Here is a 144,179-nt window from a genome sequence, read left to right on the forward strand (position 1 = left end):
CTTCCCACCCAAAACAAAAGCAGATGATATGTTGCTCTTTCTTCCCAGTAACATCGAGTTCTTTTTGTTAACTCACAAGGTAGTCTAAGATTAGTGAGAAATCTTTAGCAGACACAAAAGATGAAAGATGAAACTGCAGCAAGAGAGCATGGCAAATCCAAAGATCTATTAGTGCAGAAATCTACTGGAAAAGAAAAACAACAACAACAAAAGAGATAGAATTAACAAGCTACAATAAAAGTTATGTCTTTAAAGCAGTAGATTATAACAGGGTGGGAAATGTTTAATATGTGTCCTCCTGAAAAGCAGTCACCATCTTTTAATTAAAAAAAACCAGCTGGTATATTTTCACAGCATCTAGATTTATTTATGGTATAAAGCCATAGAATTGTAATATTATTACTCCTTTCCCACCCTGGCAGAGAATAAACATGAATTCAGAAGCACAGTGGAGTGAAAACAAAGAAGAGGAGAGAGAAAAGGCAGCAGAGAAAGACAGAAAAGGTGAATATAGAGCTACAGAAGTGTTTATTGAGCATGCTACAGAGGTAAGCAGAGTACACACAAAATGAAATTAAACAACCATCAAACCTCCCAACTTTGTTAGAAAATTAATTTTTAATTGTGCCGCTTTCAAACTATACTGAATTTTACATTTCTAAAGATGTAAAAACTCAACTAATAGAAAATATACATGACCATTCTGTCTACATAGATAACAGAATCTATGAATCTTGAAACTAAGTACATCAATTTCAAAAAGTATTGGTCATTTAAACAGAATCAACAATTCAGATTGACAAGAACTGTTCAAATTAATTTGACCTGTAGATTCTGAGCCATGTTTTTATTAAAGTCAGATCTATTCCTAAATACAAAATATTTTGAAGATTTATTAAAACTGAATATTACAATGCAAGGTAAATTAAGACTAAAGGCACATAAACTTTGGTCCCACCTGGTTGTCAGTTTTAGAAAACTGCCACAAAATTAATCTTCCTGCATATTTTCGCAGTACACTTTCTTTATCTTTGAAAAATACATGCACCAGTTCCTGAACTAGCTAGACCAGTCTGCACATGCTCAGAAATCCACAACCATATTCCAAATCTTAATTACAAACTAAGGATGGCAATATATATTTAAATGCACGTAAGTCATGTCAACTTCAAAAACATCTACGAAAAATATTCAGCCACAAACAAGACATTACTTAGTGCTGACATTTATATGATACGTCCCACAAGAGTGTGTACAAAAAGGTTAAGATTCCACAATGCTTTCCACATAGGGCTCAAACTTACAGAAATCACTTTGTTGTCTTAAGAAATTAATACTCTGCATCTTGTTAATTTTAACTAATGCCTACATTCATAACTGAATCTAGACCAGAATTGTGAGATACAAAAGGCCAATGTTTTTTTAAAGCAATAAAGCCTAAGGTAGTAAAAACTAAAAATGCTGCTTTATTCTTTCAATATCATGTATCTTATTTGAGTAAATAGAAAAAAAGGTGACAAGCCAGTAATTCAAAATAAGTTTCAAGCAGGAGAAACAAAAACTTAACCTTTTTACACACCCCTGCCTAAACATATTTTAATTCCCATGTAACAGTGTGCCCTAAACAACCAATTCCTTTTTTCTAGTAAATGCACAATAGCAACACTAGTTTTCCTTTTTAAGGCACGTATGTCAACTAAGTTGAAAAAAAAAAAAGCAAAATTAAATCGAAATTTTAAACAGACAAAAATGGCTTCCCTATAGAACAGATGAAATATAGCAGTTGATAACTCTGCCTTTACATATGCCATTTCATTTTATAACCAAGGAATGATAACAGCATGGGAGAAAAAAAAAAAAAAAGGAAACCCCCAAAAAACAGAAAAAAAATCAAACTCTGGTCCCCACTTTTCTGAACAGTCAATAGGTGATGACACTGAACAATGTGATTCACCCCCAATCTTCATCTTCCCCTTTTTAAATTGTTGACTTAGAGAAAGACACTCTCAGATGATGGTTTTCTCCAAGGTTATAATTATGAAGATCAATCAAGGCCTGAATAGCTTCTTCCACTGTTGCCATCTGAAGAAGAGCCATTTTGTGATCTCTTCTGAAACAAAATTATAAAATTAGATACTTTCTAAAAATTAGGAAGATAACTACTTGAATTTTGGCCATTCCAGAATAAAACATTTTTATAAACAAAAAGAATAAAAACTCTTTAAAGAAAACATTTATCGGGTCACTAATTTAAAGATAAGGAAGCTTGCTTACTGAAAAAACTTAAATGCTTTCACCGTGCCCCCAGTGTTAGCAAACAGTGTTCGTAGATCCTCTTCTGCTACTGATGGACTAGGAAAATTGAATGGGAAGAAAAAGTAAAGATTAATAATAAATTTCATATTTTATCAAAACAGAATGCATCTCCTTAATACACTCTAGCTTATATACTTACGGGATATTAGATAGGTGAAGGGTTGCAGAAGGAGGAAAAATGTTTTGAAAATTTTTGGATCCAGGTTTCTTAAAACGATGCAATGGGGAATTACCAAAATCTTTTGTTAGCCCTTGATCATCAAGTCCCTCTCGAGGTAGTTGTACAGTCTGATGTTTGGACAGAGTAACACGAATAATTTTTCCATACATTTTCTGTCCATTAAGATGATTCATGGCTATAAAAAAAAAAAGATGTCTATTAACAATATCAAAGCTCAAAACAAAAATACTTTAACAGTTTAAAAATTTGAATTTTCTAATGATTTAAAAATAAATCACCAATTTACCATAGCCATTGGTGACAAGACCTAAGTGTATTTTCATTTGTACTAGATAAGGCAGTCTAGCAAAAGCCAGCTACTTTCAAAGAATGAAAATTCAGATTATGAATATCTATCTTCCTCAACAATCCTGCTGATAAATTGTATAGTTAGCTACACAAGGAAGAAACTTAATAATAATCCCTAGCTCTTTTTCTCCCTCCTGCTCCACATCCTAATTGCTAAATCCTGTGATAGTCTTCCTCCTAATTATCTCTCAAATTCATGCTCTATTTCTCTACTTTTCACTGCCATTATTTTTTATCTGGATAACTCAGTCTCCTCATTTGTCTTCCTGTTGGATAATTCTTTTTTCCAATCCATTTTCTATACAGCAGCATGATGACGTTTGTAAATTACAAATCTGATCATGTCAATACCTACTTAAAACCCTTAAGGACAAAGTCTAAACTCATTATTTAACATGACTTGCACCTTTCCCAGTCTGTACAGGTTGAGTATCCTTAATGCAGAAATCCAAAATCTCAAATGTTCCAAAATCCAAAACTGAGTGCCAACATTATGTTCAAGGGAAATGCTCATTGGAGCATTTCAGATTTGGGAAGCTCAACTGGGATAACGCAAATATACAAAATCCTAACCTTTGTCTCTATCCCAGGACATAGTGCAGTGTGTGAACACAGAACATTACATGACTATTTCTTGACATAGCTGCTGGGTCATTTTTAAACTAAATGAACTGGTCTGATACTAGAAACAATTATATGTTTTATTCACCAGTCACAATAACTAAAAAGACCATTTCTAATATGTCATGCACTTTGGCTAAATCGAAAGTCTAAATGACTATAATCAACTAGGTAAAAACATGAAAGTATTAACAGTAGAGATAAATGTGGACGATCAGGAAATTGAAAATAGAACATCCACTTTCAAAGAGTTTCTAGTTTAAATGGTATACTACAGTATAATTCTGACACAGAAGATACAAAGAATTTGTTAAATCCATGAGTCTCATACTTATATGTATAAATAAGCCAATTAAATACAAAACAGATCTGAAAAGGATAATGCTGTCAAAATATGAGGTACCATTCAGAAAACAAAATTCTTATAAATTCTTTTACCTATAACTTCCTTAATTTATTTTTCTTATTATAACTACAAGACATTGAACTTACTTTCCTAATTTCAGTTTTTGACAAAGCTTTTGTTTTCTTTTTTACTTAAAAACTCTGGTATTCTAATTATCATTTCCCTTCCCCTTTAGATCACTTCGATCCTATTATCAGCAATCATCTGGCTAGAATCTCTCTCATTACCTGACTACTTCCTGAGGTAGCTGTTTGGCTATTTTGTTTTATTTTAATTCCATTCTTCAGTCATTCATCTGTTCTGCATACAGTTACTATGCCTGGGACTTTTTATTTTCTTATTCCTTCCTTCCATTATCTCAAAGCTCAGCTGTTTGTGTGTCTTTTTATTTAGACAATTTTTTCTCCTGACAACCTTAAGTCTAGACAGGCATGGTGGTGCTTGTAGTCCTAGCTACTTGGGAGGCTGAAGTGGGAGGACTGCTTGAGCCTGGAAGGTTAAGGCTGCAGCGAGCCATGAGAGCACCACTGCACTCCAGCCTGGGCAACAGGGCAAGACCCTGTCTCAAAAAACAAAAACAAACCAAAAAAACCTTTTGACTCATACAATACTGAGACTTATTTTTAAGTCTCTGGATACAGATTTTAAATGTATCCTTTTGTTATTTATCAATTCTAACTCTATTGTGCAATAGTCAGAGAATAAGGTCTGTATGATACTCTTTGAAATTAGTTGAAGCTTGCTTTACGGTTTAGTATGTCACTGATTTTTCAAAAATGTTCCATATGTGCTTAAAAACTGTGTTGGATGCATACCGTTAGACACATAATTCTGTGCAGGTAACTGTGTTGTATAATTTGTATCTTTGTTGATTTTCTTTTTTTCTGGTCAGTGTGACATGTAATTCAGAAAGGTGAATTGAAATCCACCACTATAACAGATTTGCTCAAGTTTACCTGTAGTTCCAGCCATTTATTATTTATATATTTTGAGGCTATTTCACTAGGCCCACATATATATAAATTGTTGCATCTTCCTAGTGAACCAAATCCTTTCTCAATTCTATGTCTTAACAAAGGTATTTAAGTTTCCTTTTGCTTACTATATGCCCAAAATATCAGTATCTCTTTATATCCCTTTCCTTTCAATCTTTCCATATCCTTCTGCTTTACATGTCTCTTGTAAAAATGCATTTAGGTGGCTTTTTAAATATCAAGTCTGCCAATCTTTTTAGCTGACAAATTTATTCCTTCACATTGTTCAACATTACTGATGCATCAGAATTTGATTCTATTATAATTTCTTATTTTTCCCTATTTTTCTCTGTATAATTTGCTGTTTCCCTCTCTTGCCTTTGTTTTGTTTTGGAGGAGAAGATCTCTGTTTTATGAAAACCAGGAATGCTTCAAAGTGTAGCAATTACTCATTACTCATGATAGTGTAAGTGAAAACCAGTATATACAAAAATTGTTCAGATATCATAACCACAGAATAATATGATTTCTACTCACTTTACAGAACATTTTGATATAATTTAGTAAGTAAAGGCTTATTATGAACAAGAACTAAGTTTATTTTTGAGATGTCAGCTATATATTAAATAAAAACAAGGGCATTTAAAAAATAATTCTTGAAAACATGAACTAGAGAAACTGTATTACTATGAACAAACTACTCCAGCATTTTGTTAAAATTTATTTTAATTTTTGGAGATCAATATACTATCTTTAAAGATGTGAATTTACAAATTATACAGTATTATTACCCAATAATACTCTAAGAATGATTTATATAATATTAATCTTTAAAAACATCTTAATGTTTACAACTTTTAGAACTCTGGTCTGAAACAATTTAACATGGCCTGTAAGATTTGTAACAATTCCATTCACATTTAAACATTACTGAGTATCTCTTAATTATCTGCCTATAATATAAAGCAATGAATACTCACAAAGAGTCCCTTTGAAAACCAAAAATAATAAGAACAGAGTCCAGAAACAAAAAAAATGTTTTGGCCTCCTTTATTTGTTCTCAATGGTACACCATAGAGTTTGGTGTGTGGGGCAGAGAGAAAGCGAGAGCGAGTGTGTGTTTTAAAGGAAGTGATAGTGTCAGTACATATTTTTATGGTCACACAGTTTAAGAAAGCAAAATTTACCTAGCAGCAATGAGAAATGATGAATTATTTACCACTAGATATAGTCAAAAAATAATAAGGTCTACTAGCAAGTCAAAACTTTAGTGACAATATCTTATAAAATTGGGCATAAATGATTTACAAATATAAGCACTATAAACTGAATTTTGTTCTCTCAAAATTCATATGAACTCCTAACCCCCCAATGTTTAAAAATAAGATCTTTAAGGAGGTAATTAAGGTTAAATGTGCTCATTAAGGGTGGAGCCCTGACTCAACAGGACTAGTGTCCTTATAAGAAGAAGAGACTCTTAATGTGCTTGCACAGTGGAAAGGCCACATGAAGAGACAAAGGGAAGATGGCTGGTTGCAAACCAAGAGAGACCTCACCAGAAACAATCTGCTGGCAGTTTCATCTGGGACTTCTAGATCCCAGTTTTATTTCTCGAAATTTTGTGAAAATAAATTTTTGTTGTTTCATCTGCTCAAGTCTTTGGTATTTTGGTTACGGTAGCCCAAGCAGACTACGAGTATGGCAAAAAATTAAAATATTACTTAAAACAGTCTTTACATAAAACAAAAACTATCCAGAAGATCTGAGGTAATTCTACCACAAGTAATTATCAACCATAAAGACTCTGTATCCCTTATTTAAATGACACATAATGCCACCCATAACTCAAACAATTAGGGAAAAAATGACACATTTGAGAATACTCTCACTATGAAGTATTGTCAAATGCTACTTACAATATATATAAAAACAAGAGTAATGACTATTCCCACCAGAGTACAGAAGTGTGCACAGAGAAAGAGGAAAATATATACTAAGTATCTTGAAATGATCAGAACTTTCAGATCTCTTTAAGACACGTACCACCATTTTAAAAATGAAGAGCCAGATGGATAGCTTTATACCTCATCTGAGCTTCTAAGACTATTGGAAAGGAACACTAAACTTCAAACTTACTTTCTGTTTGAAATTCAAAATTTTCTATGTGATGCCAAAGACCAAAATTGGTCTAGTATAATAAGTTGTTCATCTCTGAGTCTCAATAGGGATATAAAAGCAGAAATACACTCGTCCTTACATCAAAAATGGCAAATTTACAAATTAACAATGTGAATACAATCAGTCTGAGGTACCACTATCCTTGAATCTCAATGAACAAAACCTAAGAACATCCTGGCACTTACGGTCAATCACTAGTGTGAATGTGCAGGTGTGTTTTAGATTTACGTATTTGACTATGTACGAAGCCAAATGACAAAAAGTTTAATTAAAATAACCAATTATTTATCTAAGTAATGAAATAAAGCGTAACTTAACTACAGTACCTTTTAAGATTCCCAAAGGGATTAACAACAGTGTTTTTTAGCACAGATTTTTCATTTTGTAAAAACCTGGTATCTCAAGACTTAAGAAGAATTAAAATAACATGGCATTAGGTAGGATTCTATGGACTATATGAACAATTAATTAGCTTCTATTACAAGGAGTAGCTGGAATAAAAATCACTACTGATTTTCAATATAAATGATACAATTCTCATGTGAAACCATTACAATTTGAAAGCTAAAATCTTTTCCTATTAGAGCATTAGAGTGCATTTGAGAAATAGGAGGAGGATAGCAGAAAAACACAAATACGTTCATCACATACAACTATTCACATTAAAATGACATTTTGAGCCCTGGCCATTAAAATAAATAATTTCTTACTGATGTAAAGGGGTTTATTTTTATTTGCAGATTCACATTTTATGCATTTGAAAGCAGAACTAAAGATGTATAGATAAAACAATTTAATCTTACCAAGTTGCGACTGGTTTCCATCAGCCATCTGTATTAGAGCACTGTCTTTCTTATTGTACAAAATCTTCACACGCTGCACATCTCCATAAACACCTTTTTTGGAGCCACAGAGAGGTAATCCAAAAACGGAATTAATTTTATGTGAAAGTCACCTAAAGATTATTTTTCTGACATATCAATGAAACATTCAGACATCAACATGATCACTCATTCAATCTCATCATTCTCACAAATGAATAAAGAAGATCAAGATTTTGAACAGTGAATTTTGAAAAGAATAATTTTTGATAAACCCTCAAAGCTATGTGAATGATATTAAATTAAAGACCATGCAAAATAAATTAGCATGCATTAAAACAAATTTTGTGTCTATGGAGAGTTTTAAATAGCAAAGAAAAATAGCAAAAGATTTACTATTCAACTTTAAGCCAAAGTGCTAGCTACAAATAAGAATTAAGGTGAAACAAAAATCAAATCAATAATAAAAGTATAGTGCTAACAATAACATACCGAAGAGGGTAAACAGACTTTGGGGCGTAACCATCTTTAGAAGGAGAGAAGAGCAAGCAGCGTAAGACAAGAAGAGAGAAGAGTCGAGGAAGAGCGGAGATGAACAGATCATCCATAACGAAGGGTGGTTCCCGCAGAATGGTGAGGTGGTCATGGATCATGGTTCAAGGCGGTTAATTGGGGCAAGTTGGTCCGAGGAACATTTGTTCAAGCACAGAAGCATGAACATAGGGAATGGAGACAGGGAATGAAGACAAGGACAAGGAAAATAAAGGATAAGACAGGGAAGGGAATGGGCATTTGGGAAAAGACAAGGAAAGGGAAGGTGAACACACAGGGAAAAGGATGAAATGGGGAAGGGAAACAGCAATGCAGAAGAAAAAAATAAGGAATTGGGGAACAAAAACAAAATAAAATATAGGTCAGTACATAGGAAATGCAGGAATTTGGTCAGAAAATGGTTGGTTTATGTACTGTACAAGAAAAACTGAGTAAAATGTAGTCATCCAAGACAAATATGGGTAAAGTACATCTATATCAAAGAGTAAATACAGCATTTCATCTCAACATAGGGAAGGAAAGCATGCATAGGAATTTTAAACTTTGAACTTTCAACTGCATAAGCATGGCTGGTTATGAAATGCAGGCAAAAGTCTTAAAATAAAAACAAAGGCACTCTGATTCAAACATTTTAGCATGCAGAACTGTGAATGATAATAGTATTAAATGATAAAATAAGCTAATGTTCATATTAACAGAGGCCAATTAAAAATGAAACAAATATTCAAATTAGACATCATAAACTGATACACTGAGCTTCCCACATTTCATACCAGCGTTCATAGCATTCAAAATAAAATATACCAGACATAAAATGTACAACTAAAAAAAAACCACTTAGCAATAAATTTTATTTAACCGGGCAGGGTGGCGGGGTGGGGAGGGGGTCAGGGAGGAAGGGGTGGGGGTTAAAGTTAAAAAATATTTTTAGAAGACAATGACTAATAACTGCAAAGAAAAAATTACTAAGAAAGACTGGAAGAGTGCCTCGTCAAGATCTTTGGAAGAACCTTCAAAGAAAAATGTATTAGAGTAGTTCACATAAAAATAAGATTTAAAAAAAATGCAATGACATATAAGCATGAAATGAACAAGCAAATAATTAGAAAAGGCAAAGAGCAAAATTGTTTTACAATTAAATTTGCAAATTAGATCACATTTGCCTTTGAGAACAACAAAAAGATAAGCCAAACTACAGTACTTCACCATATTTTTCTTAGGAAAAATAGGTTAGGTTAAAAAATATACATATATAGATATAGATATAAAGAGACATGACTGTCTAAGGAAATAAAGTATTACCTAAACGATACGTAGAATTTATTCAGAAGTAGAAACATACAGAAAATACTCTGACTAATGAATGTACATAAAAAGAAAGGCAAGGGCAAAATGAAATAAACATGAAAAACTTTCACAAATGAAATGGAGTTAAAGAATAAACATTAGAGATTATTTTACTAACCTCTTCATTTAAATTGCTAACCAACAGGACTGTATTGCCACCAGCTGAGACTCCAGGCATACCCACTCGGCCAGCAGCAGCTGCAGCAGCTGCTGCAGCAGCATTTGGAATAGCCAAAGGACTCAGCGCTCCTGGAACAGCTGCAACAGGAAGCCCTAATTTTAAAATAAAGCATATTTTACGAAACACACACAAGTCGTTTACAAAAACCAATTTAAGCACGAGGGCTACATGGCTTACGGCTGACCATTCCAAATGGTTCCTGAAAGTTAATTTTTATAGTGTTTAGAAAAATTGTTTGCTGATGTGTAGTAGAGAAAAATAACTGATTTCAACAAAACCATTAATTATTTGAACTAAAGTACATACCTGTATTATGTTAAAATATCAAATACATAATACTCTATTTTCTCTGGAAAAGCAAACAAAGCGTGAAGAATTTAATTCCAAGTCACAGGCTTGGAAAATTCACTTCCATGATTTACAGTAATAAGCCAAATGTAAAAAAGTATCACTTTGACATAATGGTAATTCACTTTTTTCTGCAAGTGCTATCTTCTTCATAAACTCACACTTGAAATCAGACAAATAATTACAGCTTATGAAACAACGATAGTAGTCTTTCAACTCCTAGACATATCACTCTGATCATCATTTAATTCATGCAAATAAAGAAAATCTTAGCAAAATGTGCTTGCCTTCTTAATTACACACTCAAGTAATTATAATGAATACAAGTTTCTTCAACACAATACTCTACCAGTTGAATGAACAAGAAACCATCACTATACAACACAGATTTTGTTTCAGTATTTTCCTATCCTTTCCCAATCTATGTTACCATTTCCTTATTTTATTGTTGTAGTTTCCAGTCTTATTATTGTCCTATCTTTAAGTCACCATATCTTCAGTCACTTATTCTAGAGAGAAAACCCTTTTGTGTTAGTACCCTTCATCTACTTTTCCATTACCAATCAACTTGGAATACTTTAATCTCTTAAATTCTTACACACTAGCTTATTACTTATAAATATTGGTTTATTAAAGAAACAAGTTATATGTTCTTTTTTACCTTCCCAGCATAAAGGAACAAACACTCAAACTAAATGAAGTTGATTTCATGACATACCTGGATAGAACGGGCCCTTACCACTCTTGTTCCATAAGTTCACATTTTATTTCTTCTTTCTTTCCAGCTTTCGGTTGCATTTCGTAAGAATCTGCTGTTATCTTCGGTTTTAGAAATCTTATTCTTTTAAGTCAAGTTTTTGATCTTTTTACTTTATAGAAACTACTATGACCTTTCACTGGCAGTCAGAAGTGCTCTTTAATATTCACAATCCTTAACCTAAGTTTTTGACTTATAAAACTTTTTTCCTCCAATCACCTTTTAATTCAGCCTTTCTCTCTTCTGAGAACTCTGTCAGTTGCATATGATTCTCATTTAACACTTCTGCTCTTGATGAGTCTTTTTTCACAGCTTTTTGCCTATACCTTTTTTTTTTTTTAGGATCTCTTTTTCTTTCTTTGCCATCTTTTTTTACGACTTTACACTTTGGAAAATTTCCAACATATACAAAAGTAAAGAGACTAGAATAACCTATCTCTACGTAGCCATCACCCAGGTTTAACAATAAGCAACTCATGGCCAGTCTTGTTTCATCTCCTTATCCATTTTGTTCTTAAAGTACATTCCAGAAATTAGGATCTAATTTTAAAGTAGAAAATTCTTGTGTTTAATACTTACTAATGCACAACAATCTTCAGTGTGTCTTTGAATACACCAGTATGGATCTTTTCAACCAAATAATCTACCGCACTATCCTCCCCGTAAGCTGTTCTCATCTAACATTCAATGGATATGTTCATTTGTTATCAGTATACATTCCTAATTCCTTTGCATGCATTCCTACACACAACACTTTTTTCTTGCACAGTCTTGAAAAGTGACCTCCCCACACTGTGACACTATTCTTCAGTATTTTCAGATAACTCTGACTGAATGCATAAAATATTCAACTAAAAGTTGACAATACAATTAGTAGCAGCAACTCCAGATGTAGTCATTATATTGTCAAATCATTCCCTTATTTTCCTGCCTTTAATTAGCTACCTTTTAGGAAAAACAGTAACCTAAAATTCTATTAAATTCCATAGTCTTTATGAGATCCAACTGATGGCAAACAAATACAAAACCATCAACTTCGATACATGGCATGCAGAAGTAGTTCAGTACCAAGCCTCAAATTCCCTTTTTAACAATAAAAAGCCTGTTTTTAAAAAGTCTGACAAAGATATTTGGACTAGATCTTTCCCACAATAAAAAATTAAATCACTTTAATTTCTAGTTTCATTTTTAATTCTAACAGGAAGAAGCAATTATAAGGGCCCACTGAGACAAAAAATCTTAACTGAGTAATTATAATTAGTTACCAGAATTAAAATAATCTAAAAAACCTCCTAATCACTAGCATTTTCTCTGTACACCTCTTGACTCTTATAACCATCCACTGTTTATTAAAATACTCTGTATCTCCTACTTATTTACTACAATTGTCTTAAACTTTGTATCCCACAGTGAAAAGTTCTCAAGCTTTTTGGTCTCGGGCTCCCTTTAAAGTCTTAAAAACTATGGAGGATCACAAGAAGTTTTTGTTAATTTGGGTTCTATTAATGGTTATCATTTCAGAAATTAAAACCAAGAACTTTTTAAAAGCACACAAACACACTTTCTTTCTTTTCTTTTCTTTTTTTGAGACAAGACTTGCTCTGTCACCAGGCGCCAGGCTGGATGGAGTACAGTGGCACGATCTCAGCTCACTGCAACCTCCGCCTCCCAGGTTCAAGCAATTCTCCTGCCTCAGTCTCCTGGGTAGCTGAGACTACAGGTGTAAGCCACCAGGCGCAACTAATTTTTGTTTTATATTTTAGCAGAGACGGGGTTTCACCATGTTGGCCAGGATGGTCTCGATCTCTTGACCTCGTGATCCACTCGCCTCGGCCTCCCAAAGTGCTGGGATTACAGGCGTGAGCCACCATGCCCAGCCTCACACTTTCACACATACTATTAGCCTTCAGAGTGATACCACTGTATGCTATTAAGACAAAAAGTCAAAAAGGCAAAATACATTTTAGTACTACCGTGAAAAGTAATACTAAACTGTGTGGGCCCTCTATGAGGATCTCAGGAACTCTCACAGATCTCTGGACAACCAACATTTGCAAAATGCTACCAAATATATGCTTTATATATATGGACTGCTCAGAAATTATTAAGGAATTTAAAAGATACATTTACTCACTTCAAATAAAAGAAAATGCTGTAATATATGACATATATATATATATATATATATATTTTTTTTGAAATGCAGTCTTGCTCTGTCACTAGGGTGGAGTGCAGTGGCGTGATTTTGGCTCACTGCAACCTCCGCCTCCCAGGTTCAAGCAATTCTCCTGCCTCAGCCTCCTCAGTAGCTGGGACTATAGGTGCACACCATCACACCCAGCTAATTTTTGTATTTTTAGTAGAGATGGGGTTTCACCATGTTGGCCAGGATGGTCTCGACCTCTTGATCTTGTGATCTGCCTGCCCCAGCAAAAATAATAAGGTGATCAGTAACTCCCCCCACCCCACCAAAAAAAAGACAACTGTTTTCAAAATACACTTATTTCATTTCTTGAAATCAGGGTTTTCCATGCCGGTATAATATCGTTTAGAACATCAAGCCTTATCATGGAAAAACAGTAATTGAGAATTAAAATAATTAGTTAATAATTAAACTTATAATGGTAATTGAGAATTATAAGTCTAGGCTAAAGCTCCCCAACTCTTCATTTTTTGAGAAAAGGTTTGCTCTGTCACCCAGGCAAGAATGTGGTGGCGTGATCTTGGCTCACTACAGTCTTGATCTTCTGGGATCAAGCAATCCTCCCACCTCAGCCTACAGGCACATGCCACAGGGTCTGGCTAATTTTTTTTTTTTTAGTTTTAGTAGAGACCAAGATCTCACTACATTGCTCAGGCTGGTCTCAAACTGCTGGCCTCAAGCAATCCTCCCACCTTGACCTCTCAAAGTGCTGGGATTACAGATGTGAGCAAAATGCCTGGCCTAAAGCCCTTTTTAGTGTGACAGACCTGAGACATTAAAAAATAATAGTAATAAAAAGGCTGGGTGTGGTGGCTCATGCCTATAATCCCAACACTTTGGGAGGCCGAGGCAGGTGGATCACGAGGTCAAGAGATGGAGATCATCCTGGCCAACATGGTGAAACCCCATCTCTACTAAAAATACAAAAATTAGCTGGGCGTGGTGCCACAGACTTGTAGTCCCAGCAGCTCAGGAAACTGAGGCAGGAGAATCACTTGAACCCAGAAGGCAGAGGTTGCACTGAGCTGAGATCCAGCCACTGCACTCCAGCCTGGTGACAAAGCAAGACTCCGTCTGAAAATAAATAAATAAGTAAGTAAGTAAGTAAGTAAGTAAATAAGCAAGCCAGAGAATGCCACATTTTACTTAACAATCTTGTATTTTTTAGTAAGACTACCAATCTTCTAGTGAGAAAAATTTGGGTTCAAAATAGAAGAATTTACCTCTTTCTAACTAAGGAGGTAACAAAAATCTTACCAAAAAGTCATGCAAGCTGTGAGGTCCCCACTGTCTGAATGCTAATTTAGTCTCCTCACTTGTCCATTTACTTCCACCATTCTTTGCCACCCTGTCAGGTGATCTATTATGCCAAATGATCCTTCCTTTTACAAAGTTCATAGTATGGTGTAAGAATGTTTTAACAGGTAAGAGGAGCCACCACCTGTCCTTAATGCCTAGTATGTAGTTCTCTTTCATTATTTCCTCCCCTCAGCTGATAACTTAGAAAAACGACTTAGGCTATCTTTACAGTTCTAAATCACTGGAGTAGTCTAAGATTTTGTTGGACTTTTAAAGCCTCTGAAGTCTCCAATTTCCCTCAATATTCTTTTCTCTGAAAAATTACTTTGTCAATCAGGTATTTTAACGTTTAATCTAAATGCTGTCTGCTGCAATAAAAATATAAAAATCTACAAAATATTTCATGATGCCCTATTTGTATCATAATAATACATTCTATAAAATAATTCTGTTCTTAACTCCAAGCTAAATAAGAGGACAATAAACTCACCATAGCCCTTTGTAAAAGTTATATGAAGTATATTCCACATATTATATACCCTGGCTCTAACAGATTTTTTTTAGTTACAGAAATTTTAATTTTAACTTCAATGATTTTCGTCTTTAAGGCAGTAGATATGCTGGGAAAAAACTGTTTACACATATTGATGAGGAGGAATAAAAATGCTTGATCTATTCTAGGGATTGTTAGAAGGATAAAATAATGTAAAAGAGCTTCATAAACTACAATGTGCTGAAGAAAATAAGGTGTTGCAGGAATCTTTTTCATGTGAAATGGCCCACATCAGCTGGGTCACCCAGACATTTTGATTAACTCAGCAATCTCCTAAATTTCTCATGTTAGTTCTGACACTATTATTACTAACCTTTCCTCCACGGAAACTGATGGATGCCCAGCCATGTATATGACAAGAGAACCTAAGTCCACAGAGAAGTGATATAAATTATGTATCTATTCTCTTTCATATATTACACTGAAACACATAGGTATCCCCTAACCTTGTTCATTTCAACTGAAGAATTACTGTTTTTGTTAATTAAATCATTTAGAAATTGTATATATAATTTTTATGTATTTTAAAAGGTTTAGATTTACAAAAATTTAAGACATTACACAGTTCTTACATAACCTGGAAACCCCAATTCCCCCATTATTAGCACCATACACTGTAAGGTGTTGAAATTTATTAGTTGTTACAATTAATCAACCAATATTGATAAATCAAAAGTCCATTCTTGGCTGGGCGAGGTGGCTCACGCCTGTAATCCCAGCACTTTGGGAGGCCAAGGTGGGCAGATTACGAGGTCAAGAGATCGAGACCATCGTGGCCAACATGGTGAAACCCCGTCTCTATTAAAAATACAAAAATTAGCTGGGCATGGTGGCGCACACCTGTAATTCCAGCTACTCAAAAGGTTAAGGCAGGAGAAGTACTTGAACCAGGGAGGAAGAGGTTGCAGTGAGCCAAGGTAGTGCCACTGCACTCCAGCCTGGCAGCTGGCAACAGAGCAAGACTCTGTCTCAAAAAAAAAAAAAAAAATCCATTCTTTATCAGATTTCCTCAATTTGCATCTAATGTCCCTTTTTTGTTGTTCCAGTATCTCCTATTACATTTAATCATCATGTCTCCTTAGGTTCCCCTTACTTGTAAGAGTTTAATCTACGAGTTTGAAGAACGTCAAATTTATCCTTCCACTTCCCACTCTAAAACTTCCATCCAAAGTAATTTACATGATTTCTTTTGGCCTTACTTCTTTTACCTGTTCATGACATCTGGTAGTTAGTAGTCTTGTGTACTACTGAACAGAAGAGGATTAGTGGTGGGACTCCAAAGTCCCTTCTAATTCTTTTTTTTTTTTCCTTTTTTTTTGTTTGAGATGGAGTTTCACTGTCGCCCAGGCTGGAGTGCAATGGCGTGACCTCAGCTCACTGCAACCTCCACCTCCCAGGTTCAAGTGATTCTCCTGCCTCAGTCTCCTGAGTAGCTGAGATTACAGGCGCCTGCTATCACATTGGGCTAATTTTGTATTCTTAGTAGAGACAGGGTTTCATCATGCTGGTTTTTAACTACTGACCTCAAGTCTCATCATGCTGGTTTTTGAACTACTTGGCCTCCCAAAGTGCTGGGGTTACAGGTGTAAGCCACCGCTCCTGGCCACCCCATCTAATTCTTAAAGTATAGTCAGCCCTCTATAGGTCTGGGTTCCGATTCAACCAACCTTGGATCAAAAATATTTGGGGGAAAAAACGATGGCTGCATCTGTACTGCACACATATAGAAAGTTGCTCTTGTCATTTATTATCTAAACAATACAGTGTAACAACCATTTACATAGCATTTATATTGTTTTGGGTAATATAAGTAATCTAGAGATGATTTAAAGTACATATAAGAGGTTGTGCATAGGTCATATACAAACACTATACCATTTTATACAAGGTACTTGAGCATCAGTGGATTTTAGTATCCAGGGTGTGTTTGGGAGTGGGAGTAGGGGTGGCGTGGGGCTGTGTGTGTCCTAGAACCAATCTCCCATGCATACCAAGGGGTCTTGAAGGCACTTTTTATATTTTATTTTCTGATTTGAAAATAAAAATTTTACTTTTCATAAGCATGATAAATGCTATTCTTTCCTGAAACAATTCAATTCTCTTCCTCTTCCACCAACCTTCCCTTCAGTTCTTATTTTGCCCTATGGAATCCATTCTCTTCTACCATAACTTTTACTCTACCTGTTCCTCAGAAAAACTTTTTAATTAAAAACTTACTTTTCTTCCACCAATGAAACTTCTACAAACCCCTCAAAAATTCATTAGTCTCCCTTAACTTTTCTCCAAAGAAAAGAATAAGGATGCATCACGCATCACTTTACCTCACCACCCAATGTTACTTTCAAACTGCTGTTGTTCTACCACCATCAATGAGGATGACTTCTGATGTCAATACCACCTAATCATAACACACTTTCTCCCATCAAAGTAGCCACTGGGTCACTGGGACATCTTCACTCATTACATAAAGACTTTAGCACCTGGTTTTATTTCCTTCTTCTCCAGTCCCTGCATCATCCTATGACCTTTCCAACACGCTGGCCTCACAATTTCTTAATAACGTCTACTTTGATGGTTTTTACAACATCAATCCATATTAGCAACTTCTTTTGCTACATCTTTTTCTTTCCTGTGTCACTTTTTGTAATGGTCATTCATGTAACACTTACATCTCCTTTCCTAACTTCATTCTTCTTGATCCTCCTATTCCCACATAACCACTAAACACACTTTTGGCCTTTATGGTGACCAGTTCCTTTATATGCTCCCTGGGCTTGACTTTACCATATAGCCTAAGCTTGAGCCAACATGCTGCTCATCTGCTACTATTACTTTGATGTCATGCAATTTCAGACTTAGATAAATCCAGTCTTACATTCTGTCCATGCTTTCATGTGGGCTTAATGAATTATGAGAGTGAAAACACATATGCCCCACAAAGGCTAATTCTAGAAATATTTTGTTATCCACTTTTAGCTGAATTTTCAGTCCATTTTTGAGAGTTCCCCCAAATCCAGTAGTATTAAGTCTACTTTCCTACTTTCAACTTGTTCAGCAAGTGTCTTACAATATTCAGAACAGAATTCTCTCAAATTTTTCAGCTACCTTCAAAATCCTCACTGCTTTCAGCTGTTCTTCCTTCTCCCTTCCTTTATAAAGACACATAATGGTGAGAGGAAAGAAAAAGACTATAGAACTGATTATTTCAGTTCTGCTTCCAGCTCTGCACCTAATTTTTTTTTTTTTTTTTTTTGGTGGAGATGGGGCCTTGCCATGTTGTCCAGGCTGGTCTAAAAATCTTGGCCTCAAGCAATTCTGCTGCCTCAGCCTTCCAAAGAGCTGGGACTGGAGGTGTGAGCCACCATGCCCAGTCAATACACCTACATTTCTAAGTGAACTTGATAAAAAATTCCTTCTGGTTCTAACAATGGTCCTAAAAAGTATCTCTATATTTAAATCCTAACATGTCCATTATACTACTGATCTAATCCTTACAATCAATTCTAGGACTTAAATTAGCCTTAGAAACAAATACTAGGTTAACAGGTAGCAAGCATTTACTATATGCCAGGCACTGTGCAAAGTTCTTTGCACATATTAACACATTTAATCCTCACAACAGCCTTAAATGATAGGGATTATTATCAATATGCCCATTACAAGCATGGAAATTGAGAGGATTTCAAGGCCATGTTTTAAATGATTATACATACTACCTCACTGCAAACATTCCCCCCAGCAGGTCCTGCTTTACTCCTGAACTACCATCCTATTTCTTCTTCCTTTCTATGGCACACTTCTTTAAAGAGTATTAGATACTTGTTCATCACATTTATATCCTTAATGCCTTGTAATCTGATTTATACATGCTTGTGAATAATCTTATGTAACTACTGTACTCAACAATTACTACTAATTTTAATCCTATTTATCTGATCCCTAGATTCCTTTTTATTTTATCTATAACATAAATATGCACTGCTTAAAGTTTAATTACAAATGCTTTAATCTTCTTGCTTTTTTATACCTGGGAAATCTTATACCAAAATTTTAAGTACCACATCTCTGGCCTCTGAATTCACAACTCCACAGAACTCTTGCCCAAGTCTTCAGTTGAATTTCCTACTGCTCAGTGGACTCCTCCACATGCTTCATTTTTCTCATAAGCAATCATATCAGTAAGATGCCAAGTCCTATTACTTTTACATGAAATTTTCCCCACATTTCTTACTTTGTATTCTCATTTCATGCTCCTAACCTAGATTTATACTTACATCTTACTTAGACTAACAGTATCCTACCTGGAATGCTTAGTCTCCATTTTCACTTCTCCAACATACACAGTTGGTTTCTTAAAACTAAACTGGTCATTTTTACCCAACTGCTTAAAAATGGTGATGAATCCTTCACAGCAATGGTTCTTAACTCATCCCTCTTTGATAATCTGAAAGAAGTCAAACATCTAAAACTTGGTTCATAACATTATCAAATGGTCACAGATACTCCTGACACTCATCTTCTAGCCATAAAGGAGTCCAATAATTCCCATGTAAAATTCATACTCCTTGGATAAACATCGGTTTTAAGATCTTGTCCCATAATACTTTCTGGCATCATTACCTTTCATTTTTTTCCATTATCCTGTTCGTCACACATAACTGAATGTTTGTCACTCCTAAAATATGACATATACTCTATCACATTTAATCATGCTATGTTTTTGGCCCATAAAGCACTCCCAATTTCTCCTTTTGTTAATGGATCACTCATTTCATTATGTGCTAATAACCACACTAACTCCACTATATATTTCACTTTGTCTCCAATTATATCTAACTCATGTTTGCTGTCTCCGATTATAAGCTTTATGAGAAAAGAAACCTTGTTATTCTTCTGAGTCCCTGCAGTGTCTAGCATAATGTTAAAACAACTCCTGAATAATACAACAAATGAATAAACCAGATGACACTGAAGTGAGCCAACATCCTTCTAGGGATATGAAATGTTCATGGTAATTAATTGAGACTAAGAAGAAAACCTAGAAATTGGAGCCAATAGAAAGGTGGATTCTGACAGAGAAAAAGGGTACCAATTTTAAATTAAAATCAAGATCAACAGAAAAAAAACCTGAAAGGGACAGAATTATGATGAGAAAAAAACTCGGGGAAAAAAGGTCAAGAGATAATCTAAATGAAATTTCATATATGTAACTAATGTCTTTTAGAGTTGCTAGTGAAAATCTTGTGCATAACCTTTACCTCCCTGGAAAGAAGCACATTTTATACTGTGGTCGCAAACATATATAGTTGTTTCTCTACTAAATGCAGAAGCAGCAGAAGTATTTTCTTTGCTATTGTCGACTCTTAAAAACACAATTTCTTCAATAAAATCTACAGTGTGATTTGAATTAAACCTATCTTTATGTCGAAGATTTTCATTATGCAAAGGCTGGGGTTGATTACCATAGAATTCAGGCTGTTTGGCCTTAAAAATACTAACTCTAAGATGAATATGAGAGAGGTCTTTAAGTATCTGACAGGTTGTCATAGAAATGGAGAAGGCAATGGAAGGTAAGTATTAATAAATTAAATACATTTCTTAAAACTACAGCTGAGAACAATACAACAGGTAAATATAATGGATCCATTTAAGCAAGAGTATATGAAAAGTTCTTAATAGATAATTACATAGTCTTAACTATCTGCCCTGGATAGTTAAACCTATGAAAAACATTTTATAGTCCTATAGTAATAAGCGTATTTCATCGAAAATGCTGGTCAGTATGTAAATAGGAACTGATGTAGTAACATTTCTTTCTCATCTGTAGCCCATAATACCTTCAAAGTACTCAACTACCATCAAACGTATTTCCTTTACTGAGATGATAAAAATTATTCCAGATGTAAAACACATTCATTTAAATAATACTTATAATGGAATTAAGAGTTGAATAGCTCTCCAAAAGACACAGCTTCAAATTAATTTGTGACTCAAAAGTAAAAATTTGCCAGGCATGGTGGCTCACACCTATAATGCCAGCACTTTGGGAGGCCGTGGAGGATGGATCACAAGGTCAGGAGTTCAAGACTAGCTTGGCCAAAAGGGTGAAACCCCATCTCTACTAAAAGTACAAAAATTAGCTGGGCATGGTGATGTGTGCCTGTAATTCCAGCTCCCTGGGAGGCTGAGGCAGGAGAATTGCTTGAACCTGGACCCGGGAGGCGGAGGTTGCAGTGAAGCAAGATCGTGCCACTGCACTCCAGCCTAGGCTACAGAGCGAGACTGTCTCAAAAAAAAAAAAAAAAAAAGTAAAAAAAAATTTTATCCAGTGGTAAAAATTTTTAAATGAACAATTCTGTCTACTTCAGCTCTTCCAATGTTTGTTCCAAAAGACACATTTTAAAATTAAGAATTAACATTTTAAGCATTAAGCTATAGGAAAGTAGAGGACAATTCAAAAATCCAAATAACTCAGTTGTACACATAGAGAAGAGGCATGCTCCAAATAGTTTTTACTTCTTAGATATTAAAACACATGAAACGAGAAAGTCAAAGTTACAGGACAGTTAGGATAGGTATTTTCGTGTGAACTCTGCCCAAATATTTCTGATTTGTTTATGTTGAAACTAATAAAATACTGATTTTTAATTTACATGTATTTTTTATTTTGGTGTTAGTGTGGCAGTCAGCAATGTGCTTTAAAATCTATGTATTTTTAATATTTCTGGGAAATACTTGTAGCATGTTTATGTATGTGTGATTACTTTAGTCTTTTCTGGGGGGATAGCTTTCAAATATGACTGCAATAGATGAGTTTTTTGGTTTAATTTTATGGCTATTTGCTATAATTAGTCTTAATATTATAGAAGAGGATTTTGAAAAAATAAGATTTTGACATATAAATTTTAATGTGTTTGATAAAAAATAAATTGTTTATTATGTTTTGATTTGCATATTACATATCCACCCCTATTTTATACCCAAATTTGAATGAATATATCAACAATACTCACTTTTGGTTTTATAACCAATAAGATGATCAGACTAAATACTGAATGGACTTGGTAACAAAAAATATCTTAGTATGCCAAAAAAAAAATAAGAAGAAAGCAAAAATGATGGGACTTACATTTTTACTACATGTATAATGTATTGATAACTATTCTACGGGGAAGAAGACGACAGGCTAAAATGTCAAGCTAATCTAATTTTACTCCACTAGTTAGGAGTATGGGCTTTGGAACTAGACTACCTGACTGAGTGCTGGGGCTGGGCCATTCAAAAGTTGAGGGAATCTGAGCAAACTGCTCTTTGTGCCCTACTTTCCAAATCTGTACAACAGGGTTGATAATGTTAACTACATTTAGAGATGATGTATTAACTTATCTGTAAAGGGCTAAGAACAGTGCCTGACATAGAAAACACAAAAATGGCTAGCTAGTGTTAATATTCATACACCTCCAACTTTTGGCTCCTGGGATTGAGACAATTTCATTCTAAACTATAGTATTTTAAATGTTTGTGCCACAAAATAATGACATGAAAAACTCTAAGCAACAGAGGTGGAATCTAAGTAATTAGTACTAAGTTAGTAATTTTCAAGTTATTCCTAGGGTGGCAACTGTTGCAAAGGGATCTATCTAAGCATTTTGATAGTGGAGACAAACTTTTATACAGCGATCCAATGGTGGCAGAATCCGTTCTACCAATACCAGTGATTCAATAAGACTAGTTCTTAGAAACTAATATATATGTATCTTTAAAACCCCTTTTCACTGGGGTTTCTTTAAGAAAAGTCTACTTAACAGACTACATCAGAATAATTAACTAAAAGTATCCTTACTAAACCATGAAAATACCAAGCCATATTTTTGTTCATTCTAAGCTCTGGTTCAGGAAAACCAAAAACTTAGAAGCAATACTCATCTTTGCAGGATGCTAAAACCCTGAACAGCCTAAATTTATTAAATTATATCTAAATGACTACAATGAATCTTGTTCTCTTAAAAAGACATGTACACATACACAAAAGTAAAAATACAGGTATCTACCTACATACATTGTAAGAAAATATATGGGAATTGCTCTATTACCTCACTACTATAATACTAATTAATTTACAATCTGTCTAGCTTTGTAGTTTTTCCCTTCATCACTGTAGGTGAAATATAATAATGTATTTAACAAAACCACATTTCACAAAAGATGTTTAATTGTACATATCATCCTATTTGAAAAAAGTACACATACAACAACAAACACCTGAGGGATGTTAATTCTCTCAGTGGATAAATAGATAATATGCACACCTGGATGGGTTTTTTTTCCCTCCACAATTATGTATACGAGAAAAGTGATTTTTAACCTATTTTTATTTACTGAGAAAATATTAAGACTTCCTGCTCTTTATTTTATGGGGGTAAATTCCTTCTGACAAAAATTTCTAAATTTTAATTAATTTTGTTTAGTCCTTTATCCAACCCACCCCTTCCTTTTTTGGGCCATTGGTCAAGGCCAAATTAAATAATTATATGAATAAAATTGCACACTTCTGGGCTAAGGTCACCATTTCAAACCACTCTGGGGCTACTAAAACCTGCAAGCAACTGACAGTTTCAAAAGTTTAAAGCAGACAGTGGGAAGAATCTATAATGAACCTGTTCATAAGCTGGTTTAAGTACTTACCTGAAAACAAAAGCTGAGCACCAACATAAAATTAGCAAATAAATGCAAGAATTTAACTGATTGTCCTGCACCAATTTAATTACAAGGTAGATAATTTTAGTTGATGAAGGAAAATTCTACTTTATAAAGATTTTCAGCTAATTAATGTATAGAAGGAATACGTGAATTGGGGAGAAAAAAGCATTATTTGCAACCTACTAGTGAAATTAATTAAGGCAGCAACCATTAGTGAATACTAAAATCATTAGTAGAAAAAACTGTAATGAAAGGATCAGAATGTCAACACTCAAATACACAATCAGTCTTAAAGCATCATTAAAATCACTAAAAGTGGGGCAACCAATTACTAGCTGCCTCCTACTGAGACACAAACGAAAGCACAAGAAACACTTAGTAGTTCAGCTTAAAAAACAATAATACCAAAAAAAAAAAACGGCTCTAAGTCTTATCAAGCCTTTGGAACTGTAAGTTTATATAAAAAATGCAGCAGATAGAGGAAGAAGTTAACATGACACTATAAGGAAACGGTCAGACTAGTCTAACCTGTGAAACTTTCTAAAAGGATAACCACATCACTTCATAAGTAAATGGAAGTGAGACTGGGAGTAGAGAGAGGGACAGGACCATTACAGACTGAATCAGACTAATGAGACATAACCAAATACTATGTGCGGCCCTCCACAGGACTTTGTTCTGAACAAATCAAACCTTAAAAGCATTTTCGGGATAATTGGGGAAATTTTAATGTGAGTAGGATATTTGATGATATTAGGAAATCATTGTCAATTTTGATAAGTGTAATAATCATAGTATGGTTTGGTGAGAAAACACAGTTATTTTAGAGAAACTATGGTAATATATGAGAAGACATGTCATGATCAAGGATTTGCTTTAGAATACAATAGAAAAACTGAATAGATAAAACTGTCAGCGCTACTGAACCAAGATGACAGGTGTATGGGATTCATTATATTAGTGTATAGCTTAAATCTCTGATAATAAATTAATAAATATTACCATATGAATAACCCATTCAAATGTAACAAAGAAAGTGAAAATAAGTTTACCAGTTAATTTTACATATCACAAACATATAAAAAATAAAAAATTCAGCTTAACAGCTAATTAATATTGTGCCAGCAGAACTGTACCAAAATAGATTTAAATGACATTAAATTATGAATTATTTTCTATAGCAGCAATTCTCAACTCTTGCTACCTAGGTAAAACCATTTTGAGATCCTAAAAACATAGGAATGCCTGTGACCCACTCCAACTATTCTCAGTCTGGGGTACAGTTTGAGAAACACTGTTCTATAAGACCTACATGTTTACTTTCATGAATAAATGTTATATCTGTTCACAATGATAACTTTTTTTTTTTGAGATGGAGTCTTGTTGTCGCCCAGGCTGGAGTGCAATGGCACAATCTCAGTTCACAGCAACCTCCGCCTCTGGTTTCAGGCAATGCTCCTGCCTCAATATCCCAAGTAGCTGGGATTACAGATGCACGCCACCACATCTGGCTAATTTTTGTAATTTTCTTTAATAGAAATGGGGTTTCACCATGTTAGCCAGGCTGTTCTTGAACTTCTACCTCATAATCCGCCCGCCTCGGCCTCCCAAAGTACTGGGATTACAGGTGTGAGCCACCTCACCTAGCCAATGATAACTATTTTAACATCAATTATTTTCTACAAAAAGTCTGTTTTGTCTTTCTTTTAAAAACTTCATGATGAGAACGGCTGTTATTCAATCTGTAATAAAAGAAAAGCTCTAAAATAAATATTCTTTGTATACAATATCTCTAATTTTTAGAATGTAGACAACATGATCATGAAAAATTATTTCTAGCAATTTTTCTAAAAGTGATCTACCTCTTAATAAATTAACTACACTTCCTAGCATGATAAAATGATCATTATAACGATGTCTCAATATATAATCTCAAGGATTTTTGATCACCGTGTTCTTTGAAACAGAATATGTGAATGACTAATAGTCTGCCAGGTTTGTGATTATGTATTTAGATGTCAGATTTTAAACTCATTACAAAATACTCAGTCTCCTTTCTTTGAACAAATTACAATTTCTGAGACACTGTGACACCTAGCATTAAAAGAAACAGAAAAACCAGAGATAAATGTTAGTCTTAAAAGATTACTGTGTAAAATAAGTCAATTAAAATTTATAGTACTGATTCTTAGGTAATTAAATTCAGTCAAGTAGCTAATTCTAAAAATCATACAAGGTAAAGGGAAGCCCTAACTACAAATATTTAGCAGAAGAGTATCACCTTATATTTGTGTTCTTACAAAATCTTTGAAATAAATATTCTATCAATTATTGCATTTTGAACAAGTACCATTTGAGGAAGACTCAGCAGGAAATTAATCCTATCACTACTATTTTGTTGAAGTCATCTGATTAAATAATTAGAGGAATAGAAACACAGAAAAGATTTAGTTATTCATCTAAAAGGCATGACCTCACTCATGCCATACTGGATGTCATTGTAAACAATGTTTAAAAACCGTAACTCACCTACTTTTAACCTATTTTTGAGTATACTTTAAAAGTCCAGTTGTAACAAGATGTAAAAACATTCGAACAGGTAAAACATGAAGTCATTTAGGAAAGGCTAAATATTTTTTTCCTCTATTCTATGAGGCAGACATGCAGAAACAAAAATGCATTATACTAAAAAATTCAACACAGAAGTGAAAAAAGACACCAGATAATTTTTTTTTGTTACCAAGTGAGCAACTTAATTTACATACTCTTAGTGTAAAAATGTAGAATACTTAAAAAATGAACAAAAGCAGCCAGGCATGGTGGCTCATGCCTGTAATCCCAGCACTCTGGGAGGCTGAGGCAGGCAGATCACCTAAGGCCAGGAGTTCAAGACGAGCCTGGCCAAGATGGTGAAACTTCATCTCTACTAAAAAATACAAAAATTAGCCAGGTGTGGTGGCATACACCTGTAATCCCAGCTACTTGGGAGGCTGATGTGGGAGAATCACTTGAACCCGGGAGGCGGGAGTTGCAGTGAGCCAAGATTATGCCATTGCACTCCAGCCTGGGTGACAGAGCAAGACTCCGTCTCAAAAAATAAGAAAAGCATAGAGTAAGACAGAAGCTAGCTGTGCTAGGGCTTCATAATCTTTATTTAAAATGACTTTAATATTGTTTTATAAGTTTCACCAAGGTCCTAAGATCGCAAGGAAATGGTGATGAATTCCCTAGAGGAATCCAGGTGATTTCTAACCATGCCTCCCACCCACGATCCAAACACATCTAAATATACTCAGATGGGCAAATATACATAGCTCAGTAGGGTCCAAAGAAGTGGACTGTTGTAGTCCATTGTTTATGCTAGCCGGAGTTTCTTGGTATTTTCCTTTTAAATTGTTTCTTTAATGAGTTGCATGTGAATTTTTCAACTTCTTAGAAACTATGTGTAAAATCTTGATGACATCACCTATTTTAACAAAGTAATGTATCTACCAAGTACCTAGCTGAATGCCTATGACCTAGAAGCTACTCAATAAATTCTGATTCTTTTCTATAACAACTTCTATCAGTAAAGAGTTTAATAATCTATAGTAATAATTATAAGCAAGGACCATGTTTCACTCTTGACTTTGCCTTTAAAACCTGCACACTGTGAAATATTCAATTATATTAACTTGAAAGAAAAATTAAGGGAATTAAGAATTAAGCTAGCAACACACAGAGATTCTGTCAGGAAAGAGTGTAAGTGACTGAAAGCATCTACTACAGTCATAATAACATAATAAACACTATAACTTGTGCTAGACATACCAGAAAATTCGAATAAAGGGTCAGATTTATTTGAAGTTACCGGAATTAACACACAGTTAATTCTGATTAGTTACCAGAATTAAGTATCAACTGCCTTAGAGTATCTCTCTCTACACATATACCACTTACCAATCTCAGGTTCACAAACTGATGGCATGATTGTTATATATTGGGAAGAAGTAAATATTTCCAAGAACTACATTATAGTACTTTTTCTTTTTGAAATGATGGACATAAGCTAAACTTTAAGAGCTTGTCAACTATCAATTATGAGTTGCATATGTATAAAAATCAAGACTTAAAGATAATCTTATAAATACCAGAATACATCAAATAAAAGGAAACTATAAAATTCCATCTTAACTTATAAATCACTGCTCATTTTACTTACAAAAGATTTTTCTTTATTTTTTTCTTCATCGTGATTCCACTCTATCAACTATAAGTTGCATATGTTTGCACTGCATTTTTATTAGGTGGCTCAAATCCATTGTGGTACAAAGTAAAATATAAATGATTAAGATACAATGCAAATAAATAGCAAAACTAATTTTACAGAAAATTTTTCTAGTTTAAAATGTTTTTTAAAAAAGGGCACTATAATATGCTTCAAAAAAAAATTCCATATGCCTCCACCCATTATGTATGTTTTATATTTTAACATTTCACTGTTTCCATGCAATAATGAATTAAAACAATCAAATCAGCACTGAAAAACACACACAAGAACTTCAGGTCTAGACTTAGACATAGTGACATAAAGTTTAAAGTGTAAACATGTCATTAAGAATTCAACAGTAATTCTTCATTAAAGCTTTCCTTCTTTTGTTCTGGGAAAACAGCACATGGAAGAAAAGGTGAAGGTATTAAAAGGAACAAAACTAACATAATTTTAATCACACTTAGGAAGAACACTTTGGGTTTTTCTTAACAGTATTCATATGCCTGTCTCACTTGAGAAAAATAAAACTCATGAAACCAAACACAATTTGGTAAGGTCCAAAATGGGGTGATTCATTATACTTACTGGTATTTTTCCATTTGGCAAAATGAGAGAAAAGTGGTTAAGACAATAAGAATCATACCTAAGAGGGATGTCTCCTTGGCAAATGCTGCAGCAATAGCTGGGTCCAATGCAGGTTGTCCATCCCCAGAGGGAAGATCGGGTCGAGTATAATCCCTACTTTTATCATTGTTGTATTTTACATTCAAATTCACAAGTTTGGAAAAATCAATCCTTAGGGTACAGCAGGCATTATAAATATTCTGACCATCTAGGGCCTGTAAAAGTGAATAAAGTATATCAGCAATCTTAAAGAATAAAAATTAGTGAAAGTATAATTTTAATAATAAAAATAAAGAACGAAAACTCGAACTTAAAAGCCACCAGGAAAAGGATTAAAATTTCATACATCTTATTTTGTTGTTTAGCTGTGCATGTATTAGTTTCCACCAAATATTATCTTCCTTAAATAGAAAATGCTACTTCAATCTAAAATACAACCAGCTAAGCATCCATGCTAATACTTTTAATTTTTTATAATTGCAAATAAGTTAATTTTTAAAAACTAATAAGGGTCACAAACAGGAAGTCCTACTGAAGTAGTACCATATTACCCTGCTCAGTAAGGTTAATTTTATTATACATATATTTATTGCTGGATGGCAGTACTTATATGAATCAGTACAGTTTTATGAAGTAACTGCTATTTGATGCTACACTGTACAAGGTTGCTTCAAACCAAATTATCCTAACACATAATAGCAATTCCCATAAAATGAGGTAAAAAAGAAAAAAGCTAGTATTTTCCTTAACCTGAAATGTTCAACCCCAATCAGATTATCTTGATGAAATTAGCAAATCTAATGTTATTCCAGAAAAGTTCTGAAATTGATGAGTGCCAGGTCTAGAATTAATTAAAAGCCTAGACTCTATTAGGTTATCTTAAGCAAGTTTTTTAACCTCTCTGAATCTCAATTTCTTACTCTGGAAAATAGGAATAATGACAATAGCGGTCATGCTTCTTCATAGGGTTATTATGAAGAGTAAATTAAAGATCACATATGTGAAAATACATCATGAATTTTAAAGGACTATGTTACTGCTATGATTATCTTGTATTTTTCTGCTCCTATATAATCATCATTTCTAGTTCAGCTGGCTATAAGCTGTTAACAAACTAGAGAACAGGGGAACATATTGTTAAGTTTTCGTTAGAAGAATGAACATGTCCTGTTATGGAGACAGTAAACCTCTACAGCTTAAGTATATAAAGTTTTAATTCAAATATTCTCACCTCTGGGAATATAAAACCTTTTCTCTTAATACACAAAATTTTTATGTGACGAATTAACCTACCTAAAAACTAACCTAGAACATGATTCAGCACAGGTTCATCCACTTAAATACAGCACTGGTAAAAACTCAAAGGGACCTCATACACATCAGGATTTGAATTATATTTGGGTTAGGCAAAGTACCCATCATCACATAACAGTGGAAGCCATGTATCAACTTTATCAGCCAGAATAACATAACTATTAATTCAATACGCTGCTGTAAAGGCAAACAAAGCACAGAAGATGGGTATTCATTTACTAATATAGCATTCCTATAGGGAAAATGTGAGGTAAGTAGTAGAACTGATGTTTTTACACAATAGATGAATATCAAAAGATGAGTAGCAAAATTCACTCTTAGGTGACTACTTCACTATTATCAAAGAGAAAATGATACCTTATGAGAAAAGACCTGGCTTAGAGTCACAGTATCTAGGTTAATGCTAAAAGTATTAATACAAAATTACTAAACCCACACTAAGTTTCTTAGGAGCTGAATTATTTCCCAGCAATACTGAGGTCGACTGCCAAATTATCTAATGAATATGCCAATTGTTAGAAAGTCCTCCAAGAAGCTTTGAAAATTTCCCTTTGAATATTAAAAAAAAAAAAACTTTATGTAGGTGGAAGATACACAAGTACACGTAAGGTATAAGAGCTACAGAAATAAGCAAATAAGATGTAAATTAATCATTGTTTAGCAAAAGAGGAAAGAAATAGCTGAAGAGTGCATGAGAACAGAAATCCAGGTATAATAGTTGGCTAAAGCAGGTGACCATAAATAAGAAAGGGAGTAAATCAAATTCAAAAAATATATGCAGGTTCACGTCAAGCTCATGTATTTGCAAAATCCAAGAAACAGCAGTAGCACACAAACCAGTCCTATGATTCAGCAATCAGGAATGCAGTGAGCTTGTTGGAGCAAAGATTTCTGACAGTAAAAACTCAAAACGATTTGCAGAACGACCTTCTAAATATGCCTACTCACAGTTAAAGTTTAAACAGTAAGCAAAAACCTTCAGAAAAAAAAATTTCATGTAAATTTAAAATTTATGGCTAAAACACGAAAATCAAAACAAGGAAAGATATTAGGCATAGAAATCATAATTAAACCAACACAATGAAACACCGCATATGGACTTTTGAAAACATGAAAAGCCACAACAAAACGATTACCATTTTTCTCAATGTTTGCTTTTTTGAAGAGATTGTTGGGGATCAGATTTAACACATGCTGAGAGAAACCGTAACATCGAAATTCTTTAAATATCTACTTTTTAATTTTTGGCAAGTCATGAAAAATTATCAAAATCAACAACACAAAATTAAGCTTATACTACTAATACTTTAGACTAATTATTTACGAATATCAAATAACCTGACCTGGTAGATTATGCAGGATTTTCCTAAAGCATCTTAAAATAATTGATTTCATCATAAATCCTCCATTAATATGAATGTAAAATATATACACTGTAAATTAAACATAGTCAAGGAAAATCTTTGCCCAAGAAAATAGGAAAGGATAATTCCATTAGTTGTCTCAAAGACTCTGCATAAAACAATGCTTACTCTGTGAGAAGAAAATGAATGATATATTTTTACCTCATATTTATTTTTATTATGTTAGTGATGAAATACAATCTCCTAGAAGAAATAAATAATAAGAAACAACCCACTTATATGTTAAAATAAAATGATCATATAAACAGGACTTCCAAAAGACACAGTATCAATGTCCAGTGTCAACTAAAGATATTCCTAATAAAGACATGTTTCTGAAAAGCTGTTTCTATTAACAAAAAAACAAAAATAACCATTTCCTACTCACGTGTGTTGTAATTTAAGGACTACATAAAATAATTTTTAAATTCCAAGTGAAAAGGAGATTACACTGTGTCTTATTATACTATTAAAAAGACTGTTTTTTTATGTATCAAGTAATTACATTCCTCAACACTGTAAAAGCTGAATTAGAAAGCCACGAGAAGCCACATGTTTGCCTATTGTTTTCCAAAAAATAAACAAGATTTTCTAAAAGGTATTAAGATGTGTTCTTTAATAAATATGAGGATCATATAAAATACTTTTTATTGATAATTAGGGTTCTCACTATGATTTCTGATTATCACCCTAAATGTCAATGCTTAAGAAATATAGCAGAGTACAAAGCAGACATGGTACTCAGAACTTACAGTCCAACAGAAAATACACACATTTAACAAATTATAAATTTTATGTGTGTTACTGAGAACTAAGAAAGGAAGGGATCTAATCTAGTCTTACGGAAGACTTCTCTCAAGAAGAGACTTCTAAACTGATACCTGAAAGACGAAGATAAGCAGAAGTTGGGCATAAAGAGATGAAGAGAAAAAATAGTATTAGCAAATGGAACAGCAATCTGTAAGACTGAGACATCAGAGATTTTACAAGACATCAGAGAAAATACAGTATATGGAAGCTATTTAAAGAAGTCCAAAATAGCTAAAAAGCCATGAGAAGAGACTGGAGAGGCAAGCTGAGGACTGATTTAGAGTTTTGTAAGCCATGATAAGGACTGTGGACTTCATCACAAGGACACAAAGTCACTAAAGGGCATTGTGATTGAAAGCAATATGACTTGGAAGTTGAGATCATTTTTGGTCCTCTGTGGAAAAACAATGGAGGTAGAGGAAGATGTCAAAATGGTGAGTTCAGTCAGAAGGCCAGTGAAGTAGAGCTATGAAAGAGAATGATGACTACATCAGTGCTACTAAAATTATGATGCATGGTTCAGCAATCCAGGTTACTCTGCACGAATATAAGAAGTTTGTGTCAAAATTTATGTCAATATTGACATTAAGCATACTGTTGCTAGAAGTATGCTGATTTCAGTTTGACACACACTCCTACCTTGAGAAACCAGCATCTTGAGTAACACTGGCTTATACTGGAATGGTAACCAAAGAGTTAAGAGAAAAAAGGCCAGATTCAACAAAAATTTAGGAGGTATAATCAATAGTATCTGAAGATAGACTGGAAGGAAAGGGAAAAATATGCTTTCTGGCTTGTTAATGAGTCTGAAGTTGGTATCTTGCACTTTACTAACACAGGGGACATCAAAAACAGGAGTTGGATTAAACACACTAAGTTTGAAGATATTCATTAGTCTGCCAGGTTCTTAGCGTGGGTCTCTTAAGGGAGGTCTGAGCTAGAAAATGTGATGTGAACACTGAATCACAGAGGTTTAACTGACCTGTGAGAGCAGGTGAGGCCTCCCAGGCAGAAGGGGAGAACCTGACAAGGAAGATAGCCAGAGAGGTAGGGTAAATCTAGGTGAGAAGTATCAGAGACCAGGAAGAGAAAGAATTTTAAGACAATGGTATACAGCACCAATTATTATCTAAATATTAAGTAAGGTAAGGACTGAATCGTATCACTGGCATTTAGCTACTCTAATAATCACTGGTAACACTGGGAAGAGCAATTTGGGTAAACAGTGCTAAAACCAAATTATAATAAGTAGAGAAAATGAGGAGATAATAAACAACAAAGATAGCCTATTTAAGAAGTCTGGTTATGAATGAAAAGGGAGAAGAGAGGCAGGGTGATAGAAAGTATGTAGAGTTACAGATGGATGGATTCCAAGTTGAGGGTAAATTCATTTAAAATCAAAGAGGCTGAGAATGCTTGAAACTGGCAAAAAGTGGCCAGTATAAAGATAAATAAATGAGAAAGAGGGGATGACTGATAGTGCAGTCTCCTGAAAGGCAGAAGATGATAGGCTTTGGTGTTTATTGGTCTTAGACAACTAAACATGCATGCTTTTTATTAGAAGAGAAAGACAAGTTGAGTATTAGCAGATTTTGCAAGAAAAGCTGATGAAGCTTTCATGTGATTTTCTTCTTCAAGCAAGTGATTGAGAAGAGATATGGTAGAAGGGAAAATTTCTATCTGATATAGGCATTATGAAAAACAAAAACATGTTGACTGAAGAAATGTGAAGAGATTTTAAAAGTAGAGGGCTTATTTGTAGTTGATGCTGATGGATTTAAACTGGTACCAACTGTCAGATTATATAATATTATGTGATATTCTCTAGGTAGAGCCCAGATGCAGGCATGTAAAATGAACATTACTCTAGTTATCAAAAATGTAAATTTTAACAAAGGGTCTAGATTACAAGGTAAAGGGGCAAAGCAAGTTTAGGAAACAAATTTCTTTTTCCTTCTCTAGAATGTGAAGTGTGAATTGATACCGAATAAGTACTTAATAAAACAATGATCTACTCTCTTAGAATTATAACTTAAGATGTTTGTCAAAAAGACCTGAGTATATACTTGTGGACAAACATCAATATTATAGTTGGATGCTTATTATCTATTCACAGAAGATTAAATGAAAACTTCAAAATTTCAGTTGACATAATTGAGGTACTATCTTTTATGATGAGATTAAATGTAACTATGTATTACTTCAGACAAGATACACATATTTTCCCCATAAGAATTATAGCCCAAATACAGTATAATTCCCAGTCATATTTCATTTAATTGGTCCTTTAACAAATACTTTTCCTCAGGGCAGAAGAGCAAGGAAAATATTCCACATCAAGAAAAATGTACACTATATTTCAATGTCTGAAGTTGTGAAAAATGCCACAGAAACCATGACTTCTAGATTGTCTCCTACTGATAAAACCTCATACCACACTGATTTTGGTAGCCAGGGCATGTGAAAAGGGTTACTTATTTTTGGAAGAAAAGAATTCTAATTGTTAACCTATGCCTGAAAAGGAAAGTCTAATAAGATTAGATTATACCTGAGAGCCAGTGAGGAGCAGCATACTGGAGAGAAAGGGTACTGAAAGGAAGACTGAAAAAATGTTGACCTTACAGGCAATGTTCATTATAAGTAATGCACATCTTTAAATCTTAGCATCCCCTTGTAACACAGGAAAAACCCCTCTTTTGTAGACAATACAGAGTAGTGGTCAGAAAAAAATGACTATAGCACTTGGTAAACTATTACAATTATGCTACTATTACTTGTACAGCCTTTCTGCTACCTAAAACTAATTTTGTTCCCGAAATGAGGTTGTGAGGATGGAAATGCAATGAAACAATTATTAAAAATGGTCTGGGCTCCACAGAAGTGATCTTGATCTGGAGGAGGCATTTAAGTATTAGAAACAATAATTAGTCTGAAAGTAAAACAAAGAATGAAAGGAAGAAAACTAGTTAAGACGAACCCAGGAGGTGAAGGTTGCAGTGAGCCAAGACTGCACCACTGCACTCCAGCCTGGGTGACAGAGCAAGATTCTGTTAACCAAAAAAAAAAAACAAAAAAAGAAGGAAAAAGAAAAAGAAAAGAAAAGAAAGAAAATAGTTCGAACAACTAAAAATTTAGCCGGGCGCGGTGGCTCACGCCTGCAATCCCAGCACTTTGGGAGGCTGAGATGGGCGGATCACCTGAGGTTGGGAGTTCCGAGACCAGCCTGACCAACATGGAGAAACCCCATCTCTATTTAAAAAAAAAAAAAAAAAAAGAAAGAAAACCAGTTAAGACAAAGGTAAGTTTATCAAATGGTTTTATAATAATGTCTTAATAATGGAATAGTAATAATAATGAGATACTATGGCACAAAAAGTTAGAGAGACAAAGCAAAAGTAGATTTAAGACATACAAACAGAAGATTAAGGTACTTGGAAGCAAAGATGTGGTATGCCGTTTTCAGCAGCAGCCCTGACAGGGGAAATTTTACATGTCTTAATGACCTCATATCCTCCATATGACAACAACAAAAAAAGATAAATGATATGAATAAAAAGTTGACTAGAAACATATTCATAAAACTTTTTTTAAAAAAAGACATTAAGAGAATATAGAGTTTTAAATAAACTGAGAACCTATCATAGCATTTGAGCCACATCTGTATTGATGTATTTCAGCCAAACTGTCTTGAAAATTACTTTGAAACTCCCACTAAAAGCCACTTCAAATCTTACGCAGATGTGCATCCACAATGTAGTCCTGCTTTTTTCTTAACAGCACAGACTTTTGTCCTTAAATTTAAAACAAAAACGTGAAAAAAAAGAAGCCTACATTATGATTAACTGTAACTATGATTTTCCTAAAAATAAACATTTTTTTAATGCCAAATATTAAGGTTTCTTAATATTTTAATGCCATCAATTACTACTATCTATAATGCTACAAGGTATCATTAAGTATATATACACATATATATTTTACATATACATCTCAATGAAAAAACATCAGTAGCTCAAAAGAAAGACTTACTAGTTTTGCTTGTTGAGCATTTACTGGATCACCATACTGGAGCAAAGCTTGAAACTGGTTATTTTTTGTAAATGTGATTATCTTCAATACAGCACCAAATTTAGAAAATATCTGTTAAAACATTAAAATCAAAACATTATTTACTGAGTATATTATTATTTATCTTATAGGTAATTAAGCAGATTAAACTTACTTGGTGAAGAACATCAAGTGTTACAGGGTAGTACATGTTGTCAATAATTATTCTAAGTACTGGACTCTGGGCTGGAGTCACTGCACTCTCGCTAACTGTGGTGCCACTAAGAGGAGTATTTGCTGTCTGGACAGCTGTCACAGCTTGAAGAACTGCTTGAGCACGCTGGAAATTAAGATTAAGTAGTTTAGAAACACATCTATTAATGTCATATACTTTGCTACCTGTTACACTACTAGTTCACTTTGTTCCTAGAACTTACACAGATTAAACAAAATTTAATGCCCACTCGACAATTATTTTTAAGCACCTGGTATTATGAGTATATGAGCCAGGTATTAGCTGTTTAATATGTCAAATATTCTACTAGTATTTTGTTCAAAAAAAGTATCCAGGCTTTGGGATCAATGTTAAACAAGGAAAAAGATAGGATATGTAATTCATTCTCAAAAGAACAAGATAGAGTTTTATAGACACCTCTATACTCAGAAAATGTTTTAAACAGAAATTTAGAGAATAACACTTTAATCACTCCATATAACAGATACATCATAAATCTCAACGAGGGGGTTACTAAATTATCCAAAATAACTCCCAGAAAGCTTATTATTTCTAATACAATCTTAAAACAGGAGCAATTAGAATATAAATTTTTCATACTACACTAAACTTCTGAGACTAAAATTTTTAGAATAGAAACTGATGTGTACTCCAGTCCAAAAACAAAATTTTCAGGTAAACTTTAAGTTATAATATGAAGGCTATTTCTCATGCGTTTTATGGTATCACATACACCATCAATTATAAAATGCACTATTGTTTTATGTACAACTAATAAGATGTTGTCAACTGAAATAGACTATTGTAGAACACATCAAATTTCTGATTCTAAAATGTGAAAAATATACCTATAAAACTGAATAAACACAGTATTTGTAGAAAAATCTGTCGATCAAATAATATGTTAAATGCTCCAAAAGACTGCCTTTATTACTATTATCCCTTTCCTATTATTATTATTATTATGACAGATTCTATAAGGAAATAATTTCTTTTTACCTTATCTGTGGCCAAAAAATATACAAAGGCAAATAGTTCTAAAATATAACAACGACAAATACCACAAATACCTACACATAGCTTTACAAAGTTTGAAAAATCTATATTAACAGGTTAATGAAAGGAAAGGAAAATACAAAAGAATTAGGACACTCGGGAGAAAAAACAAGAACAGTCATTTTACTAAAATATTATAAAATCACAGATCACATGGCTTGAGAATGAAAGAGTCCACATACATATCTAAACAAGCATTTAAATGCTACTTAATAATTTTATGTATAAATGTATATATTAGCCAAAATGACTTCTTAATTAAAACAGAACAATTTGAAACACGATTATTGTTTATTTTAGTAGACATCTTGATATTATTGAAAAATAACTGTAAATTGGTAAAATCAGATTTAGAGAGCAATATCTATTCAAATGTTTAAACATATTTAAATATTGTAAGTAGCTCACTGCAATATTATCTTCATTAGTGAACATGTTCTTACTATATTTATCTATAATAACAAGCATAAGACTACCACAACTTAGAAAAACACTAACATCTGCTGCTTCAAATAATAAAATGTGTTTTTAAAAATAGGAATCTATGATAATGATACGACAGTGGTGTAAAAGATTGAAAATTCCCCTGCAACGCTGTCACCTAGTCTACTTACCCCTACCAACCCCTCACAGTATTATCTTAGGCATCCTTCCAAAGATACTATCTACATCTACAAGTATATATGTATTAATCTTATACTTATTCCATACTTTTTCCCAATACTATTCTTATTTTTATTCAATACTATTCATACTTTTAATTCAATACTATTCATACTTTTATTTAATACTATTCACTGTTCTCTATTTTCCTTTTATGGCTTAACAATCATGTTTTCCCACATCAGTAACAAATTACTTCATATATTTTTATTATTTCATTTTTTTAATGAGTTCATATATTTTTTCTCTAATTCATGGAGCAGAGTTGGCTTGCCAATCTGTATTTTAATAAAACTCCTTATCAAAATATTACACACACACTCAGAAAAGGATACAAATCCTAAGTGTATAAAACTCCATAAAATATCACAAATTGGGCATCTTTGTGAAATAACTACCCAGATAAAAAACAGCATATTATCAACCCTCTAGAAGCCATACTCATGCTTCCTCCAAGTTACATAAATGGAATCTTATCAGATGTGTTCTAGTTTGGTTTGGCTTCTTTCAATAAATTTATGATGTACACTACCCATGTTTTGCAGGTAGCAAGCAGTAGCTTGTTCATTTTTATTATCATACAGTATTCTGCTAAATGAATACACCACAACAAATTCTGCTGCTGTTGAACATTTGGATAATTTGTGGCTTTGGGCTATTACATACAGTGTTCCATTCACTTTCTAGTACATCTCTTTTAACATACCTATGTATATGTTCTTAGGTATGTAACTAGGAGCGAGTTTACTATGTCAAAAATAGATACATGCTCAACTTTAGTAGAAATTTCAAGTTTTCAAAAATGGTCCTTTCATCATATATATGAGAGTTCAAGCTTTTCTACATTGTCACCAACATTTTATTACCTATCCTTTTAATTTTGACCACTCTGGTTATGTGCATAGCAGTATCTCATTTGGAGTTAAGGCTCTCAATCCAAACCTAATCTATTCTTTGCTTATCATGGGATAGCTTTTAGGAGAAGAAATAGCTAAAGGGAAACCTCAAGATATTTAACACTGGCCATGTGAAGTGTGAGGTGGAAGTGTGGTGCACAAGGCAGGCCAACCCACAATATTCCATGCATGAGAGCAGTGACATAACAGCAGAAATAACTGACATCAGGAGAAAGCATTCCAGGTTATAGGATGCACCATTACTTTTGGGACAGAAGCATAAGCAAATAGGGTGGGAGTAGTCATAAGATAGAAGACAAAAAGTAGTGATCTCAGAAATGGCCTTTACCCTAAGCATGAACAGGATATACTGCATGGGAGAACTTAGATAGGTGAATTTGAGAAAGATATTAACTGGCTGTACTAGAGAGAAAAAACTCCAAGAGGGAAAAGAAAAAGAAAGTAGTTTATAAAGAGAAATGTTGTAGTAACATAGTCAAGAGATGAGTGTGTTTGAGTAATACAAGTAGGAAAGATGGAGAAAACCACGCAGATAATTAAAAAGTGTGAACTGATAGGACCTGATGATTTCATGAAGAGATGTGGAAGAATTCATAGTTAATGCATACTCATGTGCATGTTTTCTATTATGAAACCCTATTAAAATGCCTAGAAATAAATGAATATAATTAACAAACACTGAAGGGAGTTAAGGTCATCATTAGCTAAGAATAATTTTATCAAATTCCTGGAACACAGAAAATGAATGGAACCAAACTGGTAATTGGCAGGTTCACAGGAGGAGAAGAGTGGGTGAAAAAAGGATGAACCGAAAGTCTAGCTCATTAACAAAGAGCTAAATTTCTCTTCTCCCTTTTGACCAACTTGTCCCCTCACCATTAAAAAATAACAGAAAACTCTTCCTTAAAGAAACCAGAATTTATTTTCTTCTCTGTTTTTTTTTTAAGAGACTGGGTCTCACTTTGTTGACAAGGCTGGGGTGCAGTTGTGTGATTACAGTTCACTGCTGCCCTGAACTTGCATCAGCCTTTCAAAGTGCTGGGATTATGGGCATGAGCCAAAGTGCTCTGCTGGTACCAGATATTCTAAAGGGAGTTTTGTTGGCCCAGAATAAAGGCCTCTTTGGTATTTAGGGAGAATGGGGGTGGGGATAACAGCTTAGTATACATTCTTCAGTATTTTATCCTAGAGGAAAGCACACAACTCTAACAAAATCTAATTGTCCATTCTGAAATATGAAAAGACAACAGAGGGGGGATGAAAGAGAGTAAGAACAAGATAAACAGAAATGCTAACACTGAAAAAATGATAACTCAGTATATACTGACGTATTATTTAAATACGCCAATTAGTATCCTCAAAGTACCGTTAAGTCGTAAGACATAACCAACTACAAAAAAAAGATGACCAAAGGAAATTGAAAGGCTTTAGAAAAGGAAAAATATAATTATAAAAGCATTTTTTTTTTCCAACACAAGGAACTTTGCCTTGATTATTCCTTCTGTCTGGAATAAGTGGCTTATTCCCTAACCACCTTGAAGTTCATTATTCAAATATCCCCTCTCAATGCGGCATCTACCAGTCATCCTATTTAAAATTACAAGTCCCCCTCTTCCACAAACATCTATGTAGGTGCTCCAGCTTTATTCTTTTTTTTTTTTAGATGGGGTCTCTTTATTCTTTTTTTTTTTTTAGATGTCACCCAGGCTGGAGTGCACAGGCACGATCTGGGTTCATTGCAAGCTCTGCCTCCCCGGTTCAAGCAATTCTCTTTGCCTCAGCCTCCAAGTAGCTGCGATTACAGGCACCTGCCACCATGATCAGCTAATTTTCTTTTTTTTAATTTTCTTTTTCTTTTTGTATTTTTAGTAGAGACAGGGTTTTGCCATGTTGGCCAGGCTGGTCTCAAACTCCTGACCTCAGGTGATCCACCTGCCTCAGCCTCCCAAAGTGCTGGGATTACAGGCGTGAGCCACCACACCTGACCCCAAGCTTTATTCTTTACATGTTCCTTTTGTTTAATCTTTTAAAATGAGAATGTGTTCGCAAATTACTTGAATAATAATGAAATACAAATAGGATATTACAGCATTTTAAGAAGACACTGTGTATGCTAAGTGAATAAGCCAAGCAAATAAAGACAAATGCCACATTATCTCATTTATATGTGGAATCTAAAAAAGTTGAACTCATTTTAGTAGAGAGTAGAAAGATAGTCACCAGAGACTTGAGGAAGGAAGGAGTGAACAGGGAAAGGGGAGATGATGGTCAAAGTACAAAGTTTCAGAGAGGAAGAATAGGTTCCCGTGATCTACTGCACAGCATGGCAACTATTGTAATGCATATTGTTTTGTTGTGACACTGTAAAATAAACATTTAGTCCTCAAACCCATTTCCTGGCATACAACTCTAAATTCCTAATAAATCTCCAAAGTGATTGATATATTTCATATGCTAATGACTTGACTTATGGCTGACAGCCCCACTTCAGGATGGGGGCTGGTCACCTGAAAGACCTAGGCATAATTAGAGGCATATTATCCTCTATAATATCCTATACAATAAACTAGTAAATGTTTCCTTGAGTTCTGTGCGCTGGTCTAGCTAATTAACAAAATCCAAAAAGGGGGTTGTGGAAATCCCAACTTGAAGTTGGTCAATGAGAAGTTCCGGAGGTCTGACTTGCTGGTGTCTGAGGAGGTCTTGTGGGACTGAGCCCTCGACCTGTGGGATCTGATGCTATCTCCTGGCAGAAAGCATTGGAACTGAGCTAAGTTGGAGAACACAGGCTAGTGTCCACTGTAGTCCTGACTGCTTGCTTGGCATGTGGAAAAAAACTCCCCCACATTTGTGGCCACAGAAGTCTTCTGTGCTGATTGTTGTGGTATGAGAGCAGAGGAAAAAGTTTTTCCACATTCCGCTGTACACCTCCAAATAGCTAAAGGAATTTTAAATGTTCTTACCATAAAGAAATTGTAAGTATTTGAAGTGATGAATATGTTAACTAACCAGATTTGATCATCCCGCAATATATATGTATCAGAACATCACATTGTAAACCATAAGTATATACAATTGTTTGTTAAAAACAAGTTAAAAATGCCACAAAAAAAGAAATCTAAGTAAAAAGAAAGAAGAGCAGATACTTTCTTTTGGTATACTTAGTCTTGATAAATTATTACAAGTGTACATCATTTTTCAAAAAAATCAAAAATTTATCAACACATTAAAAAAAAAACAGCTGAAATTTGAGCCTTATCTTTCAGGTCAAAAGTTTTACAAGCTTGTTTTTCATAAACTATCAACACGACTTTGTCACTGCAAAAAGCGACAAAAATCTATGAGGCATAGTTTTCCATTACATTTTTAAGAAATGTATATTTAAGAAAAAGTTTGTTTTGTACTCAAAGAGAAAGATATAATTACTTTTAAAACTACACTAAAAGAACTAAAATTTTAGATTATTACAGCAGTCTTTTACAATGTAGGTCAAAAAAATATTCTAGGCCAGGCATGGTGGCTCACCCCTGTAATCCCAACACTCCGGGAGGCTGAGGTGGTCGGATCACCTGAGGTCAGGAGTTCGAGACCAGCCGACCAACATGGAGAAACCCCATCTCTATTGAAAATACAAAATTAGCCAGGTGTGGTGGTATACGCCTGTAATCCCAGCTACTTGGGAGGCTGAGGTGGGAGAATCGCTTGAACCCAGGAGGCAGAGGTTGCAGTGAGCTGCAATTGCAACACTGCACTCCAGCCTGGGCAACACGAGTGAAACTCTATCTCAAAAGAAAAAACAAAAAATAAAAACAAAAGCGTTCTAATACTAATTTTTAGATATATGAATTTTAAACAGTATCTTCTACATTATATTTTTAAAACATCAATACATTCATATATTCTTCATCCTTAAGACTTCTTTTCCAGGAAAACCATTAACACATTTTCAAAAAAAATTTTTCCATAAGAAATTAAGACCTATAAAAAGTCAAATAACCAAAGGCACCCAACTTCATACCTTAAATTCTAAGCAGGAGAACTGTATAAATAGTTTATGCTACTAATAAATCCCACCTGATAGTTTCTACACAAAAATTTTAACTTGCAACAAGAAAAACTACATTTGACCAGGGCTTTAAAGGAATTCAAACTTACATAGTATTTAATACTTAGAAACATTCTGCACAAAAATACCTTAAAAATTACAAGAAAATGTCTGTAAGAAACATCTGAATGGGTTAACATTTCCTTCCTGTTAATGTTTATGAGACTCATAATACGTTCTAGGCCATTTTATTTATGTACCTACACATACTTACTTGGTTTAATGTGTTATCTGTCTTTAGTTCTTTGTGATTGGAGTACTGGATATATATCGGTTGGTTACGAAGATGAGGTGTCACAGCAGAATAGTAATTAACCATAGTAATAGCTGCTTCCTCAGTTGCTAGCTCCAAAAATGCCTGAAAATTTAAGTAGCAAAAATTTTAATACTATAAATTAAATTCAAATAAAAGTATCTGTGCAATCTATTCAGCTGATTTTAATCAATTATCTAAAATATTTTTCAAGTTACTTTTAAATGTTCTAATAAGTAGAATTAGAAATCTCTTATTGAAGTTTAGGTATACAGTTAAAAATAACCTTAGAAGAAAACTAAGTACATGCCGTTTCTGCTTTCCACTTACGATTTTCACACTCACAAATCTATTCCCATAACAAATGCTAGAGAAAATGTAAACATTTTCTAGCATCAGAATTTTACCACTTCTACCCTAGAGAATATAAGATTTCAAAGTCATTTCAAAAGCAATATAATTTTATAGAGACAAAGCAAACAATTACAAATTAAATGTCAGATTAACATTAACTATATAAAAGGAAGTGTTAAATTTCATACATTCTTCTAAATGGTATCATTTAAAAATTTTAAATAAAATTTCATATTCTCATAAAGTAAGCTTAAGGAAAGATGCGACTAGTACCTCTACTGACTTCTGATATCACAAAGAGCAGAGCCACAGTAAAAGAAATACTTCATTTGTATTTTCCACAATTTCATAACAATTATTCAATTAGAGCCTTAAAGTGAATACAAAAGGCAAAGTTTAAAAACTATGGTGACTCATTCACTTAGGCTACCTAGCATTTGTTTCCCACAGACATCTACTCGAAAAAGTGAGACTAAGACTTCTGTTCAAGAAAAATAACCTACTATTTTCTCCCTTTTACAATTAATTCACACTGCTGGATATAGTTTGGGGTTTAACATTTTATAACCCCCGAAAGAAGTGTACCTGATTTTTTCCTTTCAGCATAAGGATGTTGGTCACCTTGCCAAAAGGTAAGCCTAAAGCAATAACTTCAGTTTCTGTTACTTCCCCAGGTAATTTTCGAATATGAAGTACACGAGAAGGAGCACCATCCATTTTATCTTCTCCTTTAAATTTTTTACTATCATTACCATTGGCTGAAAGACATTAAAAAATAATCTTTATATAGCAACAATAAAAGAATGTATGAATTTTCCTATTTGTGTAAAAACCTACAAAACAAATTTCCAAAAAGAACTTAAAAACAAAGCTGGTAATACTTAAAATTCAAAAACTAGACTTTCAAAGGAATAAAATCATATCTACCTATTCCATAATGAAATTATCAATTAGTTAAGATTGCTGTTTATATGTTTCTCAACAACGTTGTAAAGAGTAATATTAATAAGCAACAACATTAAAATGTAATCTCATAAAGAAACTGTCCAATGACTGAAAAATACTATCACAGTCATGTAACACATGACTACATTTTGGTCACTGACAGGCCACATATACAATGGTAGTCCCATAAGATTATAAATCAATATTTTTATTGTACCTTTTCTGTTTAGATACACCAATGCTTCCTATTGTGTTACAACTGCCTCCAGTATTCATAACAGTAACATGCTGTGCAAGTTTGTTGCCTAGGAGCAAAAGGCTACCTACATATACCATATAGCCTGCATGTGTAGCAGGTTTGTGTAAATGTACTCTATGACATTTGCGCAATGACAAAATTACCTAACAATGCGTTGCTTAAAGGGTATCCCCACCATGATCTCCAAGAATTATGACTGTATACTGTAATCATCTTTTAATGGACTAAGAAATATTTCTAAAAAGTGTAAAACTGGGCTGACAAAAATTAGGGAGATTATAATTTAACTGAGAAATTATAAATTGTTCAATTTGGAAAATGTACTTGAAGGTGGGATCAAAGAATGTAAAGCTTATAAAAATGATTATGCAGTCAATCCATATTATGGCTTACCTACAATGAGCCTCTCCTAATATATTACTATTACCATCTAAACTACATCAATATACTCTAAATCTCTCATGAACTTAATTACCTTATTCTGTTACTGTGAGATTTAAACTAATATACTTCATTAGTTAACTGTCTTCATTTCAAATATTCACCAAAAATAAAAATATTCAAAATGCCTATAAAATAGGTAATATTTAAATGGAGTTGTTTAAAGGAGTTGCAGTCTATCTACTATGCCAGATAAATGGTTCTTAATCTTTCAGCAACTCAAGATTTCTGAGACTGTAGTTAAAATGAAGGATCTCGACACATTCAGAAATATACATGCATACTCCACTTTGCGTAAAATTTTAGGTACTTTATGGTATTCCCCAATACATTCAACACAACCTATAAACAATATAATGTATTTGTGTATGTTCAACAATATCTGTAAGACTAAGATTATCTTGGTCTCTAAGTGTCTTTAAAATCAATTCACTCATTAATTCTTAAACATTTACTGAGTATTCAGGGATGCATCTAGCAATGTTTTACGTTCCGAGGGTACAGCAGCGTGAACAAGATGATTATGATTCCTGATACCCTATAGTGGGAGAGCTGGACTAACTAGTACATGAACCAGATACTTTCTTATAGTGAAAAGTGCTATGAATAAAGTAAAACAGTGGTGTGATTAAAAGTGACTTTGTCTAGGACAGGAAGGTGATAGCAGTAATGACTTTATTTGATGACCAGAGAAGGTATCTCTAAGAGATAATATATGGACTCAAGCTATACTTAAGTCATATTTTACCCTAGGAGTTTCACTTAGGTTTATACACTTGAATGGCTAACCAATGCAATTAAAAATCCCTTTAGGTTGTCTTTGTACAGAAGAGTGAGCTCTGGCTTCTGAATACATTACCCTGTAAATCTTGGCTGGCTAGCTCTTCACCACTCCAGAAATATGAAAAAACTACAGCAAGCTATCACATGTCCTTTCACTACTAACAAAGATTTGTGTGTGCGCTGGCACCTTGTCAAAAGGAAGAAGACTGAACTTTCTAGTTTGTCGTATCTTATCTAACAAAATCATCTCTAGGCCCGTTAATTGAAAATGTAAGCTAAAGCACAGAATTCAAAAAATACACATATACTTTAAAACATATAATTGGCACACGCACACATAATACACATATTCTTCTGATGTAAGACTAAGATCTTTTTTGACAAAGTAGACTGAGTATAGAAACTTGATAGTTTGTTCTTGTTCATTATTTTGTTTGAATAACAACAACAAATATTCACAATGCAAACTAAAGCCCCATGTGTTATAGGTTATGGTATCAAGATATTCAAAAACGCAAATTTCAGTTTCTCCTAATTTGGTCTGTCCACTTCCTTCTGGAACAAAGACAAGGAAAAAACAAACACGAATAAAGATAATATCACTGTACCCATAAGAAGAAACAAGGCTTCCTCTTTCAAATGATTTTCAGAAAATAATTCCCAAAAGGCAAAAGCCTGCCTAAACCTATTATTAAGGAAATCAAATAATTTATTATTTTGGATTTGTGCTGGATGTTTTCTGGACAGTGGATGTTGAACAGAAGTAAAACAGCTGAATAATACAGAAAGAAGGTAGGAGACCTTTAAGAATTGAAGGATAAGACAAAGATCTTGACTTCTTGGAAAAATATAGAAAAGATGTAATTTTGTTTTGCATCAATATTTAATATTCACTGCAAATTAAACGCATGCCAGGCAATTTACAACTCTCAGATTGCTATCATCATGACCTATCAACCCCATTTACAGGTAGCAATTAGTTAAATGTCCAAGATTAGTTACTAAGTGGTACATACAGGAAGTAGTAGAGAAAGGATTAAATTCAGGGAGTATGGTTTTCCATAGTCTGTGCTCTTTAACAACTACACTATAGAAGGATCTCAAATATAGACTTTACATTACATACAGATTGCCTAAAAAGATCTGTCCTTTTCTTACAAAGACCAAGCCAGTTATATAGTTAAACCAATAACATCTACATTACCTGCCACTTCCTTAGTTAGCTAAAAGCTTCAAGAGGGTGACTACTAAGTGTTCGTATCTTAGTGCAAAATACTATAAAGTCTTCATTTTAAATAAACGATACTATGAGAATGTGAAACTGGGAATGGGGACTCCATTAATAATACAATAAAGTCTATTTTCAAACACAAAAACACTCCAGCAACACCAAAAAGGGGCCCAAAAATGCGTGGTTCACAGCTTATGAAACATTAGGTCTGACTGTGCTACAGTTCTATGATTCTTCATCATCTTCCCAAGATCCTAAATGGGAAAGGTTTACTGAGGGAATGAAAGAAATCTTTCCTTCCATTCCTATAGTAAACCTAGAACTTTTGTTTGGGTGTGTAAAACTAGTAATAATTCAAATGTTTACGTTCAACTAATGCATGAGGTAATGCTTTTATTTATGCATATAAATTTTATTCATTGCATATGAATGTAGAAATCTTTAAGCACACCATTTTCCATATATTACTCAACTCTTTTAAAGCCTCTGCTAAGGGAAGATGTTCAGGTATTCAGATTCAAAGCAAATAAAATAAACCATTTTAAAATGCTTTCTACTTGAACACTTCTTTTCCAAACTCAAAATCGGTTTTCTACTTCAATTCTAAAGCCAGCATCTTCGCCTGTGATCAGTACGTCACTTTTCTCATACTGACTGACCTTTGCTCTCCACTAGCTTTTACCTGCGATTTTTACATAAATGGATGTCGCCAAGATCGTGGGTAATCTGTGAAATCACCACATCCATCAGTCAACAAGGAACTTGGAACCCTCACCTCCTCACTGAATTTCTCTGTTCTAATAGCACCCCTAAAAATTTCCACTTCTACTTTTCTCATTTCCCCTGACTCATTTGATACTTGCTTTGAATCCTGATTACTCACTCATTCCCCAAAATTGTTAGTTTCCCATGCTATTTTTGTTCCAATGTTCTACCTATCTTTACTTATTAAATTATAAACACTCTAGCACCTGGGTTTCACAATATCTATCTATCTATCTATCTATCTATCTATCTATCTATCTATCTATCTATCTATCTGAGACAGTCTTGCTGGAGTGCAGTGGCGTGCTCTTACTTCACTACAACCTCCACTTCCCAGGTTTAGGTGATTCTCATGCCACAGCCGCCCAAGTAGCTGGGATTACAGGTGTGCACCACCACATCCAGCTAATTTTTGTATTTTTAGTAGACACAGGTTTATCATGTTGGCCAGACTGGTCTCAAACTCCTGGCCTCAAGTGATTTGCCCACCTCAGCCTCCTAAAGTGCTGAAATACAGGTGTTAGCCACCGCACCTGGCATACTTTCTCATATAATTTGTAAATTATCTTAGTCCTACTCATTCATCATACTTTCAACTGTGTACCAGTATAAAATACAACGTTGTAAATACTTCTGTCTTATACTTATACAACGTCTTAAACTTCTGTCCAACAAACACTAGTGACAAAACTTAAGTACATCTTCATTCTCCAAGTCTTTCAGAGACTCATACATTTATAAAAGTTTTCCTAACTCTATCAAATATGAAACTGAGAGGCAAAGCAGTTTTAATTCTAAGCAGTTTTAGATTTAAAGGCAAAGCAGTGCTTTCTAGCTTTAGAAAAACAAAAAACAAAATAAAAAAAACTCTAAGCTAAGAAAAACAATGAATGCTGCTACTCTTTCCTATATGAGAAACAAATTCCAAGGAAGATTTAACGAGAGAAAAAAAGCAGGTAGATGCAGATTGGTGGTACTTCTGTTTTTCTGCTGGTTGTTAACTGCAACAGCCACCACACAAAAAGCCTCACTAGGTTTCCGTAAAAGGCAACTATTAAATCTTATATTTGTAAGTAGTTGTGTGGCCTAGTTGCCAAAAGTATATCAGGCATGAGCTGGAAAAACACAGAAAGCACCTAGAGAAGGCTCTCACTACCTTTATATGCAAGAAGGTTAAGTTGTTAAAATGCTCATAAATCTTAAAACTCTGAAATAATCTACTGGAATACTCTCAAAACACTGTAACAAAACAAAATGACATCGCCGCAAAAATGTAAGTCTATAAAAGTTAAAATGAAAATCTTAAAAGAGTTCTAAGTAAAATGTTCCAGACTCTATGGAATGGTTTAAGTGCTTTCCAGTAGAGCAAAATGTCATTTTTAGCAATAATTTTTTTTTAAGTCCTGCTTTACAGAGTAACAATCAGCACTGGCAGAAATATGTATACCTAAAGGGATATTCCATTTCCATGGCTACAACAAAATCACTAAAAAAATTAAAGAGACCATGCCTTACAATTGTCAAGCCTCCTACTCACTGCTAAATAGTTACAGATTTAACAAAATCAAATTCTAATGCTACCTGGGAACAGTTGTATTTTTGAAATATTTCACTTTTTTTTATTTTTTTATTTTTATTTTTATTTTTATTTTTGAGACGGAGTTTCACTCTTGTTACTCAGGCTGGAGTGCAATGGCACGATCTCGGCTCACCGCAACCTCCGCCTCCTGGGTTCAGGCAATTCTCCTGCCTCAGCCTCCTGAGGAGCTGGGATTACAGGCATGCGCCACCATGCCCAGCTAATTTTTTGTATTTTTAGTAGAGACAGGGTTTCACCATGTTGACTAGGATGGTCTCGATCTCTTAACCTCGTGATCCACCCGCCTCTGCCTCCCAAAGTGCTGGGATTACAGGCGTGAGCCACCGTGCCCGGCCCGAAATATTTCACTTTTATATCTCCTGAAGGAACCAATTTATTAGAAAATGTCCTTACTATATTAATTTATTAGATTTATTTACCTGAGATTAAGTTTCTAATAACACGAATTTTTCTCATCTATAAAATTAATTTTTTTCTTTGATAAAAAGCACCTATTCAATAGGCACAGAGAAAGAAAAGTCTGCACAGGTAAGGGAACAACTGCTGAGACAGATGCTTTTGGAAACAATTCTACAGTAAAACATATTGGAAGAAATATTTTAGATAAAGCTGGAAGCTGGAACATAAAAATGAAATCCTGTACTATATCTGATAACCATAAAAAGTGTCCTTGTAACACTGTCTACCAAAGTCCTTTTGAGTCACCTGAATCACATGGAGTATTTTTCCAGGCAAATATAATCACCAGTTTTTAAAGGTCTTTTATGCTATGTGCTCTTACAAGCAACAGTATTCAAATTGCTGTCTCTTAGAATATATGCAGACTTTCATCTTTCTTTGTCAGAAAAAAAAAAAAAAACAGAAAAATCTTAAAACTTAGTATTTCCTCTGTACACAAAGGTTAAATAAACTGACTTCTTATGTTAAAACAAGGCTTTAAGGAATTTTATGCCACCACTACAAAAAGATTAGATTGATTATTTGGTCATGAAGTACATTACATATCATCTCTAAAGCATAGTTTAAAAAAATAGAACAGTAGCAAATTATTCTTTCTTTCCACCCAAAACAAGTCTCCTTTTCCTACTTTTCCCTCCTTTGTTAACGGCATCATCTTCCACCAACCCAGTGATTCTAAGACAAAACTCTAATATTCTTCCAAACTTGTCTTATTCCAAATAACTCAAAACATCTCATTTCTTGACATATATCATTTCCTGCATATTCTCCTTCCAAGATCCTAAAATTCAGGACCTTGATATCTTTGGAATAAACTACTGTAATGTTTTTAACTATTCTCCCCTCTATACAATACTGATCCTGCCTCTGAAATAAAATTGGAACAAAATTTCTAAAATGTAAATCTGGTAAAGTCCAAGACACACACACCACCACACACACCACCACCACCACCACACACACACACACACACACACACACCCCAATGTAAATACACACATGTAAATCTGGTAAAGTCCAAGACACACACACCACCACACACACCACCACCACCACACACACACACACACACACACACACACACACACACACACACCCCAAATCCCATATCTAGACCCCTGCCTACAAAGACTCACCTTTAGTCATTCCCAATCTCGTATTTCACATTACAGCAAGACACAACTACTGGTAATTCAGAGTTCTCATACCGTTTCTAACAAATTTTGGATGTGATTGGCAACTTAGTTTATTAAAGTAGGACGTTTCCATCACATCAGAAAATGCCAGTGTATCGCCTTTCTGTTACGCAACATTCTGGTTTCCAAACAAAAAATTAATGATCTGCTCTTAACGTTTCAAGAAATGGAATCACACTACGTACTCTTTCAGGTCTGTCTGGTTTCTTCTGCTTCACATAATGTTTAATATCCACCCAAGTTTTTGCATGTATTACTAACCATTCTTTTGTTAGAAGTAGTAATACACTGTATGATTACACCACAATTTATCCATTTTCCTGTTAATAAACATTTGGGTTATTTCAAGTTTGGGACCATTATCAGTGAAGTTTTTGATACACATATAAGTTTTACAGCAAACATGCTTTTACTGGGTAAAAAACTAAAAGTAGAAGTTATGGATCATAAAGTGGGTTTATGTTTAACTCCTTAAGAAAATGGCACACTTGGCCAGGCATGGTGGCTCATGCCTGTAAATCCCAGCACTTTGAGAGGCTGAAGTGGGGAGGATCATGAGGTCAAGAGATCGAGACCATCCTGGCCAACATGGAAAAACTCCGTCTCTACTAAAAATACAAAAATTAGCTGGGTATGGTGGGGTGCATCTGTAGTCCCACCTACTCGGGAGGCTGAGGCAGGAGAATCACTTGAACCTGGGAGGCGGAAGTTGCAGTGAGTCGAGATTGCACCACTGTACTCCAGCCTGGCAACAGAGTGACACTCCATTATCAAAAACATTAAAAAAAAAAAAAAAAAGGAAAAACTACTTTCCCAACTATGTTATATACTCAGCAGTAATGAATGACAGTTCCACATCTTCATCAACATTCAGTGTTGCCAATCTATTTTAGTTTAGCCATTCTAGTTGGTGTAAATTCTACCTCATAATGGTTTTGACTTGTGATCACCTGATGACTAATGTATCTTTTCACGTGCTTGTTACCCATTCTTATAAAAAAAAATTGGGCTGCTTATATATAGTGATTGGAAGAGTCCTTTACAAGTCCTTTGGAATACAAGTCCTTTGTCATTGATATGGTTTGGCTGTGTCCCCATCCAAATCTCCTCCTGAATTTCCAAGTGTTGTGTGAGAGACCTGGTGGGAAGTAACCAAATCATGAAGGTTGGTCTTTCCCATGCTGTTCTCGTGATAGTGAAATACGTCTCACAAGATCTGATGGTTTTAAAAAGGGGAGTTTCCCTACAAAAGATCTCTTCTCTTTGCCTGCTGCCATCCATATAAGATGTGAGTTGTTCCTCCTTACCTTCCACCATTATGCTGAGGCTTCACATGAACCTGTAAATCCACTAAATCTCTTTCTTTTGTAAATTGCCCAGTCTCGGGTATGTCTTTATCAGCAGCCTGAAAATGGACTAATACAGTCACATATAAGTATTGATATGTAAATATTATATTCTCCAAGTCTGTGCCTTGCCTTTTCATTGTCTTAACAAAGTCTTTTGATTAAGCAGAAATTTCCCATTTTGATGGAGTCAAGTTTATCTATACCTTTATGTTTTAAGAAATCTTCATTTATCCCAAAATTGCAAGTATAGCCTAGGATTTTTCCTAAAAGCTCTATATATTAGTTTTTAGGTAAGTTTTTATATAATTAATCCCAGTGTTCTATATGTAATGTAGGTTTGAGTTTCTTTTGCTTTTTTGCATGTATATTCAGCTGTTCTGGCACGTTTATTGAAAAGCCTTCTCTTTCCTCAATGAGTGACCAAGACATCTTTAAACACATGAGTTTATTCCTATTCTATGTCACTAACTATGCTAGTACTAAATTGTTTTGATTAACTACAGGTTTGTGGTTAAGTCTTGAAAACAGTGGCACAATTTACTTCAAAATAGTTTTATTCTAGCTCCTTTTCATTTCCACATATATTTTAGAAACTACTCTCAATTTCAATTTAAAAGTCTGTGAGACTTAATGAATTTAGATTCAATGCCATTCCAATTTAGGGAGAACTGGAATGTTAACATATTGAGCCTTCTAATTCATGAACATGGTCTATGTCTTCATTTATTTAAGTCTTTTTAAACTTCTCTTAGCAGTGTTTCATATTGGTGCAGATGTCTTACACATCTTTTGTTAAATTTTCTTCCTGATATTTTGTCTGATACTTTTACAAATGAATTTTTAAAAATTTCATTTTCCAAGAATTTGCTTTTAGTATAAGGAGACTATATTTGTACATAGAACTTATATCCTATAATTATTCTAAATTCGCTTATTAGTTCTACCAAATCTGTTGTAGATTACTTTAGGTATTTATTTTAAAAATCATGTTGAATGGTGAATACGACAGTTTTCTTTCTTCCTTCCCAATCTTTATGTCTTTCACCTGCCTTAATGTAAGCAGAAAGCTAGGGGGAAAAATTTGTGAAAACAGACATCCTTGCTTCTTTCTGTTTTTAAAAAGGAAACATTCACTATTTCCCCAGTAAGTATGAAATTTGTTGTAGGCTCTCAGTAGATACCCCTTATTTACTTTGTAAAAGGACCTTCTCTTACTAGTTTTCTGAGAGATAGTTTTCCTCCTTCATTCTTTTGTTGTGACAAATTACATTGAGTTCATTTCCAAATGTTAAACAAATCTTATAATCCTGCCTCAGTTGGAACGGTCTCTCATATACTGCTGGAGGTGATTTATCTACATTTTCTTTAAGAATATTTGCATTAGGTAATGAGAAATACTAGTCTGAAATCTTTAATCTATTATCCTTGTTAGGTTTTACTGTCAGTTACAATGGCTTCATAAAGTGAACAGGGTAGTATTCCCTCCTCCATTTTCAAAGACAGCTATTATTTTCTTAGTTTCACAAAGTTCAATAGTGAAACCACCTATGCCTAATCTCTTAATTATAAATTCCAATTTGTATAATACAGTAGTATACAGCTAATCAGATTCAGTTTTGGTAAACTGCATTCGTAAAGAAACTTAATCTCATTTAAGTTGCTGAATTGGTTAGCCTTAACATTTGTAACATTGCCTTATTTTCCTATTATATTCTCTATATCTCCACTTTTTTTGAAAGCGCTATCTCCACTTTATATTATTTACGTTATACTATTATACTCCATATATTTCCACTTTCTTTGAAAGTCGTTATTTCTACTTTGATTCCCAGTATCTTTTACACAACATAATTGTTTGGAGATTCATTCTTGTTGTTTTGTCTATCAACAGTTCACTCTATATGGCTGTTGTTGTATTCTACTGTATGGAAAAGCATATGATTCCTGTTTTTATTCCCTAATAAAAACAGGAATCGATTTATTAGTTCATCTGTTGATGAATGTTTGTTTCACATTTTGGTGATTACAAATAAAATGACTAGGAACATTAACATGAGAGTTTTTTAATGAAAGATGGCTTCGTTTCTCTTGGGTAAATGCTTAGGAGACAAATAACCTGGATCATGGAGAAACTGCCAAATTGTTTCCCAAAGTAGTTCTATGATTTTACATTCCCATCAACGGTATTGTGAATATTATGATTCTTCCACATTCTTTCCTATTCATGCTTTCCAAGATGGCACTCTTTAATTTTAGTCACCATTAATAGGTTTGTAATGTTATCTCACTGTAGTTTTAATTTTCATTTCCGTAATGACTAATGATGCTGATCGTCTTTTTCATGTGCTTATTTGCCATCTGTATACCTTTTGTGCTGAACTATCTGTTCAAATATTTTAGCCAATCGAGTTGTTTGTTGCCTTACTGTTGAGTTTACATATATTAAAATTTTTAATATTCTAATAGAAGTCCTGTATCAGCTCTGTTTTGTTATGATGCTCTGCCAGTCTACGGCTTGTCTTTTCACTCCCTTAACAGTTTGGTTCAAAGGGCAGAAGTTTTTAATTCTAATGTCAAAATCCATTTTCTTAATAGATTATGCTTTTAGGATCATATCAAATACATTTCTGCTTAATCCAAGGTCACAAAGATTTTCTACCATGTTTTCTTCTAGAGGTTTTATAATTTTTGGTTTTACATTTAGGCCACGATCCATTTGGAGTTAATTTTCATATGTAGTGTGAGATACAGATCCAAAATCACTTTTTGCATATGGATAGATCCAACTGCTACAGCACCGTTTGTGGAAGTCTACTCTTTCTCCACTGAACTGACTTTGCACCTTTGTCAAAAATCAGTCATCCATAATTATGTAAGTTAATTTCTGAATTCTCTGCTCTGTCTCACTGACCTACCTATTTATCTTTATGTCAATCTGATGCTATTTTTAATTACTGTAGCTTTGCAGCAATTCTTGAAAACAGGTAGTAAATGCTTCAATTCTTCCTCTACTGGCTTTTAGCTATACAGTCTTTAAATCTTTTTAAATGTGATTACACTTAGAATTTTGATATGCAACTTTAACTTATCAGAATATTTTTATGTTAGCGTTAACACTGTAACATTTTATGTAAAATACAAGAACCTTACCACTGAAAAATTCCATTTATCTTCACTTTGTACTAATTGTTGTCATATAAACATCCATTTACATACTAAACCCCATAATACAAAGTTGTCGTTTATACAAAGTCTTTCAAAGAAATTGAGAGGAAAAGACAGAGACTTTTTAAAATGTATACATGTATTTACCATTCCCAGTACTCCTCCTCATCTCCTGTAGATCCAAGTTATCTAATGTCATCCCATTCACTCTAAAGAAATTTGCTTTTTTTTCCTTTTGTACAAGGTGTTGGTCTCCTGTTAGATGTCTTTTTCCCAGCTGTTTAGATTTGCTCTTCACTGCTAGTTTTCAGTATTTTGACTGTGTGTCTAAGTATGGTTCTTTTCATTTAGCCTACATGGGGAGTTTACCTGAACTTCTTAAGACTGCAAATTGATATATTTTATTCAAATTGTAGAAGTTCTCTGTCATGACTACCTCAAAGAGATACATGCTTTCTTCCCCACATTCTCACTCTGAAACTCAAATTACATGTCAGACTGCATCATTGCCCATGAGGTGTATTTTCTCCTCTCTGGCAGATTTAATCACTGTATCCATCTACATTCAAATTCACTAACATTTCTTCTACTGTGTCCAATCTGCTATTAGTTCCAACCAGTGAATTCGCCCCAACCATTTCAAATATTATTTTTAATTAGAATATATCTACACGCTTTATTTATAGCTTTTTATCTCTTAAACACACTCCTCCATCACTCATTATTTCAATCTTTTTCTTTACAGCTTAAAATACTTACCGTCCTTGTCTGCCAATTCTAACTCTAGGTCATTTTGGAATCTGTTCCTATTAAATGTTTCCTTATGGTTAATGTTTTATTTTCCTGCTTCTTCACATTACTTGTAATTTTTGATGATATGCTAGATATTAACGGAAGACAGTTGCAGGAAAATTGTATCATGTTGTCTTCCTTGAGGGTGTTGTTTTGTTTTGGAAGGCAACTAAATTAGATTAACTGGTGAATCCTTCACTTCCTATTGGGTTAGGTTTTTGGTTTTTATCTTAGTCTTATAGATGGCACTTCCCATAGGGTGTGATCCTATTTATTCAGGCCTGGGCTTTCTGTAGTCTAAATGGAGTGTCTGAAGTACCCTACAAGATGTCTGCATTCTGACTTCTCAGAACTCCAATGTTGCAGAGTACTATGCAACTTATGGAATCACCATTTAGCCCCAGAGCAGACAACTTCTGATAGACCTGCACACATGTAACCCAGTCATTATCCAAAACTCTGAATGAAGTGAATGACCACACTAAATTCTGCCCCTTGCTGTATTCCTAAACCCCTAGACAGCTTTATTTTCCTCAAGACTTCCCCACAAATTCCAAATGACTGAACAGCTCTGATTCCCAGTCTTGGTCTCTTCAGCTCAGTGAGACCTGTATACTCTGGGTTCTCCACTTCTTGTGGTTTACAGCAGTAAAGTAGTTTAAGGCAAAACGCCAGAGTGTTTACGATACTTAGCTCAGGCATTACCCTTCCCTCAAGGATGATCTTATACCGTCTGCTCATCACTTCCAAACAACAGTTGTTCCACATATTTTATTTAGTTACATAGTTTTTGGTTTTGGGAGGAGACTGAAAAAGGGGTCAAGGCTGCTACTACTCTGTCATTAGCCCTAAATATTAATTTGGAAAACATTCCCATTAACAATCACAATATGCATTGGAACAACAAACAAAAAGAGAAACTGACAAACCAGTTACACACTTATGCCTATTCATTCAGTTAGCTGTACATGGTACTTTAACTATCAAAATCATGGTCCAGTGATTTTGCTTTATAATTATTACATAGCAAAATCAGTGATGATGACCTACTGACAAATTTATCTTCACATCATGACTATATCTGTTAAGTCCTCATAATTTTTAGTTAACTGAACTGTCAGAGATGTGTGTGTGTTTGTGTCAAGATGTATGTATACATAAGCACGGATACCTAAGGGAAATCAAAATGTCTTCTAGTCTTTTACAATCCTTTTAATGCAAAATAAATTTGTTCCTCAAGCAAATAATTCAAAGTTAAAATACAGAAAAAGGAACTTTGGTTTCAGGTAAATAATGTAAAATGTTGAGTTGTGAGGTAAATTCCTTCGATAGTAATAATACTCAGATTCAAAATTTGTTCCATTCAGATGAGAACACGTAAGTTTAAACAAAAAAAAAAAAAAAAAATACTAAGGAAAAAAAAATTGGTCCATCAGCCATAAAACTAAGGTCTAAAATTTGGTCTATATTTGTTTACTGATACTACAAACAACCAACATTATTTCAGGCATATACGACTTTTTAAAACTCTAAGTTTGAAGATTAAACAAATCATCTTAAATATGCAGGTAGACAACATAAAAGGATCAATTCAAAGAATTAACATATTGTTTCAGCAAAAAAATGAGTTTTCAACTATGTTGCTGAATTCTTTGGTTTTTACCAAAAATTTGGGTTTTAGCGTTTGTGGTATAAATAAATACTTAAAGTAAAAAACATTCTATGCCACACGAACAAAAAACAAATAACAGAGAGGCACTTGAGGGGACTATAATGTGAGAAAGAATTACATATTTGTGATTCAAAAATGAAAAGCAATCAAACTCAAGAGTAACTTGTTCATCAAAGTCACCATCTTAAGGTGTTTTTTTTTTTCACTCAGCTCATATATACTCTAGTAAAATTTACTCTAAAATGTTTCAACACAGCATTTAAAAAGAAAGGCTTTTCTGGTAAAACAGAGTTCAATTTGAGTTTTAACATTCTGCTCCCTAAAATGGCAAATGACAGACTGCTAAGAGAGTAATACTTACCTGTAACTACCATGCTGCTCATATTAGAGTTTGGACTACTGAGAACACTGCCTGAGAGTAGTTCGTCAGATCCTCTCTATAAAAACAAAAACAAATTAGCATAAGACATCTTTAAATTTCAATTAACCTAAAGCCTTTCACTTAAACAAATGTCAAATGTTACACTACTGGGAATAGATAAAAATGTCAATCTCTATAATAAAAAATTAACTTAATCCCTCTACTCTCCCATGTATCCCTCTCCCATTCTCACAAACGCAACAGTGTTCCTTTCCCTTCATTTTAATCCAAATCCAAAAGATAATACACAGAAAAACTGATTAGATTCTATAAGCAAAAGCTTTGGAAAGCTATCTCAATTTTTTACAAACAAACCAAAGCCAAACTAGCTAGACTTTCTCAGAAATGTTCTATAAATCCTCCATCCCAATGGCCCTTTATTCATCCAGATAACTCAGGTCTTTAGAAAATTAGAACTTCATTCTGGTGAGTTAGATATCAACGTATCATCATTATTAAAATTAAACAGGTATATACTTCAGTAGCTAGAACGTTGAAAGCAAAGGCAAAATCTATGGAATGAGAAAATTTTTTTCTGCAAAAATAAGGTCATGTCTTAAAATTCTTTAGAGAAAAGGTTATACATTCATCTGTTTGGGAACCGCACAGTTCTTCATACTAGCCAGTGACATTTTAGCTGTTTTGATAATCTATGTATTTACAAAAATATGAACAAATAGACTAGTATTTAAACTAGCTAAAATCAACTGTTTTGCCTTTGTTATGTATATTTACATACATGGGTATTAGTATTTAAAATAGGTTCAATCAATACTGGCTGATTTAAACAACCAATCAATACAAAAAAGTTAAATGCAACCATCAAAATGAAAAAAATGTGCAAAGGAGATAATGAATTATCAAAGCATTTCAGAAAGTCCAAAAAATCCAAATTAACCATAAGCTTTATGCTAATTTATATTTAAACTCATAATGAATAAATTGTATTACAACAAGTGTGAGAACAGCAAACAGATATTCATAGGTCGTCTCTCCTCGATATTTTAAGAGCTTTCTACTTATTAGCACCAAATGCACAGAGGGGAAAAAAAAACAGAAAAATACAACCATAGTTTCAAGCCATATTAATACTATATTTACACCAAGTCTAATTTATAAACCAATTTCTAATCAAGATATGGAAGATTTGGAATGGCATAGTTTTATAAGGACATGATGAGGAGAACTGTATACTCTAGTGATTCTCATAGTGTAGTCCCTAAGATCTAATTGTATACTTTAGTGATTCCAAAGTGTGGTCCCTAATCCAAAGATCAGACCTGGAAACTTACTGACAATACGTGTTCTCAGGTCTAATCCCAGACCTACTGAATAAGAAAGAGAGTATGGTCCAAAACCCCAGGTTTTAAAAAAAACCTCAAGTGTTTCTGACGCATGCTAAAGTTTAAGAATCAGTGATATACTTTACTGGCTCCATATCAACAAAAGAAAATCTTTCCTAGCTTTCTTCATGTTTTCATGACAAGTAGACAATATGGTATTAAGAAAGGGGGCTTTGGAGCTCAGCTTCAACTTATCAGTTAGGTAACTGTACTTAATCATTCTAAGCCTAAAGTTCTTCATTTGTAAGACAGGGATAACATCTACATCACAGCCCATAGGATTAAATATGGTAATACATGAACAGTGATTACCAGGCAAAGTGCATGGCCCACATCAGTAGTGCTCACTATAATATTCCCAAGTGTCAACCAAATAGTTAATGCTATTATTAACAACTGTTACATATTTTTTGGCCTTTGTTCTTAAATCAAAAAAACTGAAGGTCAAGTTACTCCATATATAAAATCAAAGTTGCCCCCCCACCACAGGATACGGAAATAAAGCCAGCCCTTCCATAAATTCACAGAAGTCCAGATCAGATACTCTAAAAGTAAAAAACAAACAAAAACAAAACTGAAGCGATCCTTGATGCTTTACTCACCTGAACAAAATTCCTAGTCCCTTAAAATATTGTCAGTGTCATGTATTTTCCTTATTTCACAAAAACACTTTAACTCTCCAAGTTTTCAAAAGTATACCACCTGACCTCTTTTCAAATGTATTATTATCAGTTATCAGCTTATTCTTTATATGTTTAACTATTTATGAATTCAAATCCTTCCGAAATATATCTACAGTATCCCACCGTAAAACCTGTGATTACAGTGGGTCACAGGTAATTCTGGAAGAGATGATGGGTAGGGAATCTTGAGTCTATTCAAATACAAAAGAAAGCCTCTAATTCTGACTTGTGGTGTGCTGTGCATGACACTCTTCCTTGTTCCTGCAATGCATCTTTTTGCATGGAAAAGTATTTCCATTTTTTTTTAAGTTTATATTTATAATCTTTTTTCTTCCTCAAATGATTTCATACTTGCTGTTAGGAGAGCAGATTTAACAATCTTCATTACTGGGAATAATGTCAAATTATTTGCAATTTTGAGATGTTACAAAAATTACTGGAGTATTTTTACAAATTACATTTTTATTTTAAAAAAGCAATTATGCCTGTCTTTCCAATGAGCAAAAAGCTTACCACTATTATGCCCAAAAGAAGTGATTCAGCACTATTGATATATGTTAACATTACCACATTAACTGACAGAATAATTTCACTTGAACTATTTCAGATTGGTCATTTAACTTAGACTGTATATGAAATAAATGATCAATGGTAGTGATTAATGACTGCCCTACGTTAATGACTGCTGAAGCAAATCAAATTAATGGTACTTAGAATCAAAATATCTACTAAAGAATACATGCTTTTTAAAATTTTTAATTCACCTAAGAATGTCAATCTCAGATTCAACTAAAAGAAATTAAATGTTAAGACTAGCATTGATGTCTCTTATTAAATCTGACCACAGAAACTTTTCTTTCAGTGTAATACCAATGACTATTTCAAGAGTCACTAACATCCCACAGAAACAAGAAAATGCAGAAACAGGAAGACACACTCTACATGTCAGAGAAAGAAATGACTTTTTAAAAAAGTGCAAAAGTAAGTACAGATTAAATGCCATTTGGCACTCATTTCAATGTTACAAATTTCTTGTTTTTTCTTCTCAAGGTTGTTAGATATTCTGTCATAATAGTACAGTCCAACTATTAAGACCATGTATCACTTCCAGGTGGAAGAGCTGCTAGGGCTGCCAAGAAGGCAACCAAGAACTGAAGGCTTAAGTTGACAAGAGTCTCTGGGCTCTGCTATGATTTGGAACTGAGAGCTAACCAAACATTTTTTCCTCTGGAGATGTCAGCCTAGGGAACCATGACAGAAAGACACAGCGCAAGGACATGAATAGTAAGTTTCTGAGGAAAAGTAGATTTTCAGAGAGGAAGAAATATACGTACCCAGGTGGGTATTTCTGTTCTCCTTAAACACAGAGGTGCAACGAAGGTGATGAAGAGGTGGACTAAATGCTACCTACCATCGCTTCTTGGCCTTTTGGTTAAGACCAAGTGTAAATGCTACCTACCTATTAAAGGCTTGCAAAAGCACTGATTCACACACCCAATAAAAATAGAGAAAACAATGGGACAATGAAGACGATCAAAAAAGTCAAAAGCTGACTTTTAAAAAAAAAAAAAAAGACAAAATAAGACAACTACAGGGAAAACTTGTTTTTAAAACAAGGAGAGCACAATTACACATCAACAGACTACGAAGCCAAGAACAAAAGCCTAGGGATTAGTGAAGTAACAATATGAAAGAAACTTGGCCCAGTGAATAACCTTATGAAGCAGATTGATACCACTTTCTTATCAGAAGGATTTTTGCTATGAGAGAAAAAGAAAGAAATAAACAAAAAAAACCTTCTCGTCTATTTATGCCACTATGTTCTGCATTTTGTTATGGTAGTTTTCGCAGCCTTCACCTTATGATATATACACCTGTACTACGAAAAAGTCACTACAGAGATTTCCATTTAATTGACTATTTTAATAAAGGCAAAAAATAAAGCCGGATCCCTACCAAATACAATACACAAAAATAATTTTCTGACAGAGATAAACATAAAAAGCAAAATGTTTTAAAATTTCAGAAGAAAATATAATACCTTTATGAACTCTGAGTATGTAAGAATTTTTAAATTAAGACACAAGGAAACTGAGTATGAAGAAAAAAACTGATAAATTCTACTACAAAATTTCTTTATAATAAACTATCACAGCAACAGCTGAAAAGCTAAAAACTGTTAGTAGAGATTTCTTTCAAGACTTACAACAATCAACATGGAAGATGTCCAGAAGAGCAAAGGAAAATTTGGAACGTATAAAGAATGGGATCATATAAATGATTTTTGTCTAAGATGCAATGGGAATTTGTGGCCATATTAACACTCTATACATTAAGAATGTGTATTAATTCGCAACAATATAACACTGGGAACTAGTGGCAGGGTTGGGTGGGGGGAAAGTATTGTAAACCTAACTGTTGGGTACTGTGCTCACTATCTGGATGACAGGATCACTTGTATTGCAAATCTCAACATCATACCATATATCCATGTAACAAACCTGCACATGTAACTCAACATCATACCATACCCACGTAACAAACCTGCACATGTAGGTAGGTAGGTAGGTAGGTAGGTAGGTAGGTACGTAGGTAGATAGATAGATAGGTATGAAGGTAGGTAGGAAGATCGATCAATCGATCGAACAAGACAGGACAGCATAAAGACTGGGAAAAGACACCAGCAACACAAATAACCAAAAGACAACCAGTAGCTGTAAAACACACACTTTTTTTTGTTTTTGAGACAAGGTCTTGCTCTGCCACCAAACTAGACTGCAGTGGAATGATCATAGCTCACTGCAGCCTCAAACTCCTGGGCCCCACAAGCAATCCTCCTGCCTCAGCCTCCCAAATAGCTAAGATTACAGAGGGCACTGCCCCCAGCAATTTTTTAAAACTACAAAATCAGTTAAATAATAAACTCAAATTTTTATCAGGCAAAAAACACGAATAGGCATTTCACAGAATTTCATGAAACAGAAACATCCAAAGGCCATAAAGGTGGGAAAAAAAAGATGTAAGACCTCATTTATAATCAGGCAAAGACAAAGACCAGAGAAGATACAACACACCACATTGTTAAAAATTAAGAAATTAAATACTTAGCCAAGTGCTGGTAGGGATCTGAAACAGCAAGAACTAGTATGCACTACTGGTGAGAACATAAATAGGGACAATACACTGGAAAATAATCTAGTACTGTCTCATGAAGTTTACTCTACATACTAGCAATACATACCTATACCTTTAGATATATACTCTCAAAAACACTTGCATAAATGCACCAGGAAACAAGTACAAAAAAGTTCACAGCAGTATTGTTCTTAAAGACAAAATCTTATTTTTTTCTTTTTTCTTTTTTGAGACGTAGTCTCATTCTGTCACCCAGGCTGGAGTGCAATGGGGCGACCTCAGCTCCCCGCAACCTCTGCCTCCCAGGTTCAAGCGATTCTCCTGCCTCAGCCTCTCAAGTAGCTGAGAATACAGGCACCCTCCATCACACCCAGCTAATTTTTGTATTTTTAGTAGAGACAGGGGTTTCACTATGTTAGCCAAGCTGGTCTCGAACTTCCAACCTCGTGATCTACCCTCCTTGGCCTCCCAAAGTGCTGAGATTACAGGTGTGACCCACCATGCCCAGCCGAAGTCAAAATCTTTAAATATTGAAATGTTCATCAACCCACATTTCCAGTAAAAGAGATAAAATGAGTATTTCCACAAAAAAAGTATACCACAATGATTATTATATAACTACTCACAAAATATGGCTATTTATTAGAATCATTATTGAATGAAAACACAAAACACAGAAAACATTATATGGGCATACCATTTCCATAACTGAAAAAAAAAACAAACCCTAAACTAAATATATTTTTGTCATTTACATGAAAAATCCATATTGAAAAATTAAGGGAAAAGTTGTGGCAGTCACCTACCCATGATAGGGTAAAAAGGGAGATTAAAAAGCAATATTGTTGCACATGGAATACACAACAATATTGGTAACATTCAAGTTTTTTATTTGAGTAGTAGGTTCACGATGTTTGTTTTCTTGTATTTCATAACATTCTCACATATAAACTTTAATTAATATAACAAAGAAGATTCTAGGGAGAAAACTATAAGGATAAGGTGATCAGATATTTTATCATCCAAAATGGGATACATTTGTGGAAGGACTATTACACCTGAAAACAGATATAAACCATGACAATAAGAAACCTAAGTAAGAAAGAATAACAATGAGAAAATTTAAATAAGACACTTAAGTAAAACTAGGCATGTTATAAAATTCATCTTTATCAAAATGTAATAGGTACAAAGGCTTTACTAACAAGTAAAAATAGTAAAAGAATGATCAAACCACAATCGAAATGGTAGAGTAAGATGATGACATTAACTATTTTATAAACAATGTACACAAAAAAATAAGATGAGGATAATTTAATTAACTTAAGACATTACACAGATAGCCAATATTATTACCTACAAAAAAAGATAAGATGCTCTTTTAAACACTTTGCAATGACTTTTAATATTTACTGGAACATGGCATACTAAATAACACTTCCTACAAATAAAGCTATCCCTAAGTTACGGTTGTTTCGCTAGCTAATTTTCTCTGATCAAGATATGAGACCTGGAGAGCTAGTATTCTGGTCTTCTTTTCTATGTAATAAGACATTTTTTAAAATAGCATTTATCGCATATTTTAATACAGGCATATACACAATCAGAGGCATCATGGACTATAATCTTTCTGCCCAGATAACCCCAATGACATTTTTTACATTAAAAAAATGCAACCATTAACTGAGAAAATTTTTAACAACCCAGAAAATATAAAGATGTTCTTGTTTACTTTCGTTTATTCTGAATTTTCATACAATTATTTTCCTCAAACTTACATATATACATTTTTAACATTCACACAAAAAAAACCATACCATACAAGCTGCTTAGCATTGTTCTCTTTTCATTTAATAAAATAGCTTAGAAATTTTAGGAATGATCACGGCAATACACTAGAAAATAAATGTTATTAAAATCTTTGCTTTTGTGACAGTACTAACAGCAACAAAAAGGAACTCATATTGGTTATACTGGAGGTTGTTTGTTAGGGTACTAACTCATCAGAAAACTTAGAAAGTTAAAATCTCTCCTGTTTTTCTTATAAAAAAGGGTACTTAAGTATGACCAAATAGTTGATGGATAAAATTTTTAAGAATTCTAATATACACACAAAAAAAGAATAGCACCACTTTTGCAATACCCAATATAATTATGCAATCACTAGCTACTAAAAACTATTAGGAGAAAGGATGATGCACTCTGTAACAGATGCATCAAGCTGACACCTGAACCTACTGATAAATGTTAACACCATGAAGAGGTAAGGACACATTCTGATCCCCTTAGCGAGATACAATAGGAATTACACAAAGTATATCTGCAAAATATTCTTGATAAAAATTAAACCAGAATCTGATCAACCCCATGTATTTCAGGTAAACTTGTCTACATGAGGAACATATGAAACGACAACATGGAGGTATAATCAGCAGAATCCAGAAAGTGGAAATACATATGACTCAGTTTAACAACAACAACAATAGAGAAAAGGCAAGAAAAAATAATGAAAAAAAAGTATTCTGAATACTGGAGATTAAATGACATTAAGAAATTATTTTAAATTTTATAATGGTACCAATGTTACACTTAAAAGAGAAATTATATCTGCTAGAGACACATTCTGACATATCTGAGGATGATATGATCTGCAATTTGCATTAATATTCTCCAACAGAACAAAAAGTATATACTATTCCCTCTACTTTTGTATAGCTTAAAGCCTTTATAATAAAGTTTACAAAAAAGAAAAAACAGAACTCTAAAAGTAAAAAAAAAATTGCCAAAGCTATGATCACCTTTAAACTCAAATCCATTTTAAAACAAGAAAAGAAAGAAGTTGAGGATCAAATTAAAGTAAATCCCTCCCCTGCCCCCAATGAAAAATTAAATAAGTAAAAAGGTTGCTTCTTTGAAAAGATTAGTAAAATAAATTCTATGACAAATCAAGAAACAGGAAAAAACATAGGTACTTGATATTAGTAATAAAAGCGAGAATTCGAGAATGCTATAAAATTCTGAGAAATTTGAAGCTCTCGATGAAACAATTTTTTAGGAAAGTATAGTTTTACAAAAATCGAACTATTTGTCAAAGTATGACTGTTCCCTCACTCCTTACATATAAGCTGTTTAAAATCCTTTTAACATTATTTTCTGCATTAAGCATGTCTCTTAGAGAAAATATCATGAGGAAGAAAGTAGAAAATTCTTCAAAGAAATGTTATAGTTCTCTGCCTTTCCCCTCAAAACAATATCACCATTTTATTTTGATAATGCAAATATAATGTTCTCCCAATTAACTACTAAATTAAGGCAAGTATAAATAAGACCCAAAAAGTCTTCACAAAACTTATCCAAATGATCTTAAAATACATACAGTGAAGAAAACACCAAGACAATTTTGAAAAACAAAGTTTTGACACTCACTGTACAAGATTCCAAGATTTATGCTGATGCTATAGTAATTAAGACACTGTTGTAGCGCTACAACACGCAGCACAGAAACAGTTCTGTGAATCTATGGAAACCTGAAGAGCTGAGAATGCAGATCATTGGAGAAAAGCTGAATAATCAAGTAAGTACTAAACTTGCTATCCATATAGAAAAAATAATTAAACCTGTACCATATGCTACACAAAAAAAAAATGCCAGGTAGATTATGGCCCTAAATGTGAAATAAACTTTCAAAATAAAATCCACAAGCCTGTATGTAAGGCCTTAGGTTGAATATTTTTAAAAAAGAAAAACATAAATGTTACATTAGAATTTACAACTTCTATTCATCAGTGTAAAAAGAAAACAGGTCAGAGAGGAAGGAGTTATCTGTAGGACATATAACAAAACAGGCCAAGCACAGTGACTCATTCCTGTAACCCCAGCATTTCAGGAGATCAGTTTGAGAGAACTGTTTGAGCCTAGGCATTCACAACCAACCTGGGTAATATAGTGAGACTTCATCTCTACAAAAAATTGAAAAATTTCCTGGGCGCAGTGGCTCATGCCTGTAATCCCAACACTTTGGGAGGCTGAGGCAGGTGGATCACCTGAGGTCAGGAGTTCAAGACCAGCCTGACCAACATGGAGAAACCCTGTCTCTACTAAAAATACAAAATTAGCCAGGCATGGTGATGCATGCCTGTATTCCCAGCTACTTGGGAGGCTGAAGCTGGAGAATACCTTGAACCTGGGAGGGAGAAGTTGCGGTGAACTGAGATCACGCCACTGCACTCCAGTCTGGGCAACAAGAGCAAAACTTCGTCTCAAAAAATAATAAGAAGAAAGCATTAATAAGGAATACAAAAACCACAAGATATCCTTCCCATATACATTTGATTGGCAACAATTAAAAAGTCCAACAATCCCAATTTTAAAAGAATGTATAGAAACAAGAATGTTGTACATCCAGCACTAACAGTATAATTGGTATAATCGCCTATGAAAGCACTATGTTAATATTCAATTGATTTAAAAACATACACAATCTATGAGAAACTCTAATATTAACATGTTAGAACATCCATATGAATGCCTACAGCAGCAGTTTGTAATTGAAAAAAATTTAAAATATCTGACAAGTCAATCTTGTCAAATATTGCCTCATGTGTCAACAAGATATTCATATATCATGTACTACATGGCAATGAAAATTAGAGATATGTATATAAACTTAGAAAACAAAAATAACACTGAACAAAAAGAGCAAGTTACAGAATACATACGGCATCACAGTAATCCATAGTTTAAACATGCAAAACAAAACCATATATCGCTTAAGATAAAAATACATAAACATGTAGTAAAAGAGAAATTTATAGGAATGGTAAACATCAAATTAAGGATAGTAATTACCTGGAGTGGAAATACAGGTCAACTACATGCAGAGTATTATGAACTGAATGCTTATGTTTCCCCGAAAGCCACATGCTGAAACCCTAACCCCAAAATGTGATGCAGTTTAGAAATAGGGCCTTTGGGAGTTAACGGGGGGGATTTCATGAGATGAGAAAGTAGGGCCTTCATGATGGGGTTAATGCCTTTATGAGAAGAAACTCCATAGAGCTTGTGCCACCCACTCCCCCTAAGTGTGCTCACAAAGAAAAGATCATGTGAAGCACACAAAGTAAAACAGTGGCTTCACTTCAAAAGAAGTGGCCTCTGAAGGAAAACTGCTTTGCTGATACCTTGATCTTGGACTTCCCAGTTTCCAAAATTGTGAGAAAATAAATTTCTGTTTTTTAAGTCACTCAGTCTATGGTATTTTCTTATGGAAACCTGAGTTATGACACAGGGGGCTTCAAACGAACTTTCGTGTACCACAATGGAATGCTATGCGGCCTTAAAAGGGGAGGAAATCTTGTTACATGCTACAACACAAATGGACCTTGAGGACATTATATTAAGTGAAAATAAGCCAGTCACACAAGGACAAACACAATCTGAGCATTCCTAATCTGAAAATCTAAAATCCAAAATGTTCTATTAAGTACCTCCTTTGAGCATCACATAAGTGCTCAAAAAGTTTCAGATTTTGTAGCATTCAGACTTTGGATTTTCAGATTAGGGATTCTTAATCTATATTGTATAATTCACCCTATGTGATGTATTTAAAGTACTCAAATTCATAGACACATTTTCTTATCACTGGACATTTGTTATTTCTGTGCTGGTTATCAGGGGAAAGGGGAAGAACAAAAGGGGAGTTTTAAAATGGGTATAGGGTTTCAGTTCTCCAAAATGAAAAACGTTCTGGAGATGGGTTTCACAACAATGGATTATTATTAAGTACATATAAGAATACTTAAACTTTAGTGTACACTTAGAAATGGTTAAGATGGTAAATTTTATGTTTTTTTTTTTTTTACCACAAAAAGATTTATATTAAGTTATAATATGCAAAGTTTTTTAAAGAAACAAGAAAAAGTCAATGTTTAACCAATTAAGCAATATTAATAACTTAATCATAAAATACTTAAAAACGGGAATATAGAGAAAATAAATAGAAAACAATTATAAAAAATGAAAAGAATTATGAAAACTTATTCCCATCAACCTGAAGAAAAATACTCTATTTTGGTATACTGCCCTCCAGCTTTTGGGGACACATATAAATTGTATGTATTTGTCAAAGTTATTTTTAATCCTACTTTTCACATATACAAAAAAATTTAGGAAACACCATTTGTAATGGTTATGAACAGAATTTATCCATTTTCTTATCACTGTACATTTATTGTTTCTACTATTTAAATAATGCTGTAATCAGCATATAAAAATACACTTATCTAATCATTTTTTCATATGAGTTACTAGACATAAAATACTGAGAAAAGAATATGAAACAAAGCATTCTTTTGTAAAGTATCTCAAGGCCCACTGATAAACAACAATCTCAAAATGAGTATTTCACTTCATAAACATATTTTTAAAACCTGCTAACAATTCAAAATCAAACCAGACAATTTGCAAACACACAAAGCTATAAAAAGCTTCACTGTGCATTTATTATACTAGTACGTTATAAGACATTATATACCATAATTTAAATGTTTCTTAAATACTACTTCTACATAAAAAGTGTCCATTTCAGCTCAGACTTTTTAAAGAGGTATTTTGGTATTTAAACCCACATATATTTGAATTGTACATAAGAGAGAAAGATTATAAATAGCTCCTACCAATATTATTGTCTTATTCAATCTTCAAAACAATCATACAAGTTAGGAATTATTATCCTCAATATTACAAACTAGGAAAGGGAAATTAAGAGAATAAAAGACTCGTTCATCATCACTTAAGTACAAAAGGGGCTGAAACCCAATCAATACAACAATGCAAAGTATTTTTTTTTTTTTTTTGAGGCGGAGTTTCGCTCTTGTTACCCAGGCTGGAGTGCAATGGCGCGATCTCGGCTTACCGCAAGCTCCGCCTCCTGGGTTCAGGCAATTCTCCTGCCTCAGCCTCCTGAGTAGCTGGGATTACAGGCACGCGCCACCATGCCTAGCTAATTTTTGTATTTTTAGTAGAGACGGGGTTTCACCATGTTGACCAGGATGGTCTCAATCTCTCGGTCTCGTGATCCACCCGCCTGGGCCTCCCAAAGTGCTGGGATTATAGGCGTGAGCCACCGCGCCCGGCCAATCTAAAGTATTTTTTAAAAACACCTTACAAATTCAACCCAAAGCCAAGCAAGAATATATATACATATATATTACGTATCACTCCTTTTTTTAATAGTTGAACTATTAAGACAAAGAACTGGAAATGGGTATAGTATGTGTTTGCTACAATTTGAGTAAATGAGGAAAGAGTTTGCTTAAAACAAATAGCGAACACGTATGTCTTACTGAAACCCTGGTAACAGCTTGCCTACACAACTATCTGTATCAAATAGCAAAATACCTTTTTGAGAAGTTTAGGAAAGTGGAACTATTGTTTATTAGAGGGAGTTCAACACTTAAAAAACCTAACTCTTCTCAGAAGTTCATCACAAATGAAGAACAGAAGCCTTAAAATGGCCCACAAATATTTAATTAATAGCATGGCTTGAAAGCAAGCTAGTTAAAAAAAAATGCTACTATAACAGTAGTTATGAAAACATATATTAACAATACTCACAAAGAATCAAGTTTATTTAAACATAAATACTGATAGGAGAAAACGGATCAAATTTTCATAGGTCCTCACTGCAAATCCTTTGCACTCAAAACTCTCCATATTACTGTCAAAACCTACTTTTTAAATTTTGTCTTCAGCTACTCTAACTCAACCTACATTCCAACAACCTACTTACTTCCTCAACATATCCCAATTTTCCTCATCATTACTTGTTACTGTAGCTTTCTCTACCCAAAATGAACAAGAACAATGCCACTCTTTCCTGCAACCTGACGAGAAAATCCTACCTTTAAAGGTTCTAAGGAACCCTTCACAGAACCTTTCCACACTCTTAACACATAAGCTCACTTTGTGTCTTATTCTTTCCTTTTTTTCTTCCTTCTTTTGGATTACACATACGTAATTTCAGTCAGCCTCCCTCTCCAATTTTTTGTGTTCTATCTCTATTGTGTTCACCCTTAGGATTTTAAAATGCAAGCTTATCTGATTCACTCTGGCACAGTTCAAAAGAAATGCAGTATGAACCATATATATAATCTCATAAATTTCTATTAGCCACATTTTGAAAAGTAAAAAGAAAAAGCTGGCCAGGCTCAGTCCTGTAATCTCAGCACTTTGCAAGGCTAAAGCAAGAGGATCACTTGAGCCCAAGAGTTTGAGACCAGCCTAGGCAACACAGTGAGACCCTGTCTCTACAAAAAAACTCAAAAATTAGCCTGGTGTAGTGGCACACACCGGTAGTCCCAGCTACTTGGGAGGCTGAGATGGGAGGATCACTGGAGCCCAGGAGGTTGAGGCTGCCATGATCATGCCACTGAACTCTAGCCTGGGGGACAGGGCAAGACTCTATCTTTAAAAAAGGAAAAAAAGAAAGCAAAAGGAAAAGGCAACAGATAATTTCATTTAACCCAAAATACCAAAATGCTATCAGTTCAACATGTAACCAATATAAAAACCTGGGATAAAATACATTCTTGGCTGGGTGTGGTGGCTCACACCTGTAATCTTAGCACTTTGGGAGACCAAGGTGGGTGGATCACCTGAGGTCAGGAGTTTGAGACCAGCCTGGCCAACATGGGGAAACCCCATCTCTTAAAAAAAAAAAAAAATACATTCATCTTTCAGACTAAGGCTTAGAAATCTGTATTTTTCAACTAAGGTAGAAGATCAGCTTAAACTATGTACATGTCAAGTGCTCAGTAACAAGATGACAGGTAGCTACTGTAACTGACAACAAAACTCCAAGCAATATTAGATCATCAGAACTTAACTCCAGGGACCCTACTGCTCTCTTACATATTGTTATAATTTATTATGTTTAATTCTATTTTTAACCCCCTTATCAAACACTGCTATTACATTCTTATATTGTCAGTAATTAGATTTACCCACAGGCATACCAATTTCTTAATTAGCCTAACTTCTACCTCAGACCTCCTTTCTGGTGTCATTGGCTTTCTTCCTGAAATACAAACCCCAGAAACTCCTTCAGTGGGTCTGTTGATAAATTTCCTAAATTGCTTTTTTGGAGGCAGAATGAAGTGTTTCAAAAAGTGTCTTTATTTTGTTCTTCTCATATGATAATTTAGCTAACTATAAAATAATAGGTGGACAGCTATTTTCACTCAAAACTTTGAAAATACTATTCCACTATCTTCTGAATGCCTATGCTGATGAAGCATATTGGGTCTTTCTAGTTCTTATTCCTTAGGGAATCTCATTTTCTCTGGCTGCTTTAAAGATCTCTCTGTCTTTCGTGTTCTGCTCTTTCATTGTAATGTGTCTAGGTTTTTTTGTGCCTCCTAAATCTGATAACTCACATAGCTCACCAATTCTAGAAAATTATCAGCTTTTAGCACTTCAAATTTGGCCTTTCAGCAATGTTTAATTTCTTTCTGGAACTCTAATTAGATGTTTATTAGAACTTCTCTTCCTTTCCAACATATTTTTAACCCTTCTGCTATTTTCTTCTCTCTCTCTGTGCTGAACTGAGTAATGTTTATTTTTTTATTCATTAAACAAAGATATTTAGTGCAGATTTAGTGCAAAAAAAATCTCTTTTGATAACTTTCTGTGACACCTTATTACTTTTAAAGTAGAAATATCACTTAACCACCTTATCCCCTACTGTGGTATGCCTAGAATTAAGTTAAGAAAGCTACTACAATTTAGCAACACACACAGACCAAGAGATTAAAATAATGAACAATTACAGAGACTCAGGATTCTAATTCATAGCATTCCATGAAATATTGAAGCCAATCTTTTTGGAGATCATTCTCTACATTCTAAAGAAAACAGAATAATGAGCTACTTTTATGTGGAAACTTACAGGTATATAGAATGATGCCTACTAGATGAAGTACAAATTTCACAACTTGTAATTGAGGCCTTATATAACCTATCTGCCATTCTATCTTTTCTCTCATATCCATATATAAATCGTTAGCCATAAAAGCCAAAGTATTCAACTCCGTGCTCAATAGCTGTAAACTTATGTGATCCTACAGACACAACTTTGGTTACGTCACTCTCTCAATGCCTGTTGCTCTCCACTCCTTCCTCTATCACCCATTCTATAACAGACAGTTCACAGTTGAGCCTACCAACCCAAACCAGTATTTTCTACTATAGCTATATAGCACTTAATTAAAAGCTTTGGTCCGTATTTCTCCAACTAGATGAGGTCCTGTAAGACATAGTCTTGGTATTCATCTTTTTATTGATAAATGGCTCATAAGATTAAGAGCATATTAAAGCCTGTGATACTTCTAAGAGTTATTAAATATTATGTGTGTACACACTACTTAATACGTGTACTATTAATGATGGAGCAACAAATATAACAAATAGGGTCACTGCCCTCAAGGAACATGTATTCTGCCTTGAATATTTCTGAAACATCAATTTTTAACATAGTACTGTCATTTCGTAGACATTAAAATATCTGTTAATTGAAATTCCAATAAAAACACCCTAGAGCAAGCATTTAGTAGCATTTAAGAAAAGCATTTTGAGGAAAGTCAAAACCTAAACACCCGAAGTTTTGAACACATCTATTATAAACAACCAATTATACTCAACTATTACCTAAAAGTTACATTTAGCATTCTTTGATTGTAATTTTCTGTGCAAGCCAATAATGGTGAATAGTCATAATTTAAATTGTGAGTTCAGCAATTTACAACCAGTACTTTCAGAATACTTAGAAAAGCTAACATTTTAAGAAATAGGTTATTATTAGCTATCCAGTTATAACATCTTGATATATTAAGTTAACTTACTAAAGAACACTACTATAAATTTCACCGTATTTTAAATCCGTATCTAAAAAGGTAACATTTTACCATATTGGGGACCATCTTGTATTATTCTATAGTCATTTCACACAATTCTGTTTTCCCAAGCAACAGGCCCACTACCCTGCATGGATTTCACATTGGCAAAATGGTTAACAGTACAGAAATGACATCCCTAAATTACAAACTACAAAGAATATAAAAAGCCATTTTAAAGAAATGCAACAAATCTCCTATTAAAAACTCACAAATATGCTTTCTTATAGTCTCGCTGGGGTAACCAAAACAAAAAAAAAGTCTAAAATCAAGAAGAGATTCTGAATAACTACAACAAATTTATAAAATAATGGAAAATGAGATTTCATTTGTATCCTAAAGCCATAAAAACTTGGATAGTCTAAATGTAGTGTAAACATATTAACACTGAGGACCTAGTTTGCAGAAAATACTTTTTATGCACAATCACATTTAATATTCACAACTATTAAAATCCCAATTTTAAAGATGAAGAAGCTGAGGTTAAAAATTTTAATTATCAAATGGATTTTAAAAAGTGAAATCACTCAATTCAAATATGTGTATGTCTAAGACTATACAAAGAATGTCAAAAAAGTAAAAACAAAACAAAACAAAAAACCTCAAGGAAAAAATATCTACAATGCATACAAAATGAATTTTTTTATACAAGGAACTGTGATTAAAGATGACCATTAAACTAGGTCCAGTAGACAAACAGACAGTTCACAGAAAATGAAATATAAATAGCCAAATTTGAAAAACCTCACCCATTTCAAAATATAAATTATAAAATACATTTCAGTGTAAAATTTAGCTAATAATTTTGATAAAACCTAGAATTGCCAAGGGCATGGAAAAACAGGCACTCCCATACACACTTGTGAAAAACAAATGAATATTCTGGCATTGTAGTTTACAATCACTCTTTAAGAATAAATTTCAAAAAAAAAAAAAAAAAGAAGACTCTAGAGCTGCCTGGTCCTTCAGTCTCTTCTGCCATGTGAGGATACAGTGTTCCCTTTTTGTCCCTTTCTACCATATGAGGACATAGCAATAAGATACCATCTTGTAAGCAGAGACTGGGCCCTCAGCAGACACTGAATCTGCCAATACCTTGATTTTGGACTTCCCAGCCACCAGAACTGTGAGAAATAAATTTCTATTGTGTACAAATTAAAATAAATAAATAAATAAATAAATAAATTTCATTTGACATAGCATTTTTACTTCTATTCTAAATATTTCCATACATTATAACTACAAACTGGACTCAAACCTAAATCTCCATCAATGTAGGAAACTAAATTGTGGTATATCCAGTAACTACACTGTGGTGCAACTACACAAGAGTATCCATTGTCATTAACAAAGAATGAGGTTGCTCTCTAACTGCTGAGAACACATTACATAATTAGAAAAAAACAGTGGACTTCTACTTCCAGTCAAGATGGAATAAGATGACCCAGATTTGCCTTGCTGAAACAACAGCAACAAAAAAATCAAACAAATATACAGAACAATGTGTTTTCAAGACACTGGACATCAGGCAATGATGGACAACAATCCCTGAAAGTCAGAAAACAAATGTAAGTCCATGTTTGCCTCAGCTTACTCCCTTGAGTGTCCAGGCCATAGCACAGCTATGAGGAAACCAGGCTGAGTTTCAAAGACTACTTTAACTGTGAGAGAAGACCAAAGTAACTAGAGTTTACATGTCAAAGTACCAGAGAAAAGAGTTGCACAAAGAGCTTTCCAAATCTGCAATCGTCAGAGTATTCAGTAAATACTTCACAAGATAATAATATTTGGACCATAAAGTAAGTCTCCATGTTTACAAAGATCCAAGTCTTAGAAAATATGTTCTCTGGCCAGAATAAAATTAAAATTACAAATATACAACAGAAAGATATGTAGAAAACTCCAAATATTTAGAAATTAAATAACATGCTTCCCGATAACCCATGGGTCAAAGAAATTGTTTAAAAAAGTATTTTGAACTGAATGAAAAATTCATCAAAATTTGAGGAATGCCATGAAAGCAGTACTTAAAAGGGAAACATATAGCACTAAACCCCTACATAAGTATCAAGTTAGTGATATTAACTTCAATGTTAACTAAGTAGAAAACAAAGATCAAACTAAACAGAAAGCAAAACAAAATAAAAACAGGAGAAATCAATAGAAATCAGAAAAAGAGAAAACTTAATGAAACCAAAAGCTGTTATTTTGGAGACTAATAAAATCAATAAACTTCAATCCAGACAGACAAGGAAAAACGATAACACAAATTACCACTGTTGGGAATGAGAGAGCTGACATCACAAGCATTCGACAGATTATCAAAAGTGTAAAAATGTAGTATCATGGCTGGGTGTGGCGGCTCACACCTGTGATCCCAGCACTTCGGGAGGCCGAGGTGGGCAGATCACGAGGTCAAGAGTTCAAAACCATCCTGGCCAACACAGTGAAACCCTGTCTTACTAAAAATACTAAAGGTGTGGTGTTGGGTGCCTGTAATCCCAGCTACTCAGGAGGCTGAGGCAGGAGAATCGCATGAACCTGGGACGCAGAGGTTACAGTGAGACAAGATCGCCCCATTGCACTTCAGCCCAGGCAACAGTATGAGACTTTGTCTCAAAAAAAAAAAAAAAAAAAGCAGTAGCATGAACAACTCTGTGCAAATACATTCAGCAACTCAGAGGAAGTAGACTAGTTCTACAGAACCTCTAGTCCTATACCTACTAAATAAGTTGAATATGTAGTTTAAAACCTCACAACAAAGAAAACAAACATCTGGCCCCACATGGCTTCACTAGTGAATTGTATCAGTTAAGGAAGAAATTTTAGAGTGTTCACCCCAATATCAGGAGCAAGGTAAAGATACCTTCTGAGCACTTCTATTCAACATTGTACTGGATGCCACAGACAAGAAAAAGACGACCAAAAATGGCACCCAGATAGAAAAGGAAGAAAACTGTCTGAAAACAATTGGGTATATATCGTCTATGTAGAAAATTTAATGGAATAGGCTGGGGATGGTGGCTCACGCCTGAAATCCCAGCATTTTGGGAGACCTAGGCAGGCAGATCTCTTGAGGTCAGGAGTTCAAGACCAGCCTGGCCAAATGGGGAAACTCTGTCTCAACTAAAAACACAAAAATTAGCAGGGTGTGGTGGTGCACAGCTGTAGTCCCAGCTACTTGGGAGGCTGAGGCAGGAGAATTGCTTGAACCCAGTAGGCAGAGGCTGCAGTGAGCCAAGACCATGCCACTGCACTCCAGCCTGGGTGACTCAGTGAGACTCCCCTCTCAAGAAAATCTGATGGAATATATAAAACAGAAGAGCAATATGCCATAATCATTTCTATATACTAGCAAACAATTGGAAATGAAGTTTTTAAAATATTTACAATAATATCAAAATATATAAAATACTTATGGATAAATCTATCAATGAACAAAACCTGTGCACTGAAAAATAAAAACACTGCTTAAAGAAATTAAAGATCTAATAGAGACATAAATTGTAGTCATAGTTAGAAAGACTCAGTTGTTAAGATGACAATTTTCCTCAAATTGCTCTACAGATTCAAGTCAAATCCACTAAAATCCAAGTAGTTTTTGTAAAAACTGACTCATGAAAATACCAAGGACTCAGAAGAGTTAAAAACAATTTTGAAAAACAACAGAGCTGGAGGTCCCAGACTAAGTGGTTTCAAGACTCAATACAAAGCTACAATGATTAAGACAGTATGTTTCTAGCATCTAGATAAAGGAAAATGGGTCAACACAAAAGAGTACAGTACAGACACATAATCATACATATAGAGATAACCGATTTTTCATGATGTTGCAAAGACAAGTGAATGGAGAAAGGACAGTCTTTTCAATAAATGACGTTGTAAACACTGGATGTCAACATGCAAAACTAAATACTTCTGACCCAAATTTTGTACCATATTCAAAATATTAAGTCAAAATGAAAGAGACCTAAATGCTAAACCGAAGTATAAAACTTCCATTAGAAAACAAAGGTGGCCAAGTGCAGTGGCTCATGCCTATAATCCCAACACTTTGGAAGGCTGAGGCAGAAAGATGGCTTGAGGCCAGGGGTTCAAGACTAGCCTGGGCAAAATATAGAGACACCAGGTCTATAAAAAAAGTAAAAATTAGCTGGGCTTGGTGCTGTGTGCCTGTAGTCCTAGCTACTTGGGAGGCCAAAGCCCAGGAGTTCAAGGTAATTGTGAGCTATGATTGCACCACTGTACTCCAGCCTGAATGACAGAGTCAGACCCTGTCTCTTAAAAAAAAAAAAAAAATTATTATTATTAACAAAAGGAAAAAATCTTCATGACTTACAGTTAGGCAAAGATGGCTCAGACAAAACCACGAAAGTATAATCCATAAAAGAAAAAATTGGTAAACTGGACTCCATCATAATTAATAACTGTTGTTCTTCAAAAGACAATGCTGAGAATGAAAAGATAAGTGGCAGAAAATATTTGCAGGCCATATATCTGATAAAGGACTTACAACCAGAATGAAGACCTCTCAAAACACATTTAAAAATAAATAACCCAATAAAAAATTGGGCAAAAGATATAAACAGACACTTCACCAAAGCTAACAGTTGACAAAAAGCACATGAAAAGATGTTCAACATCACAGCCATGAGAGGAAAGCAAATTAAAACGCAATGAACTATCACTATATATATACTAGAATGCCTATAATCAAAAAGACAAGACAACAGGCACTAGAGAGGATGTGGAGGGACTGGAAATTTCATACCCTGCTGATGGCAATGTAAGATGGAACAACTACTTCTAAAAAGTTTGCAGTTTAAAAAGTTAAACATATGCCTACCATAAGATCCAGACTTTCCAATCACAGCTGCCCCACCAAGAGAAATGAAGCATATGTCCACACAAAGACTGGTATAGGAATGCTCACAACAACTATATATTTTTTTTGATCTACGGTCAGACTCGTTACCCACTGCGCCACCAGTGCGTTGACAACTATATTTTTAATAGCCCAAAATGGAAAACAATACAAATATCCCTCAAGACTTGAATGGATTAACAAACTGCCGTATAGCCATAAAGTGTATTATTACTAAGCAACAAAAGAGAATGGACTATTGAAACACGACATGGGTGAATCTCAAAATAATTATTCTGAGTGGACTTACCTAGACCAAAAAAAGTACATACTATATGATTACATTTACCTAAAATTCTAAACACTGTGAACTAATCTATAGTGACAGAAAGCAGATCAGTGGCTGCTTGGGGAAAGAGAAGCAGGAAGGGAGGGACTACAAAGGCGCAAGATGATATTGTGGGCAGTGATAGATGTTCATTATCTTCATTGTGGTGATGGTTTCACAAGGGTATACATGAGATAAAACATTGTATATTTAATATGGGTACTTTATTTTATGTCAAATTATATCTCAATAAAGCTATTTTTTAAAAAGGCAAGATGTGGGCCAGAACAATAGTTTGAATCTAATTATGTAAAGATGTTTATATGGATGGTAACATAAATTAATAATTTCAAGAAAAAAGGCACAAAATTACCCACACCTAATAAAAAGAAAAAACTGTGAATCAGTTTGAACTTTTTTAAACATGCACGTCCATCAGTTTCTGTAAAGCAAATTTACGAATGTTTTAAAGAACAGTTAGTTGCTTGTACACAGGCCTGACACTAAAGCAAAAATTCTTAACCATTATTCTAGAAAATTAAATTAACTTTAATTATTCAGACTTTTATATTAAACAATGGATTTTAAAAAATGATGTGCAATTATTTTTATATCATCTTCTAAAGTATTCTCCTCAAACAACTAACATAAAAAACTGGTGTAACCAATGTATTACATCTGGACATCCTATTCTGAGTCTCCTCAGTTTTCTTCTGTCTACTCATTCTGAGCCTTGCCTACAACCTCCTTTCCTTTTCCACTAATAGTGGACAAGTCACACTTGTATTATTTATTCTTTTACAAAATTTACACGAGAAATCTGTTTGGATGGTAACTACAACATCTACCATTTTGCACTCTTTAGCTATTCCTGATTTTAAATCCCATGACTATCTCAACTGGGAAAATAGTATCACCACAAAGAGCTTATTATTTTTCCCTCAGTCTGTATAATCTGAACTCAAGAAACAAGCCTAGATATTAAAGAATGGACAAGTATCCAGTTCACTATAGGTCAGTTCACAGAAAATAAGCAAGAAAACACAGTACCATCCCCAAAAGTATTCTAAAAAACATCACATCATTATGGATGCAATTTCAAGAGTTCCAAAAAGTGTTTGAACAGTTAGCATCACTGGACTAAGCAGACAGCCTCTCAAGGCAGAAAGGCTGGCAAATGAAAAATTACAATATAGGCCAGACGCCGCAGCTCACCCCTGTAATCCCAGCACTTTGGGAGGCCAAGGTGGGCGGATCACAAGGTCAGGAGTTCGAGACCAGCCTGACCAAGATGGTGAACCTTCGCCTCTACTAAAAATACAAAAATTAGCCAGGGTGTAATGGCATGTGCCTGTAATCCCAGCTACTCAGGAGGCTAAGGCAGGAGAATTGCCTGAACCTGGGAGGCGGAGGCCGCAGTGAGGCAAAACTGCATCACTGCACTCCAGCCTGGGCAACAGAGGGAGACTCAGTCTCAAAAAAAAGAGGAAGAAAAATTGCAATACATTATGACATTAAAAGTTTTAAGTACTAAAGGAAATGGTAAGCATTAGAACTAAAGTTTAAATGATGATATAAAGCCAAAAAGGAAAGATTCCAAACGATCTCTACCATAAAGCCTTTCTTTAACAAACCAGCTCTCAACTTCTGTTTCAAATTTGAAGCTAATTGCCTCAACAACTTTCTTTTTAAGGATCAGGATAATTCATTTCTAATGTGCCTTATTATTGACTAAAATATATTCATTTTCATAAGACAAAAAGTAGAAAAAAAAAAGAAAAAAATCTTAGATTAACAAAATTATAAGATACAAGTCAAACCACTTACCATCCACTTAAAATCATTATTTCCCCTCAGAAAACTGCGATATCATTTTATATTCACAAGAAGCCATGTGTGAAAGCATTTTTAATTCCTTGATCATTCATACTTACTTTAAAAGGTTATTCTTACACAGTGACAGTTCTAGAAAAACTTATGGTGACTGCAAACTCTTTATATGGTCCAACTTTACAAATTAAAGGAAACATTTTACACTTGGGTTTTGCTAGCTACATTATAGTTTTCAAAAGCTAACTAAAATTTTCCAGTAATTATCATAATAATAGATCCAACAATCCCAGTTTCAAACATAATCTTTTCCTACCTTCACACCAACTGCAACTTCAGTGACGATTCTGTAAAGAAAAAATAAATAGTTTCAACTTCTTGTTATTCTTCTAATCACTGGCTCTAAAACTTTTTAGGACAGTTCATCATTCATAAGTCTTCCAGCCACTCACATACAGATGGGGAAAAAAAAAATACCACAGATGGGTCAGTGACTTACCTACTGTTATCAACCTGGTTACTAAAAATAACTTTCAAACCTGAGACAAAATTCAATAAACTTGTGGTATATTTTAACAACACATTCAATAGACAAAAAGAACAAAACCCAAAACACCATGCCATTTCTACAATGCCAGTATACTGAGATTAATAATTTAACTCTTCAATTCTTTACTTGTCTCCATAGGAGCCAGGAATCAGGAAACATGAATTCTAGTGCAAGTTTTGCCATCAATTTCTGTGTTGATCTGAGGGGAATACTGAACTTCTCTGGATCTATGTTTCATCTGGCAAATAATCTTTAGATAACATCTAGGATGATTTAAATTCTGTAAGACCGTTAACTTTTATAAAACCATCTTTTTAATATATTTTAAAAAACACCAAACTCTAGGCGCTTAACCAAATTTTTGATTCTTCAAATACTGTCGCTGATTTTAATAAATGTGCTTGTTAAATGATACTACGTTTACACTCCCAAAAGAGCTGCATACTGCTATATTTTCGCCCCTAAGCGTGCCCCGTTTATAAGGAGGAGTTAAATAAATTACTCTTTTCAGGTGTGAAGCTTATCAGCGAGACATCGGTCCCTATCATTTCCCGGAGCTCTTGCCTCTCACCTCACTCAGCATTCTGTCTTCACTCAGGTTCACAAAGATGCAGCATGGTTCTGGCTTTTTGTAGTCGTTATTCCAGAAACTGACCAAAGTAGCTAAAGAGATGGCCCTGTGTTGACTATCTGCTCTTGTTTCTGCCATTGCTGTTGGCCTTTGCCCATGTGACTGATGTCGGCCTCAAACACTTCGTTTTTTAGATGATTTAATTTCTGGGCCCTTTTGCCAAGCCTTGAATGTTTTAAGTCCCCACAAAAAGGCATTTTTTCCTCTCTCCCGCCCCCACTACCAGACTCAAATGAAAACAAAGGAGTATGACATCTGCCCTCCCCCTTCCTCCCGCCGCCGCACGCCCTCCCCCCTTCCCCAGCGGCTCCCACTAGGCTTTCCCCGGAGCTCCCGCCACCCGCATCTCTCCAGACCACGGCGGGCCGGGCGAGGCCGGGGAGGTTGCAGATGGCTGGGGTCCACATGGGGTGCCTCTCTCCTCTTCCCCTAGGGCCTCCCCCACCCCACAGGCCTGTGTCTGCCCATCCCACTGGCTCTCATAGGCACCGCTACCCCAAGGGTCGGGTCCCAGGGTACGGATCGAAATGGCTCCTAGAGGGGGCAGGGACGGACCGGCAAGACGTTATGAGGTTCCCACCCCATCCCCCGCCGCCAAGCCGGAGCCCGCTGCCACTCTGGGATCCTCACCCCCGCCATCTCCCCAATGCCTCCCCAGCCTGCAAGCCCGCTTTCTTCTCATTTTCTCGACCAAAGCCCGCCGGGGGAAGCAAAGGGAGGGGTGTGTGCGATGGGGCGGGGGTTGGGTAACGGCAGCCCAGCCCTGGGAGGGGCCGCGGGAGGGTTTCTCGCCGGCCCGGGATCGGGCCGAAGGACTGTCCAACTCCTTTCTCACACACACCTTCTCGCCGGCCCGATTACATACCCGTCCATTGCCGAACCGGACAAAGCTTCGCTCACAAGAACCGAGCCACGCAGCCAGCGAGCCACACAAGCGGCGAGAAAATGGCGGCTAGGGCCCGACGGAAATTGCCGAAGGTGCCGAGGCGCACGGGGCAGCGCGCGGCAGCGACGGCGGCGGAAAGAGCCGAGCGCGCCGGCGCCCGGCAGCGGGAGGTGAGTGGCGGGGCGCGGGGACTAGGGGGAGTGGGCGCCGCCGCCGACGCCTCCTCCGCGCCTCCGCGCGCCTTCCTCCCTCCGCCCTCCGCCTGCCGCCCTCTGAAACCTGGCCTACTGCTGCAGACTCCGGCGTCCTGGTTTTCCCTCCTTGAGGGGTGTGGGTGGGAACCTCCCAACAGCACTCTACGCTCTATCTGCCCTGGACCTGAGGGGGATGGCCCTGACTACGGGACGGGCCCCAAGCAGCCTCCACTTTTCCCTCCAAGCCAAGTACCAACTTGTCTGCCGTCAACCTGTGCGGGCCAAGGGAAAAAAAATTGGATAGCTTCTCCTAAGCCATCTTTTATTTGCAGACCGACTCCAAACTCTAAAACAAAAACCTTTACCCCATTGCGCAAGACCACTTGGTAGAAACAGTACTTTCTCAAGCAAGTAGGACTCCTCAGACTGAAATGCAGCCTTTTGCTTCAAGACCTGTAGTACCAAGCCAAGTGGAGGAAAATGTGATTCTCACTTCAGTTGGTGATTAGTGTGCACCTGTAGAAAATATTCGCAATACCCTGGGTGGAAAAACGGATACAAATGGAGCGATGTGTTGCAATGCTACCAATAGTTGGAATTTAACATTTAGGGGCGTGAAAGGGAAAGTGGAGATGGGAGTGACAGCAACTGAGTCTTCAGATTGATTAGAGAGAGTAGAAGCATTAAAATGGGCTATGCAAATTGACTCCCTTTGCTAGATTTTACAGTCTCAATTTTAACTTGATGGACATTTTACCTTGAGGTGTTTTTATCAGAGGCTCAATAAAATCGAGAGGGGAACCCACTTCTTGAAAATGTGCTCAGTGAGTAATGACTTTGCCAGTATCCATCCTTCTCCTGCACCCTTCACTTCCACCCCCAACACACAAGCACAAATGCACTTCTAATCCAGAAAAATGACAAATACCCCTGCGTCCCTCCAGTTACTCTCAATACTCACTCCGGGGTTTCTCACATCTCCTTCAGGCAAAGCTCTCACCCTTTACTAATTGGAATTTCACTATATCAAATGGTATTCTGTATAATTCTTAAAATAATATTACTTTTAAATTGGATAGACCCTTAAAGAGCATCTTGTCCAGACACTTTGTTAGAGAACTCTTCAAAGCACCCAAATTTTTACAAATTCTTGATTTGCCTCTGGGATTGTCAATCCTTAAAAAAAAAAAAAAAAAAAAAAAACCCACCTGTCAAATCTCCTACAATTACCCCCTTCACCTTAAATCTTAAAACAAAGGATCTGTTATTAGTGCCATTAATAATCACCTTTCACATATTTGAGGTTTTGCGCTCCTGTTTTCTCTCAATAATTAAATATGTAAGCTACCAAAGGGCAGGAACTATGCTATTAATTCTCGGTATTCCCCACATTCGCTCCATCAGTATTGATTGATTGCTTCTCACTTTGTCTTGGCAAAGACAAACCGTTCTATGAGAGGGAAGCTTGTCCTTAGCAGAAGAAATATCAGTGTTCACACATTTTTCTTTTTTTTTTTTTTCTAACACAGTACAAGACCACAAACATACAATAGTTAATCTGCTTGCTTATTTAAGATAACACTTTCTTGAAAAAATGCAAGGTAGTTAACAAGTCAAAGCACATAAAGTACTAGATTAAAACAAGAAGTGAAACAAGAATAAAACAAGAGGACAAAGCATAGCATGAGTCAGGAATGAGGCTAACGCAACAGTGTACACAGAAGCATATTGATTAAAGCCTGGGTTCAGATTTGAGCTCTTTCATTTAATACCTGTGTGACATTAGACATGTTCATTAACCTCTCTTGGAAACTTTCTTTTGCTGAAAATAGAGTCTTCGGGCTGGGCGCTGTAGCTCACGCCTGTAAGCCCAGCACTTTAGGAGGCCAAGGCGGGTGGATCACGAGGTCAGGAGATCGAGACCACACTGGCAAACATGGTGAAACCCTGTCTCAACTAAAAATACAAAAATTAGCTGGGTGTGGTGGCAAGTGCCTATAATCCCACCTACTTGGGAGGTTGAGGCAGGAGAATTGCTTGAACCAGGGAGTCAGAGGTTGCAGTGAGCTGAGATCATACCACTGCATTCCAGCCTGGTGACAGAGCAAGACTCCGTCTCAAAAAAGAAAAATATAGGGCCTTCATTCTAGATGACTGAAGTCAATACCTTAATGTATGTAAAGCACCTACCTAGCTCAGTAACTACTTATTTACAGTAAATACTGAGCAAAGAGTGTTATCATCATGCTTATTATTTTTGTTATTACTATTAGTCATTTGAGAAGGAACAGGCTACAAATTTGTAGTTTAGATTTTAACAGCCAACAATATCCATAAAAATAAATCTATATAGAGATTTTCACAAAGGTTAAACATGTCACTAAAGTAATTAGATTGGCTGGTATCTACGGGAATAAATCTGGGAAAATGTCATAGATAAATTTCTAAACCCCTATCCAAATCTAAATTTGTATGATTTTATGAGTTAACCATGGGGTAGATTATTAATCTCAACATTAGCAGATGGCCAACCTTTGTAATATATGACAAGATTCTATTAGTGTTTATGGATTCCTAACAAAATAAGGCAATAAAAAGTGAAGTGCCTCTACAGTATTATTTTCATACCCATATCTTTTTGCAGTATAATGAGTTGTTCTTTCCCATCTGAATGGTAAATGTTTTGACCTTTTACAGAAATTTACGCTTATGTGAACAATGATTAAATTTCAGTGTATACTAAGCCAAAATGAGGTCTAATATTTGTGCAATAAAAATAGGAAGTAGGATATGGTTCATAATGTTCTGATTTTACTCTTAGCCCCACCTCTTGACTGCTTATACTACTGAAGACATCATTTAAATTTTTCATGCTGTAGTTTCTTCATTTGAGAAGAAATAATAATGGATCAATTAGATAATATTTTACTTTCAAAATACAAAACAGAGAACAAGTTCAAAAGACATGAAAGCTTATACAGCATTTCCAGAAAAGACAAATATGTCAAGATAGAAAGAGAAGTGATGGCCTAGAACTGGGAGTGGGAATGGAGAAGAACTGTAAATGGGCACTAGTTTCTCTTCAGGATGATGGAAATGTTTTAAGACTATATTGTGGTGATGGTTGTACAACTCTGTCAATATATTAAAATTCATTGAATTAAACAATACTGATGAATTTCAGAGGATATAAATTATGTATCAATAAAGCTGCTGTATAGCTATTGGCTTGGGGCTTCTTTCACCAGTATATAATTCTCTTCTGTATTGGATCTCTGATTTCCTAGATCCCATACCTTCTTTCCTGATATATTCCTTCATGGGGAAATACATCTTCCAGAAGATTTCAGATTAAAAAAAAAATCCATAGCAAATAAATTTTTTGATATTTTGCGTTTCTAGAGATATGTTTATTCTATTTTCACATTATTGATAGTTTGGAAAGGAATGCCTTTTCTTAGTACTGTACTCAGAATTGTGCTATGTCTACCTGGAAGGGGAGTTACAAAAAGAAAAACCATATACTTTTTACTCCTGCTCTCCAGCTACTGAGTTCCATGTTCCAGAGGCAACCCATCTTACTAGTTAATTACTATTTTTTCAGAGATGTCCAAAAACAGATATTGATTACATACATAGTTTTTCTTTTGATTCAGAAGTGGTAACTGTTATGCACACTATTCTGTAATGTATTTTCAACTTTAAAAATTTACGTCTCAGAGATCTTTCCTTATCAGTATGTTTAGAGCTGCCTCGTTCTTTGTGTACAGCTGCATAATATGCCACTGAATAAGTAAATCATGATTTATGTATCTAGATCATATTGATGAACATTTAGATTGCCTCCAATCTTGTTATTTATACACAATTCTGCAATGCATAGCCTTGTTTCTAAGATGTTTTTCCACATGTGTGAATGTCTACTGGATAAATATTGTAAATAAAAATTACTGGATAGGATATGTTTTTTATTTTAAAAGAGGCGATCAGGTTGCCTACATGGGTGTGAGCCTTGCTGTAAAATACTAGCAATTCCTTCCGTTGAAAAAGGGAAGTATACTGATTTCTTTAATATATAAAGAGTTCCTATAAAAAAAAAATTAAAAGCTAATAATCAAATAGAAAAGTAGATAAAGCATGTGAATAGACTATGACATATTATGGAAAAGTAAAAACAAATATGCTCAGCCTCATTTTGAAGTAATTCAAGGTGAAACTAGGATACTTTTTTCACTTGTCAATACTCCCTTTAGGCAGACTATCACAAAGCTTCTGAGTGCAGTACTAGGAAAAAGTATTCCTTTTCAAGATATCAAAAACATGAAAATAAAATAAACATAATTCTAGATACACAAAATGTCAAAAATTTGTTTCCTATGGATTTTTTTTCTTTGGAATCTTCTGGAAGATGTATTTCCCAATGAGGGGAATTCACCAAGAAAGAAGATGTTTAACCCAGGAAATCAGAGATCCACTACAGAAGAGAAGAAAATTGTATGTTGGTGAAAGAAGCTCCAATAGCTATGCAGCAATCCTACGATTACAATGGCATATGAGATCAGAGGGCTCGAGGAAAGATGTCTCTAAGAAAAACACGGAACTTTTTATTTTTTCTGAGACAGCATCTCACTCTATCACCCAGGCTGGAGTGCAGTGGTGCAATCTCAGCTCATTGAAACCTCCGCCTCCAGGGTTCAAGTAATTCTTCTGCCTCAGCCTCTTGAGTAGCTTGGACTACAGGCTTGTGCAACCACTCCTGGCTAACTTTTGTATTTTTAGTAAAGACAGGGTTTCACCTTATTGGGCAAGCTGGTCTCGAACTCCTGACTTCGTGATCTGCCCACCTCAGCCTCCCAAAGTGCTGGGATTACAAGCACTAGTCACAGTGCCTGACAATGAAAAACATGGAACTTTTTTGGATAAAATATAATATGGCTATATATGTTTACTAGAGGTTTGTGGCACTGTTGGCATGCTAAGGGAAAGCATTAATCAAAAACACATGAAATATTTTTTAAATTAACTGCAGCTTAAGTAAAAAGTTGTAAAGAAATATAATTATAGCACACTCTATAGCTTGGTTTGTAAAAGTAATTACATCTTCATAATAATATAAGCACTGAATACTAATAAAATTAAGACTATGAAACAATTCTGCAGGAGGATGGAAGAGAAGTATGGATGTACGCACACGTGTATGTGGTAGGGTTATAAACTCTTATCTTCCGAAGTAGGAAGTCAATAGATAATGTCTAGAATTAATAGATGAGAAAATAACACAAGAACATATTTTTCAGAAGAATGTAAGTAAATATCAGGATGATTAGTGAGAATTGAAAGTAGCTGCTTCTGGGGCATGGTACACTGGGATGAGAAATAGAAGAGTACAGTTTTGGGTTTTGTTCTTGTTGTAAGCCAAAACTAAATTTTGAAGCCCCTCCCTTCCAACTTAATGGACTCCTCCTCTCTGCCAATGGCATTCCAAAGTTAACCCAAAACAGGAGTTCAGGCCTTGATGGGAATGGGTGGTAAACACCTCCCTCACCATACTGTCTTCTCTTCTGAATTCAGTTACAACTGACCAGCATTGACATTAAAACAGAGACCTTAACATAATCTATTCTCTCTGAAACCTGCTACCTGGAAGCTTTATCTGCATAATAAAAACCTTGGTTTCGACAAGCACTTATCTTGAACCAGCCACTCCCTTCTATTGATTCCAGGTCTTTGGATAAACTTTTTCAACCAATTGCCAATCTTTGAATCCACCTAAGACCTGGAAACCCCTGCTTAGAGTTGTCCTACTTTTTCAAATCGAATATATATTAATTGATGTCTTATGTCTTCCTAAAACATAAAACCAAGCTGTAGCCTGACCACATTGGGCACATGTTCTCAGGACTTCCTGAGGCTGACATAGACATGTCCCTAACCTTGGCAAAATAAACTTGTAAATGGATTGAAACCTGTCTCAGATACTTTTGGTTTAAAAATGTCATGGTAAATCTTCCAGAACTATTTACTTTTTAAGCTATGTGCATGTGTTACTTTGATAAAAATAAATTTTACATTAAAAAAGAGAAGGAATTAGATGGCAGTGAGCAAAGGACCATTTTAGCACAAACATTGCCTCTTTTGTATTCAGCCATAGTGACTGCTTATCTCCATGTTTACTGAAAAAAGCTCAGCATAGCTGGCTGTCCTTCCTATATTGCGCACATAATAAAGATTATTCTTGGAAGAGAACACAATAGTTTGAGTGGATCAGCAGTTTTTAGAATGATCATACATAAAGACCTAAACTAGGAGAGAAAATGAGAAAACTAAAGAAAAATACACAGAAAAGTAAAAGATGGAAAAAAATGCTAAATGCAAAGGAAACAACATCATTTTGCTTTGTAATATTATCAACTATGAAATATAAAAATCTTATAAAATCCATATCATAATGTATGTGGCCTTAAGCAAACAGCCACATAGATGAAAACAAAGAACAAGTGATTTTGCGAAGAAAAATGCTGTAGTTTGGGCCGAGCATGGTTGCTCACCCCTTTAATCCCAGCATTTTGGGAGGCTTGTAAGGTCTGACAGTGCCATAAAAGGCATGGTAATCTCTGTGACCTGCAGGTACACGCCAGATGAGTTCCTGGAAGAAATGATCAACCCATGTGGCACCTAACTAACCTGAGACATTCTTCTATTGTTTCTTATTCCGGCCTCAATTGACAAGCCTATTGGACTTTGTAACCGACCTGGTCAACCTCGTGGCTCCATACCCTACGACCCCCTGCCAGCTTGCATAAAACTGCCAACTGTAACTTCTGTAACTTTCCCCTGTTTACCCCAAACCTATAAAACCAACTCCTATCCTTCCGCCCTCAGCTGACGCCCTTTTTGGCCTCAACCCGCCTGCACCCAGGTGAATAAACAGCCATGTTGCTTATACAAAGCCTGTTTGGGGGGATCTCTTCATTCAGAGGCCAAGGCAGGCAGATAACAAGGCCAGGAGTTCAAGACCAGCCTGGCCAACAAGGTGAAACGCTATCTCTACTAAAAATACAAAAGATTAGCCGGGCATGGTGGCAGGTGCCTGTAATCCCAGCTACTCAGGAGGCTGAGGCAGGAGAACCACTTGAACCAGGGAGGCAGAGGTTGCAGTGAGCCGAGATAGTGCCACTGCACTCCAGCCTGGGCAACAGAGCAAGACTCCATCTAAAAAAAAAAATACTGTAGTTTAAGTCAACGTACAGGTTTTAAGCTCATACCTGAAATGATAACACTTCAAACCTAAATTCTCTGAAAACGTCACAAAGATAGGAACTACAACAAATAAAAGACATCAGCCTTTCAAAATCTTTTAATATTTCTAAAGTTTTCAAAGTAGTTTTAATTCTTAACAGTAGCAATGAAGAACTAAGAAATGAAGCTGAAAATAGTTCCAATTTGGTTGTCTCTGAATTGTTTTGCAATAGATGTCTGTGGTGAAGGATTGTCACTTCAGACTATGATCACCTCACCCCCACACCTATTTTCAATTACAGAAATAAAGTATCCTTTTAGGAAAGGGGCAGGGAATATGATTTTGTTCTTATTTAATATTTACAGTGAAGTATGTTTACCAAGTTTGCAAATGACAACTTATACTGGGAAGATAGAAGCAGCATTCAAAATGATGTTGAAAGAAATATAAAATGAATATAAATGGAAAGTCTCTCATTTAGATTAAAAAAATGAGCTACACTATTCACAAAAGCAAAGACATAGAATCAACCTTAATGCCCATCAGTTTACAGACTGAATGAAGACAACGTGGTACGTATATGCTATGGAACACTATGCAGCCATAAAAAAGAATGAAATCATGTCCTTGTAAGGACAGCTGGAGGAAATTATCCTTAGCAAATTAACATAGGAACAGAAAACCAAATACTGCATGTTCTCACATATAAGTGGGAGCTAAATCATGAGAAAATATGAACACATAGAGGAGAACAACACACACTAGGGTCTTTAGGAGAGTGGAGTGTGGGAGGAGGGAGAGGGTCAAGAAAAATAACTAAAGGGTACTGAGCTTAATACCTGGGTGATGAAATAGTCTGTACAACAAACCCCAATGACACAAGTTTACCTATGTAACCACCTTGCACTTGTATCCCTGAACTTAAAATAAAAGTTAAAAACAAAAACAACACAAAAAGAAATATCACAAACTACTAAGTATGCTCAATTTTCTTTTTCTTTGGAGACAGAATCTCGTTCTGTCACCAGGCTGGAGTGCAGTGGCATGATCTCAGCTCACTGCAACCTCTGCATCTGGGCTCAGGCATCCTGCCTCAGCCTCCAGAGTAGCTGGGACTACAGGCACATGCCACCACGCCCAGCTAATTTTTGTATTTTTAGTAAAGACAGGGTTTCCCATGTTGGCCAGGATGGTCTCAATCTCTTGACCTCGTGAGCTGCCCACCTCGGCTTCCCGAAGTGCTGGATTACAGGCATGAGCCACTGTGCCTGACCATATGCTCAATTTTCTATGACATCAAACAACTTTTGTTACTTCCTATTTTTATAAAGTATATGAATTATTTCTTGAGATTGTAGTGGTCCAGTCATATAGCTTTTTTATTCATTTATCCACTATATAATTAATTCATTAATTCAGTCAGTACTTACTGAGCACCTACTGTGTGTCAGATACTGTTCCAGGCACTAAAGATACAACAGTAAACCAGACGTAAAGGCCCTTCTCTCATGAACCTTATGTTATAGTGGAAGAAATAAACTATGAGCAAGTAGACAAATTAAATGGTTTTGAGGATGGTAAGAGTTTTGAAGGAAATACAACAGCTTAAAAAAATAGCGTCGCTGGGTGAGGGTACTGTTTTTAAATCTCTGAACAACAAAAATGATTAATTTTTCTTTAAAAAATTGAATGAACTTGTAGAAAGGCAGTGTACTACTACAGATATATATACCCATTCCTAATTCTGGCTTTAGGAATTCTCCTGTTCACTTACCCTAAGTTGAAATTGCCAACTAAAAAGACCATCGATGTACACAATGGCCCTATTGTTTTAGTCTTTTATTTTTATCTCCAATTGACAAATAAAAATTGTGTGTATTTACAATTTAAAAAAAAAAACCAAGCTGTATAAATACTTTCCATATAAAGGGATGTATGGCTTGATAACAATCCCTGTGAAGAAATCATGAGGCATTGACCCAAAGCAATTACAATCTTAGGCTTTGTTAATGAAGTTGTCGTAGTCTCATTGTGTTCTACTCAATTTCACCCACGTATTATGTTGAGTTAGAATAAATATGAAGAATACAATACTCCTTATACCAGGATGGTTGGGGAGGGCATTGTGATTGGTAGCTTAGTGTTCATTCTGTGCTCTTGTTGTGGAGTAGCCATGCAATTTGGGTAGTTTTGACCCTCCTTCCCCGCTCCAGAGGTAAACCAATCAAAGTGATCATTCTCCTTTCAAAGTGATAGTTTCAGGTAATTGAGACCTAAAATCAATCAAGACATAGTATTTTATTTAATCCAGGAGTTGGTTCAAAGGTGAGTCAATAAGCATGAAATTTACATGTGATGATAGACATGAATGTATCTAATGGAAGCATATACCTCTGATCAATGTTGGCAGCCACACTAAAACACAAAAGGTGCTTACCTAAACATAAAACCATAGAAAGACAAAAGAAACTCTTGTGTCCCAACAATCTATTCTTTTTTTTTTTTCCCTGAGATGGAGTCTTGCTCTGTCACCCAGGCTGGAGTGCAGTGACTCGATCTCAGCTCACTGCAAACTCCGCCACCCAGGTTCAAGTAATTCTCTTGTCTCAGCCTCCCGAGTAGCTGGGACTACAGGCACACACCACCATGCCCGGCTAATTTTTGCATTTTTAGTAAAGATGGAGTTTTACCATACTGGTCAGGCTGGTCTTGAACTCCTGACCCCAGATGATCTGCCAGCCTTGGCCTCCCAAAGTGCTGAGGTTACAGATGTGAGCCACCTCGCCTGGCCCCAACAATCTATTTTTAATAGAAGGAACCCAATGAGATTCTTTTAAAATTATAAATCATGTTGTTCTTTTGCTCAGAATCTTGATATAGAACCTGCTTGCATTCTAAGTGAAAGCCAAGGTCCTTATAAAGGCTTATAAACCCCATTATCTCTTTGACCTTGTCTCTAACGTCTCTTCCCTTCACTCATTGCTCACCAATACACTGGCCTAGTTTGCTATTCCTAAAGCACGCCTGACACTGTCTTACCTTAGATCCTTTGTTTAAGTTCTTTCTCTGCTCTTCCCTCAAACTTCCCTGCTCCCCTCTTCTCCTAAATAACTCCCTCATTTAAGAGTCATTATTCAAGTCCTCCCTTCTCAATGAGAAATACCCTGGTCACACTATTTAGTACAGCTCCTTGCTATTCCTCCCTGAAAATCTCAAACCCCCTTTTCTTGCTCCATTCTTTTTTCAAAGCATATATTGTATGGTGGTAATATGGTCTATAATTTACTTAGTTTTACATTTATTGTTTACTATCTGTGTCCCTCCTCTGGAATACAAGTTCTAGAATGACAGTTTGTCTTGTCCCTGATGTCTCTCAAGTGGCTAGTACAAATGCCTGGCACATAGTAGACACTCCCTAAACATTTGTTGAAGGATGAATGAGTAACTGAGCTGCTGAATCACCCACTTGCTGAAGACTGACTCTGATATGAGCCAAGGTATTCCTTTACTGCTTTATACATTTAGAGTAAAAAAAATTTTTTTAGACAAATGAAAGCCAACTGACTACTAAAATAGTGAAGGCTAGGGGATCCATGTCCAAGAAAGAATGTTTGGAGGAGTTGGAGATGTTTACCAGGGAGAAGACTAGTGAAGAGCATGCTATCTTGTAATAAATAAAGGGTTGTCATACAAAAAAAGAGGAACTAGGCATATTTTTATTGTTCTACAAAGCAGAATGGATTAAAGTTACAGAGAGGCAAATTTCAGCTCAGCTTAAGAATGAACTTTCTAACAATAAAACTGCTTCACACCGGAATGAGCTGCCTCATGCTTTAGTCAGCTCTCTACTGTTATGTGTGTTCAAGCAGAGGCTGAATGCATCTGTTAGAGAGATGATAGAAGAGATCACTGTACTGGGCATTGGATTGGACTTGGTGATTTTTTTTAGTCCCTGTCTACTCTAGAATTTACTATAAAACATGATTTTGATGTGGCCACTTATGGGTTATCTGCTTAGCCCATTAAAAAAAAAATTCTTTTTCGGCATGAATTCTCTCTTTCCTAATTCCTCGACCCTTTTCAGACACATGGGCTTTCAGCACCATATTTGTTCTGTGTGAGCCCAGTCCGTTAGGCCATAGCTGATTAGGTCAGGAATGGGCAGCTTATCGAAGTGTGCCAGTCAGATTCTTTCACCTGGAAGTTTAGAAATAGGAGAAAAGACTCACAGTTGGCCTTCTTTTGTGATTAGAAAGGTAACATGTCAACTCAGAAATAATGGATAGCCAGTTTCTACAATGTGGGCTAAGAGGAGAGGTAACTGATCAAAAGAAGGGATAAAAGAATGAAGCTGATGGAGAGAGAACAAAACTAAGTGACAGAGACTATATCTACAACGGCTTTCCAGTTCTTAGTTCCAGGATTTCCTAAGTAAGATCCAAAGCTAATTTTACCCTTGAGTCTCTGTCTCTCTTTGTCTCTGTCTCTGTCTGTCTGTCTCTCTCTTTTCTTTAAGCCAGTCAATTTATTACTATTACTTGCAACCAAAGATCACAACCAGTATAACTTTTATTTTGCTTTTAACCTCTTTTTATCTGTATCTAAGTATCTGAGTTAATAAATGAAATCTCCCATCACTTATATAAAAAGAGTAAAAATAAGATTCTCTCTGCACATTAATTGTAATTGTATACCCTGTGAATTAATTGAAAACAGTGTCATATGACATTTCTTGCAATGCATTACTTGCCTTACCATCACTACCATCACACTCACAGCTGACACAAAGTTCTAAAAAAAGTGTGATAGCAGATCTACAATGCTGAGTACTGTATATTTCTATTTGGGTACCATGAAGCCATTATTATGTCCTACTCATTTTGGCAGGTATTAGAATTTTTTATTCCTGCCCTTTCTCTAGGTTGTTTTATTCTTTCAGGTTTAGATGGTGGTATTGTGAGCACGATAAAACCAATATTACAGATCAAAGGACGAGACTAAACATTTTTGAAAAGTAGGAATGGCACAAAAGTTCAAGAATGGGGAAGAAGTCCTTTTTTCTTTGACACTCTTTGCAAATACAGAAAGCAGTAACTATCAAGTTTGCTTCAAGTTTTGGGGCATAGGAGTTTATTAAGATTTATAAGGGAACAAACACAGTCATTCGACCAGGATTCCACCACATGAGTTGAGCTCGTAGAAGTCAGATCTAAATCCTAACGGGATGATTTTGCCTTTACTAATCTCCCCTTCTTCAGTGCACTGGAACAGAGGCAGTGGTGTGCTGGTAAAAGTTTAATAAATGGCTCTTTGGCAGAGAAGCACTGCTTTGTTGTGTCTGCTGATTTGTTTAATGTAAGTACTCCCACTATGGCCAATTTCAAGCTACAAATATGATAAACATAGAGTTGGAAAGAGATGTACATAATTAGCCCTCACGGGCCAGTACTAGCTGGCTCCAGCACACTGCTCATACAGGCCACCTTGTTATATCTAGAACGTGCTGTCAAGCAGATTAGCCTCCGGATCTACTTTTTGCCTTGAATGCCTATCTCCCACATCTTTGCACAGTTTTCTCCCTTATTTCACTTAGGTATTGCTCAGAAGTGACCCCCTCAGAGAGGCCTTTCCTGATGGTTATATTTAAAGTGGCAACTATCCCATCACTTTCTAGCTCCTTCTTTATTTTATTTTTCTTCTTAGGAATAATCAACCTAACATTCATTGTCTATGTATGTCTGGTTGATTATTATTTGTCTCACCTCCCATCTCCTAAAATGCACACGACATTAGAGCAGTGACTGCATATTGTTCTTTGCTGTTCTTCCCATATCTGGAACAATGTCTGACAGAAAGTAAATAGCCAATAAATAATTATGGAATGAATTAATAAATGAACTTTATTAAATTATCCAGTGGTAATCATCTCTGTGTCCTCAGTGCTTAGCCTGGTGCCTGAACCAGCCCAATAAATATCTTTGAATATTTGAAATAAGTAATTAGATATTCAAGACAAATGAGCTAAGGTTGGGAGTTAGAAGTTCACACAGGAACATTATTATTTCTAGCGATATGCCTACAAAGCAGATGGCACATTTTTTTGTCCTTATCCTTTTTTATAGCTCAGGAGACTGAAATACGGAAAAGAAATTGACTTTACCTAGAGACACAACATATGTTGCATTTATACAAGGCTGGTAGGTCAACTCAGAAATGAAAATTTGGATTTGAATTGGTCTGATACAATGGAAAGAACACTAGATTGGTAGTTTAGAAGATTTGGCTCTTCCTCTAAAGCCCTGTCTGAATGAAGCATAGCACAGCTTTTTTTTCAATAAAAGAAATGACATGAAATGACATCACTAGAAATTGTACAAATTTATTTCCAACTCAGGTGTCTTACGATCAGGTTACCTTCTTTAAGAATATAGAGTTTCAAATTATTTTTACATTAGCTGAAATATCTAGTTCAGAGACAAGTAAGTTTCTATTCATGAAATTTTCATTCATGTTGTTGTTGTTAGTGAGCCAAGGTTATTTACCTAATTCAAGTTTATGCATGTATATATGTGTATACGTTCTATTTGGTCAGCTATTTTACATACATATAAATGTTGTATATCTGCTTATTGTAATATCTAATTACTTATTTCAACCTCTGCACTGAGGATACACAGATGATTACGACTAAAAATTTAATGAAGTCTATTAATTCACTCATTCCATAATTATTTGTTGGCTATTTATTTTGTGGCAGGCACTATTCTAGATAAGGGAATATATACATATACACATATATTTGTAATGGCTGACCAAATAGAATGGAAGACATATTCATTCATTAAACAAATACTTACTCGTTCATATAATACATATTTATTTATTCAATAAATATTATTTATTTCTAAATAGTTATTTGACCACCCTATTTAACAGTGTAATCTGACCCCTTAGTACCGATCCTCTTCACTGCACTTTATTTTTTCCATGTCTTCAATATAGTACATAATTACCTTATTTATTGTATTTATTTTTTATTATCTTTCTTCCACCCTCCTTACTCCTGTACTCCAGCAACTCAATGTAAATTACAGAGGCAAAGTGCTTAACTTTGTTCGCCAATGTATCCCAAGCACTTAGAACGATGCTGAACTCTGGATAAATATTTACTAAATGAATGAATTTTATACTTTCTTTGTTTCGAACACTATTTTAGGAATTAGAGATACAGCAGATAACAAAACAAATACTCTGACTTCTCTGAAAGAATTTACTTTCCAGAGAAAAAAACGGGGAGAAAAAAATATATATATATGTCAGGAGATGATAACTATTATATGGAAACATAGCTAGGCTGAGTAGAAATAGGGTAATGTGGTGAGAATCAAGTGATGCTTTTTAATGGGAAGATTAAGGAAGGCCATTCTGATAAGGTGGCGTTTAAGCAGAGACTTAAGGAAGATGAAAAAACAGTATGAGATTACAGGTATAATAATTCAGGCTGGTAAAGATATGGAAATATATTAACTGTAGTTCTTCAAAATTTTTAAAAATGAAGTTATTTAATATATATTTATTAAAAAGCCAGCATGGCTCAATCTCTGTGTGATGTCCTAGAGTTCTAGAGATGAAACAACCACAACTGTCCTCAACCTGAAGTAACACAATTTCTGGCAAAGAGAAGAGATAAGAAAATCAATGATTATAATTCAGTATAGCACCAGTATAACCAGGAGAAGGACAAAGGAGAGAATCCCTTTGCAATATTTTCAGAATGTGAGTTGGAAAATGTTGGGAATACATGATCAGCTTTTATCAGTGATTTTGGATTCATTTGTCAGGTTGCCAGAAGGTACAGCAGGGAAGGGCATTATGAGTGGAAAAGGCAGCATGTGCAAAGTCAGGGACTCACGAGAGAGGACGCAGTACTTGGAACCTGTGGATAGATAATAATGGTGTTAAGAATTTTGGTAAGGACTGGACAATGAATAGGAAATCTGTCCTTGAAATGTCTGTATATGCCATGCTAATGAATGTAAATTGTATCCTAAAGGCAATGCAGTAGAAGATTTTAAGCAGCAGCAGGACAATCATATGTACATACATCAGAATATGAGATATTTAGGTAGAGATTCAAAATAGATACATGAGATCTTAACTTTTTTTGTTGTTTTTTTGAGACAGAGTCTTGTTCTGTCACCAGGCACCAGGCTGGAGTGCAGTGGCACGATCTCGGTTCACTGCAACCTCCACCTCCCAGGTTCAAGCAATTCTCCTGCCTCAGCCTCCCAAGTAGCTGGGACTACAGGCGCATGCCACCACGCCCAGCTAATTTTTGTATTTTTAGGAGAGATGGGTTTCACCATGTTGGCCAGGATGGTCTCGATCTCTTGACCTCGTGATCCGCCTGCCTTGGCCTCCCAAAGTGCCGGGATTACAGGCTTGAGCCACCATGCCAGGCCAGCAACTTTTTTTAAATTATAGGATTATTTCATAAAACAGTTGGCCACTTGAGGTTCTTGATATCTCAGAAGAGAAGGGAAAAACCAATATAATGTCTTAGAGTTTCTTGGTAATATTAACAGGATAGAGGATATTTAAGTTCCAAGATATTTGTGTTATCTGCTCTTTAAGGATGCTTAGTATGGCCTGGAAACTATCTTTGATCTGAAGTTTCTATAGTAGGCCAGTAGGATATTTTCCCTCTGATATAAATGTCAATACTATTACAATAACTTTACCTTGGTTAATATAATGGATTAATACTTTTTGATAGTAGTCAGAAACATGGCTTATTTACATCTCATCAAAAGCTATACTTTTCTCATGTTTTCCATAAAAATAGAAAAGTTTTGTTGGATTTTGGCAGCAATAAGCAACGCACTCTACCATTGGTCACACGGCTATAGCTAATAGAAGATACCAGCCTGGCCACTCTGACGTTACATGTGCTTTGGAATGTAAAATGAGCAATTATGGTATATTTTAAGATAAACTGTTATTAGTTTATAATTTTATAAATTTTCTTTGGACTGTTTTTTTACTCATGTCAAATATGGGCACATCTTCTGGATTTCCTTCCCTATATTACTAAAAGAAGAAGAAAGAGGAGGAAAAGGAGGAGGAGGAGGAGGAAAATATAAAAGCTACAATAAAATCTTTTTTTTAAACTGCAATATTCAGATTTCATGATTATTTAAGATATCTGAGGTTGAACTGGTTTTAAATAGAGTTTTCTTTGCCAAAAATAATTCTTTGCTTACAGACCGTACAGTTTAATTATAAGCAGAAGGTTTAAAATAATGTCGACTATAAAGTGTTTCTAAGCACCTTCAACACCCTCAAGTAGAATACTTCAGAAGTAGTGGATTTACATACAATTGATATGTTAATTATGATTAATTTATGAATAATTATTATCTATTCATTAAATCAGTCCCCTAAGGACTTCTATTAGTCAACATATTGTTAGCTTAAAGAGTTCGAGTTAGTTAAGACTTTAGAGCTGAATGTGTGAGACAACATTGTAAAATATTTTCTGTCCTTCATCTTCATGAAATGAACTTAGGCATTTTCTTTTCCTCCTCAGTGACTGTCTCTACTTGTTTGGTATCTCTGTTTAGGAACCAACACCAATATGTCTGCCAATAATACCCATCTACAGAAGCCACAGAATAGTTTTTGAAGATATAATTACAGATAAAAGTATGGTTTCTATCTTTCCAGCTTCCAATATAACCCCGAATCAAAAGAATTCCAAACCTTGCCCGATACATTTTTCTATAGTGATTACTTGGAAACATTTCACTGGGGGAAAAAAAAGTGGCAGCTCTGCTTTGCTGACATACTAAGCAGAAATTTAGCTTGATTATTGATTAATCCAGCATTAGCCATTATAGTGACCAAACTGACAAGCTGTTTCCAGACAATGTCTTTTTTTGGACCAGCCCGAAGAGACCTGAAAGCCAGCACTTACCTTTAGGAACAGATGCCTGTGGCTTTTGGTACGTGGTTGCCATTAGAGTGGTTTTACTTTTTAGCCCAGGCACAGAAAGGTACAATAAGTACTGAATGCACATATGCTTTTAGTTATCCAGTCTTGCTCAGAAAATTTTCATGTGCTATCATAGTACTTTGATGTTTGAAAATGTCATGCCCTTGTTATATGAAAATGACAGTGCTGAGCTGTGCTTTGAGTTGTTTATTCAGACGCAATGAAAGGTCAGAAATCCAGTCACTTTTTTCTTCATTTCCTCTTATAAAGAGTAGCATACATCCTTGAGGGGATGCTTCAGAATAGAGTTTATCTATTGAAGACTTCCTACGTATAAGGCAGTCAGAGGACATGGAAAGAAAAGAGTTTGAATCTCATTCTTGAGACACTGTAGTGGGGGCCTTCCTGCCATTGAAGGTAAACAATGCGAATCATCAATGTTCACTCCTAAGAGGTTAAATTCTCATGATCCCCTCTGTCTCCAGTTCCTGTATCTATATTTTGCATCTGTACCACTTGCATTGAAATTCAGTTTCTTGTCTAGATTACATGAGAAATTAGTTTCTATCAGGAATTCATAAGTATGTCCCCAAATACTTAGGGGTGGTGATGAGGAGTTACATTGTACAGGAGTCAGACGTCTGCAACTTCTTTCTCTTCCTTCCATTTTTCTTGTTTTTGTACTATCTCCTGTCTCTGTTGATCAAAGCAAAATCGCCCCCGTGCATATCATGAGTATTATTTATTGCTTCAACATACCTTTGGGGAATTATTCCAGAAATAGTTCCTTCAAATAATAGTGTACATCTTTTTTCCCAAGAGGAACTCCGATAAATACAGTTTTCCTCCTTGTCACAGGAGTACTGGACAGAAATTTTAAAAAAATAGGTTTTGCTCACCTAAATAAAACTTTTGACTACTACTCAGAGAAACCTGAAGCTTTATCCTCTCAACTTAGCTCAACAAAACCCCCAATCAGGGCTTTAATCTCCTCTTGCCTACACCCTAACCGTTGAGTGCTGCTAGTGAGAAATCTCCTAGTCTTTTAGATGCTGCCACAATAAAGTCCTGTTTTCAAACCTCAGCTGGATCCTTAGCTCCCATCAATTCTTTGATTTGTACTTAGGCTTCTCTCCCTCCTCTACTACTCTAAATCTATACACATCAAATGCTCCACTTACTTTCACACTACTTTCATTGAGAAAACCAGAGCCATAAAGTATAATCTCTCTTAATTTGCGGATCTTTTCCTATGAAATAATATACATAAACCACTCACGCTCCTTTCCTCTAGTCTGGGTACCACTTCTAGTTCCTTGATGGTATATCATCTATGTCACTGCTTCATCAATTACTTCCTCTCTTCTATCATTAACCTTTGTTTAGGGGTAGGCATCATCTCTGAACTCAATTACTATAATAATCTTTTGACTCTTCTAACCCCTGTTCTTGTCCATATTAACTCCACATTCCACCGTATGTAAAACACAGATGTGTTTATTTGACCTATTTTCTTAAAGTCCTTTAATGATTCATCTTTACTATAGGCAAAGTTCAGCCTTGTTAACATGGTATGCAAACTCTTTGTAGTGTTAAGCCTCATTTCCAGGCAATCTCTGTCTCTTACTCTGTCCCCCAGACAAAAAGAACATCAATAGTTTCTGCATCCACCATGCCATTTCTTGTCTTAGTGTGCTTTTTTAAGTCTGTTTATGACCTTCCCAACTTCCCCACACAGCATTATGTCACATCATATCACACATACCCTTTGCATAAATAATTTGTTTACTTTATCAGAGTAAGTTAATGAGCCATTTCTACCGAAAAATCTTTCCGTTTGTGCTGTAATAATATCCTGTGACTCTCTATCACCCATTCTTATCTGTTATTTCCTAATTATCTCCTTAAGCCTATGATCTGTCCCCATTCCCCTGAACCTACTATCATACACACCTTTTAGGTCCTTGAGTGTAGAAACTACATTTTATTCACCTGGATTGACCAACTTTTTAATAGCACTACAATAGTGAAATACAGTTAATCAGGTTCCTCATAACAATCAATAATTTTCCCTGGATAACTTGTTTTTAGAATTGATGGAACATTGCCAAATAGGTTTTGATTTTGTGGTTTGTTTGCTTGGTTGCTTGCTGTTTTCTGTTCAAAATGTGTCCACAGGAATATGTTCACCTCACAAAGGCTAAAACACAAAATGTGAACTACATAATTCCAAAGTTTCAACTTTACTGTAAGCAAAACTCTTAATTTTTACTGTGAAATATTTCATGCATACCATATATAAATGTTCACAAATACTTTAAAGGATATTAATCTGATACCACCTGGGTTAAAAAATAATGACCAAAATCCTGAGTGAGTCTCTAGCAGTGATAAGTTTCACCACAGTCTGGGCATCTGGAGACAAGGCCCTTGAGCTACAGAAGACACAACGACCACAGGGAGCAGGCTGCTCTACATTTTTCCTTCAAAAATTACTATGCTCTGTTTTCAACTCTTAGAAGTAGATTAAACTTAACCCACTTCCACGTGGTAGAATCTAGGTTCGTAGTTAACACAGCAGCAGTGCATGCAGGGGAAAACAAACTTTACTAGTAAATAGTCAAGACAAGTTGACCCAGACAAGAATCCGGGCCACACTCCGGGCAGGAGAATCTCTTGAACCCAGGAGGTGGAGGTTGCAGTGAGTAGAGATCATGCCACTGCACTCCAGCCTGGGCAACAAAGCAAGACTCTGTCTCAGAAAAAGTAAACATAAAAATAAAACAGATATTACAAATATGCTCAAAGATTTAAAGAAAAGCATAAACATAAGGAGGACAGACATATAAGATATAAAGAGATTATATAACATTATTACATAATATATATGAGTGAGATATTAAAAGAACATAAAACTTCTAGAGCTGAGAAAGATAATATCTGATATGAAAATTTTGCTGGGATAGCCTAGCGAAGTTTAGAAACTGCAAAAGAAAAGATTGATGAACTTCTAGAGAGTGATCATTAAAAACTATGCAAACTGACACATGAAAAAAAATGTTGAAAATAGTGAACAGAGCCTCAATGACCTGTGGGACAATATTAAACAGTCTAAACCATATAATTAAAAGACTGGAGTTGGAAGAAAGGGCTAATCATATTTTTTAAAATAATGACTATAAATTTTCCAAATTTGATTAAAACAATACACCCACATGTCCCAGAACTCAAATAACATTAAGCATGATCAACACAAAGAAAACCACATGAAGCCATGTTATAATCAAACTGTTGAAATCCAATGATAAAGAGAAAATCTTAAAAGCAGCCAAAGGAAATAAAGATAAGAATGATAGCAGACTTCTCACCAGGAAAAATAATAATATTGATCCAGAAGACATGTAATGGCATCTTTAAAATGTTGAAAAAAAATTCTGTTGGGCCAGTCGCGGTGGTTCACGCCTATAAACCCAGCACTTTGGGAGGCTGAGGTGGGCGGATCACTTGAGCCCAGGAGTCTGAGACCAACTTCAGTAACATGGCGAAACCCGGCCTCCATAAAAAGTGGGAGGATGGCTTCAGCCAGGGAAACAGAGGTTGCAGTTAGACAGATTGTGCTACTGTACTCCAGCCTGAGTGACCAAAAGAGACACCTTGTCTCCAAAAAGTAAATAAAATATGATGAAATAAAATTCTGTCAAATGAGAATTCTATATTCAGAGAAAATATGTCCAAAATTAAGAAAAAAAAAGTATTTTTTTCCAGATAAACAAAAGCCAAGAAAATTTATCAGCAGATATGCACTGTAATAAAAATGTTCTTCAGTTAAAAAAAAATTATACTAGATGAGAAACTGAATCTTCATAAAGGAAGGAGGAGTGCTGGAACAAGTAAATGCACAGGTATATATATTTCATTTTCATTTTTATGTTTTAGAGACTGGGTCTTGTTCTGCTGGAGTGCAGTGATGCAGCCACCTCTCAATGCAGCCTCAAATTCTTGGGTTCAAGGAATCTTTCTGCCTCAGTTTGTTGAGTAGCTAGGACTAACAGGCATGTGCCACTGTACCCAGCTAACTTTTTGATTTTCTTTTTTCTTTTTTTCATTCTTGTTGCCCAGGCTGGAGTGCAATGGCGCAATCTCGGCTCGCTGCAACCTTCGCCTCCCAGGTTCAAGCGATTCACCTGCTTCAGCCTCCCAATTAGCTAGGATTACAGGCACGCCCCATCTTTCTTTCTTTTTTTGGAGAGATGGAATCTTAACTTTGTTGCCCAGGCTAGTTTCGAATTCCTAGCATCAAGCAATTCTCCCACCTTGGCCTCCCAAAGTGCTGGGATTACAGGCGTGAGCCACCACACCTAGCCCTGAAAGTATATTTAAAAGTATCTGTCTCGTTGATCTGGCGCGGTGGCTCACACCTGTAATCTCAGCACTTTGGGAGGCTGAGGTGGGCAGATAGCGAGGTCAAGAGATTGAGACCATCTTGGCCAATATGGTGAAACCTTTTCTCTATTAAAAATACAAAAAAATTAGCTGGGCATGCTGGCACGCGCCTGTAATCCCAGCTACTCAGGAGGCTGAGGCAGGAGAACTGCTTGAACCCGGGAGGTGGAGGTGGCAGTGAGCCGAGATCGCACCACTGCACTCCCGCCTGGCGACAGAGCGAGACTCTGTCTCGAAAGAAACAAACAAACAAAAAACAAAAAAAATCCCATTGTTTTCACTTTTAAATTTCTTCAGAAGACAATTGATTGTTTAAAGCAAAAATAACTATTATGAGTTGAAACAGAAGAAAGTAGTTAGTATTGGTTAAAATACTCCATATAAATGACATTATATAATATTTTCATCTCTTTTATTTTCAAAGTAAAATTGTTTTACAATATTATAGTGAAAAAATTTAGTCAATGTAGGACAGCAATACATGGAGTGAAAGGGGACCATGGAAAGATAATGTTGTAAGGTTTTTTTTTTTTTTTTTTTGAGTTGGAGTCTCTGTCACCCAGGCTAGTCTGCAGTGGCACAGTCTCTGCCCTTCGGATTCAAGGGATTCTCCTGCCTCAGCCTCCCAAGTAATAGGGATTACAGGCACTCGCCCCCAAGTCCTGCTAATTTTTGTATTTTTAGTAGAGATGGGGGTTTCACCTTATTGGCCAGGCTGGTCTCAAACTCCTGACCTCAAGTAATCTGCCCACTTCGGCCTCTCAAAGTGCTGGGATTACAGGCATGAGCCACAGCGCCCAGCCTAAGGTTCTTAAATTATATATGAAGAGGTGCAATATTATTTACAAGGAGATTAAGATTAGTCAAAGGGATATATAAAACATATATATATAGGAATTATGGCCAACATCCAAAGGAGCAGATACAATGTTGTCATAAAAATACTGAATCCAACAGAAGGCAAGAAAATTTAGGGAAAAATAAAAGGTGAAGAAGCAGATAAGATAAATAGAAAAAAAAACCTAAGGTGAGAGATTTAAATGCAATTATATCAATTCTTAACGTTATATATAAATAGTGTGAACATTCCAAATAAAAGGCGGATACTATCAGTCTGAATAAAAAATGGAATCAACTATTTAACGTCCATCAGTGTACAAATAGTTTATATTTAACTTTAAATATAAATATATTTTCTTAAGTATAAAGACAAAGGGGCTGGGTGCGGTGGCTCATGCCTGTAATCCCAGCACTTTGGGAGGCTGAGGCGGGCGGATTACGAACTCAAGATATCGAGACCATCTGGGCCAACACGGTAAAACCCCATCTCTACTAAAAATACAAAAATTAGCTGGGTGTGGTGGCATGCGCCTGTAGTCCCAGCTACTTGGGAGGCTGAGGCAGGAGAATCGCTTGAACCTGGTGGGGGGGTGGGGGCGGGCAGAGGCTGTGGTGAGCCGAGATCATGCCACTGCACTCCAGCCTGGTGACAGAGCAAGACCCCATGCCAAAAAGAAAAAAAAGAAGAAGAAGAAAAGAAAGATGATAAAGTTTCAGAAGGGAAAGAAAAGAAGTAGTTAACATTGGTTGAAATGTTATGTAAAAATGATTGCATTTCATCTTTTAAAATCTGTTTTCCAAATAAAATTATTTTTTCAATGTTGTAATGAAATAATATAAGACACTGTTCTTATTAAGTCACAGTTAAACTACCTTCTCATTTTGTAAGCAAATTATCATTCAGATAAATAGGAGACAAATTTTTCCCATTTTCCTAGCATTAAAGTGATAGTAAGTATTTTCACAAGACATTGCTAATTCTATTAAGAAGAGGCAGGATGGGATGGCACTCTGGCTGTGATGTCAGTCACCCCATTGATTACCTGGATTGGTTGGGCTGATCTGGCTGGCTAAGCGGATATCCCCTCCGTGTGCATCCTTCCTGGGCTTGGTGGAAGATGACCTTCCCTCTTAGAGCGGGACCATTCTTTGGTCAAGGGTATACCAGCAGTTGTGTTCTCCTGCAATAATTTCCAAGTGAGCTCTCAAAGATGCAAATGGAACCCTCTCTTTCACTGACTGTTAAAACACATGGGTCTGTTTTTAATCTGCAATATTCAATAGCGATACATCTTCCATTTATTGTTTCTCAACGACTTTTAAAACTCTGGCCAGAGAAAAGTTATGTTTGAAGAATTGACTGAAAGCAACACCATTCATCTGTTTCTTTATATACTACAAAATCTATCCCTATAGTATGACAGACATCAGAGAGCATATGTACCCAGACCACATCATGTCGGCCTCATTTTATGCTGGTAGCTTACATTAAGGCACATTGTGGATTATGCACAGAGTGACTGTATACCTTGATTCTTTGGATCAGTTTTGGTTTCCACCTGTGGTCCCATTGCAATTGTCATTAGTGCCCTTTTCACTCTTAAAAGTATATAAGTTTGGACAATAAGTAATATGCTCATCCTGATTATAGGTGAGTTTTATTTTCTTCTTTCCAATATTGTCAGTTTTCTCTAGTGCTTTAAGTCCATTTGGGCTTCTATAACAAAATACCATAGACTGGGTGGTTTATAAATCAAAGAAATGTATTCCTCAAAGTTCTAAAGGGTGAGAAATTCAAGATCAACGTGCCAACAGATTTGGTGTCTGGAGGACCTGTTTGCTGATTCGTAGATGGCTGTCTTCTCATTGTGTCCTTACATTTCAGAATGGGTGAAGGAGCTCATAACCTCATTACCTTCCAATGGCCCGACCTCCAAATGCAGTCACTTTGGGAGTTAGCATTTAACATATGAATCTGGAGGAGGACACAAACATTCAATCTATAGCATGCTCACATACTACATGTGACTATTTAAATTTGAATTAACAGACATTAAATACTATTACCAGTCAATTTGTTGTACCAATTAGCTACATTTCAGTATTCAATAGTCACATGTGACTAGTTGCTACTATTGGGTAGTCCTGATATGAAATTTCCTCAACTACAGTAGTTTAAAACAGTAAAATTTCCAAGCACTAACCAAGAGTAACTTTGAGGGACATGAATGTGCATATAAATCTCATCCTTTAGTAGTCCCAAATCTGGCTGCATAGGTCAAACAATCATTGCATAAGCTGGAATTCTGGTGGATATGAGAGATAAGAAACTAAAGTAAGCTAAATTAAAAAGTGACTTTATTGGTTCTTATAATTGAGACATCTAAGAGTAGAACCCACTTTAGGCCCATGTGGTAGATTGATTTTAAAACTATCCCCAATTCTTCATCCCTCCCTGTATTCACATGCTTTCCAAGGTGACTTAGCAGCTCCTTCCATCAAGACAGTCTGTTTCAGTCGCATTTGAATCTGGGCTTTTCTTGTGACTACTTTGACCAATAGAATTTGGCAGAAGTAATGATCCTTGCACAAGAAGAAAGAGTCCTTGTACATTTCTGCTATCCAAAACATACCGTAATTATCATGTGAATAAGCATACACCGGTCTGCTAGATGACGAAAGACCAGTTGTAGTCTTCTTTGCTTCACCCTACAGGCAACTAACCAGGTATGTAAATGAAGTCATCCTAGACCAATCAGTCCCAAGATGGCCACATACATCTAAGGAAGCCTAGTCAAAAGGAGCCAGCCTGACCAGATAAACAGAACTACCCAGATGACCCATAGACTCAAGAGCAATCATAAATGCTAATTGTTTAAGCCATGGAGTTCTGATGTTATTTTTACACAGCAACAGATAACTGATATAACACAATTAAAAAATTTGAGCAAAGCAACTTTAAACAGTTTCATTAAGATATGCTTTTCCTTCTTTAACTCTTAGTTCTGATTCTTTCGTGTTAGTCTTATTCTCAGACAAGACCTTTATTAAGTGTGTGAAGATTATTCTAGCTTATGTTCTTCCAGCTTGATGTCCAGTGGCAAAAGTAGTCTCTTTTTCAGTAGCTTCTACACAAGTTTTGAGATTTATTCTGATTGCATGGCTTGGCTCATGTAACCATTCTTGAAGCAATCATTGTAGCGATTGGAATTTGTTGTATTCATTGGCTCAGGCATGAATCACATCCCTGGATTAGGGACTGGTTTTCCTGCAGACAACACTTTATACAGCCAGTATATACTATTACTGCTGTGCCAGTGTTTATGACCAGCATCCATTAAAATTAGTTTGTGTATTAGCTTTCTATTGCTACTGTAACAAATAACACAAACTTAAGGACTTATTACAAATTTAGTAGCTTAAAAACAACCTAAATTTATTATCTTATAGTTCTGGAAGTTAGAAGGCCAAAATTAGTCTTGAAGGGCTAAAATCGAGGTGTTGGAAGGGCTGTGTTTCCTTTGCAGCCTTCAGGGGAGAATCCATTTCCTTGCTTTTTAGAGCTTCTAAAGGCTAAGAATGCATTCCTACCTGCATTCTTTGGCTTGTGGCACCTTCCAACATCTTTAAAGCACCTCACTCCAAGTTCTGCTTTCTTCCACACCTGCTTTATCTCACTGTCAACTCCTCCCTCTTATACAGACCCTTGTGATTACATTAGGCTCATCTTCATAATCCAGGATAATCTTCTTATCTCAAGATCCTTAATATAATAAAACATGCAGTCCCTTTTGCTATGTAAGGGAACATATTCACAAGTTCTAGAGATTAGGACATGGACATCTTTGGGAGGGCAAGGGAGATTCTTATTCTGTCTACCACAGTTTGTACATCTATTTCCGTACTCCAGTGATGTTTAGTGCTTTGGCTATTACTTTCCTAACCAATGGGAAGAGTTTCAGGAGAGTGGGCAAAACCATAAAAGAAAGTCAGTAACTAATGTTAACTATAATTAGAATAAAAGCAAAAACCTATATCCATCATGTTCAAGTTGGCAGAAAACACACCATAACTGGGTTCCCAACTTGCATGTTAGATGAAGTCTGCTTAATTATTTACTGTTTTATTAACACTGGTTTATACACCTCCCATTCCATTTTCCATTCCAGCTCTCTTTTCCTTGTACCTAATCACCCCACAGCTACTTCTCTATGATTTGCCGGGATCTTCAGTGGGGAGAAGCAGGAAGAAAGCAACAGGGACTTAATTGGTAAAATTTCCCTACCACCTTAGTAAGGGGCTTCCTTCACAGTAAATTCCTTCTCTTTACTTCCTCCTCCTCAGTGATCTCAAGACTTTGGGAAAATGAAAGTAGCTCCTACTTGGTAAAATTATCTGGCCCGTTTGTGAAACATGATGCATAACCTTGGTCAATTTATATGCCCTTTTCGGCCTTCAAAGCTCTCATAGTTCAAGTATGAGTTAGTTATTACTTAGCCAAGCTTCAGAACATAAAACACTTTTATAAATGGCATGTAATAGTTTAAAAATTAAATGTAAGTGCTCTTAAATCAGAACACCTTTGACTAATTATTTATTGAATCCTTAGTCTTCTCCATAAAATGAAGATTAATAATAAACTATAACTTTGGAGATTTAATGAAGAAAGCATATGTCCTTAGCATAATCTGGCATAACTTCTTAAAATGGTAACTATTATTTAAAAGAATACTTAGTTCCAATTCAGTTAACATTTACTGGACTCCTACTCTGTGCCATACACTGTGATAGCCTCTTTGGTTTTGAAAAAGAGGTATTTTAGTAAAATAACACACTTTGTAGTGAGTTTATCTTGTCTTATTAGTTGACTGACTGGGGATTTAATTAAGACATTGTAATAGAACACTTTCAAACCCAAGTAGCAGAAAACCAAATTCAATTGGTTTCAACAATAAAGAGAACAACATACTGGTGCATCTAACTAAACAGTTCAGAGATAGAGCAGAATTGATTAGGAATTAGACTCTTCTTCTTTCTGAGTTTCACAGCTTCATCTTCCTGTATGTGTTGACTCTGTCCTCAGACTGATTTTCCTCATGGTAGCAAAATGGCTGCAGTAATTCTAGGCCATATATCTGCACACCACATCATCTAGGAGAGAGAGAGTTTTTCTATTCACAATCACTAAAATAAAATTCTTATTTTTGCTTTGTACCAACTAAGGTCATGTGCCTGTCTTCAAAGTAATCACTGTAGCCAAAGGATTCCATGTGCTTACCTCAACAGAAATAGATGAAGAGATTACTCCTACTAAAAATGCATGTAATTCACAGTGTAAGGCCATGCAATATTTTCTGGGGATAAGACCGACAATGTTTATTATACAGTTACACACACACACACACACACACACACACACAGGAAAATTTGAGGGTTAGCTAAAATCATTTTGAAAATGAGAAATTTTGCTCATAATTACTACAGTTTTTCATATCAGCTATCTACTTTAAAACACTTGCTGCTTCAGGCAAGAGTCTTATTTGCAAGTAACAGAAAACTCAAGACTCTTAAACAGTGAGAAGGAATACAATGGCTCATGAAACTGAAATTGCAAAGATAGAAAAGGTCAGGTGGAGATGGATTCAATAATTCAAAATTTGTCAGGAGGGCTCAGTCTGTCAGTTCTGTTCTTGTCTGTAGGCCTTATTATTCACAGAGTGGCCCCTCTAAGCTCTGGGTTTATAATTCCTTATTTAGCAACCCCAGACAAAGAAAGTTTCCATTTTCCACAAGCTCTAGAAAAAAATCCAAAATTCCTTTTGATTTTCCCAAGTTTGGATTATATTTCCACCCCCTGTACTAATCACTGCTGTGGTGAGGTCAGATAAATTATACGGAATGACTACTATCATTAGGTCACCTGCACACCTAGCTGTCACTTGTAGAAGAAAGAGAAATAGAGGCAAAATTGGGAAAAATCAAATAAACTATTACATTTGTCTAGCCAGTTTATTCGATTATTCACTTAAACAGCAAATATTTGTTGAGAGCCTCCTATAGGCCTGGATTTGTATCATGGAATTGAGGAAGGAACAAGAGGGAACACAGGACAGTCCTCACGCAGTATGTAGCGTAGCACAGAGGAGAAAACTGTCAAACAAGCACCATAAGATGTGATGAGTGTCATCACAGGCAGGGCACAGGTTGCCATAGTGGACTTACTTTGCACAGGAACAAAGGAGACTTTAGTATATCTCTCTGCATTTGCAAGTGGGGAATAAAAAAGAAAAAAAGAAAAGAAAACAAATTGCTATTATCTTTCTCTGATCTCTCAAATTTAGATCTTTGCCCTTTGAAGCCCAAACTCAAATTACTTGATATTTACATTGAATAGTTCCCTAGCAACCATCTCATATATATGGAAAATGGTATAAAATTGCTTTAAGAGCCGAAAATCAAACAAATCTCAGCGATATCAAAATATTATTATATAAACATATTTCAAAAGATTTTTAAAAGTCTTACCATGGAATTAAATGCACAGTTACCCAACATGATTTCAAGATGGCCAATGATGTGTCAATGACTGTAAATTTTCACAATAATACAAAAGAATTCAATTCATCTTAGCAAATATTTACTGCAATTGTTTACTGAATATATTGTAATGTACTATCACCCCAGTACATGGCAGCAGTTGCGAAGAAAGCTTTGGAAGGATCTATGTTGAGACACTGCGTTAGAAGTTCAGGAAATTTGGCAAAGCCAGAAGACTCAGGTGGCTGGCTCTGCAAGGACTGGGCTGATAAGCTCCTGTTTCGGAAATGAGGAAGCTATGACAGCTGGAGGCAGCATCACTCAGGGACAGAAGAGGATGCATTTGTTCAATGATTCTATTGCAGGTTGTGCTGCCCCTTGACCTCTATATACTCCTTACTAGGGGTGGAAAGCTATTGGCCTGTAAATGGGCAATAAGAAGGATCACAACTCTGATCCCCAAATGGCTGGAATTGGGGTAAAGCTTGAAAGACTATATGAGGATTATGAGGAGTCTTTAAGCTTGCATTCTAGTAAGATGCTCTAACAAAAGCTCATATATTCAGCCTTAAAAAGGAATAAAATTCAGATACAAGGATGAATGGTAAAACACCGTGCCAGATGAAAGTGATCTGCCCCCACCTCAACCTCCCAAAATGCTGGGATAACAGACATAAGCCACTGTGCCTGGCCTAAAGTGATAAACTTTATATTATATATATATATTTCACAATAAAAAACATACACGTAAAAGCCTTCACTCATTTATCTAACATTACTGGACACCTTGTATTAGAGTTTGCAGATGAAATATAGGGCACAGTGAAATCTGAATTTCAGAGAAACAATACATAATTATTTAGGGCAAATAGGTCCCATGCAATATTTAGGGCATATGCATACTAAGAAATTATTTGTTGTTTATTTGAAATGAAACATATTTACACCAAAAAGATACATTATTTGTCTGACATTCAAATTTTACTAGGAATACTGCAGTTTTATTTGCCAGATATGGCAACCTTAACTCTTATGGATCAGGCACTGTTCTAGGGCCTGAAATGCAATGAGGCATAGATATAATCTAGACTTTCAGGGGTTTTCTTGAGTTATGGCTATTCGTAGATACATCAGCAATATAAATTCTACCTGTATTGGTAATTTACTAAACATCGAGTGCTGTAACTTCAAAGGAAATCTCTGAGTTATAATTTTTGCATGACTAGGAATAAGAAAGCCTAATGCTAACATTAAGAAAACAGAGAAAGGCCTACAAATTAATTCCCAATTTTATAGTGTTTGTATGTAGTGTTGCAATAGTGTCACTATAATGTAATTTTTTGTTCTTTTTATTTGAAAGAACACAAAGGGGAAGGTTTTTTTTAGCCTTAATTTCTTTATAAGAAAACAAATCTCTATTTGGGATAATGATAATGATGCTTTATCCTATGTTAGTGTTTACAAATTTATAAAGTGTTTTCCTATAGATATGTTTTATTTTTGAAATGACAAACATCACTCTTATTCAGTCAGTATTATAATATACCACTAATCTCTTGCCCAGGTCTAATTCCTACTTCCTGCAATCTCACTGATGGATTAATCTTCCTAGTACATAACTCTGACACTGTTACTCCCCTGTCCAAAATTCTTCAATGGCTCTCCTCTACATTAGGACAAAACCTGAAATCTTTGCCTTGGATTTCAAGTCCTCTGTAGTTCATCACTTTTCTCATCTCATCTCACTTTTTCAGCCTTGTCTTACTCCTCTAGTGAACACTCTCTTCCAGATAGTGAGCTAGTTTGTCTTTCAACATGTTTCCATCTTTTGATCTATGCCTTTGCAAAAAATGTATTCATTTTCCTAGCTCATTTTTCTCCTTGGACTCTTTTTTCCATCTTTTAACATAGTGGCTCTCAAATGATTTTTGCTTTCTTTTACTGAGACCTGCTGTAAAAATATATCTACGTTGTAAGCAAACACGGACACACATACACAGAAATTAACAAGTAAAACACAATTTTCATTAAAGCCCATTTCTCCACTTTCTGTGATGAACATTCCTTTCTTAAAAACTTTATTGCATTCTATTCTCTAACGTTCTATTTTATTATAAGAAAATGCTAGTCTCATGCCATCAAATTGTTTTCTTGACCCAATTATAGATTACTATGCTCCAAATGGAAGCATTACTGTAATGCTTATCTATTGATGGCAAAAACTGCAATGAGTTTTGTACCAATCTAATAAAATATCCCTTCCTTTATAAAGATTTTTATGCCCCTAATTAAAAATAGCCTTCCCTTTCTCTAAACTCTAAGGGATTTTTCCACTGATGCATTTATTAACACAAGGCCTTGTGTTATAGATATTTGTGTGCATTTTAGACTCCTTGTAAAACTATACACTTACTCCTTGTTAGACTATCCAAATAAACCCCTAAACTTTTTGAAAGTAAGCCTGGAACTTTATGCTGTGTCTCCTTTGGCACCTCAAACATAAAACAGGGTCTCACTAGAAGTTAGGCAGATGAAAGAAACCCACTGTTAGTCAATATACGCCCTCCCAATCTACCCTAAAATATTTTTTTCTCTCTTCTTTAGCTGGATTTGATTTAGGAATATGATAATGAAATTATTCATTGAGGTATTCTTTGTTACCTATAATCAAATTATAATGCTCTTGAGTAATTCACCAAATACCACCAACCCTTATAAAATCTCCAATGTTAGTTCACACTTCTGTATTGGTTATTTCTAGGAGGCAGTAATTTTTACAGTATTGTTGAATCTGATCTGATGCAGGGAGGCGGTGGGAAAGTCAATCTTAGTTTTATAGTACATAGGAGTAATCCTAACATAGTAGCATCTTCAAGTTCTCTTATTAGAACAAAACAATTAAAGCTATGATGATAATGGGGGAAAATGTAAAGAAGAGCAAACCACCTGAATAGAGAGTCGGATTTTTCAGAAAAACAGCACTCAGGAACATGAAAGGTATTTGAAGGGGGAAATCCTTTAAATATTGTTTTTAAAAACTTCAAAGAGGATACCCAAGTCATGCAACTGTTTTTTAACATGAAAATCTTCAAAGAATACATTTCCCATGCAATGCTTAAAATTCTCAAAGGGGCCTCCCTCTGGACTAAAACTCTTTGAAGGTGAAATCTCTTCAATCATCTGAGTTTTTTTTTCACAGAGAAAACCTTTTCCAAATTTTCTTTAAGCCAGGAACATTATTTAAGGAGGAATTATTTCAGAAATAGAAAACTGTCTTCTCAGTGATATGTGCATTTTTGAATTTATCCAAGCAAACCCCTTGAGAATAATGAAAATGAAGTACTGCCAATAATATATACTACACTTAAGTTTGGCAACAGAAAGAACATTTTTGTCATCTTTGCCCACAATACACTTCATTTTAATGTTATAAAAAATGTAGTAACTTAAGGTCGTTAGATACATATACTCAATCAAAATAATGGGAAAAATAATCTTTTCAAGGATCTTCTTTTTGATTCAAAAAAGAAAGCAAAAATGAACTTATTTTGTGTGGTTCAACTTAATTTCTAGCTTTTATACTTATCATAGCTTCTAATGTGATCTTACTGGCAGTTTCTCTTCAACTATCTTATTATAAAGCTAATCTTGGAAGGTTACTATGACATCTAAAGAGAAAAATTGCCGGACATACTGGGTCAAATCCATTGTCCCCAGAGCCCAATATTCTGTGATTGGTACCAGTAGATGTGCCTTGGGGACTGGCCATTCAGTCATTTATTTATTCATCTAACAAATATTTATCATAGTTAGTATGTGCCAAGTACTGTGCAGTGTGTCATCTCCCATGACATCAATGTATTAAAAAAACGTGGGTGTATGTCCACCAAATAGTCTATTTTTTTCTTTTCCTGTTGTCTAGTGGCTGCTGGGATCAGTAATGAAAGGAGCAAAACAGAAGCAGATGTTTTTACTCAACCATTTAATTCAGGTCTTGACCCTCCCCCCGCAGATTAGAATCCCAGTCTAACTTTGCATATCTAGAATATGTATTAAATTGTTCTGGTAAACAAGAAAACTATTTACCAGGATTTCTAGATTTTGCACAACCAAAAACTGGCTTAAGTTTTGATATGTGTTGCATGTGATTTGAAATGCTCACACTGCTTTGTAAAATAGCATTATCATTGGGAACATTAAAAATTAATAGACAAGTGCACTTTTTCCCCGGGACGTTAGTCTAATGTTGACATAATAGACGTACTCAAGTTGAGGAACACTTTATGAAATACCTGACCAAGAATTTTCAAAAGTGTTCATCAGTCAAGATCATAAAACACAAGGAAAGAAGGAGAAACTCTTACGGTTAGAGAAGACCAGGGAGTCTTTATAATTAAATTGGTATCATGGTATCCTGAATTGGATCCTGGAACAGCAAAAGGATATTTGTGGAAAAACTGGCCAACTACAAATACAGTGTAGCTTAGTCAATAATGTTGTACCAATGTTAATTTCATAACTTTTAACAAATGTACCACGGATATGCAAGATGTCAACATTAGGGGAAACTCGGTGAAGAGCGCATGGGAACTCTCTGTGCTATCTGCACATGTATTATCTCCCTGTAAATCTAACATTATTTCATAGTAGTTGAAAATCATATTGCATAACAGTGCAGCAAGGCACAGGGCAAGCAGAAACACTAACAGTGATGTTTGAAGGCTTGAGTTCTAGGAAATGGCACTGTAATGTGTGTCCTAAGCATTGCATCCGCTTCTGTGTGGATTTCATAGAAAAGTGAATTACATTCTTATTCTTATCCTTGAACTTCATAGGTGATAGAAGAGTTTGTAGGACACTTGCTAAACAACAGCCACATACACGTGACCCAAAGATAGCTTCCGTTGTACTGTCTCTAGATTAGAAGGAAAATGTTTTCTCTATTAGTTCTATGTCTAAATAGTCAATTTATTAATTCAACAAGCCTTCAGTGATGCTTAGGAGGTCTCAGTAAGCTAGATGCTGGATTTACAAACATCAATTAAATGCAGATCTTGCTCCCAAGGATCTTACTATCTCCTGAAGGAGGATGATCTTTCATTCAATACACAGCTACCTTTTTGAGCGCTTACGCTGTGCCAGGCACTGTACTTGGTGCTTGGGATACAACAGTGAACAAACCTGCAAAGATGTCTGCTCCTGAGTTCACATTTTATTAGAACTGGTTTTGGGGGAGATAATTGATTAACAATCAGGAAAACATATTAGTAAATTATGGATTGTCTTATTCAAAGCCAGAGTTTATCTCTGGCAGTAGCCTTTGGAAGAGAATGTGGCTGGTCTATGCCATAACTCTCCTTCAAATGCTATAGTTCCATCATGCCCTGCACCCCCTACTTTTTTATGGCCAAGCAAAGGCATCGAAACATGTAGGCACAATGTGATGAACTCATGATGACATTGCTTCCAAAGGACACTCCTGTTGGGACAAGAGAATTCAGCTTTGTACTTGGGAAGTAAACATGTGGTGTGGCTGGGACCTGGGAATCTGCTACTTTGGGGGGGGTCTTTGTGGTGGCTTCCTTCACAGGCTACCAAACCCCATGCATACCCTTAGCAAGACTAACTGGCCTCTGCGTTTATTCACATCTTTCAAAATTCTACAACATTCTATTCTTTTTCTCACATGTCTTACAGATGCCTCAGTTGTGTCCCTTGATAGTTAATACTAGAATCTTGCTTTTGTACAGGTATGCAATTATAATCACTGCAAATAATGTTTTCTCTGTTATGTCAACCAATCCATGGTAGTTACTTACTGTAGTTTTTATGTTATGTTTTAACATTTTTACAGGTCATACTACTTATTACTCTCCTCTTCCAGGCATCCTTTCACAATTATTTTCATGTTTGTAGTAAGAAAACAACAATAAAACAATGAAACATGCTTGATATGAAATTATACACGTAGAAAAAGAATCATTACATTGGATAAACAAGGACACATCTGGAGAGTTGTCAGCCTAGTGAAGGTTAGATTGGAGTAAACTGCAGTGTTTAAAATTAGCTAACATACTAGCATATATTTGAGAGCTCTTTGAATATAAGAATACTTTTTTTTTTTTTTTTGGAGACAGGGTCTTACTCTGTCACCCAGACTGGAGTGCAGTGGTGAGATCTTGTGCTCATTGCAATCTCTCCATCCCAGGCTCAAGAGTCTCCTTTCTCTTGCCTCAGCCTCTCGAGTAGCTGGGATTACAGGCATGTGCCACTAGGGCCCAACTAATTTTTGTATTTTTAGTAGACAGGGTTTCAGCATAATGGTCAGGCTGGTCTTGAACTCCTGACCTCAAATGATCCACCTGCCTTGGCCTCTCAAAGTGCTGAGATTACAGGCCTGAGTCACTGTGCCCAGCCCCCTGCCAAAATCACACCTTAACTTTTTTTTTTGTCCTCTACTAAAGTAGGGAAGTTTTATAAGAGCTTCTAAGCTAAACTTTGCTTTAATTTTACAAATCAAGGCATGGCTCACCATTAAGACTTATTTTTTTAACCACAATTCCATCCTAAAAATATAATAATTCTTGAGTTCCAAGACATAATGGCAGTATCTCCTGGATTTGGTTGACTGGCTTTCATGTTCAAAAACCTGAGTTTCCTTTAGAAGCATTTCAGAAGCAGGGTCAACAATGGGCTAAATGAGAAGGAGGCCATGTTTCTCTCTTTCTGATTTTCAACACCTCTCTTCAGTTCTAGCCCAGGGGCCTAGCATCTCATGCAAACCCAGCTGAACAGCTATTTTGCGCTTGCCTTGTCCTGCTGTCCTTCCCAGTCTTAATAAAAGTTCCATACAGTTAAGTTTAGTTATATACATATGTTAATGGTTAACATTAGTATGTATATCTATACTGGATAGAATACAAGTACAATAAAGGCCTGCATGATCCTCGAACCCCAGAGAAGATTTTAAAGAGGAAATGACCAATAAACTTTCAACTAAACTGTATTATTCAGTTTTGTTCTTTAGAGTGGCTTGAGAAACAGATACAAATGTGGAGTTAGGAGTCCAAGAGATTTATTGGGGAAAAGATCTGTGAAATATAAAGGGCAAGGAGCCAGAGAAAGTGGAAAGAACATTCAGGTGGTGTGCAATGTAGATCTGCTGTCTGTGAGGAAGAGGAGGAAGGAAGGAGGAGTCAGTAGTTGGAGTTGCAGACCAAAGCCAAATCTAAGAAATTTCTGGTCAGGCCAATAAAGAGTTCTGGAGCCAAAGCCACTCATTTAAGGAATACCATGCCTTGCAGGACTAAGCTTGTCCCTACCATATCCATTTTCTGGGAACATGGTCTTGCTATGATCAGGCTGTGGCTGGGGTAAATCTTGAAGGTCATCAACAGCGAAGGCCTTCAGTGAATTTTGCTCTCCACTGCAGGAGATCTGAGAAGTACATTTGTATAATCACATCAGCAAAACTCTTTTACTGAATATTTCAGAAATAACTGTATTTATTTATATACTCATGAAGTTATAGAGAATGCTATTTCATGGTGTGCCTGCATAAATATCTCTCACTAAACCTACTTTAAGTGTTCTCCTGAATTATATTTCAATGACAAATTAATAATTTAAAACAGTAGTGATAGTGAACTTCTTTTAAAATAATAGTTCAAGAAATACATCCAGGACAAACTCGTTTTATAAATTTATTGTGAAATCCTTTGGATATTCAGGCAGAAGGAATTACATGCATTTTCTCTTTCACTAAGAGACATTTCCTGTTTTTGAGTTGACATTTTGTGGAAAGAAAAAGATCCACATTGGTTTTTCAGTTCCTGGTTTTGTAGAATTCATTCATTGAATCATTCAACAAAGATTTATTGAGTACCTACTATGTGCTAGGCATAGTTTGCTAAGCATTCCACTTTCTCTGTATATGTACCAGGAAATATCACCAATTTGGCCTGGTTGTGGAAGATATGGACTAATCTGAATTAGTGGCATCCAGATTATATACTTATTTTAAATTAAATATTTAAATATTGCAATTAGAGGAATGAGAGATTTGACGAGTAGAAAGACCATTAAAGACAAAAGTTTAACTCGAAAGACACTTGAAAGATCTTTTAGTGAAAGATATCATAGATATCTGCATTTAATTCCTTCTTTAAAAAAAATCAAATACAAATTTACAAAGTGAATCACACCTGGATATATTTCGACAATTTTTGTTTTGCTCCACTGACACTACTGCTCTAAATTATTAATTTGTCATTAAAGTACAAGTCAGGAATATATTTAAGGTAGGCTTAGTGAGATGTTTCTATGCCTGAAATAGCATAAAAATAGTGTATTAAATAAGTTTATGGAAAATAGTGTATTGAATAAGTTTACAGAAAAATACTATTTAAATATTATAAAAATAATGTATTGAATAAGTTTATGAAAAAATCCAGGAGATATTGCCATTATGTCTTGGAACTCAAGAATTATCATAACTTTTTTTAGGAAAAAGGGCTTTGCTAAATTATTTAATTCAGTTGCAATTTTATTAATTTTTTTCTTTAGTATATTCCCTTGTATTTGACCTTTGAAGATCACGCAAGCCTTTTAGGACCCTTAATTTATTCAGCACAGGTATGTATATTAGTGTTAATCTTTAAAGTATGTATAGGTCTCAACTTAACAGTCTGGAAGTTTTGTTATGGCTAGAACAGCCAGGAAGCTAGGGCAAGCTCACGTTAACTGTCCAACTAGCTTTGCATTAGGATGCTATTTCCTGCATTGGAAATGAGGAAAGGAAATGACAACAAGAAACAGAAACATCAAGTTAAAAACGGGCCTGCTTCTCATTCAGCCCGTTGTGGTCTCTGCATAGAGTTTTACTTGATAATTCACTTGGAGTTCTTCCAAAGTGAATTCAGCTTGTAAAATATGATGCCAATCAACCAGATCAGGAGGTAGTGCCAAAATGTCTCTGAGCCTCAAAATCAACGTTCTTTTTAACAACGCCTAAATAATGTAAAAAAAGTCTTAATGGCTAGCTACATTTAATTTGTGGGATTAAAATCAAGGTTTGTCTTTAAGCACTACAACAGGATAGAGAATTTCAGTTTCTGGTTCCACATGTAAGGAGCTTGGAAGCTGTCACTTCATCCTAACTTCAAGTAAAGAGCTGAGCAGACTGAAAAATAACCAACTCTTCTAGGATCCAAAAGATAGGTGAGGAAAAAAGGCAAACTGCTGCCCTCAAGATTGGAGAGACAGATAAGGCAATACAAGGAGGCATGGCTTACCGGAGTAGACATTCACGAGTGGAAATGCTGCAAGAACCAGAGCCTAAGGCAAACCAGAACTATAACCTATAAGCAAATTGCTGGAGCCTCAGTGTGGACGAGTCTTAGAGCTAAAAACTCCAGAGTGACCCAGTCATGGAGGGTGTTCAACAGTTTTGTGATACTCACCTCCAAGGGTTTAATATTTATCACAGTAAAAATTGGAGAAAAATTCACTCATGTCTATTGCAGGAGGGGAAAAAAAAAAACATTTTTAAATGTGCTACAGCACTCTGTTCTTAAGAAAGCTTGCTCTCGGGAGAAACTAGTTAACCAGAACTTAATCTGCTAAGCCTAATTGACCCAAGGAAGGGAAATACTCAACTCCAGACAGCTCTAGCCATCCTCTCCCACTGAAGGAGAGAGGAAAGAACTCAGAAACACTTGTGAAGTTGACAGTCTAGAAGCATAGGTTCACAAAAAGACTGAGACTTACACGTAGGACTACAGAACACTTTCCCTCTCTCCATATCTTAGCACCACATTACTAGAGACCTATTTCTAGCAGTTCCTTTTACCTGGTACATCATGCCCAGCTATCAAGAAAAAATTACAAGGCATACTAAGAAGCAAGAACACACTTTGAAGAGCTAGAGCACGCATCAGAGCAAGACACGGCAAGGATGTTGAATTATCAGACTGGGGATTTAAAACAGCTATTATTAATATGCTAAGGGATCTAATGGATAAAACAGACAGCATGTAAGAAGAGATGGACAATGTAAGCAGAGATAGAAACTCTAAGAAAGACTCAAACAATAAACGCTAGACATAAAAACCACTGTAAAAGAAATAAAGAACAATGGTCTTATTACTAGACTGGACACAGCTGAGGAAAGAATCTCTGAGCTTAAGGGAATATCAATAGAAACTTCCCAAACTAAAAAGCAAAGAGAACAAAGACTAAAAAAAAAAAAAAAGAACAGCATATCCAAGAACCGTAGTAGAGCTACAAAAGGTGTAATATATGTGCAGTGGGACTGCCTGAAAGAGAAGAGAGAGAGAAACAAACAACAACAAAAGATATTTGAAAACATAATGACTGAGAAGTTCATTAAATAATGTCAGCTGATAAACCACAGACTCAGGAAGCTCAGAGAATGCCACGTAGAATGAATGCCCAAAAAAGTATACCTAGGCATATCATTTTCAAACTACAGAAAATCAAAAACGAAGAACAAATTCTGAAAGAAGCCAGAGGGGAAAACACCTTACCTAGAAGAACAAAGATAAAAACTACATCAGCCTTCTCAGAAACTATGCAAGCAAGGAGAGGGTGGATTGAAACCTTTAAAGTTTTGGGAGAAAATACCACCAACTTAGAATTCTGGAAACTGCAAAATTATTCCTAAAAGTGAAAGAGAAATAAAGACTTTCACAAACTAAAATTGAGGTAATTTGTTGCCAGCAGGTTTGCCTTGCAAAAAATGTTAAAATACATTTTTTAGAGAGAAAGAAAATAATATGTCAGAAACTCAGATCTACATAAGAAAGAAAGACATCAATGAAGGGATGTGTGATGGTAAAATCAAACCTTTAAACAAATATTTAATTGATATAACAGGTAATAGTTTGTTCAAAATATTAATAGCAATAATATTTGATTATGTCTGCTTATGTATATATATATATGCTAGCGTATGCTTATATGTGAGCAAAATGAACAATAATGATACAAGGGATGGAAGGAAACAATCAGGTTTACTTTGTTAATATAAAGCACTGGCACTGTTGATAAAGGCATAATGTTATTTGAAAGTGGACTTGGATTAATTGTAAATGTATATTGCAAATTCTAGGGCAACCACTAACAAAAGTAATAAGAGAAAAGTAACTGATATGTCAAGAAAGAAGAGAAAACAGAATCATATAAAATACTCAACACCACATAAAGCGGAAAAAGAGTAGAAGACAAAATAGAAACAAAGAGCAAGGGCCAAAAATAGAAAATAGAAATAAATGTGGTAGATATTATTCTAACATACGAATAATCCCTTTGAATGCTACTAATCTGAAGCCACCAATTAGGTTGGAGGCAGAGGAAGATGGGTAAATAGAAGCCCCCACTGATTGTCTCCCCTCACAGGAACACCTAATTTAACAACTGTCTACACACAAGAGAGAATTAATAAGACCTGAAAATTAGGAGACCAGTTACAGTATCTGGTTGTAATTTCGTATTGCTGAAAGAGGCACTGAAGAGGGTAGAAAACACAGCCTTGCATTGCTGATGCCACCACTCTCCCGTTGCCCCTGAAGTGACCAGGTGGTGTGGAGAGATAATCTGTGCACTTGCAGAGGGGGAGCGCAGTGATTGTGGAAATTTGCATTGGAACTCAGTGCTGCCAACACCAGGCAGAACTCAGCTGATGCCCATGGAAGGAGCATTTAGGTGAGCCCTAGCAAGAGGAGAATCATCCATCCCAGTGGTCAGAATTTGAGTTTTGACAAGCCTTGCCACAATGGGTTGAAGTGCTATGAGGTCCTAAATAAACTTATAAGGCAGTCAAGGCCAAAGACGGCAACTTCTAGTGATGTGCTGGGCTTGGAGCCAGTTGACTTGGGAGACATGCAACCTAGAGAGATACCAGCTGGGGTGGGTAAGGGAGTGTTTGCATCACCACTCTCCCAGCCCTGGCCAATGCAACTTGCAGCTCCAAAAGAGACTCCTTCATTCTGCTTCAGGAGAGGAGAGGGAGGAGGATAGAGGACTGTGTCTTGCTACTTGGATACCAGATCAGCCACAGCAGGCTAGGGCACAAGGTAGAGTAGTGAGACTCCCATTCCAGGCCCTGGCTCCCAGATGACACTTCTATACACACCCTGGGCAAGAAGGGAACTCAGTGCCTTGAAGGGAAGGACCCAGTCCTGGCAGGACTCAGCGCTTTCTGACTAAAGAGTACTTGGGTCCTGAATATCAGCAGTGGCGATGAGGTAGTACACACCGTGGACCTTGGGTGAGACTCTGAGACATGCTTGCTTCAGGTGTGACCCAACACATTCAAAACTGTGGTGGCTATCAGGAGAGACACCTTCTGCTTGAAAAGAGCAGAGGGAATAGTAAAGGGGACTTTGTCTTTCAGCTTAGGTACCAGGTCAGCCTCAATGGGAGAGAGTACCAAGGAGGCTCTTGGGATCCCCGATTCCAGGCCTTGACTCTTGGAAGGCATTTCTAAACCTGCCCTGGGCCAGACGGGATCTACTGCCCAGAAGGTGAGTCCCAGGCCTGGCAGTGTTTACCACAAGCTGACTAAAGAGTCCCTGGGCCTTAAGTGAACAGCGGTGGTACCCTGGTGTGGTGATCACAGACATGGAGAAGACTTCTCTTCCTGGGGAAAGGGAAGAAAAGAATGGGAAGGATTTTGTCTTGTGGTTTGGGTGCCAGCTCAGTCGCAGTAGACTAGAACACCAGATAGATTGCTAAGGTTTCTGACTCCAAGAACTGGCTATTGGACAGAATCTCTGGACCTGCCTGGGGCCTGGGGGAACTCATCACCCTGAAGGGAAAGACACAAGACTGGGTAGCTTCACCACCTGTTGATTATAGAGCCCGAGGGCCTTGAGTAAATACAGGCAGTAACGAGGTAGTGATTACATTGGGCCTTGGGCAGGACTCAGTGCTATGCTGGCTTCGGATATGACCTAGTATAGTCCCAGTGGTGGTGGCCAGAGATGCATATGTCACCCCTCCTTCTGCTCCAGGCAGCTGAGCACAGACAGACTCCATTTGTTTGGGGAAACGTAAGGGAATGGAACAAGAGTCTGCCTGGTAATCCAAAGAATTCTTCCAGATCTTATCCAAGACCACCGAAGTGGTACCTTCATGAGTCTGTAAGAACCACAGCATTCCTGTGTTTGGCATGCCCCTTAATGCAGATATGGCTGCAGTTACCAAACACATCACAACACTCAAATCCCTCTGAATACCTGGAAAGCATTCCCAAGAATAATGGTACAAAAAAGCCCAGACTGTGAACCTACAATACATACCTAACTCTTCAATAGCCAGACACCAAAAACCATCCACAAGCGTGAAGACCACCTGGTAAAACATGACCTCACCAAACTAAACAAAGTCTCTGAGACATGAAAGACCAATCCCAGAGAGACATGAATATCATGATATTTGCTCAGAGATATTTGACCTTTCAGAGCACTCAAAATAGGTATTTTGAGGAAACTTAAAGAAATTAAAGATAATACAGAGAAGGAATTTAGAATCTTATTAGATAAATGTAACAAAGACATTGAAATAATTAAAAAGAAGCAAGCAGAAATTTGGGAGTTGAACAATTCAATTGACTTACTGAAGAATGCATTAGAGTCTCTTAATAGCATTGATCAGGCAGAAGCAAGAATTAGTTAGCTTGAAGACAGGCTATTAAAATACACAGTCAGAGGTGACAAAGTAAAAAAGATAAGAAGGAATGCAGCATGCCTACAAGATCTAGAAAACAGACTCAGAAAGGGAAATATAAGGGTTATTGACCTTAAAGAGGAGGCAGAGTGAGAGACAGAGTAGAAAGTTTATTCAAAGCGATAACAGAGAAATTCCCAAGCCTAAAGCAAGCTATAATGTTCAAGTACAAGAAGGAACACAAAGCTGATTTAACTTAAAGAAGACTACCTCCAGGCATTTAATAATTAAACTTCCCAAGGTCAAGGATCATGAAAGGATCCTAAAAGCAGTAAGAGAAACAAAAGAAATAACATACAATAAAACTCCAGTACATCTGGCAGTAGACTTCTCGGTGGAAACCTTGCAGGCCAGGAAAGATTGGTGTGACATATTTAAAGGGCCGAAAGTAAAAACTTACCCTAGAATAATACGTTCAGTGAAAATATGTTTCAAACATGAAGGAGAAATAAAGACTTTTCAAGAGAAACAAGAGCTGAGGAATTTCATCAACACCAGACCTGTCCTACAAGAAATACTAAAGGGAATTCTTCCATCTGAAAGAAACGAATGTTAGTGAGTGTATTAGTCAGGGTTCTCTTAGAGGGATAGAACTAATAGGATATACATAAAGGGAGTTTATTAAGTATTAAGGTCCCATGATAGGCTGTTTCCAAGATGAGGAGAAAGGAGATGCAGTCTGAGTCCCACAAACTTCTTGGGTTAAATTGATTCCTATTTATGTGTGGTATTAATTTAATGTGTGGCTATTGTAAATGCGGTTACTTTTTTATTTCTTTATGACATTGCTCTCACTGTTGGCATATAGAAATGCTACTAATTTTTGCATGTTGATTTTGTATCCTGCAACTTTACTGAATTTGTTTATCATTTCTAATAGTTTACTGGTGGAGTAAACTGGTTTGTCCAATATAAGTTCATAACATCTGTAAACAAGTGTATTTTGACTTATTCCTTTCCAATTTAGATGCTGGTTTATTTCTTTATCTTGTACGATTGCCTTAGCTAGTACTTCCAGTACTATGTTGAATAACAGTGGTGAAAGTGGGCATCCTTCTCATGCTCCAGATCTTAGAGGAAAGACTTTCAGTTTTCCCCTGTTTGGTATCATATTAGCTGTGTGGGCATCATATGTGGTTTTCATTATGTTGAGATATGTTCCATCTATGTACCAAGTGGTATACAATGCTGGTTCAACATTCAAAATCAATTAATATATTCATCACATCATCAAGCTAAAAAGGAAAAATCACATGATCATACCAATAAATATAAAAGAAGCTAAAGCCAATATTGTACTTAATGGTGAGAAACTTGAAGTTTTCCCACTAAGATCAGGTATAAGCCCCAATGTCCCCTTTTCAATATTGTACTGGGAGTTCTAGCTACTGCAATTAGACAAGAACAGGAAGCAAAAGGTATACTTACTGGAAAAATAGAAATATAACTATCTTTGGTTGAGGATTACATAATTATGTCTATGTAGAAAATCTGAAGGGATCAACAAAATTAAAACAAACTCTCCAGGAATTAATTAGCAATTATAGTAAGGCTGTAGAATACAAGGTTAAAGTATAAAACTCAATTACATTCCTATACACTTGCAAGGAACAAGTGGAATTTGAAATGAAAAACACTGTTCTGTTTACATTAGTACCTCTGAAAATGAAATACATAGTTATAAATCTTACAAAATAGGTACAAGGTCTATGTGAGGAATACTATAAAACACTGATGAATGAAATAAAAGAGAAACTAAACAGATATTCTGTGTTCATGGGTAGGAAGACCAATATTATCAAGATGTCAGTTCTTTCCAATTTAATCTACAGATTCAATTGAATCCCAGTCAAAATCACACCAAATTATTCTATGGATTTTGACAAATTGAATCTAAAGATTATTGAAAAGGCAAAAGACATGGAAGAATCAATACAAGTTTGAAGGAAATGAATAAAGTTTGAGGACTGATATTACCTGTCATCTAAACATACCAAAAAGCTACAGTAAAACAGACAGTATGGTATTGTTGAAAGAAAAGAAAAATAGAACAACAGAACAGTATAGGGAGCCCAGAAATAGACACACAAATATAGTTAATTGGTCTTTGACAAAGAAACAAAGGCAATGCAATGGACCAAAGATAGTTTTTTAAACAAATGGTGTTGGAACAACTGAATAATCACATACAAAACATGAATCTAGACACAAACCTTTTACCCTTCATAAAATTTAATTCTAAATGGGTCATAGACCTAAACATAAAATGCAACACTATAAAACTCCTGGATGATAATATAATAGAAAACCTAGATGACCCTGGGATTAACAATGAGTGTTTAGATGTGACATCAAAGACATAATCAGTTAGAAAAGTTGATAAGCTGGAATCCATTAAAATCTTCTATCTGACAAAGACAAAATCAAGAAAATCAGAAGGCAAGCCATAGACTTGGAGAAAATATTTGCACTAAAAACATCTGATAAAGAACTGCTATTTAAAATATATGAATAATTCTCAAAAATCAACAATAAAAAAACAAATTTTGCAATTAAAAAATGGGCCAGAGGGCCCAGTGGCTCATGTCTGTAATCCCAGGGTTTTGGAAGGCTGAGATGGGTGGATCACCTGAGGTCAGGAGTTCGAGACCAATCTGGCCAACATGGTAAAACCCCATATCTGCTAAAAAAAAAAAAAATACAAAAATTAGCAGGGCGTGATGGCAAATGCCTATAATCCCAGCTACTCCAGAGGCTGAGACAGGAGAATTGCTTGAACCCAAGAGGTAGAGTTTGCAATGAGCCAAGATAGTGACGCTGCACTCCAGACTTGGCAACAGAATGAAACTCTGTCTCAAAAAAAAAAAGAAAAGGCCAGACTGGGCCCCGGTGGCTCACGCCTATAATCCCAGCACTTTGGGAGGCCGAGGCGGGTGGAGCACTTGAGACCAGGAGTTTGAGACTAGCCTGGCCAGCGTGGTGAAATACAAAAATGAGCTGGCCATGGTGGTGCGCACCTGTAATCCCAGGTATTCGGGAGGCTGAGGCATGAGAATCACTTAAACCTGGGGTCAGAGGTTGCAGTGAGCTGAGATTGCCACTGCACTCTAGCCTGGGCAACAGAATGAGACTCTGTCTCAAATATATATGAACACACACTTATATGTGCCAGAGACCATGTATACAGGTGGCAAATAAGCATATGAAAAAGTGTTTCACATATGCCATCAGGGAAATGCAAATTAGAACAACAACTAGAGACTATTATACTATATACCTATTAGAATGCCCAAAATCTGGGAAGTTGACAACGTCAAATGCTAGTGAGGATGTGGAACAATCGGAACTCTCATTCGTTGCTGGTGGGCACAACTTTGGAAGACAGTTTGGTAGTTTCCTACAAACTAAACATACTCACATGATCCAGCAATTGTGGACTTGGTGTTTATTCAAAGAAAAAACTTAAGTCTAAACAAAAATCTGCACAGGGATGTTTATAGCAGCTTTGTTTATAATTGCCAAAACTTGGATGCAACGGAGATGTTTTTCAGTAGGTGAATGGATGAATAAACAGAGGTACATCCAGACAATCAAAGACTATTAAGTGCTAAATGGAAATGAACTACCAAGCCATGAAAAGGCATGGAGGAACTATTAAGTGAATTAGGTGAAAGAAGCCAATCTGAAAGTCTACATGCTGTATAATTCCAACTATATGATATTCTGGAAAAGGTAACTATGGGGACAGTAAAAAGATTAGTGTTCGCTAGTGGGTGGAGGTGGGAGGAGAGATGAATAGGTGGAGCAAGAGTATTTTTAGAGCAGTGAAAATACTCTGCATTTTATATATATGGATACATGGTATTATACATTTGTCCTGATCCACAGTATGTACACACCACAAGTGAACCCTAATGTAAATATGGACTTTGGGTAATTACGATGTGTCAGTGGAGTTTCACCGGTTACAGCAAATGTACCACTCTGGTGGGACTGTTGATAATGAGACAGGCTATTACATGTGAGGGGCAGGCAGGAATCTACGGGAAAACTTTGTACTTTCCTCTCAATTTTGCTGTGAATCTAAAATTGCTCTAATTAAATAAAAACTGTAACATTTTGCCTTTTAGGTAGATGTCAATGAAAACAAGATAAATCACAACATACTAAATGTTTTTGTTAGATTTCCTATATTTAGAGAACTTCTAAATATATACTAAGAAATTGCTTTTGAAAACTGTTGTTACTTTTAAAATCTTCACTGGAATATGCTGTGTCCAACATGCGAATCTATTTTCAATATTTCAAATGATGCTGCTATTCAATAAAACAAAGCAAACATTTTCTATCAATGTTATACATGTTCTTATTCACACAAATGATGAAATATACATATTCTTATCACACAAATGATGATATTAATTTCTAGAATTAATCTAATATAAACATAAGTATGTGTGGTGAGACAATGATCAAATGATACTTTTTATTTCTGAGAATAATTTACCATATGGTTTTCTTCAGTGTCTGCTTATAGAGAGATGATAAATTATGGCTTGGTTATATATTGCTTTATTAACTTGATTTTACTGGTCACTTGACTTGTAAGTCTTTTTGTGGCCTTTTTGTATTTGAGAAAGAAATACAGGTAAAATCTGTGGTTGGAATAATAACATCCTAAAATGCATTTCTGAATGAAATTAGTCATGGTCATAGAAAGAAATCATTTCATCTATGTGTATGTGGTAGTTTTGATTGTTTAGCAAAAATTTATCCTTCCTCTCTCCAGCTTCATGAAAGGGTCCATTGCCTGCCTCACTGATGTTGAGATCAAACCCAGATTTTAAGAGGCAGAATGTGTTTTCACTCATTCCTGCCAAAACTTCCCATCTTTACCGTAAGAAAAGCATTTTTCAGATAACTGCTGCCCCAGTCAGCTTGGGCTTCTGAAGGAGACGATACAGCTGAGTCACTGCAGCTGACCTGAAAACTAAGTTGTACATTTAAGCCAATCTGCAGACCTTTAAATGTTCCACTGTGACCAGGTATATGCAAACCTACCCTCAGAAGGGTAAGAAAGTTGAGAAGATGAAGAAAAACGCTTATAAATGCAGTTTCTTAGAAAGAAACATTCAATAGGGACTTATGAACAGAAGCAATGCCTCAGGCAGCCCAGACATGATGTACCCCTGCACTTGCCCTCCGGAGAATATCCTTTATATAGCAAGATTTTTTGGTAAAGCATGTGTAACTACTCACGCCTTAGACCTTCTTGTGAAACTTGTGATCACAAGAAAGAGATTAGATCGCCATCTTTATGAGGGGTTATCTATGCTATGGGAATACCTTGGTATGCAGGAGTCAACCATTGGTCATCATGGTGGTTTTACCTCAAGATGGCATCACTCATTGCCATGCAACAGGCTCCTACACTAAACAAAGTAATAACAATAATAATAATAATAATAATTAAAAGCTAATTGTTGAGTGCCACTGAGATATTTCGGTTGTTATGCAACAAAAGTAATATATTTGTTTAAATACACTTAAGTTACTGTTTAAATAACTTACACTTATTTATTTATCTTTATCTGAAATTTCTTGCCTTTTAGTTGAACCAAGAAATGGTCATAATTCACAATAAAAATTAATTTACACAGTTCACACACTTCATTCTTTTAAGAATATATACTTTTAATTTGTAATCACACTTTATTATTTTTCATCCAGATTACATGAAAACCAATGAACTCTTCTCTCTTTTTTTTTTCCCTACAGAATCTTGCTCTGTCACCCAGGCTGGAGTGCAGTGGTGCGATCTTGGCTCACTGCAACCTCTGCCTCCTGGGCTCAAGCGATTCTCAAGCCTTGGCCACCCAAGTAGCTGGGATTACTGGCATGCACCACCATGCCCAGCTAATTTTTGTATTTTTAGTAGACACAGGATTTCACCATGTTGGCCAGGCTGGTCTCAAATTCCTGGCCTCAAATGAACCACCTGCCACGGCCTCCCAAAGTGCTGGGATTACAGGCCTGAACCATTATGTCCAGCCTTAACTTCTCTTTTAACTAATTAGCACCTTTTAGCCAGGGTGTCACCTTGGTACCAAGAATTTCATAATTTTCATATGACTATTTACCTATTATTAAAATGGTTTCTTCTCAAGTTACCATTATGTCTCTAAATAATATATCTTCTCTAAATCAAAAAAGATTGGCTTTGATTTAGATAATGTTGGCTAAATCATTGTTGCAAACAGAAAGGAATCACAGCTGCACTACCATTTAATTACTGTCTCTCTTCCTTACCCACTGTATCACTGTATTGATTATTCCGATTATTCTAGTAGTTGATATAATAATTTTAGTATTCTATTTCTTGATTCATCACCTTTAGATGGAGTCTACTCGGTTCCCTTCATACACTATGGGGAATTAGCTCCGTTACTTGTCCCTTTGCCTCTCCTCATGCCCTCTTCCGCTTTCTGTCATTTTTATTCTTTATTTAACATTTTAAGGGGTTATTTAATTTGAATCATTATATAACTCTAATCGAGGATTTTATGAAATTTGAAAGTAGGCTGAATCTAAAAATTATAAACTTGACCAGGCACAGTGGTTCCTGCCTATAATTCCAGCACTTTGAGAGGCCAAAGGTGAGAGGATCACTTGAGGCCAGGAGTTTGAGGCCAGCCTGGGCAACATAGCAAAACCCTGTTTCCAGAAAAAAGAAAAAATTAGCTGGCATGGCAGTGCGTGCCTGTAGTTCTAGCTACTGGAAGGGCTGAGTTGGGAAGATTGCCTGAGCCTAGGAATTGGAGATTCCAGTGAGCTACGATCATGCCACTGCATTCCAGCCTGGGTGACTGAGCAAGACCCTATGTCTAAAAATTAAAAAGCATTATAAAAATTTAAAAATTATAAACTGAAAAACAGTATTTATAATAATTATAGACTATCAGATGCTGATATCTAAATTTTGTGATTCACCTGTAGAGAAGAAAATACAATTGTAGGTGGTTAAAACTGTGCCGCTCGAAACTGAATGTTCTGGTGAGAGATAATAACATTCTTTTAGGTACATTATTTTTTCATGTTAAAACCCTGGCTTTCTTGTATAGCTTGTTGTGTTTTCCTGAATTTCTAATTGCCTTTCTTTTTCTATATTGAGAGGGGAAATCCACATTTTGGAGTCATATTTTTGTTTAAAAGAACCACCTTTTTTTTTTTAAAGTGATGCTTCACAGAGGCAGCTTGACTTCTGTATCAATGTGGACCAATAGTTTCTAGTCTTACTGTATAGCTTCCACCTGTGATTTTCTTTTTTCTTAATTTTAATTTTACATTCCAGGATACATGTGCAGAATGTGCAGGTTGATTTTCTTACTTTTATATCCTGTCTTAATTCCACAATTCCTTTAAGCATATTTCTAGCTCTTTGTAAGATTTTTTGTGTGTTTGGAATACTTATTCCTGTAGTTTTACAAAAATATATATGGGTGGTAAACTTTTAAAGTTCTTGCATACATCCAATCCTCGACCAGGTTTAGAACTTTAGTTTTCAATTTTAGACTTTAAAAAATCATCTTCTAATATCCAGAGTTACTGATGTAAATGTTGTTCTCATTTTGTTGCCAAGCACTGGCCTTTTCTGTCTGAAACATTCTAGAATCTTTTCTTTTTCTTTTTTTGAGACAGTCTCACTCCGTCACCAGACGCCAGGCTGGAGTGCAGTGGCATGACTTCAGTTCACTGCAACCTCCGCCTCCAAGGTTCAAGCAATTCTCCTGCCTCAGCCTCCCTAGTAGCTGGGACTACAGGTGCGCGCCACCACACCCAGCTAATTTTTTTGTATTTTTAGTAGAGACGGGGTTTCACCATATTGGCCAGGATGGTCTCGATCTCTTGACCTCGTGATCCGCCCGCCTCGGCCTCCCAAAGTGCTGGGATTACAGGCGTGAGCCACCGCGTCCAGCCCTATAATCTTTTCTTAATCTTTGATGTTTTTGTACTTCGTGATTTTTTTTTTTTTTTTTTTTGATTCACATATGTCTTTTAAAAATTTCAGCCTGTTCACTTGAGCCCAGGAGTTTGAGACCAGTCTGGGCAAGATGGTGAAACTTCATCTCTATAAAAAAAATACAAAAATTAGCCAGGCATGGTGCACATGCCTGTAGTCACAGCTACTTGAGAGGCTGAGGCAGGAGGATTGCTTAAGCCTGGAGGCCGAGGCTGCAGTGAGCTGTGATTATGCTGGTGCTCCCCAGCCTGAGCAACAGATGACAACTTTATCTCAAAAAAAAAAAAAAAATGTATCCTGTTGAAACCCAAACCTTTTTGATATGGATTTGTGCCTTTATTCATTCTATTATTGCCTTAATGACACCACTTCTTCCTTTGTCTTCCACTAATAATGTATCTTCTCTCTCATTTTTCATCTTTGTTTCTCTCATTTATTGACTTCTCTCCCTCCCTCATCCTCCTCCTCTCTTTCTACCTTGTTCTCACTCTCTTTCTTGCTTGAAGTCTTACAAGACAGATGTTGGACTTTCTGAATCAATTTTTCATGCTCGTTAAATATGTTGATCATATTTTTATGTGATTAAAGTAGTAACTTGATAACTCTAGGTTTGGAAACTTCCATGTGCATTTCCAAAAGGAATTACTTCCGTATGTTTTGAGCTCTTTTCTGTGCATGTTGTGGATTGTGACACCCTTTGTAATGAATGAACTCTACAAGTATTTATTAAATCTATGCTATGTGTCAGGTACCATTTAAGAAGCTGAGGATGCAGGGAGGAAAAGTCAATTTCTCCCGTCATGAAGCTTACAGTCTAGTAGAAGATACAGGTAATAAAAAAGTAGCAAATACATCTATTATAACATTATAGACAACTATGAGGCCATGAACAAAATTAAGAATAACAAGTTATAGGGACCTAAGGTACAGAAGGAGCACCATTTTAGACAGAATTGTCATAAAAAGCTTCTCTATCAACCATGCCACACTCTGATTGCTGTGTGAAGAATGGAATTTAAACAGAGCAAGAATAGCAGTGGAAGGAAGTGTTAGGAGGCTATTCCAGGTGTTCTGATGAGAGATGATAACATTCTTTTAGGTACTAGAATGCAAACTTCTTGAGAGCAGGCTCTTCAGTTACTGCTACTTTCCTGTTTAAAAAAGACCTGTCATATGATAAATGTTCAATAAACATGTGTACAAGGAGTGCATGGATGGTCAGATCAGTAAAACAGCTTGCCATGGTCTGAATGTTGTGATTCCCCCAAATACATATGTTGAAAGATAATCCCAAGGTAATGGAATTAAGAGATGGGACATTTGAGAGGTGATTAGGTCATGACGGCTCCAACTGAAATTATTGCCCTTATAAAAGAGGCCGGAAGGAACTTATTTGCCCCTTCCACCATATGAAGACATGGCAAGAGGGTGCCATCTGTGAGAAATGAAACCTCTCCAGACATTAAATCTGCTGGTGCCTTGATCTTGAACTTCCTAGCCTTCAGGACTATGAGAAATAAATGTTTGTTGTCTAGAGGCCACCTAGTTCATAGTATGTTTGTTATAGCAGCTGGAATGGATTTAGATATGGCCCTAAGGTAGGAATAAACCTGGCAATTTGGATAAGGCACTAAAAGACTAATGTTAGGAGGGTAAAGGGCAGGAAGTAGAATGTTTTAGATGATGTCTGAGAGCCAGAGAGTGACCAGATATGTAGGGCCTTGTTCACCATGATCATAAGTTTGGATTTTATTCTAATTGCAATGGAAATTGTTAGGGGGTTTGAACTGTGCAATGCCACGGTCTGATTCACAATTTAAAAACATCACTCTGCTGTGTAAAGAATAGACTGTACAAGGAGCAAGAATAGGAGCAGAGAGGAGTTGGGAGGCTATTGTAGAAGTCCTGATGAGAGATGATAGCAGCCTGTTCTAGTTAGTCACAGTAGAGGATGTGAGAACGGTTTCGGTTGAAATGTATAATTAATCAAACTGATAGAACCTGATAGAATCCTGAAGGGTTAGCTGAGCGCAGTGGCTCATGCCTGTAATCCTAGCACTTTGGGAGGATGGGGAAGCCGGATCACCTGAGGTCAGGAGGTCAATACCAGCCTGATCAACATGGAGAAACCCCATCTCTACTAAAAATACAAAAATCAGCCGGGGGTGGTGGCACGCATCTGTAGTCCCAGCTACTTGGGAGGCTGAGGCAGGAGAATTGCTCGAACCCAAGAGGAGGAGGTTGTGATGAGCCGTGATTGTGCCATTGCACTCCAGCCTGACCAACTAGAGCAAAACTCCATCACACACACACACAAAAAGATCTTGAAGGGTTGCTGTTGGAGATGGGAGAAGAATTGAGGGTGACTTCTAGGATTTGAGACTGAATATATGTGTGATGCATAGTTACATTAATTAAAATGGGAAAGATTTAGGATTTGGATGAGGATTGGGGAATTTATTTTGCCATGTTAACTAATAGGCCAACTAGATATCAAGATGGCTATATAGAGCGAACAAAACATCCTTAAATCCAGAGCAAAGGCAGGCAGGTGGGGCTGAAAATACAAATTTGGCTGTCATTGTTAATACAGCATTTAGAGGTGAGAGTTATCTAATGAGTAGGGGTAGATAGAGCAGAGGTCAAGAACTGAATCTCGAGGGCTTTCCAACTTTGAGAGAGAGAAGAACGTGCACTCAGGACTCTGTCTCCTCAGAAGGCGTCTTTTCCTCATTTTCACAGAGGTTCTGTGTGGTTATGATCTCACTCATGGTTTGGTCTTCTGAAATTTATCAAAATTTCCAGTCTGCAAACAGTTTCCTTATCCACTTTCAGTGTTGATGTGAATCCTTCCACCTATTTTTTTTTTTTTTTTTTTTTTTTGAGATGGAGTTTCGCTCTTGTTACCCAGGCTGGAGTGCAATGGCGCGATCTCGGCTCACCGCAACCTCTGCCTCCTGGGTTCAGGCAATTCTCCTGCCTCAGCCTCCCGAGTAGCTGGGATTACAGGCACGCGCCACCACGCCCAGCTAATTTTTTGTATTTTTAGTAGAGACAAGGTTTCACTATGTTGACCAGGATGGTCTCGATCTCTTGACCTCGTGATCCACCCGCCTCGGCCTCTAAAGTGCTGGGATTACAGGCGTGAGCCACCGCGCCCTGCCCTCAAAAATCTTTATTAAGTTGTTTTGTGGGGATCATTTGACCATCCTATGCTTCCTCTTATACATTTGTTATTCTTTTAAACTTAATTTTTCCGTAGTGTTACAACAAAAAAATTAAAAAAATAACGACACACACACACACAAGCAGACAAGCAAGATATACTACCCCTAATGTAAAATTGTCATGATTTCTACTTGAGCGTTTCAGACAAAGCAGAATGGTCATGCTGAACTTCTGTTGGCTTTCTGAATGAAGGGAATTAAAACAACATTACAGCAAATAGCAGTGAATCAAGTGCAGGTTAAAGGAGCTATGAACAGATGTAGATTGGGGCATTTATTCTGTCCTAGGCCTGCTGCTGCTGGGCTAGGCTTCATGGCACCTGCTGTCTTGTTAGGGAGTCAGACTTTGAAACTGATTCCTGGGTGGAACCATAGCGGGAAGTTTTTTTTTTTTTTTTGACAAGTACAGCACAAAGAAGCAGCAGAACCACCAGCCACCCACCTTGCAATCTGGCCCTGGTCTCCAGTTCCACTCCTAATTCCTCTAATCAGATACCTTGGCAGTAATAAACAGGACCAATGTCAGGGACATGCTGCTGAAACAGGAGTGGTAAGACCCAGAGCGGAGACAAATTTCACAAATTATTTATTATTAGTAAAGTACTTTGAAAATAACAGATGACAGGCAGTATGAGTTCAAATAATTCTGTTATTAGAAATAGAGTTTTAAATATGTATGCATGAGGGATTCAGTAGAAAAGGAAGTGGATTCTAGGATCATAAATTCTGCACTTCAGGGAAATTTGACACTCTCATTGCTTGCTGGCACATACTGGAAATATTTAAGTGGTTGGACAATTATTTCAGCAGCTGACAAGTTATGGGACTTAACACATAATAGGTTGATGATGACTTGTTATTGCTTTCAGTTTGGTGGAACAAACAAAAGAAAATTTAGGGTTGTCATTATGACATTCAGAGTTTTTCCCACCCCTTAAAATCGTTGCCTCTTTCTGCATAGACACTATTACATCAAGTTTTGCTTTAAATTCAAATTTGGCTCTCCATGCAGAACCATGGTGAGCCCACACTTAGAACAGTAATGCACCACTAATGGGGTCTGTATATCATTATAAACACCCATAGCCCAAACCAATTGTGGCAGTCATTCTCCTCACTCTTATTGAATTTGTTATATATGACTTTTGGTTCCCAACAGAAAACCACTAAGGCTATCATTTTAATCATAGCTAAAAAAAAAAAAAAAAAAAAAGGAGTTGCATTGGGTAGCCTAAGCAAAAGATGCCTTTTTTGAAAAGCAAAACAGTTGTAATTATTTCAGATTGCAATATTGATAGAGAATATAGTGTCAAAATATCTATTTTGTAAGTGTGCATTGTTGTGTAATTAAGTCAGTTTCAAAACTTTAGTGTAATATTTTATACTTATACAATAGCTCTCCTTCGAGTTTTCCAGAATGTTCTACATTTGTTAATGAGTCAAATCTCACAGTGTCCTTGTAGAAAAGTATTATACTAGTATCTGGTTTTTAGGGGGAAGTAAACTGGGGGAAAAAAGCAACATAGGATTACAAAGTAAGTTAGTGACAGAAGAGGATTAGAATTCACAGCTTCTGAGAGCATTCTAGGCATTTAAAAATATGGGTTTCTATAAATTATATGAAGGAGCAGGCAGCTCTAGGAACCACTTAGGAGTCTGGTCACCTGGAATGGTTTTCGATGAGAGATAATTCATATTCTATTAACTTCATAATTTGTTGGAAAATTAGGCATCTATGTTATGGTGGGTTGACAGTTGGTTCTAACTATGAAGTTAGACATTTGTGATATATTTTTAACTTCTTACTCTGTAATGCTTTCTGAAATGATTCACAAAGCCATTAATAAATTATGTATAACGTACACCAGAAACTCGTACATTCTCAATATGTCACAATTGTAACTTTCAAAATCCAGTAAATGTGTTTTCACATACGGAATTATTTTCTCAGAAAGTAAACATTCACCAAACTCATTTTATATGACCGCTAACCTTACAAAACAGTTTATGTAAAATACTGTGGCTTACTGTTAAATGTGGATCGGCAAGATGAATTGAAAATCTTGAGAACTATGTGGAAATTCCCCGTCATCACAACATGCCCTGGGTATTTGCTCTCAGAGAAGAAAGCAATCTGAAAAACCTATTTATTTTTAAATTATTGAAATTTACCCTTTTAAAAGAATGTTCAAGGAAGTTTTAGCCACTGTGGGGAGGATAATTTGGGTTGTGCAGCCTTTTTAGTGATTCACTATTGCCTGCATTTAAAAGTTCTAGGTCTTCATAACAGAATGTCTCTGAGAAGATAGCCAAGAAGTCGATGTCTGGTAGTCTCAATTCAGGTACAGGTGAAATGGAAGAGCAAGAGAGATGCCTTAAGAATTAACTTAAGTCTGAAATTCTGCTATAAGGAAAAGAATTACTTTTTTGGAAAGAAGAATTTAGATTCACAATGACTAAGAAGCAGTCCAGAAAACAGAAACAGGTTTTTAAGATGAAGGCCAACTCATGCATTCAACAAATGTTTATTCAACACTCACTATGTGCCAGACACTAAGTTAGATGCTAACAATTGAGTGGAGAATAAGACAGACCCCATGCTTAGTCTCCACTCTTTACAGAATGGGCTACAGAGAAGGAAAGGGGCAATCATAATATCTGGTGCATAGCAGGTGCTCAAAAAAATGTCAAGTTAATTCATGAATTTAAAATGTGACTTTAAATGTGACTATCCTACTGTGATAAAACATTAGGTACTATTTATGGGATTTTTATTAAATGTATTAATTATGATATAAGCATATTGTAAGCTTAAAAACATATTCACAATTGTGGAGTCATTGTATATGTACGAATACTAAATGTGGAGTTTGAAGTGTGATTGAGAGTGAAAACTATTAATATAGTGCTGAGATACTGGAGACATAAACCTTAAATGGAAATTGCATTTTTTTGCAACTATTTCAAGGCTGCATAACGAGTACATGGAAAATTGTATGTGTATGTTTCTGCATAAAGATATGAGCTAGGACAAAGGAGAGAATAGGCATTGGAGTATGTTATTACTAGTTATTACTATCTTACCTTGTCTCGATTTTTAAAAATGTAAGGACTACAGGGAAACATCTGAAAATTTTTGCTTCCTTCAACTATATGCTCTAATATTCTTATATTTTACTTTTATTTACAAATATACATATTCATTATTGAAATGTATACATGGTGTATTGAAACAGTGTAGAGAAACATTTGAACTTAATTTGTGTATTTATGTATGTATGTATATTCATGTATGTGTGAATAAATAATAAAGCAGAGAGGATAAAAAAGAAGGGAGAAAAAGAGAACAAACAAAGGATCATTCACTCGTTTTAATCTCTTTGTTCTTTGTTTCTTTTTTTTTTTTTTTTGAGACACGGTCTCACTCTGTTGCCCAGGCTGGAGTGCAGTGGTGCAATCTTGCCTCACTGCAACCTCCGCCTCCTAGGCTCAAGAAGTCCTCCCACCTCAGCCTCCCAAGTCACTTGGACTACAGGCACACTCTGCATCACGCCTGGGCCGATTGTATTTTTATTTTTGTATTTTTGGTAGAGATGGGGTTTTGCCATGTTGCCCAGGCTGGTTTTGAACTCCTGAGCTCAGGGCAATCCACCCACCTCAGCCTTTCAAAGTGCTGGGATTACAGACGTGGGCCGCCACACTCGGCCTAATTTCTCTGTATAGTTTATTGCTAGCAAATTTCTTCTTGAGTACATCTGTTAGTTGTTTTGAATTCCTCAGATACAGAAAAGAGGGAAAACATTAATTTTTTAGCCTATGGTCTAATATTTTTATGTACTATAATAAGATGAATTTTTTCTTTATTTAAAAATTATTACACATATGTTTTTATGGAGGCACTGGAACATCTGGATTTTTTCCTCTCCCTGGAGCGCCCTCATCAACACCCCGGGAAGATAAGATTGAATGCAAGTTGACTTTGATTTTGAGAAACAAACACTTAGCATGGTTGTTAACTTATTGTCTTCGTATTTGATTATTTTCTTTCTTCTATCTCCATTTCTTAATGTGCTTCTTTTTCTATTGTCCCCTCTCTCTCGTTTTCTCTTATTAATTTCAAATACTTTTGGCTCTGCACTACGATCTTTAAGAAATTAGTTATTCTGCAAAATGTTTATTATTTCTGGGTTACTTATGTAGTGCCCTAAGGACCCTAGTCAAAACCATAATAAAATTTAACAGATATTCATAGCAGTATATACATTTCATGAATACAATTTCCTTAAATTTTAAGAAAAATTCTCTAATCTTCAATGGAAAAGACAGATATGTAAATTTGTTTCTTCTATTTTAAGGACTGGAAAGTTAAAATACTTGATTTATCAACCATAGTTATAGGCTGGATTGGCCATAAGACACAGGTTGGTCAATGATAATGTAAACAGAGACTTTTGAGGAAGGAATGCCCAGGTGACGAACCCTGTGAGAAGACAGGTTCTTCTGCTTTCTTTCTGCCTGGAACACAGGTGTGATAGATGGAGGTGCAGCATCCACTTTGTCAATTTGAGAACAAAAGATACATGCTAAGTACACAGAGCAGAAAGAATGAGCCTCGCCCTTCGATGGCCTTCTAGAAATGTGCTAGACTTCCTGACTCGGAATTTAAGGTTAAAAAAATAAACTCTTATTTCTTTAAGCCACTATTGGTAATGTTTTCTTTTAATTTTAGCTAAATGCATTCTGATTCAGAATCAAATCTCAGTGGATGGCATTTTCTCTTCAGCTTTCAAATGCTGGACAGAGTATCCTGAAGGCCTAAAGAGCAGAAGCTGAGCTCATGCTGGTGCAGCATGCCACTATAGTGAGCAGCCCAGACTCTAGCCACGCAAAAGGGAAATGATGTGAACATCTTGTTCTTAGAAAGAAAATGGGTTTTATCTTATCTGCTCCTCAAAGGCTAAACATTCTCCCTGGTGAATATCATAGTAATCCAGATGATGAAGCATAAAACTGAGAATAAATATAGAGCAGAAAGGTTGCCTTTCTGGAGAGACTAAAGGTGACACTCACATAATGAGGAACTAGAGGGGTAAGAATCAGGAGGACCTATCAGAAGCTATGCCTCAGAGGGCAGCGGGAAAGCCAGCCTAGAGTCCTTCATTTCTGCAGCCATGAATGAAGCATAGCATTCCTCAAAGGCTGGAATTTTGCAACGTTTATAGGTCTCCTATTATATAATATATAATTTGTGTGTTAATTATGTTGTTTTACTGACCTGGTCATAAGAATGCTACAAAATGGACAGCTCAGACAATGCTTGTTCTGTATTTCAGATATCCCTAGTGGTGATGAGAAAAGAAAATTGACAGTGGTATTAAGTAAAATTGCCAGGCATTGTATGGTAGTTTCCCCCATGGAGATTATTAGGGCAAAGTGAAACAAAATCATTCAGGCATGTGAGGGATCCAGACCAGATTGATTACAGGCCTAGAACCATCACCTAGTGGCAGCAGTGGGCAATGCATATAAGATCAGGGTTTTAAAAAGGTGAAAAGAGGCCAGAATGATCAATATTTTTCATGTTCAATATGTGCTTTACAAGTCAGAATCTGGTAGGATATAGCTAATATTTTTTTTCAGTAAATCTTGGCCTTTGAAATATACTCAGCCGTGTTTTAGATTCTGTGTGGTTGGCCGTAACTTACTTGAATTAATAATGGTGTGAGAGAGAAAGATTTCATCTTACTAATGCTATAGATAATCTGCATAAACATAGCTTGAACTCTATCAGTCAGACAAACAAAATCATTGTTTCTTTAGGGTTGTTTCTAGGTAGAGGA

General features: G+C 35.6%; 1 protein-coding gene across 5 annotated transcripts; it reads right to left on the minus strand.

Annotated features, from left to right (window-relative positions):
* Window positions 1-511: 511 nt before the first annotated feature.
* PTBP2 (polypyrimidine tract binding protein 2) lies at window positions 512-84,163 on the minus strand. 5 transcript variants are annotated; one of them, XM_012458476.3, is made up of 14 exons: window positions 84,075-84,163; window positions 82,345-82,375; window positions 58,837-58,912; window positions 44,404-44,576; window positions 43,426-43,569; window positions 36,411-36,575; window positions 36,218-36,328; window positions 28,681-28,876; window positions 9,863-10,002; window positions 8,338-8,371; window positions 7,828-7,920; window positions 2,456-2,672; window positions 2,275-2,352; window positions 512-2,107 (listed from the first exon to the last, which is right to left on the minus strand). In XM_012458476.3, the coding sequence occupies exons 1-14, from the start codon at window positions 84,080-84,082 to the stop codon at window positions 1,978-1,980; spliced, it is 1,596 nt and encodes a 531-aa protein (XP_012313899.1). In that variant the 5' UTR covers window positions 84,083-84,163; the 3' UTR covers window positions 512-1,977. The 5 variants fall into 5 exon arrangements, with proteins under 5 accessions (XP_012313899.1, XP_012313897.1, XP_012313898.1 ...); XM_012458474.3 differs by having other exon boundaries at window positions 9,863-10,017; XM_012458475.2 differs by having other exon boundaries at window positions 512-2,110; window positions 84,075-84,157.
* Window positions 84,164-144,179: the final 60,016 nt, after the last annotated feature.

This window comes from Aotus nancymaae, unplaced genomic scaffold, assembly GCF_030222135.1.
Source record: "Aotus nancymaae isolate 86718 unplaced genomic scaffold, 86718_ANA_hifiasm-v0.15.2.pri h1tg000103l, whole genome shotgun sequence".
Classification (NCBI taxonomy): domain Eukaryota; kingdom Metazoa; phylum Chordata; class Mammalia; order Primates; family Aotidae; genus Aotus; species Aotus nancymaae.

What these genes read in the sequence shown, in the direction of transcription:
- PTBP2 (XM_012458473.3), bottom strand. An exon ending in ATGCTCAACAAGCAAAACTA is followed by an intron (nt 28,877 to 36,217) that starts GTAAGTCTTTCT and finishes TCACTTTTACAG; the next exon opens with GCCCTAGATGGTCAGAATAT. An exon ending in AAGTCTGTTTACCCTCTTCG is followed by an intron (nt 7,921 to 8,337) that starts GTATGTTATTGT and finishes GCTCCAAAAAAG; the next exon opens with GTGTTTATGGAGATGTGCAG.